Genomic DNA, 144179 nt, shown 5'->3' with positions numbered 1-144179 from the left:
TCGATTTTAGTGTTGGCGATAGTGGCTCTCACGCGTTGGGTCGGTGCGACCTTCGATTTTAGTGCTGGTGACAGCGGCTCTTACACGTTTAGTCGGTACGACCTTTTAGTATAAGCCGACGTTTGAGCTCTTATGCTTTTGCTCTTAGGCATATTCAGTTAACTATTTTGGGTTCAGTCTCTGAGTCGGGTATCGACTCGAGCTCATTCGACCCTTAAGTTTTTGAATTTAGAGCTGGCCCTTAGGCTCTTACGCTTTAGGTCGGTACGACTTTTCATACGGGCTGGTGGCAGTGGCTCTTGCGCATTGGGTCGGTACGACCTTTCATATAGGCTGGCGGAAGTGGCTCTTACGCATTAGGTCGGTACGACCTTTCATATGGGCTGGCGACAAAGGCTTTTACGTATTAGGTTGGTACGACCTTTTATAGGCTTTATTTTTTCCTCGTTAAGGACTTTTTGAAATTGTGTTTGCCTGACTCTTCGACGGTTCGATAAAAACCTTGATTATAAGTCATTATGTGGCGATGATCGAGCTCCTCGGGAGGTTTTGCTCAGTGGCTGAGTGTATCAAAGCCTATAGTTTGGAGCTAACGTGATTGAAGCTCTTTTGCCTATGTCGAGGGTAGCCTGTTTAACCGGTTCTTTTCGAAGTACTTTCGAAGTAACTGAAGCCCTATGATTTTATAGCGACGGTTGGGCGTCCCCAAGTTGCGTTAGTATGGCTGGTACAGCCTTGTGACCGTAGTCATTTATGTTTGGACGGAGCCTTTCAGTCCTCGAGTGAAGTAGTTTTGGCGTCTATATCGAGGGTATGCCTTTTTAGGGGTCTTACAAGTTCGATATATAGCCTTATCTTTAAGATCGGGATTATGCCTTTAGTAAGGTCTTACAAGTTACATGCCTTTGAGGTCTTATAGTTTTGCCTACTTGGTACAAGTATGATTCATGCCTTGCTTGAGGTCTTACAGATATTGTCACTTGGTACAAATGTGGTTCATGCCTTGTTTGAGGTCTTATAGATATTGTTATTGCCTTATATAGGTCTTACGTGACCGAGGCTGCCCGCATGTGGTCTTGTGGCCTCGGGTTTTGATAAGCCGATGGGGGTGGCAATTGGCGGCAGTCCCCGAGTCATCGAGGGTTTCTTGGATCGGGAGCCATTACTTGTAAACTTGGTATTGCCTCATTGAGGGCTTACGATTTCGGGGGTTTCGACCCGGGGGTCATGTGGCCTTGAGTTTTCAACGCCAGTCCTGAGTGTTCGGGACATTTTTGGCTCTAGAGCTGTTTTGTGATCTTGATGTTGCCTCATTGAGGGCTTACGAGTTTGAAGCTCCGACTCGGGGGTCACATTGTTTCGAGCTGTTGATGCCAGTCCCCGAGTGTTCGGGACATTTTTGACAGAGGAGCCTTTTTTGCAAAAATACCGAGCATATTTGAAACGCAAAATACTTTTGGAAAGTATTCTTGGATTACTTGGTACAAGTATACATGTCTTTACTATTAAGGTCTCAGTTATTCTATACGGACACAGTTCATTCGACCATTTGGCCCGGTACATTATTCTCCTATCGAGACCCCATTTAGCTCATCTTGGCTTCTTCGAGTAGGTGATCTTCCGGGGGGATGCCCCCCAATATTCGAAGTTGATTGCAAAAGAAGCCTTGAATACTTGTTGAGTTTTCCTTGGGTAGCATATAGATGTTGCCTCATTAAAAACCTTGCCGGTAAAACCCTTTTAGGGACAAAATCCGGTCGAAGGAAAATAGTACAACGCATGCTTTTAAGAACCCAAGGTCCTCGAGCTCGAGGGTATTTCAGAATCTTCCATCAAACATCTTAGTAGTAGTGTCGTTTCGGCATTGATATGTTCCAATTGCTTGGAAGTTGTTCGCCTTCCATGGTACCGAGCTTGTAGGGGCCTTTACCGATTACTCTGAGGCTGTGGTACAGTCTTTCCCAATTTTGGCCTAGCTTTCCTTCATTAGGGTTTTGGGTGTTGAGGGTGACTTTCCTTAGGACCAAGTCCCCGACTCTGAGATGGCGGAGGTTTGTTCTCCTATTATAATACCTTTCGATCGTTTGTTTTTGGGCAGCCATTCAGCCTAGTGAGGCTTCTCGCTTTTCAACCAATAGTTCGAGGGCCGTAGTCATGGCCTCATTGTTCGAGCTCTCGGTGGTGTGTTGGAATCTGGCGCTTGGCTCTTTGATCTCCATTGGTATCAAAGCCTCGACACCATATACTAGAGAGAAAGGTGTTTCCCCTGTGCTTGATTTTGGAGTTGTTCGATATGCCCATAGTACTTCGGGAAATATTTCTCTCCACTTTCCCTTAGCACTTTCCAACTTCTTTTTTAAGTTTTGGATGATGGTTTTATTTGTACACTCGGCCTGACCGTTTGCACATGGGTGGTAAGGCGTCGATAGGATTCTCTTGATTTTGTGATCCTCGAGGAATTGTGTTACTTTTCTTTCGATGAACTGCCTCCCATTATCGCATGTTATCTCGGAAGGAATCCCGAATCGGCACATAATGTGGTCCCAGATGAAGTCAATGACTTCTTTTTCTCTTATCTTTTTGAAGGCCTGCGCTTCCACCTATTTTGAGAAATAGTCAGTCATAAATAAAATAAATTTGGCTTTACCTGGTGCCGTTGGTAGAGGTCCGACAATGTCCATTCCCCATTTCATGAACGGCCACGGCGATAAGACCAAATGTAGTTGTTCACCGGGTTGATGAATCATAGGGGCAAATCTCTAGCACTTGTCGCACTTTCGAAAGAATTCCTTGGTGTCTTTTTCCATGTTGTCCCAGTAGTAGCCTGCCCTGATCACCTTTCAGACTAAGGAATTGGCGCCGGAGTGGTTTCCGCAGGTACCCTCATGAATTTCTTAGAGTACATAATCTGTCTGCCAGCCCCAGACATACTGTTAGGGGGCCATCGAAGGTTCTTCTGTATAGAGTCTCGTTTTCATTGAGCGAGAACCAGGCTGCTTTGGTTCGTAGGGACCTCGATTCCTTTGGATTCGTGGGTAGCTTCCCATCTTTAAAATAGTCAATATATTTATTTCTCCAGTCCCATGTTAGGCTAGTGGAATTAACCTCGGCGTGACCTTCCTCGACCATTGATTTGGATAGCTGAACAACAACCCCGGGGAGTAGGTCATTTTATTCAACAGATGATTCCGGTTATCGAGGGCATCAGCCTTGCTGTTCTGCTCTCGAGGTATGTGGACAAGGGTCCATTCTTTGAAATGACGCAATGTGACTTGGATTTTGTCCTAGTATCTTTGCATCATGTCTTCTCGTACCTCGAAGCTCCCATTTACCTGATTTACTACCAGGAGTGAATAACATTTTGCTTCGACGATCTCAGCTCCTAGGCTTTTGGCCAATTCCAAACCTGCAATCATAGTCTCATACTTGGCTTCGTTGTTAGTCAATCTTGCAGTTTTTAAAGATTTCCTAATTATGCCACCCGTAGGTGGCTTCAGGACTATACCAAGCCTGTATCCTCTCACGTTTGAGGTGCCGTCAGTGAACAAGGCCCACGCCTCGGAAAATATGCCTGTTTTTAGTAAAAGTTCCTTTTTTACCTCGGGCACAAGGGCGAGCGAGAAGTCGGCCACGAAGTCCACCGGAATTTGAGACTTGATAGCCATTCGGGGTTGATACTCGATATCGTACCCCCCAAGTTTGATGGCCCATTTGGCCAATCGGCTCGATAGTTCGGGCTTATGCAATATGCATCAGAGAGGGTACGTTGTTAAAATGCAAATACTGTGACATTGAAAATAAGGTTTCAATTTTTGCGATGCACTTATTAACACAAGAGCTAATTTTTCTAGGTGTGGATACCTGGTTTCGGCATCCTCGGCCAGGTATAAATACAATGTTCTATCCTCTTTTGGTGTGTGGAGAAAAGGTGGAGTAGTCAGATATCGCTTCAATTCCTCAAAGGCGTGTTGGCATTTTGGAGCCCATTCGAAGTTTCTTTTCTTTTTGAGTAAAGAGAAGAAATGATGACTCCTGTCTGATGACCTTGATATGCATTTGCCCAGAGCCTCTATCCTCCTTGTCAGTCATTGCACGACCTTTACATTATTTATCACCGTGATTTCTTCGATGGCTTTGATTTTGTCGGGGTTGATCTCGATCCCCCTGTTCGACACATGAAGCCTAAGAATTTTCCCGAACCCACTCTGAAGGCACATTTCTCAGGATTAAGCTTTATGTTGTAACCTCTGAGGATGTCAAAAGTTTCCTGCAAATGAGTCAAATTGTCCTCTGTGCGCAGGGACTTAACTAGCATGTCATCAATATAAACTTCCATGGATTTGCCTATTTGATGCGCGAACATTTTATTAACTAGACGTTGGTACGTAGCCCCTGCATTTTTCAGCCCGAAGGGCATTACATTGTAACAGTAGGTACCATACTTCGTGATGAACGAAGTCTTTTCCCTATCCCCGGGGTTTATCTGAATTTGATTATAGCCCGAGTAGGCGTCGATAAAAGTGAGGGTCTCGTGGCCGGCCATGGCATCGATCAGACGATCGATGTTAGGCAATGGGAATGAATCCTTGGGGCACGCCTTATTTAAGTCTTTGTAATCTACGAACATTCTTAACTTATTTCCCTTTTTGGGCACCACCACTACATTGGTCAGCTATTCGAGGTACTTTACCTTTCTAATAGACCCTATTTTAAGGAGTTTTGTTACCTCGTCCTTGATGAATGCGTGCTTTACTTCGGACTGGGCCTTCTTTTTTGCTTCACTGGTTTGAATCTGGGGTCGACATTTAGTCGATGGGTGGTTATTTCTGGCGGGATTCCTGTCATATCTTAGTGGGACCAAGCGAAACAGTCGATGTTATTAATATGGAATTGAATGAATTTTTTCATGAGTTCAGGGGTTAATCTCGTTCCCAGGTATACCTTCCGATCTAGGAGATGTTCGACCAAAACAGCTTGCTCCAGTTCTTCAACTGTCGATTTCATTGCATCCGACTCTTTGGGGGCAACGAAAGCTCGAGGAGCGAGAACATCTTCTTCTTCACCCTCGAGGATCTGTACACTTCCCGACTTATCCGAGGTAGAGTGTATAGGATTCGACACCTACCAGTGAACCATGAATATTTCTTTTGTTGCATGTTGTTCTCCGTATATGGTTGTTATACCGTCTTTTGTTGGAAACTTCATCATCTGGTGTAGAGTTGACGGTATTGCCCTCATGCTATGTATCCACGGCCTGCCAAGCAATGTGTTGTACCTCATGTCACCGCCGATGACATGGAACTTAGTGTTCTGAACTATACCGACCATGTCAACCGGGAGGGCGATCTCCCCTTTCGTTACTTCGCCGGCCATGATGAAGTCGTGGAGGACCCGGGAGGTGGGTACGATTTGATCGAGCAACCCAAGTTGTTCTACTACCTTTGACCTGATTACGTTGGCCGAGCTACCTGGATCCACGAGCACACGTTTAATTCGAGTGTTACTTCAAAGAAATGAAATTACTAGTGCGTCATTATGTGGTTGCGTCGAGGTCTCGAAATCCTCTTTGATGAATGCAAGGGTGTCTTCGGTCATGCGACCTCGGATCAGCCCTTCTATTGCAGCGGATATTTTTATCCATTTGATCACAGGTTTTTGGGGAATGTTGGTCCCCCCGATGATCATATGAATGACATGCTGAGGAATCTCTCTTTTTGCCCAAGTCGGATTTTTTCGAGTTTCCCGCTGAATCCCTCAGCGTGCGCTCTTGTTAATGTGAGGACCAGTGCACTCTCAGGGTTTTGTGGTGGCACACCCATACCTGGAATAACCATACCGCCTTTTCCATAGACTTTGAGGCTATTATTTTCAGGTACATTTACTAGTTTAGGCATCTTGACCTGAAATCAAAGATCTTGGACAAGAAAAAGTGTGAAAGATAATCTACTTTGTGCAGCAAAACTAACAAGAAATAATCACTATTATTTTTAGCCCCACGGTGGGCGCCAAACAGTTTTCCGTGAAAATGGTAATAACAATTAAATTTGATTATCTGGTTATAAAAATATGTGATCTCTTTTTATGCTAGATGTTAGGCAATGGATGCTAAGTAAAAGAATAGAAAGCAAGATTATAGCTTAGAGGCGATATGATAATCAAACCAAATGGCTGGAGATCGGGGCCTTGAGCTGTCGTATATGAGGCCTCGAGGTCGAGTTGGGTGGCCGACTTAGAGCGACTGAGGGAAGACTAACAGTTATGAGAGTTGCGATGATGGCTCTTTATGATCAATGATAAGCAATAAATGATGAACAATAAATAAAACACAATGAATATAAGCAATAAATGGAAGTAATGAGATCAAGAGAATATGTTAGAGAGCAGAGAGAATGTTCTTGTATATTTAATATTGGGTATCAGATTTTCTTACAAAATGACAAGTATCCCCTTTATATATGAGGGAGAACCCCAACATAGTACAAATGCATTTATTACAAAGTAAGGTAGCTGGCACAACTACCTAATAATCTAGTGAAAACTGGTACTATTCTTGCAGGTAGCGCCAGTTCGGACCACATGCCTAGGGAATTTTCCGTTTACCCTCGATAACCACCGACTCATGTTGCATCGGGGTCGAGTGCGAAGAGCCTTCAAGGTCGAAGCCTCGAGCTGCGTCCCCGGATCTTCGGGGCCTTTTTGAGGCTAAGGGAGAGGCACAATGATTGTGAAATCGGGTCTCCCAATTTTGCCCGTATACAGATAGTCCCCGCATTTCTTAGAATGAAACGATAAGAAACGACCTCGAATCCCTACCCTTCTGGTACTTCCATAACGACAACAGTCACATCTTGCCAAATGATTGACACGATAAAGTAAGGTGCCAAAAGGTCGCATACACACAACCCTTAAAAGCCCTTGTACTGATTACAACGGCTGGTTGTCCTTTAGCCTCCTTCAACGTGCGTGTTGGGCCTCTATAAATACCTCTTCTCTCGTTCTTTATTGTTAACTGCACCACCAAGCTCTAAAAAAATTCCTTCTACCTTCACTTTTGTTCTTTCTTTGAAGCGCAATTTCCTTTTCTCCCCTGAATCCTTTTAAGAATGGCGAAAATTTCCGCCTCTGCTTCTCAGGAGAATGTAACCTCCTCCTTTTTGCTTTCATCTAAAGGCAAAGCAGCAGTTCCTTTCCGTCATTACAATGTCTCATAAGCATGTTTCAACAGTTCGAGACTATGGTCGAGATTCACCCCCGAGGGCTATGGACGCTCGACCTCGGGGCAATACAGACCAACGGTTATGGTGAAAAAGCAGGGAGTTCCCATGGCGCGTAACCAAAGCTGACGAAGTCTAGTGGGCTAGTTCAGACACGAATCAAGGCATTAAATGGCTATACCAATCCAATATATTTGTAATAAATGCATTTGTACTATGTTGGGATCCCCCCTCATATATAAAGGGAATCCTTGTCATTTTGTAGGGGATCTGATACTCAATCTTAAATACACAAGAATATTCTCTCTGCTCTCTAACATATTCTCTTGATCTCATTACTTCCATTTATTACTTATATTCATTGTGTTCTATTTATTGTTCTTCATTTATTGCTTATAATTGATCATAAAGAGCCATCATCGTAGCTCTCATAACTGTTATTCCTCCCTCGATCGCTCTACGCCGGCCATCTGACTCGACCTAGAGGTCTTATACTCGACGGCTCGAGGCCCAGATTTTCAACCATTCGGTTTGGTTATTACATCATTTTAAGCTATAATCTTGCCTCTTAATCTTACACTTAGCATCCACTGCCTAACAACTAGCATAAAAATAGATCACGTATTTTTAGAACCACAAAATCAAATTTAATTGTTATTACCATTTTCACAGTAAACAGTTTGGTGCCCACCATGGGGCTAAAAATAATAGTGATTATTTTCTTACTGGTTTAACTACATAACACAAGTTACCTTTCACACTTTTTCTTGTCCAAGATCTTTGATTTCAGGTCAAAATGTCTAACTTAGTAAATGCACGTGAAAACAACAATTTGAAGACCACGAAGAGAACGGTGTGGATGTTATAGGTGTTGGTGTACTACCACGAAACCCTGAGAATGCACCAAAACCAATTCCCGTGGACGCAGTCTCATGCGATGCCCAACACGTCGATATAAGCTCCCACACTAACAAGAACATACATCAAGGAGATCAACAAAAAGTCCAAAAAACACTAGCTCGGGAGGAATAGGAGGTCAGTCTTCACGTTATTTTTGAGATGTTGCAGGCACAACAGCTGGCAATCGCTCAACTGTAGAGCCACCAAAAAACCCCAAGTACAGCGGCCTCGGGAACATCCCCTCGGACCGAATAGGCACCAGAAAGATCAAGCAACAACGGGTCGGTAGCCGACCCCACCATCCTAAAGATGCTCAAGGACCTCACAAAGAGGATCGAGTCAAGTGAGAAAAAGATAGAAGCCAACGACAAGAAGGCCGAGACCTACAATTCCAAGGTCGACCAAATTCCGGGCGCACCCCCGATCCTGAAGGGTGTGGATTCAAAAAAGTTCATACAGAAGCCGTTCCCACAAAAAGCGGCTCCAAAGCCTATTCCAAAGAAGTTCAGGATGTCAGACCTTCCAAAGTACACCAGAACTTCGGACCCCAACGAACACGTCACTGCTTACACTTGTGCAGTAAAGGGCAATGACCTAAACGACAACGAGATCGAATCTGTCCTACTGAAAAAGTTCGGAGAAACGCTTTCAAAAGGGGCAATGATTTGGTATCACAACCTAGCCCCAAACTCGATAGATATATTTGCCATGCTGGCAGATTCTTTCATGAAGGCACAAGCTGGTGCCATCAAAGTAGCTATAAGGAAATCCGACGTCTTCAAAATCAAGCAAAGAGAGAACGAGATGCTGCGAGAGTTTGTGTCTCTCTTTCAAATGGATTGAATGGAACTACCACCAGTCTTCGATGACTGGGCAGTGCAGGCCTTCACTCAAGATTTGAACGAACGAAGCTCGGTGGCTTCGAAACAGCTGAAATAGAATTTGGTTGAATACCCCACCGTGACTTGGTTGGATGTTCACAACCGATATCAATCAAAGATCAGGGTCGAGGACGACCAATTAGGAGCCCCCTTGGGCTCGGTATACCCAAGTAGGCTTCTAGCGAAGGAGCCTAATCCAACCAAAGAAAGGTACCAGCCATATACTGAAGACAGAAGAAATGCCCCGAGGCGTAACATACCCTAAAATGATCGAAGGACGGACCAAGGACAAAATCCTTGGGGACTCATCAACAGAGCTGGGTTCGATAGGCACACAGGGTCGATGGAGGCACCCCTCCTGTCAGAATACAACTTCAACGTTGATATTTCAGATATCGTGTTCTCCATCAGTAAAATCAGAGACACCAGGTGGTCAAGGCCTATCCAATCAGATCTTTCACAAAGGAACCATAACTTAGTGTGTGAATTTCACAACACGCACGGTCACAGGACCGAATATTGCTGGCAGCTCCGGGAAAAGGTAGCATGACTACTCAGCAAAGGTCACCTCTGGGAATTCCTCAGCGACCGAGCTAAAAATCAGTTTCCGCAAAGAGAGGCGACCAAAAAGATCGAAGCAGATGAGACGCAACATGTTATCCAAATGATCATGGGAGGGTCGACACCCCACAAGAACCCACTATCAGAAGAACGAAAATATCCATCACCAGATAAAAGTGAACTCGAGGTTACATACCCGAGGACGCCCTCACATTCAGCGATGAGGACATCGAGGCCTTGTCTCAGCCTCACAATGACGCACTGGTAATTTCTTTGCTTGTGAATACATTACAAATTAAATGTGTACTTGTGGATCTAGGTAGCTCAACCAACATCATCAGGTCGAGGGTCGTGGAGTAGCTCAGACTGCTCGACAAGATCGTGCCCGCCTCTCGAGTCCTTAACGGATTCAATATGGTGAGCTAGACAACCAAATGGGAGATCACCCTCCCGGTCAACGTAGACGGCACTATCCAAAATGACAAATTCCACATCCTCGAAGGAGACATAAGGTACAACGCTTTGCTCGAAAGGCCATGGATATACTGCATGAGAGCAGTATCATCAACCCTTCATCAAATGATGAAGTTTCTGACAAAAGACGGAATAACCGTGTACGGGGAACAACATGCAGCAAGAGAGATATTTGCAGTGCACAACGCGGTACCGGCACAGACGCCTTAGACGCTCGAAGAAACCGCAGGACAAACAAATAGTGAAATAGCAACCAGAAGACACATTCTCAACTATACCCAAATGAACAAATAAAGGACTGTACCATGTCCTCAGAGCAAATACTGAAGGCCTACCGAGGCTCAAAGCACCATCGCCACTAAGGTATAACCATCTCCCTTTTAATTTACACTACGCACTAACCTTTATGCAGGTGTCCGACAGAGACAGTCGAAGCGCTAATCCAGCTCTAAGACCTTAAGGTTTCAAGGCATACGTTGCACTCTTTTCTTTCGATCGGGTTTTTATCCCGAAAAGGATTTTACCGGCAAGGTTTTTAACGAGGAAACATCTATATTCTACCTAAGGAAAGCTCAAAAAGTATTCAAGGCTTCTTTTTCAATCAACCTCGAATACTGGGGGGCATCCCCCCGAAAGGTCACCTACTCAGAGAAGCCAAGATGCGCTAAATGGGGTCTCGATAGGAAAATAATGTACCGGGCTCCTTTAATAGTAAAGACATGTATACTTGTACCAAGTAATCCAAGAATACTTCCCAAAAGTATTTTGTGTTTCAAAGATGCTCGGTATTTTTGCAAAAATGGCTCCTTTGTCAAAAACACCCGAATACTCGGGGACTGGCATCAACAACTCGAAACAATGCGACCCCGGGGTCGGAACTTCAAACTCATAAGCCCTCAATGAGGCAACATCAAAATCACAAAATAGCTCCAGAGCCAAAAACGTCCCGAACACTCGGGGACTGGCATCGAAAACCCAAGGCCACATGACCTCCGGGTCGGAAACCCTAAAATCGTAAGCCCTCAATGAGGTAATACCAAGTTTACAAGTAATGTCTCCCGAGCCAAGAAATCCTCGATGACTCGGGGACTGCCGCCAATTGCTACCCCCATTGACTTATCAAAACCCGAGGCCACAAGACCACATGCGGGTAGCCTCGGTCTCGTAAGACCTATATAAGTCAATAAAAATATCTGTAAGACCTCAAGCAAGGAATGGACCACACTTGTACCAAGTGACAATATCTGTAAGACCTCAAGCAAGGAATGAACCACACTTGTACCAAGTGACAATATCCATAAGACCTCAAGCAAGGTGTGAACCATACTTGTACCAAGTAGCCAAAACTGTAAGACCTCAAAGGAATGTAAAACTTGTAAGACCTTACTAAAGGCATAATCTCGATCTTAAAGTTAAGGCTATATATCAAACTTATAAGACCCCTAAAAAGACAAACTCTCGATATAGACGCCAAAACTACTTCACTCGATTACTGAAAGGCTCCGGCCAAACACAAGTGACTACGGTCACAAGGCTATACCAGTCAAACTAACGCGACTCGAGGACACCCGACCATCGCTATTAAATCATAGGCCTTCAATTACTTTGAATATACTTAAAAAAGAACCTGTTAAGTAGGCTACCCTCGACATAGGTAAAAGAGCTTCGACTATGCCAGTTCCAAACTATAAGGCTTCGAGATACTCAGCCACTGAGCCAAACCTCTTGAGGTGCTCGATCATCGCCATATAACGACTCATAATCGAGGTTTCTATCGAACCATCGAAGAGCGAGGCAAACATGTCGACGCCCCCCTTTTATGTTGCTGGGCACATAAGCTTCGCTCAATATCTTCATCAAGGCATTTTTGTGTGCGTCAGAGCTCTGTAGAAGAGCTAGGATGGAGATCTGTGCTGGTGTTTTATTCAACTGCTCAACGACCGAATACTCTTTAGCTTGTATTTTCCTCCAAAGATCATTGGGACCAGTTTCAGTCGTCCGTCCCGAGGCTTGCTTACTAGACTCAACTAGGTGCTTTGGAGTGTAAACCCTACCTGTTCTGGTCATACCCTGCGCAGCAATTGCTTCTCCCATCTTGGTCTTTCCTTTCCTCCTTGCTTCAGCTGTGTAATCCCATGGTATGGTATTTGAGTGAAACGGTGTTACATCTGACATTGCTACAGGAATGGGTACCCTCGGTGGTAACACATCAACTTCAAAGAGTACAGGTGCCTTTGAAGCCCCAAACTCAGCCTCAATTGGCCCGACCACCTTCGCAGAAGAAGGTGCTTCAAATTAGAGAGGTATAGACATGTTTACTTCATCGCCCTTGGGGGGCTGGTTCTGTACAACAATCGGGTTAAGTGTGACTGCCGATTTCTTTGGCTCATCATCCTCAGCAATCAATCCTATCGATCCTTTGGGGTCCCAGTCATCTTCGATCTTGGTCATATAAATGTCCCTACCTCTATGATCAGACAGAGGGTTGTTGTGGACATTAGGAGCAGGCTCCTTTGCTATGATAACCTTATTGTCAATCAGAGTTTGAATCTTGTCTTTCAACGAGCGACACTCATCAATGGTATGTCCCTTCATGCCGGAGTGGTACGCACAGGTCTTATTAGGGTTGACCCACTGGGAAGGATTTTCTGGAGTTATAGCAGGGATATGGGAGACGTAACCAGCAGCTTTAAGTTTCTCATACAGCTGGTCAATTGGCTCAGCGATGGATGTATATTGTCTGGGAGGTCTGCGGTCAAAATTTGGTCTAGGTCTAGGGAAATTTTGGCGAGTGGGAGGTGATTGGTAGTGAGAGGGTTGGGCATTATAGGCTTGGTAAAAAGGTGCAGGTTGAGAGTATCTGGTGAAGTGGGTTGATATGCGGGAGGTGGAGATGATTGGTAAATGGGTGGTGGATTTTGGTAAGAGGGTGTGGGTGCTTGGTAATTCGGGATAGGCTGATATGTAAGTGGAGGTGACGGGTAAGTATGGTATTTTAGTGGTGATTTGGATCCCTATGCGACCATCACGGCATTGACATCCTTCTTCTTGGACGTGCCACCTGACTGTAAAGATTTGTTGGTGGCCTGCAATGCTTCAAGATTAGTAACCATACCATTCTTAATACCTTCCTCAATTCTTTCTCCCAGCTTGATGATATTGGAGAATTTCTGGCCCTCGATCAGCATCAACCTCTCATAATATTATGGGTCCTGAGCTCGGACGAAGAATCTGTTCATCTGTTCCTCTTCTAAGGATGTCCTGACCTTAGTAGCCTCTGATCTCCAACGAGTAGCATACTCGCGGAATGTCTCGGTAGGCTTCTTCTTCAGATTCTGGATTTAGAATACATCTGGTGCATTCTCTATATTGAATCGGAACCTATCCATGAAATTTGATGCCATACCTACCCAGCTTGTCCATTTCTTGGGGTCCTGACTAATGTACCAGGATAAAGCATCCCCCTTCAGGCTTCTCATGAAAAGTTTCATACGAATTTTCTCATTCCTTCCGACTCCGGCTAACTTATCACAATATGTCCTCAAATGGACTCTGGGTCTCCCGTGCCATCGAACATTTTGAACTTGGGAGGTTTGTATCCCTTTGGAAGTTCAACATCTGGCTGAATGCAGAGGTCCTCATAATTCAGCCCCTCTATGCCTTTGTTTCCTTCCATGCCCTGGACTCGGCTGGTCAACTTCTTGAGTTCTGCTGCCAAGTTTTTGATAAGAGAGTCCTTGTCATCAGACTCAGGTGCACTTGAGATTGATTGAGTGTAGTGGGGTATGGTATATACATAGATGGGAGTGTTGTGGGGGTGTTTGTTTGTGGTGTTTAGTGGTTCAGGAATAAGTAGTGGAGTGTGGCTGCATCTATGGTTATGGGGTGTTCTGTGAAGGTGCGGGATTTTGAGCATTTGGAAAGTTGACATCAGGAGCGGTGAGAGTGAATGATAAATTTTCCAAGTTTCGAACTTGATCCAGTTCTTCTTGGAACTTCAACAGCTTTTGCTTAAGTTGGGCAGCAGTTTCCTTAGCAACCGGGGTACCCTGAGGAATCTCAATTCTTTCAATTTCCTTTCTGGCGCTTGAATCTCCCATTCTACCTTTGTTCTTGTTCCGGATAGGACTCGGATGAGGAGGAGATGGAGGGCCCTTGGATCTCGTACTGTATGATGATGGTGCCAGAATGCACGAACTAACCTTTGGGGAGGGGAATAAAAATAAAGAAAAACAAAAAAAGGGTAACAAGTTAGTGCGGGTTATGAGAAGAAAATGTTGCAATATATAAACACATCGTGCAAGAATATAAATCGCGTCCTAATTTGGGTGCCTCGTTGTGCCTGAGGTAGGCCTAGCGACAAATTAACTTGGAGAACTTGTAATGCTAAATGCCTCATTTTATTGATAAAAATAAGACGAATCCAAAACGACGCTAAATAATAGAAAATAAAATGTCACTAGTGGCCATCGGCCTTATTACATCATTAAAATAAAAATAAAATACTCCTAACTACTTGGTCTCAGAAGGACCTTCCCCAGATTCGGTATCTTTATCCCCCTCGAACAGCTTCACCAGCTCGCGTAGTCCTAGAAGCATATAAGCTTGGGCCAAATGTCTGTCTGCATTCCCTTTAGCGTTTCGACAATCTTCAATCCTCTTGAGTAACTTTCCTTCTAGCTCCACTAGACCCCACTCTAAATACCCTAGTCGCTTGTTGGCGCTGACAGCCATATCCTTCCATTCCTCGATCAACTTCTGATGGGCTTCTTGTATTTCTTGATGCTCGCTTTCACACTCTCGAATTCTCTTATGCAGTTGATTGTACTTAACCCGTGCTTCAACTTTCTTGTCAATGATTCTGTGTCCGTGAATGAACCCGGGCTGACCCATACCATTGTGATTATCTTCCAACCAAACCAAATAGTGCGACACGCAACCAGCATGATACCTGTCTGGCTCAATAGATTCTTTCCCTAAGACGAGCTTGTAATGCCACATGTGTTGAGCTTGGCATTTGTGAGGGCTATCATCGTCCTGGAAATAATCCCTAAAGTAATTCATTTTATCGACCCTTGGTATGATTTGCTTTCTTACCGCCTGCCTTATGGCTCGAAGGGGAACGTAGGGATAAGTTCCTCTTAGACCAATGAGTATGAGAAATGGTGTGTCTCGGGATAGAACAATGAATTCTTCCGTAGGGAACCATTCGACCATCCACTATACCTGGTCTTCTTTTAGATTCTCAAATAACTCCACCCATCTTCCAGCGTCCTCTGGCTGAGCGAACATATTAGGCATATAATTCATACGCCTTGGCTGGTGGAAGGTAATGTGATCATCCCAGTCTCTGCGTAAGATCTCTTGTCGGTATTCTCCTTTCTGGAGGTGCTCCATGAGCCAGAGTTGAAGTAATAAATTGCATCCCTCAAAATGACTGGCTTTTCGCTGATAATTGTCCAGAGCCCGGTATATCACAGCAACAATCTTGGGTACTATACTGAAAGGCTGTCCGCCAATTCCTTCCATCAGAGTCTTGGTTACCATGGCCAGTCTGGTGTGGATCCTAGCCTTCTTCATAGGGAACACTATCATCCCCAGGAAACAAAACATGAATACGAAGACCCTTATGTGAATATGTCCCAGTGAGGTGAGGGCAAATTTATCTGAGTAGGTGCGGTATGACTTGCTATGGCCGTACCTCTCGTACAGATAGTCGAATGGGATGTAGGAGTCTTTCAAACAGGTCAAGTCTGGGTTCTTCTTCAGTCCCATCATCTTAATGAAACCCCTACCCTTGCGATTCTCTAGCATAAGCAAACCCGTAGTCTCCCAAGGAATACCAGCTAAGCCTCCTATTTCTTCGAGCAAAGGAGTCATTTCAAGGTCCCCGAAGCGGAACACGGACTTGTCGCTATCCCAGAACAGAGTTGCAGCCTCTATGATTTTGTTGTCAGGCTGGATTTCTAGAAGAGAAGGCAGATTCTCTAAGTATTTGCGGACGAGTGTCTGATCACTGGAGTGCAGATCTTCCCACCAATTCAGTAGCCTTGGATGAATGTTGGTTACCATGCCAAATCTGGGGACTTCGTGCCTCATTTTATGCAAAACAGAGTGTTAGACCCCTACCCTGCCAGACTCGACTATTTAAACCAATAATTAGCATAAAAAGCATTTAGTTCTCCAAATAAATGCACAGAATATGTAGGTGTCTGTTTGTGTTTCAGGGAAACCCGATGGACTTTGGACAAGGCTATCTTAATGAGTCATTATGTGGACAACATAACTGACTCGTCTAGGTTTGACCATGATGCATGCACAATTAGACAGAGTAAGGTTTCTATCGGGGTATTAGACAGGTACCCTTGATCAGACAACTCAAGAGGGAAAGGCACGGAACCGTCGACTACACCGCTGATCGACTGGTTTTACCGCAAATACGCCTTTGCCGATTTAAAGGATGATAATATTGGAAGAGCGCAACCACTCATTATAAGCGTTGCTAAGGTATTTGTTTGGCACGAGTGGAATATGATGTTGAAGATGCAGTTTACAAGAATGAAACAAATTGACATGTATTTTCACGTTCATAAGATAAATGATTACAATAATTACAGTGATTACAACAGTATTGAAATAAAGCAATAAAAGAAAGCAGCTAAAGGAAAGAAAAGACATGAAGAGCCAAGTCAGTTTCGTAGTGAAAGAATAAAAGACAGTAAATAAAGTAATTAATGAGATAGTAAAGTCACAAGGAACATTCAATGGTAAAAGCCTAAAGAAAATGTCCCCCGCAGAGTCGCCATGCTGTCGACGCCCCCCTTTTTCTCTAACCGTGGGGTCAGAAATCGGGTATACGACATTGGGAAGGACAACTCTATTCCCTTTCGAGAATTGGGTTTCGGTATTTGAAGAGTCGCCACCTAATGATTATAGTGCATTAGGACACTCTTTTTAGAAGAATTTGAGTTGGAAAACCAGAGTTCGGGTAAGGGCTAGAAATTATCTCGAGAGGAAGGTGTTAGGCACCCCTCAAGATCCACTAGTGTGGTTCCCGGCCATGTTACAATTGTGACTTTACAAGTAAACAATCAAGACTCAAATAAGGATTCGCATATAACATTGCAATCAGGTTGAAAACTTTCGAAGGTAAGTAGAGAGGGCAGAAATTTAAAAAAAAACAGATTTGAATAATTTTACAAGAAAAGATGAAAGCAAATAAAGGGAGGGGGGGTCCTAGGTTTATAATTACTATGGATCACTTCAATGCAATATCCGGCAATCACTCCTCGGAAGAGGGGTCGCACGTGATATTAGCGCACTAGTCATCATATCCATATTCTATCCTTCCCACCCCGTTAAGGTATTAAAGCGCAGAGAGTTTCGTTACTTATTGCATGCTAGTACCTGTCCCAATTCTATCAGTCCCAAAGGCATTTAGGACTACTAACCCTAAAGGGAAAGGTATTTAAGGCCTTTTGAGAGTTTCAAAGGACAAAATACTAAGGCGTCAATCAAAACACATAATACAAGTAAAAGTGGGGGCAGATAAGCAAGTAAGGCTCAAGTAAACCTCCTTAAATCAGATAAGCCATAAAGTTTAGCATGTCTCGTATGTGTTGGTTTGGTCTTTAAAAATTAAAGCGATAAACAGACTGATTTAACTCGTATTTTTAGACAGGAAGTCCGCATGAGGCTTACTCGAATGCAGTCATCAAAGACTGAACCACTTTAATTAGTCAACTTTACCTTAAATGCGGGACAAAACTACTGATTGTAAAGGAGTTGCAGAATAAGATAAGTTTTAGAAAAAATTGCGGACTTAATACAAAGAAAATGGTTTAAAACAAGTTTCAGAAAACATACTTGTTTAAGAAAAAGAATTACCGAGTTTTAACAAAAGAACTGAATTGCAGACTGATTCAAAAGGTTTATCAGATAAGTATAAAGAAGTGAATTCAGGTTGATTTGAAAAATGTTTGTCAAATTATCAGGAAAGCAGTAAGTTTCCAGAAAATATACACTGATTTGAGAATATTTATCAAGAAGGAAAAGATGCACTGGTTTGGTTGCAAGAACAGTTTTAAGGGTTCAGAAAACGTGCAGAAAGTCGCTTGTTTTAGCAAAAAGGGGAAGTACTATTTTAAACGAGTGAAACAATCCCGATTTGAAGTTCCTATAGGCATGATCTCTACAAGTTACTGATTTTAATACCTTTCAAACGTTAACAGCCTTACAAACATGATATCTATATGCTGGCTTATCGTTAAACCTAACGGTTTGCCTAATGTCATTATAAATACAGAAATGCAAATCCCTATAGGCATGGTATCTATATGCATAGTTGCAGAAATCAGAAAGTTAGATCCTATAAGCATGGTTTCTACTTGTGAGATTGCATAGATCAAAAATTAGATCCTATAGGCATGATCTCTACCCTTTGTGCATAAAGTAAATCCCCTCCCTTTTCACTACATCCCCATGAGTTTATACAAATTATTACAGGCCAATAAAAATAAAACAAAAATTAAAAATACATCAGAAATCACAACTACATCCGAGCAACCTAATTCAGACTTAGTGTCTAACAATATGAAATTGAACCATTTCCGAAATCCAGATTTCCAAAGCCTTCTCTTAGCTGGGGTGTTTCAGAGATCCAAGGAGTTTCAGGAACTCCAGGCAGTGCTTACAACCCAAATATATTGCAGATCCAGATTATAGTGCAGTGTGGAAATGCCAGCTCTCAGATGTCCAAGTTCAGAGGGAACTCAAGGTCCCAAAGCAAGGCTCAAAAGAGAGGGGCAGAACTTAAGAATCTAGGAATAGGTGTAAGTGCACAATGGGGAAAGGGAATCAAAGAGAGACAGGGCAATCTAGTGGTCATGCCCAGCAATTGGGATGCTGGCACACCCCTGACCGGGCCTGTTCAGACAACACAGAAGAGCACAGACCTATGGAAGGTCAGACTATGGTCTGGACAGTGATTAGGACACTGCCAGACCAAAGTCTCCAGCTCAGAATACACATAAAGGTAAAGGGGAATGGGAATTGAAAGAGTTTAGGACTGAAGGAGCCCCGCCCATACACATGAACAACAATGTCAAGTGTTGTCATGCTTTCTGTACCATAACTCAACATACAAAGGGAATTGGGGGGTGGGAGTTCATGTAAGCATAGAGAAAAGAAAAGTAAGTAAACTTGCAGAAATTACAGCATCGAAACATTAAGACACATAGAGGAAGGCTGAGGAATAAACATGTAGTGGAGAGGCAGAATGTAAACAAAGAGAGGCATACCAGTAAAAGAGCAAGAGCTGGATGCAAAGACAAAGTAATAGTAGTATATTAGCCTTGACTTTCAGCCGGCTAATAATAAGCAGGAGCAGAGAACAGCAGTAGAGAAAAGAGCAAGAGGGAATGCAGGTTTTTGAAAGTAGTAGTAGTGTGTAAGAGCATGCAATTCGAAGTATGTTGTAAAATATTGAATCGTCAGTGAGTTGAAAAAATGTGGAAGGGTAGTCCCTTTTTATAGTGCAGAGAAGCAAGTAAGAAAGGTAAGAAAATAGTTTACAATCAATCAAATAGAATTTTCCTTCAGTTAAGGGATTTGAACTCAAACGGGTAGAAGATAATTAAGGAAAGAATTTTGATTAAAGCCTTTTCAAAGTAGCACAAAAGGGGTAAATACATAAAGTCTATTTAAGGACAGGGTCTTGACAGTACATGGCTGTAACATTTAAGGAAAGAAAAGCAATTAATAGCCAAGAAATTAGAATTACAAGCTCAATTCGAATGAACCAAGTCAAGAAAAGGTAAAGGAGGTTCAATCAAAGAAAATCAGTGACAATCAATCAAACCCCATTAGAGGATTTCAGAATCAATCAATGAGTTAGTAAAAACCTTTGAAAGCAAAGTTCTCATATATAAAGCACACAAATATGTGAATCAAGAAGAGGCTGTCAAATTATTTAGAAGAGGGTTTAATTGAAGAGAAGTCCATAATCATAAGCAATGGGATGCAGGTTCAATTTGCAGACTCATAGCGAGTCTGAGAGTTCAGGGTCCCAAAGTGGAGCCTCGACTTGAACAAAAAAAATAATCAAAATCGACAAAGGAAACCCCCAAATCCTAGGGTTTCAAAATTGAATCAGACATGAAAGTGAGAAAGCAAGTCATTGAAACAGGGATGATAGTAGGTTTGAAACGCAAAGCAAGAAAACCGATTTAAGAGCATAAAAGAACATTTTTTAGAAAAGACGGGACTTAAGCAAGTTTAGAAGAGAAGAGAGGATACGAACTTAAACAAAAGTAGACGAAACATGCTTAGCAAGAACAGAAACAGATTTCAATAAAGCAAAAATCAAAGAACTCAATGGTAATCATATATAGTAAAAGAGTAAGAAAAACATAACACGGATTAAAATGTGAGTACTGGAGTAACCGTATAGTAGAAAAAGAAAGTGGAAGAACAGTACATGCGTAGTAAAAGAGGTCATACGAGCCTAACACAGACAAAAGAGGTCATGCGTAGAATCAGAAAGATGCTTTTTTGAAAAACCTTTTAGAAACCCTAAATCGAAGGTAAACGATTTTAAAAAGAAAATCTGGGGAAAACCTTTTAAAATGTCAAATAAAGCATAAGTACAGCATAGATCTAAGCAAACAAACAGAGAAAGAACCTCGAATAACTTAGGGTTTCGGAGAAACCCTAAAAATGAGAAAGGCTTGGAAACAGGTCCGATCTAAGTCGGATGAGGTCAGAAATAGGCTTAGAAGACCAAGAGACACCGGAGCAAAGTCAGAGATGGCCGGAATCTTCGAATCGGTGAAGGTCTGAGCGAAGACCTTCGAGGTCTGGCCTCGAACCTTCGAACATCAGGCAGGCAAGAGCCGGAGGAGGTAAATATAGGTTGTCCATGGCCGGAGAAGCCATGGATTCCGGTGAAAACACGGTGGAACAAGGTAGGAGGAGGCTAGGGTTCCGAAAAGCCTTGAGAGAGTCTGAGAGCATTTGGGATTCAAAGGCAGCGGATCAGGTGGAAAATGAAGGAATTAGGGTAGGTCGTTTGGTTTAATTATGGAAGGGTGGGTTATGGCCGTTGATCTTGAATGATCAACGGTCCAAATTTGGAAGGGTAGGTGGGAATCGAGTAGGGTCATTTAGATTGGGTTATGGGTTGGGTCAGGTTAAAAAGTGGGCCGGTCCGGTTGGGGTTGGGATTGGGTCAAATGGTGGTTAAAATTGAAATATAAAAGGGGTTGTAATTGAAATAAATTAGGCTAAATATTAAACGGCCATTTCTTCCCCTTTATTTTATATAAAATTAAAGAGATTTTTAAAACAGATTAAAAGCATTGAACTAATTAATAAGGTATAAATATTAATTTAATAATAATGAAATGCTGTTAATTGTAAAATAGGCTATAATTGCAATTACATGCAATTTAGCTTTTAAATATCAAATAAATTTGTAAAAAATATGCAAAAAATCACCTTAATAATATTTTGGTGTAAATATGAGGATGAAAATAAATTATTCACCAAAATGATAATTTTGGAAATAATTATTGGATTTTGTACCGTTAAAATAGACAATAAATTGGTTTAAAAATCATTAAAAATACCAAACTCTTGGGTGTGCTGATATATGCACATATATGCTATTTTGAAAGTATTTTGAGTGTAAAAAATACTTAGGAAAAAATTTAGTATCAACAAAACACAATTTCAAAAAGTCCTTAACAAGGGAAAAATAAAGCCTATATAAGAGGTCGTACCGACCCCATGCATAAGAGCCATTGTCATCAACCATACAAGAGGTCGTACCGACCCAACGCATAAGAGCCTAAGGGCCAGATTTAATTCAAAAACTTAAGGGTCAAATGAGCTCGAGTCAAAACCCGACTCGGAGACTGAACCCGAAACAGTTAACTAAATATGCCTAGGAGCAAAAGCATAAGAGCTCAAATGCCGGCTTATACTAAAAGGTCGTACCAACCAAGCGCGTAAGAGCCTATAGGCCATACCATGAATCTAGGGATTCCTTTTAACTCGAAGACCACTTCATCTGGCTAAAATCAAGGCAAAGGGAAATGCATGAAAAATAAAACCGCGAGACTTCATTATATATATATATATATATATATATATGCGAGGGAATACAAGCTTCATTTACAAAGTTCTTTGAAAGCACTCTAATCTACGTCCCTCTCGGGGACTATGGTCCGTCGGCTTCTTCCTCGCCATCTTCGGCATCGGACATAAGGAACTTAGTATCATATTCTTCCGCCTTTGCCTGCTTTATCTCTTCCGAGAGATCGAAGCCCCTGATATGAATTTCCTCGAGGGTTTCCCTCTGGGATTTGCACCTCGTGTACTCTTTATTCCTACTCCTTTGGTCGAGAGCCCACTTAGCTCAGCACAAGCATCGGCAGCCTTCTTTAAATTGGTAGCCTCCTTCAAATAGGTAGACTCCTTCAAATAGGCAGCCACCTTCTTATCAACCTTAGCTCGAATTATTTCGGCTTCAGCCCGGGCATCCACAACTTTGGCCTTCATCTTCAGGAGCTCGGACTCGAGTCTTGGAATCATATGCGTTCGAACCAAGTTGTTCTCATGAGCGTTACGAAGTTGCACTTCGAGGGAGGAAGCCTTGGCCAAAGCATCTTTCTTGGCCGATATCTAGGTGTCCACCCGAGCCCTTATCTCATCACGCTCGCGCTTGGCTTGACCAACTTCGTTCCTAAGGCATTTCAGGTCTTCTGTCTTTTTCTATAGCTGAAGTAAACGAAACATTAGCCTCGGAAGATAGAAGATGAAACAAGCACTCCCTTGAAACAGAAGTTATCTGCTCCTCGACATAGCTTTCGTAGTTCAAACTACGACTCGCCTCATACCACAAGTGTGCCAACTCGTCTTCCCTTTCATCACAAGGAAGCCTGAGGGATTTCTCCCTATCTAAAGCTTTTCGCAGCCTGGCCTCGCAGCGAAGCAGCTCAGATTTGAGCTTGTTAAAAGCCTATGGAAGAGAAACGTGATAAGAGAGCGAAAATTGCAAAAACTATAAAACCAATGCGATCAGCTAAAACTCACCACGGAGTAGAGCCACTGAGCTCCCTTGAAAGTCGAATGTACATTTGCTAGCCCGGCTTTGCCAACCCCAACAAAACCACTCCAGTTGGTATACGGTCATCCGACATATGTGGCCCCTAGCTTCAAACGCCCCTCAAAGTACCTTCGATGGGAGAAGAAGTCGGCAACAGGGATCCTTCGGTCCTCGAAGTACCTTCGATAGAAAAGGAAGATGCCAGCGGACGAAGGACCATTTTTCTAAAGTCAGAGATCTAGGGTGCTACAGGTTCGGCTGACACACCCTCTCTGAGCCTCCGGGCTGGACTCATCTTGCTATAATCACTGTTATCCTTTAAAGACCGTTTCTGCTTATTATTATTATTATTATTATCCCTTGGTCCTAAAGCCGGTGATCCTCCTCCCTCTCCTAGATGACATGATCTCACTTCAAAGAACTCCCTAATGCCTACGATGACAGAGTTAGTACACAGAAAGAAAAAGTGCCCTTCCAAGAAAAAATGAGGGGGGGGGGGAGCAAATGACATAGCACGTACCGTGGTGTTTTGCCTCCCACCTATCCTTAGATAAATCTCGCCACTTACGCTCATTGTAGGTCGAGTTGGTCGCCAACTTTCGAGCCCAATCCGGCAGATCGGGGACTTCGCACGACATTTATGAAATTGCTGCAGAAAAGGAAAGGAAGGCGCATTTACGGAGCCCGCCCTCGCCATAAGCAAAACTACGAAGGCACGAGTGTACCACTTACGTGTAAAATTCCATTCCTCAGAAAATGGCAGAAACTCCACAGGGATGATATCGATAGTTCGTACTTGGACGAATCGGCTCATCCATCCCCGATATTCATCTTCTTCATCATCAACGATGAAAGACGTGGTGGATCGGCATCTCAGGGTTAGCAGACCTCGATGGTGAAAAGGCCGGTACAGCCTAATGAGATGACTAAGAGTGAATTCAAGACCTGCTTCTTCCAAAAAGAACCTCATCATCAATACTATCCGTCAAAAAAGAAGAAAGGCTCTAAAGATCCATCAATATCATTACAGGCCTCGAGATGGTACCCGATCTCGAGAACCTCCACCAAAAAAAGAAGAAGAAAGGCTCTAAGGAGCCATCAATATCATTACAGGCCTCGAGATGGTACCCGATCTCGAGGATCTCCATCAAAAAAGAAGAAAGGCTCTAAGGGGCTATAAATATCATTACAAACCTCGAGATGGTACCCGATCTCGAGGACCTCCATCAAAAAAGAATAAAGGCTTCTAAGGAGCCATTAATATCACTATGAGTCTCGAGATAGTGCCTAATCTCGAGGATCCCTGCCAAAATGAAAGTTAAGCTGTAAAAAGAGCTGCTTATATATAAGCCCAATCTCGAGGTAACATCCTACCTTGAGGGTTTCTGCTATTGCGAATGCGAGTCATTTATCTGATTCCTTGGCCCTCGAGACACCTGGGCTCGAGCCAATTCGCACTCAAGAATTACTGATGAAGCCCTAGGTCTACCTTCACGCTAAGTTCAAACCAAGTTTTTTGGGCCGCCCGAATATAGGCCAAATCTCACTCGGGCACTACCCATGAAAATCCTGGGGCAATCTTTATTCCTAGGCACTCGAGCAAATTCTCCCTCGAGAACTACCAACGGAATCTAAATAGAGCTAAGTTTGTTTTGAAAATCGCGGTCTCATTCCCACTCGATTCAAAGTTGCCGATTTTGGCAGCCTAAGTCTGTTCCGGGTTAATCTGGACTCGGTCCGATAGATGGCAAAATGTTTCAGGGAAAATCATATTGGCCGATCAAGAACCGAGGGAATACCTACGCCCTGATCCGATATTCGGGCCAACCGGTAGAGTCACATGCTCAGATTTTTCATAAACGCAAATAAAGAGGGAATTCAGCATAAATCAGAGACAAATCGAAGAAATATCCTTGTATTAATAAACCATGATTACAAAAGCCCACGAGGGGTCCTTACATATGATTACAAAAGTCCACAAGGGGTCTTTACACCGAAACAAAGAAGCAAAAAAGTATATGTATAATAAAAGCCAAGAGTCTAATCTATTCTCGGGGGTGCATCCTTGGTAGTAGTATCTTCGAGCACCATCTCCTAGGGGGACCTCATCTCGATCTTCCAAAACGGAATCTTCAAGGGAAAAGATGAAGAAGAGGAAAGTGATGAAGAAGAAGAAGAAGAAGAAGAAGGAAAAGATGAAGAAGAAGAAAAAGATGAAGGAGCTAAGAGGGATGAATAAGTGGCTGGGTGAAACATATGGCGAGTACGGATCTCGCCAGCACTACTATTGTGAAGCCACTTCTTGAGACATTATACCAGTGCGGGATGCAACAATTAGTAGATAGTACCATCTCACTCCACGGAAAGCAAAAGGAGTGAGGCGTCGCACCGGGTAGTCAGAAGAGATGAGTAGACGTTCATAGTCCTCATATCCTCCAATGCGAGGATAATTCGAAATTTCTCTCTCATCACCTCGGGACAACAACAAATCAGTACAATCTCGCTCGGTAAGGGAGAGCCCTGGAAAAAGCCATGGCGTAACTAATGAGAACGCCGCCATGCAACCTTAAGGCCACGGGCCTCAAGCATGGGAAATAACAATAGATAAGGGTGAAGAGAAGAGAGGGGTGTGTCACACCTCCTTTTTCCGCCCCCGCGAGGGTACAAGGAGTTTTTTCCAATTAAAGGACAATCGAAACGGGATTTGTTTGTTTATTTCAGAGTCGCCACTTGGGAGATTTAGGGTGTCCCAAGTCACCAATTTTAATCCCGAATCGAGGAAAAGAATGACTCCATATTACAGTCTGCGTACCAGAAATCCGGATAAGGAATTTTGTTAACCCGGGAGAAGGTGTTAGGCATTCCCGAGTTCCGTGGTTCTAGCACGGTCGCTCAACTGTCATATTCGGCTTGATTATCTGATTTTATACAATTATGCGCTCATGTGCAAGTTTTAACTCTTTACCGCTTTTATCATTATATTTTTAAAAGAATGTGAACATCGTTTAAAAACATGTCTTTGGATTGCGTCACATAAAATGCACCCGCGATCCGGAACGTATTTTTATTCAATGTTTTGGGATTTGGATTTGGGTCGCATAAATGCGCACCCGTGTTTAAGAATTTATTATTATTAAAATCGTGCCTAAAGCGATTAGGGTATTATTATTTTTGGGCAAGACCGTGGAATTCACTAAACAGTCCATCCCGAATTCTAAATACTCAATTAAACATTTATTGAGGACCCCGCAATTGGTGCATTTTATTGGGTGAGGCTCATCTCATTTTATTTTTAAAAGGACAGTCCTAAAATGCCTACATTTTTCTTATTAAATTTGTCTCTACAAAATAAAAGAGAAAATATCTTAATTTATTTACATGCTTGAGTTATTATAGATGGATTTCGAATATGATTCATAAAATCTGAAAATGATGCAAACAGGACAGTCCGTTGCCACTGCGGGCCCAGGACCAACGTGTATGACATAAAACTAGACATGGGCCGTCTTATTCACATGTTACTACCTAGTTACATTGTACTAGGCATGTTCTCAGTTTGTCAAATTAAAAAAAACTTAGCAATCTAATTTTAATCCTAGACCATTTACATGTTGAAATTAACCAATATTATTTAACTAAACAATATTCCTACCAAGTTCCTATTAGATGGCCTATTCGTTTGATTTTTGACTTGACGGAGTTACTACACCATTTATTTATTTTTAGGCAATATATAGATAGTTCATCCGTTAAGCTATCGTCGGATGTTCCACTATATGTATTAAATAGCTACATGATTCTGATTTTTGCAAGCTAAATAATTTATACATACAAATAAAATTAAGAATATAATTAAAGTAAATTTAGAATTTCAACTCTTCATTTTCGTATTCATGCTTCCTGTTTCAATTTACAATAATTAGCGTGTCAGTTGTGTACCTGATATTGGAAACAAAAGAAGATGAAGATGAGAATCAGCAGCAGTAATAACAATACAGCCAGCAACAACAGTCCAGCAACAGTAACAACCCAGGAACAGAGTTTGCAAACCGGTGGAGTAGTAATCCCAAAACAAAAGCTTCAAGCTTTGATGAAACAACAACAATTAATGCTGATTTCAAACAATGAAAGAAAGCAGAAGATTTTTTTAGTTTTTTTTTTAATTTGAAAGTTTTAATATTTTTCGGAATTTTTCTTTCTCTCTTAAATATTCAGCTCTTTTTTTCTCTCTCTTATTCTCTATGTCCGTTCTTTTCTTATTCTCTTCTTTTCTACCCCCTTAAATCTGATTCAAGACCTCTTATTTATCTCCCGTCCCAAAACCCTTTAATCAATTAAAATCAACCACTTTCTCCTACCAAACCCATTATCTTCCTACTCATCCTCACTACATTAAACAAATATATCAAACCAACCCATTACATCTTGTTCCCCATGCCTACCATAAACAATTATCATATTCCCCTCCACTACATTTGTCTTGTCCCCCATTTATATTAAACAATTATATCACCCACATCCCATTACATTTTGTCCCCCATGTTTAACATAAAGAATTATTCAAAAATGTTCAATTACCAAACTACCCCTTCGATCTCATTGCAATTACCATTTTACACCGAATGTACTACAATTTACCAAACTACCCCTGAACCTACTGCAAATTACCAAACTACCCACATCAGCTATAAACACTTCACTTAATCAATTTCAACCAAAATATAGCAAATATGACCAATTTCTAACAATGTTCATCAACAAATTCAAACTAAATGATGAACAACAAAGAAACAACTAAAATTATCTTGATTGAACAACATCTTTAACAACAAACAAACCTACTTTCAGATTCAACACCAACAAACATGTATATTCAGATTTCTAAATTCAATAATCATTTGAACTTAAAATTAAATCTAACAACATTACAACCAACAATTTCTATATTAAAACTAAACAAGATCATGAAGCAAGCTGAAGAAATAATCATAAATGATAAACAATAAACAAGAAATCAAACTATACAAATTTTCGGATTCAAGATCAACCAAACAAAGTATGAACATGAATGAAAATATTCAATAACAATAACAAACAAACTTTATTCAAACTTCGAATTAAACTTAAACAAAACAAATAAACATATTCAAATCACTAATCTTCAAATAATCAACTAATCTTTCTTAAATTAAATCCAACAAAACTTATAACAAAGATACATGATCCAAAAATTAAAACCAAAACATAACTTCGCATTAAATTACTAAATTAAAAACAAACTTCAAACAAGATGAACACGAACTATATCTATTTTTAAACAACAAACATGACGGATTAAATGATTCAAACAACATTAATAATTTCTGGAAAATACATAACAACATGAAACAAATTGAAGAAATAATCAATTAAATTTCAATTTGAATCTGACAAACATTAAACTAACAATTCCTTTTCTTACAAAAATAAATAAAATTAACATGAAATAAACATGAAAAACAACTAATTAAATTTCCATTTGAATCTGAAAATTAAATCAACAAAACTAAAAAAAATTAATTCAACGATAAACATGAACAAAACAAGAATCGATCATTTATAGATTTTAGATCCGAGAATATCAAAATAAAAATAACGGACAAAATAAAACTCAAAATCTACTAACCGGATCGAAATGAAATATGTACGAACTGTTTTTACGACCCCAACCAAAACTCGAACAAACGACGACGAACACGAACCTAAGAAGCAACTGAAGCAACGCCGAAGCAGTAGCAGCAGTTGACGCAGCAGAAGCGATGAAACAAAAGCAGTTGGGGTGCGTTTGGTTTGTTTGTGCGAAGAAGACGAAAGCAGCGATGAAACAGTAGGGGAGGTCGACGGACAGTGGCGAACAAAATCAGCAGCTGGACGCAGCTGAAGCAAGCTGCGAATGGAAATGCATCAACACTGTTTGGAGCAGCCATGGCTGCTCGTCGTAGCTGGACGCGGGCAGCAGTAGTGACGCGTCGGATCAGGCTGCAGCGCGACGCAGTAGCAGCGATGAAACAAATGGGGAACTGAAGGAGGCGTCCATGGATGCTGGACGAAGAAGAAAAAACAACGAAGGTGTTCGACGGAGGGGTCGTCACTGGTTCGAAGAAGATGAAGACGTGAGGGGTCTGTTTGGAGGGTGGTTGACGATGAGAAGGCAGCCATGGCTGCTAGGGAGTGGAGCTTGGGGAACCCATGGTTGTGTGTTTGGAGTTTGGAGTTTGGAGAAGGAGAAGCAAAGGTGGGGGGGGATCATTTTTTTGTGTTTTTAGGGTTTTTGAAAAAATGAAAAATGAAGATTAGGAAGGGTTTGGTCATTTTGGGGTTAATGGGGCGGACCGGGTCGACCCGGTTTGAAATGGACCGGGTCGTGGGAAGGTTGGACAATTTTTTGGGCCTGGGGTTGAAATTTGAAGAAGAGGCCCAATTCCGATTTTCTTTATATTTTCGCTCTCTTTTCTTCTTTTATTTCTCTAAAACTAAATTATAAAAATACTTAAATTATTATTAAGAACTAAATTAAGTTTATAAAAGAGCAAATTAACTCCCAATAACAATTAACACACAATTAAGTAATAATTAAGCATAAAATTGTATATTTGGACATTAAATGCTAAAAATGCAAACGATGCCTATTTTTGTTATTTTTATTTTTTGTAAAACAAACTTAATTACTAACAATTGTAGAATTAAATCCTTCATGCAAAATGCGACATAATTTTTGTATTTTTATTAATTTAACAAATAAACATGCACAGACAAATACAAATAATTATTCAAAAATATCACAAAATATCACAAAATTGCACACCAAGGAAAATTATTTTTTTTTTGATTTTTTTTTTGGGAGTAATTCTCATATAGGGCAAAAATCACGTGCTTACAGCTGCCCCTCTTTTGCCCGAAGACACGAAGGGTTTTCGTGCAAAGATAAAGCGAGCGATTTTTGCCCATCCGAGTACTCCGTGTGAAGCATTTTTTTAAAAAGATTTAACCAAACCTTTGCTTCAAAGGTTTCCTACATATCCTGGGCTAAACAGGAATCAGGTCAATGTAGTTCGGGAAGTTTTGGTAGTTGGGACTACCGTGGGACTGCAATGTTACTGTTGTTGCATGCTATTACCACTGCTTACCGATCTCCTTGTTACACTGTGATTAAAAGAAAACAAGAAGTTAGGCTAGACTGCAATTTGTTCTTGTTGCCTTGCTTTCTTGTCTGCTTGCGTTTCTTCTGGTGCTTTTCTTCCGATGCTTTTCTTACGAGACTTCTGGCCCTTTGCTTTTTTGAATACCAGTTTTCATCATTTTGTTCGGTCCGATGGGGACATGGCTTTCTTCATTAGATTTGTTATACTGGGCATGATTTAATATTCACAAGCCGCTTCTTTCAAGACGCGTCTTTTCTTCCTTTTGACTCAAGCGCTTGAATTTGTGCTCGGACCTCTTGTTGCAACCTTCTGTTTCCCGGTGCTGGGATTTTTATTGATTAATGCTGAATGTGTTCCTCTGTTATATGGGCGGGCTCCCAACTTCAACACTTGAAATGAAAAGACTGAAATGTATTCCTCTGTTCTATGGGCGGGCTCCCAACTTCAACACTTGAAATGAAAAGACTGAAATGTATTCCTCTGTTCTATGGGCGGGCTCCCAACTTCAATACTTGAAATGAAAAGACTGAAATGTATTCCTCTGTTCTATGGGCGGGCTCCCAACTTCAACACTTGAAATGTAATACTGAAATGTATTCCTCTGTTCTATGGACGGGCTCCCAACTTCAACACTTGAAATGAAAAGACTGAAATGTATTCCTCTGTTCTATGGGCGGGCTCCCAACTTCAACACTTGAAATGTAATACTGAAATGTATTCCTCTTTTCTATGGGCGGGCTCCCAACTTCAACACTTGAAATGAAAAGACTGAAATGTATTCCTCTGTTCTATGGGCGGGCTCCCAACTTCAACACTTGAAATGAAAAGACTAAAATGTATTCCTCTGTACTATGGGTGGGCTCCCAACTTCAATACTTGAAAAGTAATACTGAAATGTATTCCTCTGTTCTATGGGCGGGCTCCCAACTTCAACACTTGAAATGAAAAGACTGAAATGTATTCCTCTGTTCTATGGGCGGGCTCCCAACTTCAACACTTGAAATGTAATACTGAAATGTATTTCCTCTGTTCTATGGGCGGGCTCCCAACTTCAACACTTGAAATGAAAAGACTGAAATGTATTCCTCTGTTCTATGGGCGGGCTCCCAACTTCAACACTTGAAATGAAAAGACTGAAATGTATTCCTCTGTTCTATGGGCGGGCTCCCAACTTCAACACTTGAAATGTAATACTGAAATGTATTCCTCTGTTCTATGGGCGGGCTCCCAACTTCAACACTTGAAATGAAAAGACTGAAATGTATTCCTCTGTTCTATGGGCGGGCTCCCAACTTCAACGCTTGAAATGAAAAGACTGAAATGTATTCCTCTGTTCTATGGGCGGGCTCCCAACTTCAACACTTGAAATGAAAAGACTGAAATGTATTCCTCTGTTCTATGGGCGGGCTCCCAACTTCAACACTTGAAATGTAATACTGAAATGTATTCCTCTGTTCTATGGGCGGGCTCCCAACTTCAACACTTGAAATGAAAAGACTGAAATGTATTCCTCTGTTCTATGGGCGGGCTCCCAACTTCAACACTTGAAATGAAAAGACTGAAATGTATTCCTCTGTTCTATGGGCGGGCTCCCAACTTCAACGCTTGAAATGTAATACTGAAATGTATTCCTCTGTTCTTATGGGCGGGCTCCCAACTTCAATACTTGAAAAGTAATACTGAAATGTATTCCTCTGTTTTATGGGCGGTCTCCCAACTTCAACGCTTGAAATGTAAAGACTGAAGCGTATTCCTCTGTTATATGGGCGGGCTCCCAACTTCAACACTCGAAATGAAAAGACTGAATGTATTCCTCTATTCTTATGGGCGGGCTCCCAACTTCAATACTTGAAAAGTAATACTGAAATGTATTCCTCTGTTCTATGGGCGGGCTCCCAACTTCAACACTTGAAATGAAAAGACTGAAATGTATTCCTCTGTTCTATGGGCGGGCTCCCAACTCCAACGCTCCTTAAAGTATAACATTCTGTTGGCGTTATTCTTTCTTGCCTCCTTAGTCATTTTTCCTCTTACTTGAATCATCTCCTTTCAGAACTGCTTTCCTCAAAATTAGTGTTTCATTCCTCCGAAAATTGCTGGGGATATCACTTTATCCAGACCTGCGTTTCCTTCCTTCTTCCCCCAAGTGGGTACCTGATTTTTGAGAATATTTTCGCAATGAGAAAATTTTCTGCCCCGGTTTGATGATCTTCTTTATGACATGTCTTTCCTCCATCCGTAACATTTCTTTTCCTTGCTTCAAATCAAAGAAAGATTTTGTTAGTTTAAAAAACATGGTGAGTGGTCGTTCCACTCCTGCTGGGGATGGTTTTTTCCTTTCTCCCTTCCCTGCTCGGTGTTCCATTACACTATCAGAACTTGCTGGGGATGATACTATTTATTGGGGATGATATTACTGCTGGGGATCACACTCCTGCTGGTGATCACATTCCCACTGGGGGTGGTTTTCCCCTCTTCTTTTCTCGCTCCGCGTTGTCCGACCCTTTGGAACTTGGTCGATGATCGGCCAAGGATGCTCTTGCATCTCGATGATCTGCTGTGGATTTTCATGGAACTTCATCCTCAGTTCTCTCAATTGTTGCTTTTCAGTTTTTTTTTTTATCATTATACCCCCTTGACATTTAGACCAACTCATCATTTGGTCTTGCAACAAACGTCTTTTCCGTTTCATTGCCTTATCTTTGACATGTCTTGCTCACCTTTTGCTTCGCACCATTTTGGCAATTAGTAGTAAGCTCTAAAAAAATCCTTCTAAAAACAAACTACTAGAGAAAAACACTTTAAACCAAGAAATGAAAAGTGATGACTTCAAAAAGATAAAAGAAAAAATCTTTCTGAACAAATGTTGGGGAAAGAAAAAGAAAAGAACTTATCTGAATAGTATAATCAATCCCAATGATCATGTCATGCATTTCCGGATTAACCAACCCAGTCTATTTATATCAATCAATTTTTCTGACGGCCTTACTTTGCTGGGGATGCGCAGAAGCCTAATTCTCGCCGGATGCGGATCATTTTTGCCAATCTTATCTTGCTAGCCCCTTTTATATCCTTGTCACCTCATAGTGCCCTTCGAGGGGTTTTCATTGATGAGGCTCTCTCATTTCTCTCAACTCCCGTCGCCTTATGGTGCCTGTGAAGGTTTTCACCGATAAGACTCTTCTCACTTTATTTTTCTAAGCTGGAGATTGGAGTGTTACTGATATGACTCTTTGCTAGGGATTCTTTAGGTTATCAATTCATTGCCGACTTTTCTCTGCTTTCATTTGCCCGACTTGGCACTCCTCGGATTCTGATCGGGAGGTCTTTTTTGGACATCAACATGAGTTTTTGTTTATGGCTAAAAGAAAAGGGGGGCATCAAAAAGGTTCAAAATAATTCTGATGGGTAAAAACCATTACAACTCTTGGAATCGAACTTCTTTCCCAACATTACAAACATAACTTCTGCCCCAGTTTCTTGCTTGGGGATTCTTATTTTTTGGTTACACTATGACCGAGCCGTGAGGCGCCTACGTATCCTTCTTTGAGGAATCAGGTCAAACGTAGTTCACATGCTCTTTTATTTTTGTTATTATTTTCCTTCTTTTTTTCTCATTTTTTTTTCCGTTTTCATTAACGATTCCAAGAGAGGGGTATGAAGGAATAAGTAAGGCTCAAAGGGGTAAAGCAAAGGTTAAAAGTGTTCGGCTAGAAGAAAGAATTGCCTCCGTCATTTCATTCTCCGATAAATCCCAAGTATAAACAAACAACAATTACAATTAATATCCATGTCGATGCATCTTCCCTCGACATTTGTCTGACATAAAGCGCAACTGGATAACATCTTGGTCACAATAGACGGCCCTTGCCAATTCGGGACAAATTTGCCATTTTGCTTTGCCCTGATGTGGGAGGATCCGTTTCAACACTTGTTGTCCCTCTTCAAATTTCCTGATATCGTCTGCATCCCCTAAATTGATGGCTTCTGTGTCTTTTAAGTTGGGCTTGGATTTCTCTTCCAACTAGCTTAGCTCTCTGTTTGTCTCTTCATCATCATTGTATTCCGATTCGTCATTATGATTGACCTTTTGTACAATTAATTTGGAATCAGATTGATTTTTTAGACTAAGTTGAAGACCCGTTGTGTATGTCATGTCATTGGAATCAGCATAAAGAGCATTGTTTAGAAAGAGAAAAAGAAGAAAACAAACTTAAAACAAAATAAGAAGAGAAAAACTTTCACTTTTAAAAAAATACGGGATAAGAGAGTTTCACACTTTTCAAAACAAAACTGGATTACAACTCTGCAATAATCCAAAACAAGAAAGAAAAATCAGAGCCCACTACCAAGACTCCTTTCAGATAGGAAGAGGAGTAGTCGTCCAATTGTTGATTTTTGCTTTCAGCCCTACAAACTGTACATCTGCCTTGCTGGACCCTTTCCCCATCACCATGACCGACTTGTCATCTACACACTGCACCCTTGCTTTTCCCTGGTCGATTTTCTTTCGAACTATTTTCACCGGCACGGATCATCATTACCGTTTGTGAGGGATTCTTAAGCTCCTTGTGCCCTAGTTCGATCATGTGGGTCTCAATGGTGCTCTAGTAGCGGACTCTAATTAATGTTTGGCGCCTCTGGAACCTGAACCTCGATCCTATTTGTGTCAATAAGCTCTTTCACGGCATTCTTCAACTTCCAACATCTCTCAGTATCGTGTCCGGGAGCCCCCGAACAATATTCACAACTTGCTGAAGGGTCAAGATTTCCAGGAAGGGGATTTGGCAATTTGGGCTCAATAGGATTCAATAGGTCTAACTGCCTCAATTTGTGGAACAGGGTAGTATAGGATTCTCCCAGCGGAGTATATTTCTGCTTCTTCTCATTCTTAAAAGCTTGATTCCTACGGAAACCTGACCCTGGAGGATTTCTATAGGCCCTCGAAAGTGGATATATATTTGGTGGAGGTGGGTATGTATTTTGGGGAGCCGGCGCATGCCATTGTGCGTGTGTTGGGGCGTGGGTATAGGTTTGTGCATGATGAACGGAAAAATGGGGATCTGGCAGTGGGTAGTAATGTCGTGGAGGGCTATATGGAGTGCGGGGGTAATTTTGGTGGTAGGGTCGTGGTTGGCTATAGTAGGGTGACGGGCATCTAGATCCGAACCAGGCTCCAGACTCAATAGTCGTGACATCTTCTTTCTTCTTCTTCCCAAGTACACCCTCAGTACCGCTCTGGATGGCCTGAGTGGTTGCTTTAATTGCCGAATAGCTCAGGATTTTGTTGGACTTAAGTCCCTCTTCAATCATGGAGCCCATCTTTACAACCTCGTTGAAAGATTTGCCAACCGACGTTACCAAGTGACCAAAGTAGGTTGGCTCTAAAGTCTGCAAGAAGTAATCCACCATTTCACCTTCCCTCATCCGAGGATCGACTCTTGCTGCTTGTTCCCTCCAACGAAAACCAAATTCTCTGAAGCTTTCTCCAGGTTTCTTCTCGAGTTTTAACAATGTGAGACAGTCAGGGACGATCTCAAGATTATATTGGAAATGACCAGCAAATGCTTGCGCCAGGTCGTCCCAGGTGTACCACCTGCTGGGATCCTGCCTTGTATACCACTCCAGCGCGGATCCGCTCAAACTCTGACCAAAATAAGCCATAAGCAGCTCATCTTTACCACCTGCTCCTCTCATCTTACTACAAAAGCCCCGTAGATGTGCCATAGGATCGCCATGCCCTTCGTACAAATCGAACTTGGGCATCTTGAACCCTGCTAGTAATTGGACGTCAGGGAAAGGGCATAGATCCTTGTAGGTCATGCTGACCTGGTTGCCTAACCCGTGTATGTTCCTGAAGGACTGCTCCAGGCTTTTAAATTTCCGCATCACTTCATCCTGCTCTGGGCTCTTAGCCGGCTTTTCAATCTCCGTCGGGACCTCAAATTGGGGGTTATAGGTATGTGGCTCGGGTGCTTTGAATGTGAGTTCAGGGGGTAATATTGTGTGGCGTGAGCCTGAAACAGCGGCTCACTGGATGATTTGTGCAATGGGGTTGTGGGAGGCGCCACAAAGACGGGAACATTTGGTGGTGGAGGGTTCTGATTGGGTGGCGGAGCTTGGGGAACATAGGCATCCCTCCCCTGATAGTAGTGGTGGCTTGGGAAGCTTGTTGAAGGGTCGGGGGAAGGGTATTCTGGCGTGTGTCCCGGTGGGGGAGTAAGAGTGACAACTGGTTCGGGCCCCTTTTGCACCTTAGCCATGGCTAGCTGCATTTCATTCATTTCTAATCTCATTTTTTCCATATTGGCCATCGCCTCTTTCAGCATCTGATGTGTCGTCTTTTCCGACTCAACACTATTTTCTGAGCCAGTCATGCTTTCTGGTATAGGCCCTTTTGATCTTGTTTGATAATGGTATATTGCCAGTACGCTCTAACAAACTAACTGTCTGAAACTTCTGATATACAATAAACTTGTCAGCGTTAGAGTTTTAACACATATCGCAATTGCACGTTGTAATGTAATGTACCTAGGCAGTTTAACCATTTCAATCATGTTTTTTTTTCGGACTTCTTGAAAGAAAGACTTCTAAAAATAGTTTTTTTTTTCGCATTTTGACCCTTTTTTTTTGTGGAAAGATTTTTTTGAAAGAATTTTTTTTTTGACTTTTTATTTATTTTGAAAGAAACTATTATTTATTTTCTTTTTGGATTTTTTTTTTTTTGGAAAATCGGGGCCGGAACCGATGAGGTTTGCTTACGTATCTCACATCGGTGAGAATCAGACCCGCGTAGTTCGGGAAATCATGAATAAAGTAAATAAACTAACCCTTTATTATTATTATTATTTTTATTTATTTTTGAAGGAAAGACTTATAAAAAAGAGATTTTTTTTTTGAATTTTGAAAGAGAAACTTCTAAAGAAGAAAGAAAACATTTTTGGAATTTTATTTTCAATGAAAGAAATGCTTCTAAAAAAATATTTTTGAATTTTGACTTTTCTTTTCAATTTTAAAAGAAGAATGAAAATATTTTTGGATTTTTGGAAGAAATTCAAAGAAAATATTTTTTTTTAATTCAAAACAATTAAAAAGACTTTCTAAAGACATCAATAATGGGAAATATTTTTGGATTTTTTTTTTCTTGAAAATTGGGGTCTAAAAAAAACTTTTTTAGAAGGGAAATAAAGAAAAATACCTTTTGGATTTATATATATATTGCAACAAATAATAAAACCACGTTCAATGCAAAAATCGTTTTATTTTCATTTTTGGCGTTTTCATAAGCAACTAAATAAATAAATAAAATAAAAAACCATTTTAAAAACAAGACTCTTTTTTCATTTTCATTTTTCATGGCAAGACAAACTATTTTCTTTTTTTCATTTTGAAGACAAGACAAAGTGAAGATTTTTTAGTTTCAACAAAATGACCAACCTATTTTTCAACCTAAAATAAGGGACTCTTTTCTATTTTTTTTCTTTTGCTTTTTGAGCGAAACAAAAAAATATTTTTTTCTTTTCTTTTCATTTTCCCCAAAATTTCGGCAGAATTTCGCCAGTATTTGGACATTGTTATTTTTCAAAACAGAAGAGTAACCCTATACACTGCTATTTTCCTTTCTTTCTCTTTTTTCTTTTTAATTTTTTCCCATACTCAAAACCGGTCATCATGCAAGTCCAAAGCAAATAAAATGCACAAGCAGTAAGTAGGATGCATCAGGATGGTCTTTTCTGTTTCAGGTTGCTATTCCTAGACGGACCCAACCCCTGTGTTGAGTCCCCTAAGTCAAAAATGCACATGATGCAGATAAGCGTTCCTACTAGGGATCCGGCATGAAGTTGAGTTATTCTAGGTTCAGAACCTGGGTGTTTGTTCTAGACCTGGCTTACCCGAGCGGACAGCTCGAGCCGAGGGGGGGCAGCGTACCGGGAATACAGAAGCTTCACCGGCTTAGCAACTTGTCCGAACCTCGTTCTAAATTGGGATTTGACACTATACAGAAAAGAAGTCGTACGAAGTACACCCTTCTTCATGATTCAGAAGACTCAGAGAGGAGATGGGTTTCGGCACAGTTTATATACAGTTCACATAATATCAAAACGGTAAGAGCAGCATTTAGCACATTAGGCTCAACATGTAAAAAGATCAGATAATAGACAAAGCCAAATACAACAATTATTCTAAGCTCGAATTATTGAACCCTGAACCAGAGATTCTGGGTTCGTTCCCCAGCGGAGTCGCCAGAGCAGTCACACCTCCTTTTTCCGCCCCTGCGAGGGTACAAGGAGTTTTTTTCAATTAAAGGACAATCGAAACGGGATTTGTTTGTTTATTTCAGAGTCGCCACTTGGGATAAACTGTGTACCAGATTACAGTCTGCGTACCAGAAATTCGGATAAGGAATTCTGTTAACCCGGGAGAAGGTGTTAGGCATTCCAGAGTTCCGTGGTTCTAGCACGGTCGCTCAACTGTCATATTCGGCTTGATTATCTGATTTTATACAATTATGCGCTCATGTGCAAGTTTTAACTCTTTACCGCTTTTATCATTATATTTTTAAAAGAATGTGAACATCGTTTAAAAACATGTCTTTGGATTGCGTCACATAAAATGCACCCGCGATCCGGAACGTATTTTTATTCAATGTTTTGGGATTTGGATTTGGGTCGCATAAATGCGCACCCGTGTTTAAGAATGTATTATTATTAAAATCGTGCCTAAAGCGATTAGCGTATTATTATTTCTGGGTAAGACCGTGGAATTCACTAAACAGTCCATCCCGAATTCTAAATACTCAATTAAACATTTATTGAGGGCCCCGCAATTGGTGCATTTTATTGGGTGAGGCTCATCTCATTTTATTTTTAAAAGGACAGTCCTAAAATGCCTACATTTTTCTCTTATTAAATTTGTCTCTACAAAATAAAAGAGAAAATGTCTTAATTTATTTACATGCTTGAGTTGTTATAGATGGGTTTCGAATATGATTCATAAAATCTGAAAATGATGCAAACAGGACAGTCCGTTGCCACTGCGGGCCCAGGCCCAACGTGTATGACATAAAACTAGACCTGGGCCGTCTTATTCACATGTTACTACCTAGTTACATTATACTAGGCATGTTCTCAGTTTGTCAAATTAAAAAAAAAACTTAGCAATCTAATTTTAATCCTAGACCATTTACATGCTGAAATTAACCAATATTATTTAACTAAACAATATTCCTACCAAGTTCCTACTAGATGGCATATTCGTTTGATTTTTGACTTGACGGAGTTACTACACCATTTATTTATTTTTAGGCAATATATAGATAGTTCATCCGTTACGCTATCGTCGGATGTTCCACTATATGTATTAAATAGCTACATGATTTTGATTTTTGCAAGCTAAATAATTTATACATACAAATAAAATTCAGAATATAATTAAAGTAAATTTAGAATTTCAACTCTTCATTTTCGTATTCATGCTTCCTGTTTCAATTTACAATAATCAGCGTGTCAGTTGTGTACCTGATATTGGAAACAAAAGAAGGTGAAGATGAGAATCAGCAGCAGTAATAACAATACAGCCAGCAACAACAGTCCAGCAACAGTAACAACCCAGGAACAGAGTTTGCAAACCGGTGGAGTAGTAATCCCAAAACAAAAGCTTCAAGCTTTGATGAAACAACAACAATTAATGCTGATTTCAAACAATGAAAGAAAGCAGAAGATTTTTTTTTAGTTTTTTTTTATTTGAAAGTTTTAATATTTTTCGGAATTTTTCTTTCTCTCTTAAATATTCAGCTCTTTTTTCTCTCTCTTATTCTCTCTGTCCGTTCTTTTCTTATTCTCTTCTTTTCTACCCCCTTAAATCTGATTCAAGACCTCTTATTTATCTCCCATCCCAAAACCATTTAATCAATTAAAATCAACCATTTTCTCCTACAAAACCCATTATCTTCCCACTCATCTCCACTACATTAAACAAATATATCAAACCAACCCATTACATCTTGTTCCCCATGCCTACCATAAACAATTACCATATTCTCCTCCACTACATTTTGTCTTGTCCCCCATTTATATTAAACAATTATATCTCCCACATCCCATTACATTTTGTCCCCCATGCTTAACATAAAGAATTATTCAAAAATGTTCAATTACCAAACTACCCCTTTGATCTCATTGCAATTACCATTTTACCCCGAATGTACTGCAATTTACCAAACTACCCCTGAACCTACTGCAAATTACCAAACTACCCCCATCAGCTATAAACACTTCACTTAATCAATTTCAACCAAAATATAGCAAATATGACCAATTTCTAACAATGTTCATCAACAAATTCAAACTAAATGATGAACAACAAAGAAACAACTAAAATTATCTTGATTGAACAACATCTTTAACAACAAACAAACCTAATTTCAGATTCAACACCAACAAACATGTATATTCAGATTTCTAAATTCAATAATCATTTGAACTTAAAATTAAATCTAACAACATTACAACCAACAATTTCTATATTAAAACTAAACAAGATCATGAAGCAAGCTGAAGAAATAATCATAAATGATAAACAATAAACAAGAAATCAAACTATACAAATTTCGGATTCAAGATCAACCAAACAAAGTATGAACATGAATGAAAATATTCAATAACAATAACAAACAAACTTTATTCAAACTTCGAATTAAACTTAAACAAAACAAATAAACATATTCAAATCACTAATCTTCAAATAATCAACTAATCTTTCTTAAATTAAATCCAACAAAACTTATAACAAAGATACATGATCCAAAAATTAAAACCAAAACATAACTTCGCATTAAATTACTAAATTAAAAACAAACTTCAAACAAGATGAACACGAACTATATCTATTTTTAAACAACAAACATGACGGATTAAATGATTCAAACAACATTAATAATTTCTGGAAAATACATAACAACATGAAACAAATTGAAGAAATAATCAATTAAATTTCAATTTGAATCTGACAAACATTAAACTAACAATTCCTTTTCTTACAAAAATAAATAAAATTAACATGAAATAAACATGAAAAACAACTAATTAAATTTCCATTTGAATCTGAATATTAAATCAACAAAACTAAAAAAAATTAATTCAACGATAAACATGAACAAAACAAGAATCGATCATTTATAGATTTTAGATCCGAGAATATCAAAATAAAAATAACGGACAAAATAAAACTCAAAATCTACTAACCGGATCGAAACGAAATATGTACGGACTGTTTTGACGACCCCAACCAAAACTCGAACAAACGACGACGATCACGAATCTAAGAAGCAACTGAAGCAACGCCGAAGCAGTAGCAGCAGTTGACACAGCAGAAGCGATAAAACAGAAGAAGCTGGGGTGCGTTTGGTTTGTTTGTGCGAAGAAGACGAAAGCAGCGATGAAACAGTAGGGGAAGTCGACGGACAGTGGCGAACAAAATCAGCAGCTGGACACAGCTGAAGCAAGCTGCGAATGGAAATGTATCGACACTGTTTGGAGCAGCCATGGCTGCTCGTCGTAGCTGGACGCGGGCAGCAGTAGTGACGCGTCGGAGCAGGCTGCATCGCGGCGCAGTAGCAGCGATGAAACAGATGGGGAAGTGAAGGAGCCGTCCATGGATGCTGGACGAAGAAGAAGAAACAACGAAGGTGTTCGACGGAGGGGTCGTCGCTGGTTCGAAGAAGATGAAGACGTGAGGGGTCTGTTTGGAGGGTGGTTGACGATGAGAAGGCAGCCATGGTTGCTAGGGAGTGGAGCTTGGGGAACCCATGGTTGTGTGTTTGGAGTTTGGAGAAGGAGAAGCAAAGGTGGGGGGGGGATCATTTTTTTGTGTGTTTTAGGGTTTTTGAAAAAAATGAAAAATGAAGATTAGGAAGGGTTAGGTCATTTTGGGGTTAATGGGGCGGACCGGGTCGACCCGGTTTGAAATGGACCGGGTCGTGGGAAGGTTGGACAATTTTTTGGGCCTGGGGTTGAAATTTGAAGAAGAGGCCCAATTCTGATTTTCTTTATATTTTCGCTCTCTTTTCTTCTTTTATTTCTCTAAAACTAAATTATAAAAATACTTAAATTATTATTAAGAACTAAATTAAGTTATAAAAGTGCAAATTAACTCCCAATAACAATTAACGCACAATTAAGTAATAATTAAGCATAAAATTGTATATTTGGACATTAAATGCTAAAAATGCAAACGATGCCTATTTTTGTAATTTTTATTTTTTGTAAAACAAACTTAATTACTAACAATTGTAGAATTAAATCCTACATGCAAAATGCGACATATTTTTTGTATTTTTATTAATTTAACAAATAAACATGCACAGACAAATACAAATAATTATTCAAAAATATCACAAAATTGCACACCAAGGAAAATCATTTTTTTTTGATTTTTTTTTGGGAGTAATTCTCATATAGGGCAAAAATCACGTGCTTACAGGGTGAAAAGTTGTTAGAGAACATTTAACGAAGAGTCGGTTCAAGAAGGCTTCCATTTATAGAAGGGGTGGCAGCGTAACCGACGGCGCCATCAATGTCTTTGGAAGACGTATCGGCGGGCGCAATCAATGCATTTTTAGGAACTGGACCGACGACAATATTATCGCTTTGGAGAATAAGAGTAGGCAGTGTATTTAATGACTCTGGAAAGATGAACCAAAGGGACGCCTCAGTTATCACAAAGGCTTACGTCATAAGTATGACATCATCGCGGGAAGCTCGAAGAGATCGGTGTTAGAGTCATCTCTTAACGCTTTCACTCTAAGAAACGCGGGGACTATCTGTATGCGGTAAAATCGGAGGGTCCAATTTTTCGTCGTTACAATGCCTCGTAAGCACGTTTCAACGGTTCGAGACTATGGTCGAGATTCACCCACCGAGGGCTATCGACGCTCGACCTTGGGGCAGTACAAACCAATGGTTATGGGGAAAAAGCGGGGAGGTCCCAAGGCGCGTAACCAGAGTTGACGAAGTCTAGTGGGCTAGTTCAGACCCGAATCAAGGCATTAAATGGTTGTACCAGCCTCAGATCTTTGTAATAAATGCATTTGTACTATGTTGGGATTCCCCCTCATATATAAAGGGAATCCTTGTCATTTTGTAGGGGATCTGATACTCAATCTTAAATACAGAAGAACATTCTCTCTACTCTTTAACATATTCTCTTGATCGCATTACGTCCATTTATTGCTTATATTCATTGTGTTATATTTATTGTTCTTCATTTATTGCTTGTCATTGATCATAAAGAGTCATCATTGTAGCTAACATAACTGTTATTCCTCCCTCGATCGCTTTAAGCCGGTCATCTGACTCGACCTCGAGGTCCTATACACGCCGGCTTGAGGTCCAGATTTTCAACCATTCGGTTTGATTATTACATCATTTTTAAGCTATAATCCTGCCTCCTAATTTTACACTTTGCATCCACTGCCTAACAACTAGCATAAAAATATATCATGTATTTTTAGAACCACAAAATCAAATTTAATTGTTATTACCATTTTCACGGTAAATGGCGCCCACCGTGGGGCTAAAAATAATAGTTATTATTTTCTTGTTGGTTTAACTATATAACGCAAGTTACCTTTCACACTTTTTCTTGTCCAAGATCTTTGATTTCAGGTCAAAATGTCTAATTCAGTAAATGCACGTGAAAACAACAATTTGAAGACCATGGAGAGAACAGTGTGGATGTTCCAGGTGTTGGTGTACCACCATGAAACCCTGAGAATGCACCAGAACCAATTCCCGTGGATGCGGTCTCACGCGATGCCCAACACGTCGATATAAGCTCCCACACTAACAAGAGCATACATCAAGGAGATCAATAAGAAGTCTAAAAAACCCCAGCTCGGGAGGAACAAGAGGTCAGTCTTCACGTTATTTTTGAGATGTTCCAGGCACAACAGCTGGCAATCGCTCAGCTGCAGAGCAACCAAAAACCCCAAGTACAACGGCCTCGGGAACAGCCCCTCAGACCGAACTCTGCACAGAAAGTGCAGAGTGCAGTATCAGTACAACCGACCCCATGTATTGGTAAGTGTCGAGCCTAACCTCGGTGAGCTAGTGACGAGGCTAGGACACGATAGCAATATAAACTTGTGCAATTAAATCATATACGAGAAAAATAATAATAACAGGAATTTAACAAACATAACGGGAAGGGGAAACAAGCTGAGGGGAATATCAAATTCTGACAGTAAACAGTAAAGAAGCAAAATAACATCATACTATGAGCCAATAGAAACAATAACATAGTAACATGTGCACGACATCACCCTTCATGCTTAGACTCTCTCATAATCATGGCACGACATCACCCTTCATGCATTAACACTCGCAGAATATGGCACGACATCACCCTTCGTGCATTAACACTCACAGAATATGGCATGGCACCACCCTTCGTGCATTAACACTCACAGAATATGGCACTGTATCACCCTTCGTGCATTAACACTCACAGAATATGGCACGGCATCACCCTTCGTGCATTAACACTCACAAAATATGGCACAACATCACCCTTCATGCTTTACACTCTTCCTCACCCAAACAATAAAAACAATAACATCCTGGCAAGGGAATCAGCTATAATCAATCTCGTTTTAATAGTTAAATTCACAATGTAAGTCTTAACTTGAGTCAATACTCCACAATTACCTAAAAACAAGAAAATATAACCAAACTTGTTCATCATGAAGAGCAACCAGCTTAAGCATGAACAATACGTGATAAGAGACACAATGGTCACAAATATAAGACTCGTTTGCATGCTTTGACCCAACAATAATGTATAGATACTCGTCACCACACCTATACGTCGTACTCCACAACTAAACATGTAACAAATAAGATAACAACACATATTCCCTCAAGCTAAGGTTAGACCAAACACTACCTCGATTCCACGGCCATAATCAAACTTCAATTACCGCTTTACCTCTCGATTCCACTTCCAATCCGCTTGTATCTAGTAATAATTAACTTAATACCATCAATAAATGCTAAAGAACACAATTCCAATGCTTAATTTTAGGTTTCCCAACATTTTTTCCAAAATGTCAAAAATTGACCCTGGACCCGCTTAGTCAAAACTCGAAGTTCGGATCAAACCCGATTACCTATTTACCTACGAGCCCGGATATGCAATTGATTTTGGAATCCGACCTCAATTTGAGGTCTAAATCCCCAAATTTCGAAATTCCCAAATTTCACTCAAAAACACTCAATTTCCCATGAAAATCCCCAGATTTTGTGATGAAATCTTGTAAAATATGGAATAGATTAAAAGAAATGAGTTATAGATTGTTTACCTATGATTTGGGGAAGAAATCTTCTTTGAAAAATCGCCTATGGAAGCTTAGGGTTTGAAAATTTGAGAAATGAGTACAAAATCCCGTCTAAGTTATGTTTTACACAGCTGCAGATGTCGCATTTGCGACCAGAGCTTCGCAAATGCGAAGCTCACAATTGTGAAGCCTTCACAGTTCCTGCTGCCTTCGCAAATGCAAGGAAAGTGTCGCATCTGCGATCACAGACCTCGCAATTGCAAACAAATGATCGCATTTGCGATCCTTTCCCTTCCTAGACTCCTTTCGCATTTACAAAGGTTTGTTCGCATTTGCGAACTATGCTGGCCCAGCCTTTAGATCGCATTTGCGATGAAAGGCTTGCAATTTCCAAGCCTGCGAAGCTCACAATTGCGAAGCCTGATCTTGCAATTACGAGATCAGAGGCCTGCAACAGCTGAAGCATACCAATAATATTTTTCCTAAGTCCAAAATATTCCGTGGCCTATCCAAAACTCACTCGAGCCATCGGGGCTCCAAACCAAACTTGCACACAAGTCTAAAAAAATCATACGGACTTCGTCGTATGAACAAATCGCCAAAATAACATCTTAAACAACGATTTTAATACCAAACTCATGAAATTCTCAAGATAGTGCAAAATTTCTATTTTCTCACCCAAGGGTCCGAATTACATCAAATTTTTTCCGTTTTTTACCAAATTTCACAGATAAGGTCTAAATACCATAACGGACCTGTATCGGGCTCCGAAACCAAAATACGGGCCCGATACCAATGAGATCACACACTATTCCATTTCTAAAAATTCTTATATTTTCTAGCAAATAATTTTCTTCAAAAATTCATTTCTCGGGCTAGGGACCTCGGAATTCGATTCCGGGCATACGCCCAAGTCCCATATTTTACTACGGACCCTCCGGAACCGTCGAATACGGGTCTAGCCCCATTTACCAAAAACGTTGACCAAAGTCAACTTTAATTAATTTTAAAGGCAAAAATTCACATGAGTACACTAAATAGTTATCCTAATTATATTTCATAGCAAGTAGGATAGGAAAGACCAATGAGTGTTATGAGATCTTATTAAGCAGCTTTCGTTGTATAATTTTTTTTTTGTTTATTGGTTTTAGTCATGAGACCTGTTACTAGAGTCCAAAAGTGCAGGTGATGTAAATTGAAAAACTGGTTGAAATAAAAAAATTCTTTCGACAAAAAAAAAATCAATATTCTTCTTAGATTTCACATGAAGGCTTTCCGGAAACGCGTCCGGACTGTGCACGCAAATCGAAGAGAAAGAAAATGAGGTTTTCAAGACCTCAGAACCCCGGTTCGGATTCTAAAATAAAAGATGACACTTTGGGTCATCACATAAGTTTTAAAATTTTTTAAAAAAAAAAACCTAAAAATTCAAATTGAATGGATAGTAATTTCTTCCTAATATATATCTATCTATAGTTAGATAGATAAATAAAGAGAGAGATGTAAAATAATTATATTTATCTATAATTAAAAGTAGAAAAAAAAAAGAAGCAATCTCATTAAGCCAAGTGTTATAACTATATATAGATTTTGTTATGGTTCTGCATAATATATTAAATAATAAAATATAACTAATATTTATTAAAATAATATAATATATTAAATCATAAATTAATAAGATTAATATTCGGTCAAATTATCTGTCCATCGCACGAGTTCTAACGCTAGTTATTAGTCCAACAAGTGTAAATGCAAGCATATGAAACGGATCTACTTTTGTGACACAAATAGAATAATTAGGACTTAGAAAATTAAACTAGTGCATTCATACAATGCACGAAACTTACCCCCATATGTACTGTGGAAAACCTTCCAAAAAACTTTGAAAGACAAAATTATTAGGACGCACTTTGACTTGGTCATCTTCTTATATAATGAATCAAAGATAGGCAGTTGACCTTTGTTTTTTCAAGGAAGAAGCTTCCAGTGGGATCAATCAATTATGTCATTTTAACTTGAATCTCTTAGAAGTAATCATATCGTAGGTTGAGATGATGTGAAAAATTATTATTTTCTAAGTCTGAAAAGCATCTATTTATATAGTTAGAATCCTAAGTTATCACACACAAAGTCAATTCTAAAAGTCACTTCCTCTCAAAAAGTGCCTGATTTGGTCCAATGGAACTAAATTGTTTTTTTTTTTTAAACTTTTCTTTCATGCCTTTTTATGTCCGTTAATGTTTTATTTCTCAATTTTCTAAATAAGGTAATCTTTCTTCTTCTTTGTTTTTTCTGGCACTCCTTTAGTTATTGACAACTCCTAAAACAATTGATTGTTTAGTATTGGCATTGTGTAGCCAAATTGTAGCTTGGAACAGTAGCATTAAGTTGGCTAAATCAAGAAAGTAACTAAGGGGTACTGCTGCCTATTTGGAATGATACTTTAGATGAAGAAATTAAAGTCTTGTAAAGTTGAGTTGTTTTAAAAAGATTGGATAGAGGAAGATGTTGATAATATGTGTTCGAAACCAGAAAACAAGAGAAGTAATGAAATATTAGTTACTGTCTTATGTGTTCTTAAGGAATTTAATCTACTTATTGTTGCCCAAGATTATAGATTACTTTCTATCAGGATAGAACAGAAAAACTATTCTATAATATTGACAATCGAAATTACAAAATTTCAGCGAACTCAATATATAAATAGAGCAAATCACACTTGATACTTTATTTATTTGAAAAAATAATGCAACAATGTAATAAAGATGAGAGAAGTTTTTAGATTTTTCATATTTGAAAATTGCGGCTAAGCCTCTAAATTTATAGACAATAAAAAAATGAGATGAAGATGTGCAATTCAAAAGGTACCTCTTCCATCTCTCGTTCACGCCCATTCATAAAACCTAACGGAAGAAGTCATATTAAGAAGAAGGAAAAAAGAATGTGAATTTTCTTGTCGACTTTCTTTCTTTTAATTCCCACTGAAAAACTAATATCGACTTTTTTTTAGGTCTTTCCATGGTAAGATGAGTGAAACGATTTTGACAAAGTCGTGTCATAATTAAAATTTTCAAAATAGTCTTTCTTCTCTATAGTTCCAACCAAACAACACAAAATAATTGAAACTTTCAAAAACAACTTTGACAAAGTCATGCCAAAATGGAGTTCTTCCAAATACGTCTTGTCTTCTCCATCTGTAATTCCAAAATTATAACAAAATAAATTATATGGGTGTGAAGAAACTACTCCAATGCCAATAAAAACTAAAAAAATCTTTTTAAAAATTGGAGACTAATTAGTAATTTATAATGTGCAAGACATTAATACTACGGAACTAATCAAGGAGTATCATTTGTTTGAATTGACATGTGTTACTATCAGATTATATCATTCTTTGGAAATGATTAGATTTAATCATTATATAGTGGAAAATGAAAATGACATTAGAAGTTTGGTAAATCCACTCTGGAATCTGGATAAATTCAAAAAGGTGGTCTTGCCACGCGGAGAGGGTGTTAGGGGGTGGGGGTGGGTGGGGGCAAGGTGTAAAAATAAGAAAATAAGTGGAGCCAGCAAAAACTTTTCCAAAAAACTATAATAAGTGGAGCTAATATTCTTTCAAAATAATGTTAACAATGGTAGAGTAACTGAGATGCCGATGAAATTTGGTATTTTATAATAAATTTAAAACTACTATTGCTACTTAAATGGAGCGATATGTTCAATTATAGTTCATATATATAATCAACACTAATCTGCTTGAGATTTGCGTAATTATTCTTATATATTTATCATCCAATGTGGGAGTGAGACTTTTGGGTATGAATCCAAATTTAATCGGATCACAATACGCATAATAAACACGGGTGAATTGAATCTGGAACTTCCTAAAATAATTATATATTCATAATTGAATTTTTCTTTACAACCAGTAAATTCTATTGATTACTCTCATCAATTTTAAAAAGTGAATTAAAATTAGATCAGTCAGATTAATACAAACGGTATCTAGTTATATATATATTGATGTATACGCTTCTTCTGAAATCCATACGCTACTTCTTTACCTGCCCTTTTTATTCACATAAATCTAAATTATTTCTTCATCTCAGATACAACCATATACAATCTTCAATCATTAGAAAAATTGGTTACACGTGTACATTGAAAACGATTGCTTAATTTAAATGGGATAGTTACAACCCCCAACGCCCTCTTTTTTCATATCTGTTTTTTAAATTAGACTAATGCATACTTCAAGAAAGTGATATAAGTATCTGGTAAAAACTTACCCATACTGAGTATTTTTCACACTAAAAATAAAAAATAAAAAACTACATACATATAAAGTCCAAACAACAGCTTACATATACATAATTAAGAACATATACTAATCTGCTGAGGAGGATATACAATCATGTTTTCCAAAGAAATGTCGTTACTCTAATCTAATTATCAAGTGTTCCGTACTATTTATTTTCGTGTTATACGTAGTACAAATAAAAGGGACATAAATTTGCTTATATTTGTTATTCAATTTCAAGAGTAGAAAACGATCGGCCTTATTTGTTTGCATTTAATGAAGGTCTGAATCTTAATCATTCAAATTTCAAACATTAGGTTTGTTTACGTTTTAAGTCTGAATCTTAATCATTAAGTGTCTTTTTTTTTTTGCTTCACAACCATTTAATGGGTCAGTATGATTAAAATCTATAACAAAGACTTAATTTTATTAAAATGCTATCATCCACCTTCATTATTAATTACCGCCGCCACCACCGACCATTATCAACTACCAACACCACCACTACTACCGCCACCACCATCCTCAACCATAGCCGCCACTACCACCCCCACCCCCACCACTATCATCCTCAACCATAACCACACACTCACCCACCTCAACTACCACCACCAACCAACCCATCACCATCAATATCCATAGCCAGTACCGCCCACCATTATAAACTACCACCATCACCTTCCTCAATCACAATCACAATCACCATCATTACCCACTATTATTAACTATCACCACCCACCACGACCATCCTCAACCATAGCTAGCCACGACCTAGAATTACCACTACCAACCAAAATTACCACCAACCACCGCCTCTCGTTGGCACACACAAGCACCTTCGTTAACCATCGCCATCACCACCACCATCTCTCTCTCTATCTCTCTTGAGGCTGTTAGTTAGAAGCAGTTACACAGCTGGAAGCCAACTGTTAATGAGTTGGCATTAGGGTAGGATTAAGTTAACAAGTTAGTTAGTTAGCTTTGTGTATAAATAAGGAACTTTATTTTCATGTCAGTTTTGTAGCTCAATATTGAATCAGTGAGAATGTATTTCACTTTCTTTGCTCTCTTATCTCATTTCCTCTTCTGGTGACCTCCATAGCTGACCTTCATAACATGGTAGGTGACGTTACCTGGTTCAGCAATTAGGATAAGCTTGGTGCAAAGAGAAGTAAGTAGAAAATTCTCAAAAATTGAGCTCGTATTCAAATTTGTGATCTACAGCGATTGTTCCTCTGAGATTGAATCTCGATTCACTAAAAACTTCAATCTCAAATGTTAATTTTGAAGACCTGCTATTTGATTACTACGTACTATGACTATCTAAGAAAGTACATCATCTGCCCCAGCTACTCCAACACTACATGATCCGAATGTATACCTAGTTCATCATAATCACCCTCTTTATATCTACCCGCCTGGTACACAAGGTGCAGTTCTCATTTTAATTCAACTTCGAGGTTCTAAAAATTATTCATTGTGGAGTAGATCTATGAAAATGTATTGCATGGAAAAAACAAACTAGGTTTTGTGTTAGGAACCTATAGAAAACACATATTTAATCCTAGCCACATGAGTTATGGGATAGGTGTAATGCTATTGTGCTGGCTTGGATAATGAACACTGTGGCCACAAATTTACTTAGTTCTGTGATATATTCTTCTGATGCTCACAAGGTTTGGGAAAACCTTCGTGAGAGGTTTGATAAGGTAAATGCATATAGATCTTTCTACCTATATAAAGAAATTGCGAAGCTAACACAAGATCTGTTATCTGTCTGAATATTTTCAAAACTTAGAGAATTATGGGATGAATATGAGGCTATAGTTCCTCCTCATTCGTGTGGCTGTCCAGAATCTAAACAAAATGCAGAACATTATCAGCTTCAAAAGTTGTATCAATTTCTTATTGGGCTAAATGACACTTTTGACAATGCTAAGGATCAGATTCTCATGACTAGACCGGTACCTAATATAAACCAGACATATGCAATGATCATTAATGTGAAAAGTCAAAGAAGAAATAATGCTACTGTTGGTGTTGGTGATCCTACAACTCTACTGAGTAATAGAGCCCCTACTGGTAGTTACAATCATGATTATAAGCCCAGAAACAACTTTGGAAAGTCATCTCTTCAATGTGACTTTGTCATCTTAAAGGCCATACTAGAGACAACTATTATAAGCTTCATGGTTACCCCACTGATTTTAGAGGTAAGAAAGAAAGGGGGTACTGTGATGAACCAAAAGATCATCTTTTATTTTAGAATCCGTTTTTGTATTTTGAGGCCTTGAAAACTTTCTTTTATCTCTCATCGATTTGCCTGCACAATCTGAGCGCGATGTCGGAAAGCTTTTGTGTGAAAATTTTAAGAAATAATGATTTTTGGCTTACAAAGATATTTTAGTTGACATCGGTTAATATTTTGGGTAAACGGACCCAGACCCGTATTCTGACGGTCCCAGAGGGTCCGTAGTAAAATATGGGACTTGGGAATATGCCCGGAATCAAATTCCGAGGTCCCTAGTGTCGCGCCTCCTTTTTTACCTTTTGACGGGGAAGTCCGGGTTTCGACATGGGGGGAACAACTCGTTTCCTTTTGGAAATTGGGTATTTGAAGAGTCCCCACCTAACGGATTACGGTACGTTAGGGCACCTAGAGCAATTAACTCATGGACTAGTTTGCATTACCAGAGATTACGATAAGGGCTCGAAATAACCTTGAGGGGAAGGTGTTAGGCACCCCTCACGGTCCACAACGGTGGGTCCCGGCCTAACTTAAACTATGTGAATTAGTCATTTTACAAGTAAACAATTTCAACACATACTCGCAAATAAAGGCATGTCTTCACATTCTAAACACATGTATGATTCAGGTAATGAAAGCAAGGGAGAGGTTTGAACAACTTGCATATATATATATATATATATATATATATATATATATATATATATACACACACAGTAAAGAAAAGGAAATCATTTAAAACACATTGGGAAAGAGGGGTCCTAGGTTGGTTAGCCTACAGGATCATACTCACACAATGCCCGGTAATCACTCTTCGATGAGGGACTACACGCGACATTAGTGCACATTCATCATATCCTTTACTACCCAATTCCCTCCCCTTAGTCATAGCCTAAAACGTTCTAGCAACCTTAAGATATCATATGCGTGCACTACCCGTTCCTTTCTTATGGCCCTGGAGGTATTTCAGACCTCTAATTTGGGTAGTTCTAGACTATCCTAAGGTACTTAAAGGAGAAAAATCTAGGCGACAACCAAAAATAATAGGACTGGATCAAAGATGGAACAACTAAAGTCTCAAGTTTTACCTCCACAAATAGAGCAAGCAAGTGCACGTCTTAACACAGTTTCAAGTATTTAAAAGAAGCCCTAGAACAGGATATCTAAGTGAGCAAAGAATATGCAGTATTGAGTTAAAACCAAATTGTAAAAGAATTTAATCCGTTTACTTACTGATTTTAACCTGTTAAATATGAGCAGTCACAAATAACAAGGCGTAGTTTTACAGTTTGCAGAATTTTAGTCGCCCTATCGGCTTGCCTAGGCGTATAATAGTGATTTCCTATGAGCATGGTATCTAATCACTAATCATGAATACAGTAAAACAGTAAACAATTTTAAACGGACAATTAAGATCCTATAGGCATGCTTTCTAGTGATATTAATTAACACAACGTTGAAGAGATAAGTGGATTAGTTAATTAGACTAATTCAGAACCTACAGGCATGATTTCTAATTAAACTGATTTTAGATCTAACTAAAACTGATTTTAGATCCTATAGGCATGATTTCTATAATTAAGCTGATTTTGATCCTATAGGCATGACTTCTAATTATGTAAAGTAAAACAAGAAGAATTTACTTGAGCCAAAGCAAATCCTATAAGCATATTATCTAACAAACACATTTGAACCAAATGAACCTCTATAGGCATGTTATCTACCCAACTTTACCTACAGTATACAACTACCCTCCCTTTCACTAGTCACCCCAATATTTGTTTACAATAATTATTACAGACCAATGATTGAATATATTACATAAATATAAATATATATTAAGCTATAGGGAGCTTGAAATAGGTCCAAAGCAAATCCTGGTGTACCAAGCCTTCACTAGTCTCAAATGCCCAAGATTCCATAGCCTAATTTCGTGTCCAAGTGTGTCAGAGTTCCCTAAGGACCTCAAGGATTCCGGGCAGTGCTCACACCCAGACTTTCCTCAAATAAATATTGATCGTGTGCAGTGTGGAAGTGTCAGCCTTGATATGCCAGAGTTCAGAGAGATCTTAGGGACCTCTAAGTAGTACACATACCAGAGGGGCAGAATCTAATAACCTAAGAATAAGTGAGACTGTTTGACATGATTTGAAAGAGTTTTGGTAAACAGTAGCAATAGGGCCTTTGGAGTGAAAAGATTTTCTGAAACTAGTACTAGTTAGGGTGGTAAACAGTTTGAGAAAAAGTATGAAAAAAAACAATTTTTTTGAAATCAGAATGCAAGTCACAGAACACACAGTTTCAGAAACACTTTGGGGCAAGCAGGTTCCAAATATGGAGAGAGAGGGGTTGGGGGACACATAGAATACAGCCTAGTGTATAAGCAAACAGATACACAAATTTCTCAAGAGGTTTGGAATTGACAAATTAGTTACAAAGATTACAACAAAGACATGTTGAGAACACATAGGTCTTAGACATGACCAATACACACAACTAGAGTACTTTGAAGGGCTAGATGCCTTAACAGGATCTTATTAGTAAAATAGAGTAGGCAAGACTCAAATGAACAAACTAGGCAAGCACTTCATGAAGCATTCAAAGTTTAGAAATACTAATCACATATAGAACAAGCAGGATGTAGACATGTTGGGTGAGATAGTAAACAAACAATGTAGCTTGGACATACTAGTGAGCAAATGGGATTCATGCAATCATCTCAAAACAGGATTAGACATGCTAAATAGTAAACAGATCCTCATGGTTAGATAAACTAGTCATAAATTCTAACAGAACAAACTCTAAACTAAGTGATACAGCAGTTAGGCAGTGTAATCTAGGCATGTTGGTTACACATTGAGCATATGACAGTAGAATAGTAAACAGAACTAGAAATCACAACTAATGAACGGCAGCAACAAAGAAAACACATAGTTTTAGAATTTTAATCGAATCAGGACATATCAGTTAAGGAGAGAATACAGAGTATAGAGCAGAGATGGTGCAAATAGCCAGCCTTGGCTTACAGCCGGTTGGATTAGTGAGAATTGCAAGTAATAGAAGAGAATAGGGAGCTTTTAAGCGTGTGAGATTATGGATAAACTAGTGTTCGTGTTTTTCAAAAGTCATAATGGGGAGAATATACAGCACTTAGCAGAGTAAAACAAATAAGGCAAAGAATAATTAAGAGTTCCAAATAAGGTATGCAAGTAAAATTAAATAGTTAATTGGGGATAAACCCAATCAAATAATTCAACAGAATCCGGAAAGCACCCCTTAAATTAGGGAGAATCAATTAACAACCAAGTTATAGGTTCAATAAGGTAAATAAATCAATCAAAGACACTTTAGGAGTCGGTTAGAGCAATTAAATCCCATAAATTAAGCTAATAAACCAATTAAGGCAAGTAGTACCAGTCATGACTCACAAATAGGGAAAGGAATCACAAGAAGTACCAATCTCAGCAAACAATATAATTTGAACCCTAATTAGGCAAATAAATTCAGTCAATCCTTTTTAATTGATAGAACTAACGAATAACGGGCAAAATATTAAAATAATCAGTGAAATAAGCAAAAACCATAGGGATTAAAACATAGATATGAAGAATCAGTCGAACAAGTAAAGAGAACCACAATCAAACACTTTAGAATTTTTGCAGAAAACATAAAGGGATGAAACCCTAGTTTGAAAACTCTTAAAGAAGAAACTTGAAGGCATGTTAACATACAGAAATTCGAACAAACAGAAGTTATAGAAGTCAAAACTTGAAGTATTGTAGTGTTTAAAAATCGGTCAGTAGTAAAGGAGTAAAAGAATCCAAAAGAGTAGCCATGGAAGTTTAAAAACATTATAGATACCTAGAGGTTCGACCAACAAACAACAAGAAAACAAACCCTAATATAACAAAAAATATTCAGACGTCGATTAACTAGTAAAGAAGTAAAGGAACTTTTAGGAAAATCAACGATAAACTCAGTATTGTTCCAGATCTACGGAGATCTGAACCGATTCAAGTCCAAACATTGGATTTCTTGAAGAAAAGAGAAAGGGTAAGAGAATCTGGCCTTTGAATCAAGGATTTGAATCGTGGAACTTCAATAGAAATCACTCACTGACCATGGACAGACTCTTGAAGAGCCTTAAATGAGATCTAGACCATATCTCTTCGAGGTCCTTTCCACAAAAATCGCACAATCGAACAACTAGGGAGATAGGAGACAAGTAGAGGCTTCGTACAACTATAGGACGCCATAGATCGAGTAGGAATCACAAGGATTAGGGCTGGTTTTGGGTGGCGGCGGCTAGGTTTAGGTTTAGGTCTCCGAGAAAATTAAAGAAGAAAGGGGGTTTCAGGGCGGTTGTTGGTGAGAAATGGCCAGGTTTGGGGGGTCGTTTGGAACTAAAAAAAGAAAGGGTTAATTGTGGCCGTTGATCTCTGTGATCAACGACCGAGATTGAAATAGTTTATGGCCGGGTTGGACATTAAGGTTTGGGCTGGGTATATTTGGGTTGGTTTAGTTAAATTAGGGGGGAGGGTTTAAAATTAGGCTAGGTAATTAGGCTAAATTCGAAATAAGAGGGCCATTTTTTAAATACCCTATTTAATTGATAGAAATTTTTTTAAAAATAACTAATATTCTGTAAAAAAATAATTTTCATGCCTGAAAATATTCTAAAATAATGACTTAATATTTAAAAATGTAAAGGGCTATTTTCTGGTGAAATAATGTAATGCATAGGCTATAATTGTAAAGTAATTGCAATTGCATCCCAAAAATATAAAAGTGACTATTTTTTCAATAATTGAAACTTAGTACAAATGCAAGTGATGAAATTAAACCACAAATTTTATTATAAACTATTTGTGATACAATTAGTGATTGTTTTATAAATAAAAAATGCTGGGAGAAATTAGCTAAAATATTTTGAAAATGCAGAAATTGTATAAAAATACTAATTGATGCCAAAGTATAGTTTTAAAAATATTATGGGAAAAATTGGGTATCAACAGCTAGCCCGAGAAATGAATTTTTGAAGAAAATTGTTTAACTGAAAATATAATAGTTTTTGGAAAATTAATAATATTTGATCTTGTTGGTATCAGGACCGTATTTTTGTTCTGGAGCCTGGTATAGGTCCGTTATGGTATTTAGACCTTATCTGTAAAATTTGGTGAAAAACGGAGGTGATTTGATGTAATTCGGACCTTTTGTTGAAAAGTTAGAAATTTTGAACTATCTAAAAAATTTCATGAGTTTTGGTGTTGAATTCATAGTTCTAGATGTTATTTTGGCGATTTGATCGCGCGAACAAATTTATATGATTATTTAAGACTTGTGTGCATGTTTGGTTCGGAGCCCTGAGGGCTTGGGTGAGTTTTAGATAGGCTTCAGAGAGTTTTGGACTTGGAAAAAATGTTGCAGGTATTCAGTTCTGTTGCAGCGCTTCGCAAATGCGAGCATATCAGGCATGGCAATTGCGAGGGCCTCATCGCAATTGTGAAGAAGGCCTGGGCCAGCAGAGTTCGCAAATGCGAACAAATTTTCGCAATTGCGAAGGAAGTCTAGGAAGGAGCGTGATCGCAAAGGCGATCCTTTTATCGCATTTGCGGAGGTCCCTGATCGCATTTGCGATGGAAGTAGAAGTGTGAGGAACTTCGCATTTGCGATGGTTCTTCGCATTTGCGAGCTTCGCTTCCAGTCGCAATTGCGATAACTGCAGTTGTTAAATTGGGACTTAGACGGGATTTTCACCCATTTTTCACATTTCTCAAATCCTAAAACCCTAGAGATGATTCTCCTAAGACCAAATCTTCTCTAAAACTTTGGTAAGTGATCCTAATCCACTTTCTTTCACTTTCCCATTACATTTCATGAATTTACAACCAAAAATCTAAGATTTCTAAGATAAAAATTGGGGGTTTGGGTAGAATTATGAATTTTTATAAATTGGGAATTTAGACCTCGATTTGGGGTTGGATACCAAAATTAATTGTATATCTGGGCTTGAGGGTGAATGGATAATCGGGTTTTGATCTGAATTTCGAGTTTGGACCAAGTGGGTCCGAGGTCGGATTTTTGACCTTTTGGGGGAAATGTTGGAAAACCTATAATTATGCATCATAGTTGAGTTATTTAGTATTTATTGATGTTATTAAGTTAATTATGACTACATACGAGTGAATTGATAGTGGAATCGAGAGGTAAAGTGGTGATTGAGCTTTTAAATACTCGTTGGCTTCAGGTAAGTATTTGGTCTAACCTTGACTTGAGGGATTAGAGATCCCCGACTTATTTGCTATGTAAAATTCCATGTATGTGGCGTATAGGTGTGGTGACGAGTACCTATGCGCCACCAAATTATCACTTTTTCCTGTTCGCTTCCCCATTTCCATATATATTGCTCTCATGTCTTAATTGTTACTTGCTCATAAATGTTTCCATGTCTAATTGCTTCATATTAACTGTTATTTTCTTTATTGAAGTATTTATTTGTTTCATGGTTTCGTTTTATTACCCTTTTGGCTTATATTTGTTTATTGGTGATTCATGGCATACTTTGGTTGGTATCGCTGTGTAGTTTTTACTGGTGAAGTTTCATAATCGTAGTGATATTCCATTGTGTGGATTGAGGTATAAGTGTTGTGGAGGATTTAAGTTAACTTGCGAAACATTTGTCTTTATCTTTGTGATTGGTGTAGATATATATATATATATTGGGATCGGGTTGCACGCCGCAACAGGAGGAATAAGGGTGAATGTGATTGTCTGGTGGGATCGGGTTGGACGCCGCAACAAGGAGTAATAAGGGTGGACAGGTGGGATTGAGTTGCGCGTCGCAACAGGAGGAATAAAGGTGATATGTGTTGAGGAGTAATAAGGGTGGACTGGTAGGATCAGGTTGCACACCGCAACAAGCGGTAATAAGGGTGAATATTGATACTATTATTTTTCATATGGTGGAATCGGGATACACGCCGCATCAGTTATTGTTTTAGTATTCATTTCTGTTATTGTTCATTACTGAGATGTTGAAACTCCCTAAGGATTGGTTATAGTTGAGTACTGGAAGAACGGCTGGATTCTGTATTCATTTAATGCAAGTTTATGTTATATTTCATTCTGTATTTCCTTTTCGTTTTAGTATAAACTGTTGTAGGTTATATATGTTGTGATGCCCCGCCGAATCCTTGTCACTACTTCATCAAGGTTAGGCTCGGCACTTACCAATACATGGGGTCGGTTGTATTGATACTACATTCTGCACTTCTTGTGCAGATTTCGGAGCTAGTGGCTGATCGAGAGGTTGGTCGTTGTTGCTACATTTCGGAGACCCAAGGTAGTCCTGCAGGCATCCGTAGGCCCTGGTGTCCCCTTCTATCCTACTTCATTTCTCTTTTATCTACTTTCGAGACAGATGTAAACTTTTCGTTCAGACCATTATTTGTAGTATTCGTAGACTATTCGTGAGTTGTAACACCAGTTCTGGGTGGAATTTATCTCAGTTTTCATTATTAGAATAAAGATAATCTTTTAAACTGTGTTCTTCCGCATTTATTTCCGCTGATTTGCTTTTGTTAAGTTTTAATTATTAAAAGATAAAGGAAAAAGGTGAAATATTATGTAACGTTAGCTTGCCTAGCGAGTACAATGTTAGGCGCCATCACGGTCCTAAGGGTGGAAAATTTGGGTCGTGACAAGTTGGTATCAGAGCTCTAGGTTACTTAGGTCTCACAATTCACAGACAAGCTTGGTAGTGTCTAAGAAATCGGTACAGAGACGTCTGTGCCTATCCCCCCAAGAGGCTACAAAGTTAGGAATAGTTTCACTTCTATTCATCCCTACCGTGCGGTTTGATCTCTCAATGCTAATTGAACTCTCTACTCTTTTCTTTCACAGATGGCGAGAACATGTACCGCTTCATCAGCTGATTAGCAGCCCGAGCCCCCAGTGGCAGCTCCTACAAGGGGCAGAGGATGAGGCCGAGGTCATGCTAGAGGCCGAGGCAAGGGCAGGGCTCAGCCCAAAGCTCGAGCATCAGCACCAGCGGCGGAGCCTTAGGTAGAGTTTGATGATGAGGTTCCGGCCCAGACCGTTCCAGCAGGGCCATATCAGGTTCCAAAGGGGTTCATAGCTACCCCGGTACTTTAGGATGCTTTGGTCCGTCTAGTGGGCCTCATGGAGAGTGTTACTCAGGTAGGCATACTTCTTGTAGCACCAGCCGTCTCTCCGGTTGGGGGAGGAGTACAAACTCTTTCTACTCACACTCCAGAGCAGATGGCTCCCCAGTTTCAGACTCCAGTAGCTCAGCTAGTTGGGATAGTTCCACCGGGTGTTATGGCACAGACCGGTGATGGATCAGCTATGTCTTCGGAGGCTTTGTGGAGGTTGGACAAGATTACCAAGCTTTTCACTACTACCTATGGCAGTACATCTTCAGAGGATCCCCAGGACCATTTGGACAGTTGCCTTAAGGTTCTACGGAGCATGGGGATTGTGGAGACAAATGGCGTTCGACTTTGCTGTTTTTCGCTTATCAGGTTCCACCAAGAAATGGTGGAGAGATTATTGTTTGGACAGACCAGCTGGGTCACCAGCTCTCACTTGGGACCAGTTCTCGCAGCTATTCTTGTAGAAGTATCTTCTTATCACTCAAAAAGAGGACTATCGGATGTAGTTTGAGCTCCTTCAGTAGGGTTCTATAATCGTCACTCAGTACGAGACCCGATTTATTGATTTGACCCATTATGCTCTTTTTATACTTCCCACTAAGAGAGAGACAGGGTGAGGAGGTTTATTGAGGGACTTGCTCAGCCTATCATATTGCAGATGGCTAAGGATATAGGGAGCGGGATTTCTTTCAAGGATGCGGCCAATGTGGCCCGGCGAGTTGAGACAGTTCTATCTCAGGGAAGTAGTCAGGGGTTTGATAAGAGGCCTCATCATTCTGCTAGGTTCAGTGGTTTTTTGTCTGGAGGCAGAGATTCTTTTGGTAGGGGCCATCATCCTAGGCCATTTCATTTAGCACTTCAGACATCTCATGGGCTTTAGAGGGTCGTGGCTTTATGTACCTCCCTCAGGACAACTAGCTTATAGTGCACCGCCAGCTCATATCAGAGCACCTCCTATTCAGAGTTATTATCGCGGTCAGCCGGCCCGTTATGGCCAGTCTTAGTTTCCTCAGCCACATTATTTAGATGGATGCTTTGAGTGTGGTGAGTATGGGCATGTCCGGAGGACTTGTCCGAGATTAGTAGGTGTTCAGCCCCAACAACACAGCTCTCGTGCCATGATCCCGGAACCGCCCGCTCAGCCAGCTAAAGGTAGGGGTCAGGGAGCCCGAGGTAGGGGTCAGCCCACTAGAGGTGGAAGTCAGGCCGTTAGAGGTGGAGGCCAGCCAGCAGGAGGCTGTCCCAGAAATATAGTTTAGAGTGGTGGGGCCCGACCCCGATGTTATGCTTTCCCAGCCAGGCCTAAGGCTGAGTCCTCCAATGCTATTATCACAGGTACTGTTTCGGTTTTTAGTAGAGATGCTTCAGTTCTGTTTGATCCAGGTTCTATATACTTCTATGTGTCTTCTTATTTTGCTTCATATTTGGTTGTGCCTCGTGATTCTTTGAGTGCTCCCGTATGTGTCTATGCCGATGGGTGATTCTATTATTGTAGATCGTGTCTATCGTTCGTGTGTGGTTGTTATTGGGGGTCTTGAGACTAGTGTAGATCTCCTACCTCTTGATATGGTGGATTTCGATATCATCTTGGGGATGGATTGGTTGTCACCTTATCACGCTATATTGGACTGTTATGCCAAGACTGTGACCTTAGCATCGCCGGGGTTACCTCGATTGGAGTGGAGAGGGATACTGGTCATTCTACTAGCAGGGTTATCTCTTATATGAAGGCTCGACGTATGGTCGAGAAGTGGTGTTTGGCTTATTTGACTTATGTTCGTGATTCTAGTGCTGAGATTCCTTATATGGATTCTGTGCCAGTTGTTCGGGAGTTTCCATAGGTGCTTCCCGCAGACCTGCCAGGGATGCCACCCGACAGGGATATTGACTTTTGCATTGATTTGGCTCTGGGTACTCAGTACATATCTATTCTGCCATACCGTATGGCCCCGCCAGAGTTGAAGGAATTGAAAGAGCAGTTGCAAGACTTGCTTGATAAGGGCTTTATTAGACCTAGTGTCTCGCCCTGGGGGTGCACCAGTGCTGTTTGTTAAGAAGAAGGATGGATCGATGAGGATGTGCATAGATTATCGGCAGTTGAACAAAGTCACCATCACGAACAAGTATCCAGTGCCGAGGATTGATGATTTATTTGATCAGCTTCAGGGTGCCAAAGTATTTTTGAAGATTGATTTGAGATCTAGCTACCATCAGCTGAGGATTAGGGCATCCGATGTCCATAAGACAACTTTTCGGACTCGATCTGTGCATTATGAGTTCTTAGTGATATCATTTGGGTTGACAAATGCCCCAGCAGCATTTATACTTTTGATGAACCGGGTGTTCAAGCCCTATCTGGATTTCTTTGTGATTGTCTTCATTGACGATATTTTGATCTACTCCCGTAACCGAGAGGAGCATGAGTAGGACTTTCGAGTCGTTCTTCAAACTCTGAGAGACAACCAGTTATATGTAAGTTTTCGAAATGTGAGTTTTGGTTGAGTTCAGTTGTATTCCTGGGTCACGTCGTATCATCAAAGGGTATTCAGGTGGATCCTAAGAAGATTGAGGCAGTCAAGGACTGGCCTAGACCCACATCATCTACAGAGATTCGGAGTTTCTTGGTTTTTGTCACGACCCCGGTTCGCCCTCCGTGAACCATCGTGACAGCACCTAGTCCTCTACGACTAGGTAAGCCTAAATTGCGGAAGATAACCATTAAAATAGAATGAAGAGTGATAAAAATAGTGTTTAAAAGTGCCGCTCGGCATACACAATGTTTAACTCTCAGAAACCAATACATATCTCCAAGACCCGGAAACCCACAGAACCACAAGCCATTGGATATCTACAATGTCTAACTCCAGGATATCTAATAAGGGAAAGAAATGCAGAAGGGCAAATGTTTAAAAGCTAGAATAGAAAGGGAATCCTCGGTCTGCAGAAGCGGAAGATATACCTCGAAGTCTCTAGAGCAGTCGTCTCGCCTCACGGGTGATAGGACTGAGTCGCAGTACCTGGATCTGCACATGAAAAACATACGCAGAAGGGGCATAAGTACACCACATCGGTACTCAGTAAGTGCCAAGCCTAACCTTAGTCAGGTAGTGACGAGGAAGGTCAAGGCCCTACTGAGGTTAAAATAAAATATAAAGTTTGACAGTGTAGAACAGAACAGTATAAATAAATACAGCGGTAAAAGTAACACAGGATATAAAAAGGGCAACAACAACTATTACAGAGACAAGGCAAAATACGGAAAGAAATGCGACTTAGCACCAAAATAGCAACCGGGGATCTCCCAGGATACCATCCTGTAGTCCCATATGTACGTATCCAATGTATCTCCCGGGATCCCGTCTTGTAGTCCAACTCATAGTGCGCGGGGATCTACCGGAATCCCGTTCCGTAGTCCCAAATATAAATACCCAGTACTGGGGGAATCTACCAGGTGCATTCCCGTAGTTCCATATAATTGTGCAGGGGAATCTACCGGAATCCCACATCCGTAGTCCCAAAATAAATAGACAAGGGGGAGCTACCGGAATCCCACATCCGTAGTCCCAAAATAAATACACAACAACAACAAAAAAATATACAAAAATGGCAAAATTTCATAATAAGGCAACAAGTGATTCTAGCCTAGCATGTTGCACAGAATTGAGGTAAGGCAGGTTGAGCAAATACAGCAATTAAATCACTTAGACATGCTTTCGTAAGCTAACAACAGGCTTATAGTGCAAGTAATAAAAACAGGAAAGGAAACATACTAGTGATTACTTAATGAAAACCGGATTTCCAACAATTAGCACAAGTACGCACTCGTCACCTTACGTACAAGGCATCTCAATTACCAAATATACCAATCCTAAGGGGGAGGTCCCCCACACAAGGTTAGACAAGCCACTTACCTCGAACCGGCTCAAAATTAATCTGAAACCATGCTCTTGCAACGAGTACTCGACTCCAAATGGCCCAAATCTATTCAATTCAATTGCATAATGTAAATAACACTTCAAGTAACTGCTTCTACAAGAAAGTTCTAAGCTAATACGCGAAATTAGGTAAAATGACCAAAACGCCCATCGAGCCCACGTCTCGGAATCGGGTAAAATTTATGTTTTCAGAATCCTCACGCTCTCACGAATCTAACCATATCAAAATTATCTCAATCCAATGTCAAATCACCAACCAAAACTCAATTTCTTGGTCTAAGAACTTTTCCCCCAATTTCCACCATAATTTCAAAAGTAAAGGATCAATTTAAGTGTAGATTCATGGAAATTAGTCTAAACCGAGTAGGAATTACTTACCCAAATGGCCCAGGTAAAAATCTCTTCAAAAATTGCAATCTCCTGAGCTCCCAAGTGCAAAATATGAATATGGCTTAAACCCTCGATTTTGGTTTTTAAAAATCTGTCCAGGCAATTCCTTAATCGCGATCGCGGAAGACCAGTTGCGATCGCGAAGAACAAAGACCACGCGCCTCAGATTTACTCTACGCGAATGCGGAACCCTGTCCGCAAATGCGATGCTTAGCTCCCTCAGACTTACGTGAACGCAGTTGGCTTTATGCGACCGCGTAGAGAAACATTTAAGATTCCATTGCCGCCGTATTTCTTCTACGTGAATGCGGCCTAGTCCACACGTTTGCGATTCAGCACTGCCCCAAAGTTATGCGTTCGCATTCCTCTTCACGCAAACACGAAGAGCAAAATTCCCTCTGCTTCGCCTAAGCCTTCGCGATCGCGATCCTCCCCACGCGATTGCGATGAAGAAAAGTCTGCAACGCATACCAGCAAAAATCTGATGCTTTTCCAAGTCCAAAAGTAGTGAGTAACCGAAACTCACCCGGGTCCTCCGGGGCCCCCGGGACCTCAACCAAACCTACCAACATATCCCATAATTTCATTCCAACTAGCTCCAACCTTCGAAACGCTCAAAACAATATCAAAACACCTATTTTTCATCAGATTCAAGCCTAAGAACTCCAAAAACTCTATAAATACGCTTTCGATCAAAAGGTCTATCAAACCTCGTCCGAATGACCTGAAATTTTGCACACACGTCGCATTAAACACTACGGAGCTACTCCAACTTCTGGAACTCCATTCCGACCCTCGGATCAAAATCTCACTATCGAACCAGAAACTTCAAAAATTCAACTTTTGGCATTTCAAGCCTAAATTAGCTACGGACCTCCAAAATACAATCCGAACACGCTCCTAAACCCGAAATCATCCAACGAAGCTAACGAAACCATCAAAATTCCATTCCGATGCCGTCTTTACACTGTTCCGACTACAGTCAACTTTCCAACACTTAAGTTCTCATTTAGGGACTAAATGTCCCAAAACTCTCCGAAACTCACAATCGAACATCCCGGCAAATCAAAATAGCAGAAATAAACTTGGGGAAAGTAGTTAATAGGGGATCGGAGCGTTAATTCTTAAGACGACCGGCCGGGTTGTCACATCCTCCTACACTTAAACATTCGTTCATCCTCGATCGAGCATAAAGACATAACTGAAATTGTGAAAAGATGAGGGAAACGGATGCACATATCCTGCTTGGTCTCCCAGGTCGCCTCCTCGACCGGCTGGCCCCGCTACTGAACCTTTACTAATGTAATGTTCTTTGACCTCAGCTTTCTAACCTGCCTATCCAATATTGCCACTGGCTCCTCAACATAGGATAGATCCTTGTCCAACTGGACTGAATTGAAATCCAACATGTGCGACAGGTCACTGTGATACCTCCGAAGCATCGAAACATGAAACATCGGATGAACTCCTACCAAGCTGGGAGGTAAAGCAAGCTCATAAGCAACCTCCCCAACACGCCTCAATATCTAAAAAAAGGCCAATAAACCTCGGACTCAACTTTCCTTTCTTCCCAAATCTCATAATGCCCTTCATAGGCGATACCCGAAGCAGAACCCGCTATCCAACCATATAGGAAACATCACGAACCTTCCGGTCTGCATAGCTCTTCTATCTGGACTAGGCTGTACGGAGTCTATCCTGAATCACCTGGGCATTCTCCAAAGCATCCTGAACCAAGTCTGTGCCCAATAGTCTAGCCTCACCCGGCTCAAACCAACCCACCGGGGATCTACACCGCCTACCATATAAAGCCTCATATGGTGCCATCTAAATGCTGGACTGATAGCTGTTGTTGTAAGCAAACTCCGCCAATGACAAGAACTGATCCCAAGACCCTCCAAACTCAATCACACACGCACAGAGCATAGCCTCAAGAATTTGAATAGTGCGCTCGGACTATCTGTCCATCTGCAGGTGAAATGTTGTACTCAACTCCACCCGAGTACCCAACTCGTGCTGAACGGCTCTCCAGAAATGTGATGTGAACTGAGTACCTCTATCTGAAATGATGGAAACCAAAATACAATGCAGACGAACAATCATCTGAATATAGATCTCTGCCAACCGCTCCGAGGAATAAGTAGTACACACAGGAATAAGTGAGCGGACTTGCTCAGCCGATCCACAATCACCCAAATAGCATTGAATTATCTCAAAGTCCATGGGAGCCTAACTACAAAGTCCATGGTGATCCGCTCCCACTTCCACTCCGGAATCTCTATCTACTGAAGCAACCCACCCGGTCTCTGGCGCTCATACTTTATCTGCTGACAGTAAAGGCACCGAGCTACAAATCCAACTATATCTTTCTTCATCCGCGTCCACCAATAGTGCTACCTCAAATCCTGATACATCTTCGCGGCACCCGGATGAATGGAAAACTGTGAGCTATGGCCTCCTCCAGAATCAACTCCTGAAGCCCATCAACATTGGGTACACAAATCTGACCATGCATTCTCAATACCCCACATCAGCAATAGTCACATCTCTTGCATCACCGTGCTGAACCTTGTCCTTGAAGACAAGCAAATAAGGGTCATCATACTGCCACTCCTTGATACGATCAAATAAGGAAGACCGAGAAATCACGCAAGCTAAAACCCGACTAGGCTCCGAAAGATCCAATCTCACAAACTGGCTGACAAAGGCCTGAACATCCATCGCCATAGGCCTCTCCGATGCTGGTAAATAAGCCAAACTTCCCAAACTCTCTGCCCGGTGACTCAAAGCATCAGCCACCACATTGGCCTTGCCCGAGTGATACAAAATAGTGATATCATAGTCCTTCAGCAACTCTAACCACCTCCTCTGGCACAAATTTAGATCCCTTTGCTTGAACAGTTCTGAAAGCTCCGATGGTCCGTATAAATCTCACAAGGAACCCCGTATAAATAATGGCGCCAAATCTTCAGGGCGTGAACAATGGCAGCTAACTCAAGGTCGTGAATAGGGTATTTTTTCTCATGTATTTTCAACTCTCTAGACGTGTAGGCAATCACCCTACCATACTGCATCAACATCGCTCTGAGGCCAATCCTCGAGGCATCATAATAGACCGTATAAGACCCCGAACTTGAACGCAATATCAAAATTGGGGCTGTAGTCAAAGCTGTCTTGAGCTTTTGAAAGCTCACCTCACACTCCTCCGTCCACTCAAATGGAGCACCCTTCTGGGTCAACCTGTCATAGGGGATGCAATCGATGAAAACCCCTCCACAAAACGACAATAGTAGCCCGCCAAGCCAAGGAAACTACGGATCTCGGTAGCTGAGAATGGTCGGGGCCAATTCTGCATGGCCTCTACTTTCTTCGGATCCACCTGAATACCCTCACTTGACACCACGTGGCCTAAGAATGCCACAGAATCCAACCAAAACTCACATTTCGAGAACTTAGCATATAACTTCTTCTCTCTCAGAGTCTGAAGCACAGTCCTCAGGTGCTGCTCATGATCTTCCCGACTCCAGGAATACACTAGAATATCATCAATAAAGACAATGACGAACGAGTCAAGATACGGCCGGAACACACTATGCATCAAATGAATAAAGGCTGCTTGGGCATTGGTCAGCCCAAATGGCATAACAAGGAACTCGTAATGACCATACCGAGTCCTGAAAATAGTTTTCGGGATATCTGGCTCCCGAATTATCAACTGATGGTAACCTGAGCGCAAATCAATCTTAGAAAACACTCATGCGCCCTGAAGCTGGTCAAATAGATCATCAATACGAGCTAAGGGATAATGGTTCTTCACTGTAACCTTGTTCAACTGGCGATAATCAATACACATACGCATAGAACCATCCTTTTTCTTCACAAATAACGGGAGCACCCCAAGGTGATACACTAGGCCGAATAAAACCCTTGTAAAGCAATTCCTGTAACTGATCCTTCAACTCAGGAAGAGTCATACGATACAGAGTAATAGAAATGGGCTGAGTGCCCGGCAACAGATCAATGCCAAAATCAATATCTCTATCAAGAGGCATGCCCGGAAGATTAGCTGGAAACACATTGGAAAAATCCCGTACTACTGGAACTGAATCAACTAAAGGGGTATCAACACTGAGATCTCTCACATATGCTAAATACGTGTCACACCCCTTCTTAACCATATGTTGAGCTTTAAGAAAAGAAATAACTCTATTGGGAGTGTGATCTAAAGTACCCCTCCACTCAACACGCGGTACACCTGGCATAGCTAGCGTCACGGTTTTGGCGTGACAATCAAGAATAGCAAAATGGGGTGACAACCGGTCCATGCCTAAGATAATGTCAAAATCTACCATACTGAGCAATAATATATCAGCTCTGGTCTCAAAACCACTAAGAGTAACCAAACACGACCAATAAACGCGGTCTACAATAAGAGAATCTCCCACAGGAGTAGAAACACAAACAAGGGAACTCAAAGAATCCCGAGATACACCCAAATACAAATTAAAATAAGAAGACACATAAGATTAAGTGGAGCCTAGATCGAATAGAACTGATGCATCACTGTGACAAACCAATATAATACTTGTGATGACAGAATCGGAGGTAACAGCCTCGGTACGTGAATGAAGGGCATAGTATCGGGCCTGACCTCCCCCTCTAGGGCGACCTCTACCTCCCCGACCTCCACCTCTGGCTGGCTGAGCAGGCGGGGTAGCAACTGGAGCTGTAACCATAGCCTGAGAACTCTGCGGGACATGTTATGGCTGAGAAGTATATAGAGGTGCACTCCTCCCAAGTCTGGGGCAATCCCTCACCATATGATGTGTGTCACCACACTCAAAACAAGCTCTAAGAGGACGTGGTAGCTGTGACTGGCTCGGGCCAGGTCTACTGGACTGACCTCTGAAAGCACCCTACGCGGAAGGCGCGCTTGATATCGGAGGTGCATAATAAGGCTCCTAAGGTCTAGGAGGAGCTGGAATGCCACTGGCTACTGGAAGAGCTGAATGAACAGGGCGACTCATATAACCCCTACCATGACGACCGGCTGTTGGGGCACGGGCACCAGAGAAATAGCCCGACTCTCGAAACCTCTTGGCCTCCCTCTCTTCTCTCTCTCTCCCTTGCATGCATACCCTCAATCCTCCTAGCAATGCTCACCACCTGCTGATAAGAAATATCCATCTCCAACTCACGAGCCATGCTAGACCTGATGCTAGGAATAAGGCCCTCAATAAACCAACGAACCCTCTCGCGAACAGTAGAAACCAAGGCTGGTGCATGCCTAGCCAAACTGGTGTAATGGACAGCAAACTTTGAGACAGTTATAGTACCCTGGCGCAAATGCTCAAACTCTATGCGCCATACATCCCTAAGGCTATGAGGAATATACCCCCTTAAGAACAGATCTGAAAACTGAGTCCATGTCAGTGAAGCAGCCTCATCCAGACTGTCTAACTCATAGGTGCGCCACCACTCATAGGCGGCTCCTCAAAGCTGGAAAGTAGTGAAGGAAACTCCGCTCGATCTTGATATACCCATGGTACGGAGAATGCGGTAACTCTCATCCAGAAATCCCATAGCATCCTCCGATACTAGACCGCTGAATACAAAAGGCTTGTACCTCTTAAACCTCTCAAGCCTCAGCTACTCCTCCTAGGAAGCCGCTACCCTGTCCTCGGGCTGAACTGGTACTGCAGGCGGTACAGGAAAAATCTTAGGGACCTGCTTAACATGCCCTCACGGCTCAGGAGTGCGGGCAGCGAAAGTCTGTGCTCCTCCCCCGGCCTGAGATGTAGCTGCAACAAGGGGGAGTAACCCTGCCTGAGCCAGAGTGGTGTACATGCTCATGAACTGTGCCAAAGTCTCCTGAAGAGCTGGAGTAGTGGTAGAAATAGGCGTGCCAGGTGCCTGGACTCCGGCTGGAACTGCTAGTGGTACCTCGGCGGCAGCTCGCGCAGGTGCTCTGGCTGCCCCACATGCTCGTCCTCGGCCTCTACCCCGGCCCCGGCCTCTAATGGCTGCAGTAGGGGGTGTGGGTGCCTGACCATCTCGGTTAGTTCTTGTCCTTACCATCTATGAGAGAATAGAAGACAGAAGTTTAGAATTTTAATGTCAAAAATCTCGCACGACAGGGAAATCAAATGAAGTGGAATTTTCCTAACGGTACATAGCCTCTCGTAGATAAGTATAGACGTTTCCATACCAATCAGCGAGACTCTAATAAATAGGCTTGTGATCCAAGACTCCTATGAACCTAAAGCTCTGATACCAATTTGTCAAGACCCGGGTTCGCCCTCCGTGAACCATCGTGACGGCACCTAGTCCTCTACGACTAGGTAAGCCTAAATTACGGAAGATAAGCATTAAAACAGAATGAAGAGTGATAAAAATAGTGTTTAAAAGTACCGTTCGGCATACACAATGTTTAACTCTCAGAAACCAATACAAATTTCCAAGACCCGAAAACCCACAGAACCACAAGCCTTTGGATATCTACAATGTTTAACTCCAGAATATCTAACAAGGGAAAGAAATACAGAAGGGCAAATGTTTAAAAACTAAAATAGAAAGGGACTCCTCGGTCTGCGGAAGCGGCAGATGTACCTCGAAGTCTCTAGAGCAGTCGCCTCGCCTCACGGGTGATAGGACTGAGTCGCAGTACCTGGATCTGCACATGAAAAACATGCGCAGAAGGGGCATGAGTACATCACAGCGGTACTTAGTAAGAGCCAAGCCTAACCTCGGTCAGGTAGTGACGAGGAAGGTCAGGGCCTTACTGAGGTTAAAATAAAATATAAAGTTTGAAACTGTAGAGCAGAACAGTATAAATAAATACAACGGTAAAAGTAACACAGGATATAAAAAGGGCAACAACAACTATTACAGTGATAAGGCAAAACATGGAAAGAAATGCGACTTAGCACCAAAATAGCAACCAGGGATCTCCCAGGATACCGTCATGTAGTCCCATATGTACATATCCAATGGATATCCCGGGATCCCGTCCCGTAGTCCAACTCATAGTGCGCGGGGATCTACCGAAATCCTGTTCCATAGTCCCAAATATAAATACCCAGTACTGGGGGAATCTACCGGGTGTATTCCCGTAGTTCCATATAACTGTACAGGGGGATCTACCGGAATCCCACATCCGTAGTCCCAAAATAAACAGACGAGGGGAGTTATCGGAATCCCACATCCGTAGTCCCAAAATAAATACCCAACAGCAACAGGAAAATATACAGAAATGGCAAAATTTCATATTAACGCAACAAGGGATTCTAGCCTAGCATGTTGCACAGAATTCAGGTAAGGCAGGTTGAGCAAATACAAAAATTAAGTCAGTTAGACATGCTTTCCTAAGTTAACAGCAGGCTTAATAATGCAAGTAATAAAAACAGGAAAGGAAACATACTAGTGATTACTTAATGATAACCGAATTTCCAAAAATTAGCACAAGTACGCACTCGTCACCTCACGTACAAGGCATCTCAATTACAAAATATATCAATCCTAAGGGGAAGGTCCCCCACACAAGGTTAGACAAGCCACTTACCTCGAACCGGCTCAAAATCAACCCGAAACCACGCTCTTGCCTCGAGTACTCGACTCCAAATGGCCCAAATCTATTCAATTCAATTGCATAATGTAAATAACACTTCAAGTAACTGATTCTACAAGAAAGTTCTAAGCTAATACGCGAAATTAGATAAAATGACCAAAATGCCCCTCGAGCCCACGTCTCGAAATCGGGTAAAATTTATATTTTCAGAATCCTCATGCTCTCACGAGTCTAACCATATCAAAATTATCCCAATCCAATGTCAAATTTCCAATCAAAACTCAATTTCTTGTTCTAAGAACTTTTCCCCTAATTTCCACCATAATTTTGAAATTAAAGGATGGATTTAAGTGTAGATTCATGGAAATTAGTCTAAACCGAGTAGGAATTACTTACCCAAATTTCCCAGGTGAAAATCTCTTTAAAAATCGCAATCTCCCGAGCTCCCAAGTCCAAAATATGAATTATGGCTTAAACCCTCGATTTTGGGTTTTAAGAATCTGCCCATGCAATTCCTTAATCGCGAACGCAGAAGACCAGTTGCGATCGCGAAGAACAAAAACCACACGCCTAAATTTACTCTACGCGAACACGGAACCCTATCCACGAACGCGATGCTTATCTCCCTCAGACTTACGCGAATGTGGTTGGCTTTACTTGACCACGTAGAGAAACATTTAAGAATCCACTGCCGCCTTATTTCTTCTACGCGAACGTGGCCTAGTCCACGTGTTCGTGATTCAGCACTGCCCTAAAGTTACGTGTTCGCATTCCTCTTCCCGCGAATGCGAAGAGCGAAATTCCCTATGCCTCGCCTATGCCTTCGCGATCGCGAACCTCCCCAAGCGATCGCGATGAAGAAAAGTTTGCAACACATACCAGCAAAAATCTGATGCTTTTCCAAGTCCAAAAGTGGTCCGTTGAGCATCCGAAACTCACCCGAGGCCCCCGGGACCTCAACCAAACCTACCAACATATCCCATAACTTCATTCAAACTTGCTCCAACCTTCGAAATGCTCAAAACAACATCAAAACACCTATTTTTCATCGGATTCAAGCCTAAGAATTCTAAAAACTCTAAAAATACGCTTTCGATCAAAAAGTCTATCAAACCTCGTACGAATGACCTGAAATTTTGCACACACATCACATTAAACACTTCGGAGCTACTCCAACTTCCAGAACTCCATTCTGACCCTCGGATCAAAATATCACTATCGAACCGGAAACTTCAAAAATTCAACTTTCAGCATTTCAAGCCTAAATTAGATACGAACCTCCAAAATACAATCCGAACACGCTCTAAACCCGAAATCACCCAACGGAGCTAACGAAACCATCAGAATTCCATTCCGAGGCCGTCTTCATACTGTTCCGACTACGGTCAACTTTCCAACACTTAAGCTCTCATTTAGGGACTAGGTGTCCCATAACTCTCTGAAACTCAAAATCGAACATCCCGAAAAATTAAAATAGCAGAAATAAACTTGGGGAAAGTAGTTAATAAGGGATCGGGACATTAATTCTTAAGACGACCGACGGGGTCATCACAGTTTTGGTGGGTTATTACTGTCGGTTTGTAGAGGGGTTTCATCTATAGCAGCCTCGATGACCAGGTTGACCCAGAAAGGTGTCCAGTTTAGGTGGTCGGACGAGTGTGAGACGAGTTTTCAGAGGCTCAAGACAACTTTGACTACGGCGTTGGTGTTGGTGTTGCCCATAGGTTCAGGGCCATATTCAGTTTATTGTGATGCATATCATATTGGACATGGTGTGGTATTGATGCAGAATGGTAAGGTTATTGCAAATGCTTCACGACAGTTGAAGATTCACGAGAAGAATTATCCAGTTCATGATTTGGAGCTAGCAGCCATTGTTCATGCGCTGAAGATTTGGAGGCATTATTTATATGGTGTGTCGTATGAGGTGTTCACGTATAATAAGAGTTTACAGTACCTGTTCAAGCAGAAGGAGCTATGTTTGAGGTAAAGAAGGTGGTTGGAGCTATTGAAAGACCATGATATCACAATCTTGTATCATCCCGAGAAGGCCAATGTAGTGGCCGATGCTTTGAGTAGGAAGTCAGCCAGTAAGGGCAGCCTTGCATGTATTCCAGTCGGTGAGAGGCTGCTTGCTTTGGAGGTTCAGGCTTTGGTCAATCAGTTCGTAAGGTTGGATGTTTCTGAGCCTAGTCGTGTTTTAGCTTGCACAATCGCTCAGTCTTTATTGTTTGAGTGCATCAGATATCGGTAGTATGATGATCCTCATTTACTTGTCCTTAGGTACACAGTGTGGCACGATGGTGCCAAGCAGGTTACGGTTGGAGATGATGGAGTTTTGAGGATGATGGGTCGTGTTTGTGTGCCTAATGTGGATGGACTTCGTGAGTTGATTCTAGAAGAGGCCCATAGTTCCCGGTATTCTATCCATTCGGGCACCGCTAAGATATATCAGGATTTGTGGCAGCATTATTGGTAGAGGAGGATGAAGAAGGATATTGTTGCATATGTAGCTCTGTTTGAATTGTCAGCAGGTAAAGCACGAGCAAAAGAGACCTGGTGGTTTGTTTTATAAGATTGAGATTCCTGAGTGGAAATGGAAGCGTATCACTATGGACTTCGTTGTTGGACTCCCACAAACTCAGAGAAAGTTCGACGCAGTATGGGTTGTTATGGATAGGTTGACTAAGTCAGCGCATTTTATTCCTGTGGCAGTTTCCTATTCTTCGGAGCGGTTGGCAGAGATCTATATCCGTGAAATTGTTCGTCTCCACGGTGTGCCTATGTCTATGATTTCTAATTGAGGTACGCAATTTACCTTGCATTTCTGGAGGGCAGTATAGCGTGAGTTGGGTACGCGGGTCGAGTTGAGCATAATATTTCATCCTGACACGGACGGACAGTCCAAGCGTACTATCCAGATTTTGGAGGATATGCTCCGAGCATGTGTTATTGACTTTGGTGGTTGTTGGGATCAGTTCTTGCCATTAGAGGAGTTTGCCTACAATAACAGTTATAAGTTGAGCATCTAGATGGCTCCTTATAAGGCATTATATGGTAGACAGTGTCGATCACCAGTTGGGTGGTTTGAGCAGGGGGAGGCTCGGTTGCTGGGTACATATTTAGTGTAGGACGCCTTAGATAAGGTTAAGATCATTCAGGATAGGCTTCGTACAGCGCAGTCGAGGCAAAGTAGTTATGTCGACCGTAAGGTTCGTACTATGGCATTCATGATTGGGGAGTGAGTATTGCTTCGGGTGTCGCCCATGAAGGGCGTGATGAGATTTGGGAAGAAGGGTAAGCTAAGCCCTAGGTTCATCGGACATTTTGAGATCCTTGATCGAGTGAGAGAAGTGGTTTACAGACTTGCATTGCCGCCAAGTTTATCAGTTGTGCACCTAGTGTTTCATGTGTCCCTGCTTCGGAAGTATCATAGCTATCCATCCCACGTGTTAGACTTCAGCACTATCCAATTGGACTTGGATTTGACCTATGAAGAGGAGCCAGTAGCTATTCTAGACCGGCAGGTTCATTAGTTGAGATCGAAAAGTTATCCGTCGGTTTGTGTGCAGTGGAAAGGTCAGCCTGTTAAGGCAGCTACCTGGGAGTCCGAGTTTTATATGCGAAGCCGATATCCCTATCTTTTCACCGACTCGGGTACTTTTCAAAGTCCGTTCGAGGACGAACGGTCGTACTAGAGGTGGAGAATGTGATGACCTAAAAGGTCATCTTTTATTTTAGAATCTATTTCCGTATTTTGAGGCATTGAAAACCTTCTTTTATCTCTCCTCAATTTGCGTGCGCAATCCGGGCGCGATGCCGGAAAGCTTTTGTGTGAAAATTTTAAGAAATAATAATTTTTGGATTAAAAAGATGATTTTAGTTGACGTCAGTCAATATTTGGGTTAAACGGACTTGAACCCATATTCCCATGGTCTTAGAGGGTCCGTAGTAAAATATGGGACTTGGGCGTATACCCGAAATCGAATTCTGATGTCCCTAGGCTGAGAAATGAATTTTTGAAGAACATTATTTAACTGGAAATATAATGGTTTTTGGAAAATTAATAAAATTTGATATTGTTGGTATCGGGCCCATATTTTGGTTCTGGAGCCCGGTATAGGTCCGTTATGGTATATAGACCTTATCGGTGAAATTTGGTGAAAAACGGAGGTGATTTGATGTAATTCAGACCTTTGGTGGAAAAGTTAGACATTTTGAACTATCTTGAAAATTTCATGAGTTTTGGTGTTGAATTCATAGTTCTAGATGTTATTTTAGCGATTTGATCGCGCGAGTAAGTTCATATGATGACTTAAGACTTGTGTGCATGTTTGGTTTGGAGCCCCGAGGGCTCGGGTGAGTTTTAGATAGGATTCGGAGTATTTTGAACTTGGAAAAAATGTTGCGGGTATTTAGTTCTGTTGCAGGCTTCTGATCTCGCAATTGCGAGATCAGACTTCACAAATGCGAGCACATCAGGCATGGCAATTGCAAGGGCCTCATCGCAATTGCGAAAAAGGCCTCGGCCAGCAGAGTTCGCAAATGCAAACAAATCTTCGCAATTGCGAAGGAAGTCTGGGAAGGGGTGTGATCGCAAATGCGATACTTTTGTCGCATTTGCGGAGGTCCCTGATCGCAATTGCGATCATTACCTTCGCAATTGCGATGGCAACAGAAGTGTAAGGAATATCGCATTTGCGAGCTTTGCAATTACGAAGTCCCAGTCGCAATTGCGACATCAGCAGTTGTTAAGTTGGGACTTAGACGGTATTTTCACCCATTTTTCACATCTCTCAAATCCTAAAACCATATAGATGATTCTCCCAAGACGAAATCTTCCCCAAAACTTTAGCAAGTGATCCTAACCAAATTTCTTTCACTTTCCCATCACATTTCATGAATTTCCAACCAAAAATCTAAGATTTCTAAGGTAAAAATTGGGGGTTTGGGTAGAATAAGGGATTTTTACAAAATTGGGGATTTAGACCTCGACTTGGGGTTGGATTCTAAAACCAATTGTATATCCGGGCTCTAGGGTGAATGGGTAATCGGTTTTGGTCTGAATTTCGAGTTTGGACCAAGCAGGCTCGGGGTCGGGTTTTTTACTTTTCGGAAAAAATGTTGGAAAACCTATAACTATGCATGGGATTTGAGTTATTTAGCAATTATTGATGTTATTAAGTTAATTACTACTAGATACGAGTAAATTGGTGGTGGAATCGAGAGGTAAATCGATGATTGAGCTTTAAAATACCTATTGGCTTGAGGTAAGTGTTTGGTCTAACCTTGACTTGAGGGATTAGGGATCCCCGACTTATTCGCTATGTGAAATTCCATGTGTGTGGCATATAGGTGTGGTGACGAGTACCTATGCGCAACCAAATTATCATGTTTGCTTGTTCCTGTCCCCGTTTCCCTATATATTGCTCTCCTGTCTTGGTTTCTACTTGCATAAATATTTTCATGTCTAATTGCTTCATATTAACTGTTGTTTTCTTTATTGAAGTACTTATTTGTTTCATGGTTTCATTTTATTACCCTTTTGGCTTATATTGTTTATTGGTGCTTCATGGTATACTTTGGTTGGTCTCGTTGTGTAGTTTTAACTGGTGAAGTTTCATAATCATAGTGATATTCCATTGTGTAAATTGAGGTATAAGTGTTGTGGAGGATTTTAGTTAACTTGTGAAACACTTGTCTTTATCTTTGTGATATATATATAGGGATTGGATTGCACGCTGCAACATAAGGAATAAGGGTGAATGTGATTGTCTGGTGGGATCGGGTTGCACGCCGCAACAAGGAGTAATAAGGGTGGACAGGTGGGATCGGGTTGCACGCTGCAATAAGGAGTAATAAGGGTGAATATTGATACTATTATTATTCATATGTTGGGATCGGGATGTACGTCGTATCATCTATTGTTTTAGCATTTATTTATGTTGAAGATCATTACTGAGATGATGAAACTCCCTAAGGATTGGTTATAGCTGAGACGGCTGGATTCTGTGTTCATTTAATGCAAGTTTCTATTATATTTAATTCCGTATTTCCTTTCTGTTTTAGTATAAACTGTTGCAGGTTGTATATGTTGTGATGCCCCGTCGTAGCCTCGTCACTACTTCATCGAGGTTAGGCTCGGCACTTACCAGTATGTGGGTTCGGTTGTACTAATACTACACTCTGCACTTCTTGTGCAGATTTCTGAGCTAGTGGCTAATCGAGAGGTTGGTTGATGTTGCTGCATTCGGGAGACCCAAGGTAGTCCTGCAGGCGTCCGCAGGCCCTAGCGTCCCCTTCTATCCTGCTTCATTTCTATTTTATCTAATTTCGAGACAGTTGTAAACTTTTCGTTCAGACCATTATTTGTAGTATTCGTAGATTGTTCGTGAGTTGTGACACCATTTCTGGGTGGAAGTTATCTCGATTTTAGTTAATTTAAATTGTATTCTTCCGCATTTATTTCCATTGATTTACTTTTGTTAAATTTTAATTATTAAAAGATAAAGGAAAAGATAAATATTATGTAACATTAGCTTGCCTAGCGAGTACAAGGTTAAGTGTCATCACGGTCCCGATGGTGGAAAATTCGGGTTGTGACAGGTACTCCTTATTCTAAATGTGAATATGCACACAATGCCAGCATAACATCTGATTCACCTAACCAACAATGAGGCACTACTAATGTGGTTCCAACACATGCTTCAGCAGCTGATAGTTCTTCAGCAAGAACAAGTGCCCCTTCAGTACCTTTCTTCACTCAGGATCAATATAATCAGATCCTACAGATGTTGAACAAAGGAAAACACGTTGAAATTATGGATAATTCTGCAACAATGAATACTACAGGTACAAGAATAGCTCTCATGTCTCATCTAGTGAGCAATAATTGGATTATAGATATAGATGCTACTAATCATATGGCTCACAACTTGAATCTACTGAGCAATATTAGGAAACTATCATACAATGACAAAACTTCAGTTCAACTTCCTAATGGTGAAAAGATTACTGTCAGTCACACAGGTGATCTATCATTGTTTAAGGATAAATCAGTACATCACGTGCTCTATATTCAAGATTTCAAGTTTAATCTGATGTCAGTGTCAAAAATCACAAAAGAGCTAAGATGTCTAGTAGTTTTCTTTCCTGATTCTTGCATATCTCAGGAGCTCTTCACTGGGAAGGTGATGAGGATTGGTAAGGATGAGCATGGTCTCTACATTCTGAAGCACAAAGAACAAGATGATCCCAAGCAGTTGTTAGATCGTAGGCCAATTCATTCCATTCCTCTTGTAAACACCACTGTTAGTGAGTCCAAAACAAATAATGCTAGTGCAGCAAATAAGAATTCTACGAAAAATCTAGATGATATTGTCTTATGGCATAAGAGGTTAGATCATACACCATTAAGAGTCTAAAAAAGATAGGAAGTTTGCCTAATGTTCAGTTGAAGAACCATTTCTGTACAATGTGTTATGTTGCTAAGCAAACAAGAATTTCTTTATCTTCTAGGAATGCATGTCACACCTCCTTTTTTCGCCCCGCGAGGGTACAAGGAGTTTTTTTCCAATTAAAGGACAGTCGAAACGGATTTATTTATTTATTTCAGAGTCGCCACTTGGGAGATTTAAGGTGTCCCAAGTCACCAATTTTAATCCCGAATCGAGGAAAAGAATGACTCTGTATTACAGTCCGCGAACCAGAAATCCAGATAAGGAATTCTGTTAACCCGGGAGAAGGTGTTAGGCATTCCCGAGTTCCGTGGTTCTAGCACGGTCGCTCAACTGTTATATTTGGCTTGACTATCTGATATAATACGTATTATAAACTTATGTGCAAATTTAACTTTTAAAAACCGCTTTTATCATTATTTATTTTATACAAAATTGCAACGTCGTGAAAACGCATCTCGAGCCACGCCACAACCAGTGCACGCGTGATTTGTTGACGCATTTTGACTTCGTCAAGATCGTGATTTGGGTTACATAAATGTACACCCGTATTCAAGAAAATAACCTTATTAAATATGCGCCAAAATACTACGCGTTATGATATTATTAGGTAAGACCGTGAATTTTACTAAATCGCCCATCTTGAAATCTACGTATTTTCTTATATAAAAAAATAAATAAATAAGATTGGAGGACTGCAATTTTTTGTATTATTTATATTTATTTATTTGTTAGCGAGATCCTCCCTTATTTTATGAATACCCTTTAATGACTATATCTTTATTATTACTAAGTTTGTCCATAATTATGAAGTCAATCTCTACATACTTAAAAATAACATATTAATTACTAATTCAAAACAAATATTAATGGAAAGTAATATTACTAAAATGATAATTACGAACAACATGGAATTGCCCAAAAAGTAAAAAAAAAACTAATTATCCCATAGTTGGATTAAAACATATTGTTAGTATGACTTAAGCTTATTGAAATTAATTATTTACAAATACTGAAAATTAAAAAAAAAAACTTGATTACTAAACCATATTTCTAAAAGTTAAACAATTTAAACTTAACTAACTTTGTTTTAATTCACATCATGTCCTAATACTTGATTCGCAAACTAATTCATGTTTTAACTGAAATTAACTACATGATTCCGATTAACTTAATGTTGACAAAAAACCTTATGAATAAGGAATTAATCAATTTTTGCCAAACTGATTCAATAACGCCATTTTTTACGTTATTTCTTCTATTTTGATTATTAAACAGTTTTAATTAGTAATCCGTCTTGAATATATTTCCTAATAATCCGGTTAAGGCGTTATTTAATATATCGCTATAACATGTCTAATTATGCCAAATGACAGTGATTGACAGAATAATAATACATGAATAATCTAAATACAATACAAAAAAAAATTAAAACTAAATTAAAAATTTAACATTCCGTTCTTCATTTCAGCTTACAAAATGCCAAAATTACAGTTGTGTACCTGGTATTGCCAATATAAGAAGAAGAAAGTCAGCCACGCAGTAATAACAATACAGCACAGCAACAAAAGTCCAATAGCAGTAACAACCCAGGAACAGAGTTTGCAAACCGGTGGAGTATTAATCTCAAAACAAAAGCTTCAAGCTTTGATGAAAAACAATTAATTCTGATTTCAAACAATGAAAGAAAGCAAAAGATTTTTTTTTTAGTTTTTTTTTTGAAAGTTTAAATATTTTTTCGGAATTTTCTCTCTCTTAAATGTTCAGCCTTTTTTTTTCTCTCTCTTATTTTCTTTCTGTTCAGATTCGTTCTTTCTCTTCTGTATTCTCTCTATCCCTGTCTTGTGTTCAAGACTTCCTATATATAATCTCAACCCTTTAATTAATTAAAATCAATCCATTTTCTCTACCAAACCCATTATCTTCCCACTTATCCCCATTACATTAAATAAATATATCACACCACCCCATTATTTTTTTGTCCCCCATGCCTAACATAAATAAATACAAGATTCCTCCCCACTAAATTTTGTCTTGTCCCCCCTTTATATTAAACAACTATATCACAACCCACCCCATTACATTTTGTCCCCCATGCTTCATATAAACAATTACAAAATATACAATTCCTAAACTACCCCTCCGACCTTACTGAAATTACCAAACTACCCCTGAACGTACTGCAAATTACCAAACTACCCCATCAGCTATAACAAATCAATTAATCACACTCAACCAAAATATAGCCAATATGACCAATTTCTACACAAATTTAAACAACAAATCACATGAACATGATTTCTTCAACACTTCAACAACAAATCACATGAACACAAATTGAACAACAAAGAACAACTAAAATTTGATTGAACAATATTTTTTAGCAACAAACAATCCTATTTTCAGATTCAACAACAACAATCAAACAAGTATATTTAGATTTCCAAATTCAATAATATTGAACTTAAAATCAACTCTAACAACATCACAACAAACAATTCCTATATTAAACTTAAACAAGATTATGAGACAAATTCAAGAAATAATCATAAGTGATAAACAAGAAATCAAACTATACAAATTTCGGATTCAAGATCAACCAAACAAAGTATGAACATGAATGAAAATATTTTAAACAACAAACATGACGGATTAAACGGCTCAAACAACATTAATAATTTCTGGAAAATATATAACAACATGAAACAAATTGAAGAAATAATCAATTAAATTTCAATTTGAATCTAACAAACATCAAACTAACAAATTCTTACCTAAACAATAAAACAAACATGAAATAAACATGAAAAAACACTAATTAACTTTCCATTTGAAATCTGAAAATTAATTCAATCAAACACATAAACACACTAGAAAATGATTTCAACGATGAACAACGAACAAAACAAGAATTGAATCCTTTAACGATTTTGGATCCGGAAAATATCAAACAAAAATATGGACAAAAAATAAAACTCAAAAACTACTAACCGGATCGAAATGAAATATGTACGGACTGTTTCGACGAAACTCGAATGGGAATAAATCTGTCCGGACTCAACAACGAACAACGACCAACCAAAGACGAACTCAAACAGGGATCGACGACATCGACCAAAACTCATCCATGTACGCGAACTCGACTGGACTGCTATGTGGGTTTTCGGACTGCTATGAACCTCACGCCTGTAGTAGGTTTGTTTGGGATGCTGCAAAGAGGAAAGCAGTAGCATCCGCTACTGCTGGACATCGAAAGTGAAATGGTCGCAGCAGCAGCTCGGACGCGAGGAGGAGATGGAGCAGCGGCGACGGTGTGATTTGGACGATGAAGCAGCGGCTATGGTTGTTCGAGCTGAAGAAGACGAAGTGAGATAGCATCAGCTCGGTTGTTCGAGCTTGGTCGTTGACAAGGAAACACTAGCAGCCCGAAGCAGAAACGAGCAGCCAGCAGCAACAATGGTCGACTCACCAATGGCGGAGCATCAGCGAAACGGAGGAGCCGGAGAAGATGAAGCAGTAGCAGCTAGTTGACACAGCATCAACGGAGGTCGTTAATGGCGGACGTCTGGCGTGGTCATTCATGGTGAAGCAGCAACGAGAAACAGACGAAGTGAGGCAGCAGCTCGGTTGTTCGAGCTTGAAGCGGACGATGAAGGGGGAGCAACGCAACGACCAACGGCTGCTCGCGAGAGATGAAACAACGACGACGACAGTAAGGTCGGCGAGAGGGGGGCTGCTGCCGGGCCTGTTTGGTGGTGGCGTTACTGTGGTGGTGTGTTGTATTTTGGAGAAGAAGAAGCCAAGGGAGGGGGGGCGGATGGTTTTGGTCCTTTTTTAGGGTTTCTTTGTCTTTTTTTTTTGTTTTGTTTTGTGTTGGACAAAATGAAGAATGGGTGTTGGGTTAATGGGTTAATGGGGCGGTCCGGGTCGACCCGGTCTGAAGTGGACTGGGTCATGGTGAAGATTGGGCAATTATTTGGGCCTATGGTTTGAAAATTGAAGAAGTGGCCCAATCCGATTTTTCTTTGTATTTTTGTTCTCTTTTCTTCTTTTATTTTATAAAACTAAATTATAAAAATACTTAAATTATTATTAAGAACTAAATCAAGTTATCAAAGCGCAAAATAACTCTCAATAACAATTAACGCACAATTAAGTAATAATTAAGCATAAAATTGTATATTTGGACATTAAATGCTCAAAATGCAAAAGATGCATATTTTTGTAATTTTTAATTTTTGTAAAACTAATTTAATTACTAACAATTGTAGACTTAAATCCTACATGCAAAATGCGACATATTTTTGTATTTTTATTAATTTAACAAATAAACATGCACAGACAAATACAAATAATTATTCAAAATATTACAAAATTGCACACCAATAAAAATTACTTGATTTTTGAATTTTTGGGGAGTAATTCTCATATAGGGCAAAAATCACGTGCTTACAGCTGCCCCTCTTTGCCCGAAGACACGAAGGGTTTTCGTGCAAAGATAAAGCGAGCGATTTTTGCCCATCCGAGTACTCCGTGTGAAGCATTTTTTTTAAAAAGATTTGACCGAACCTTTGCTTCAAAGGTTTCCTACATATCCTGGGCTAAACAGGAATCAGGTCAATGTAGTTCGGGAAGTTTTGGTAGCTGGGACTACCGTGGGACTGCAATGTTACTGTTGTTGCATGCTATTACCACTGCTTACCGATCTCTTTGTTACACCGTGCTTAAAAGAAAACAAGAAGCTAGGCTAGACTGCAATTTGTTTTTGTTGCCTTGCTTCCTTGTCTGCTTGCATTTCTTCCGGTGCTTTTCTTCTTTTGACACATGTACTTGAGTTTGTGCTGTGACCTCTTGTTGCAACCTTCTGCTTCCCGGTGCCGGGGAATTTTATTGTTTCCTGCTGGGGATTCCTATTGTAACCCTCTGTTTTATTGTCCTCTGACTTGATCTTGAAATGTATGCCTCTGTTCTATGGGCGGGCTCCAAACTTCAATACTTGAAATGTAAAGACTGAAATGTATGCCTCTGTTATCTGGGCGGGCTCCCAACTTCAATGCTTGAAATATAAAGACTGAAATGTATGCCTCTGTTATCTGGGCGGGCTCCCAACTTCAACGCTTGAAATATAAAGACTGAAATGTATGCCTCTGTTCTATGGGCGGGCTCCCAACTTCAACTTGAAATATAAAGACTGAAATGTATGCCTCTGTTCTATGGGCGGGCTCCCAACTTCAACACTTGAAAAATGTATGCCTCTGTTCTATGGGCGGGCTCCCAACTTCGATACATGAAATGTAAAGACTGAAATGTATGCCTCTGTTATCTGGGCGGGCTCCCAACTTCAATGCTTGGAAAATGTATGCCTCTGTTCTATGGGCGGGCTCCCAACTTTGATACTTGAAATGTAAAGACTGAAATGTATGCCTCTGTTATCTGGGCGGGCTCTCCAGGCAGACTTCTGACTTTTAAAATTTAAACTATGTGTCTCTGTTCTTCAGGCGGACTCCTTACACCAAACTTGAAAAGTATGTCTCTGTTCTCCAGGCGGACTCCTGACTTTTAAAATTTAAGCTGTATGTCTCCGTTCTTCAGGCGGACTCCTGACGTCAAACTTGAAAAGTACGTCTCTGTTCTCCAGGCGGACTCCTGATTGCTAAATTTGAAATTGAATGTCTCTATTCTCCAGGCGGACTCCTGACTTTTAAAATTTAAGCTGTATGTCTCCGTTCTTCAGGCGGACTCCTGACTTTTAAAATTTAAGCTGTATGTCTCCGTTCTTCAGGCGGACTCCTGACGTCAAACTTGAAAAGTACGTCTCTGTTCTCCAGGCGGACTCCTGATTGCTAAATTTGAAATTGAATGTCTCTATTCTCCAGGCGGACTCCTGACTTTTAAAATTTAAGCTGTATGTCTCCGTTCTTCAGGCGGACTCCTGATTTTTAAAATTTAAGCTGTATGTCTCCGTTCTTCAGGCGGACTCCTGACCCCGAGCTTGAAAAGTACGTCTCTGTTCTCCAGGCGGACTCCTGATTGCTTGCATTTATCCTGATTAGTGCTTGTTTTTCCTCCTGGAGAATTCCTCTTCAACAACTAACTTTTCTTCCCCTGCTCAATCAAAGAAATTTCGTCAGTTTAAAACGGTGATTAGTTGATGGCATTCTTGCTGAAAAATCCTTCCACTGCCTTGCTTTGTGTTGACTAATTTTCACGCACTGACCCTAAACCGCTTGACTTTCTGACCAACTTTTAAATTTCCCAACCTCTGGCGACCTAAATGTTTTACACCCCTGCTGTTATTTCACTTTTCTGACCTTTTTGTTTGAGCTTTCGCCTTTCCCACGACATTTCCCAATCATTTCACCGATGAAACTTCCGTTAATTCCCTGTATTCCACTTGACATCAAGTTGTTTTTGACATGCTCTGACCACGTTGTGCTTTACAATTCTAGAAGCTGGTAGTGAACTTTGAAGTCCTTTCTGCTTACATTGAACAAAACTGGCACTGAAACATCTCAGCTAGATGACTGTTTGAAAAGAGAAGGAAAAGAAACTTATCTGAGCGAGACAACTAGTATCAATGGTCAAGACATGCATTTTGGATTAATCAGCCCAATCTGTCCAACCAAACAACTCTCAATTGTCGTACCTCATTGCCCAGAACTTCCATCACTTGTTTGATTTATCCAGACCTTAACCTTGTTTCCCTGCGGTACTGCGAAACGGTTACTATCAACAGACCTTTTCAGTTTTCCATTTCTTATCTCACCCTCGCCTTGAGGTTCCCGTAAAGGTTTTCACCAACAAGACTCTCTCATTTATTTTTCTCTCAACTCTCGTCACCTTACAGTGCCCGTGAGGGTTTTCACCCATAAGACTCTCTCATTTATTTTTGTTCTTCTTGCTCAAACCAGAGTGTTGCCCCTGTCGTGGGTTATTCCTACCTGTTCATCTTGGCATTTCTCAAAACTGATCAAAGGTCTTTCTTTGGACCGTAATGTAGGCTTTTGGATTTAGCTAGAAATAAAGGTACAAAAGGCTCAAAACAATTCAAATGGGTTCAAATTACAACTTTCGGAATCCCACTTTCATAACAATCACCACTTCTGCCCCAGTTTCTTGCTTGGGGATTTTTGGATTTCTATTTGGTATGACTGAACCTCGGAGTAAGGCTGCCTACGTACCCTTTCGAGATCAAGTCAAACGTAGTTCACTTTATAGAGACTACGTTGTTATGTTTCTCTTCTTTCCCTTTTTTCACTTTTCTTTATTTTCCTTTTCTTCTTTTCTTTTTCTTTTTCTTTTCTTCTTTTTTTTCTTTTCTTTTCTTTCCTTCTTTTCTTTATGTTCGTCACATGTGTTCTCTTATAGTGCCGCTGATTCCAAAAGAGGTGTATGAAAAATAAGTAAGGCTCGAAGGGGATAACAAGGGATAAAAGTGTTTGGATAGCAGAACAAAATGCCTTCATCATTTCAATCTTTAAGATATGCCAAATACGAACAGATACATTCAGAAAATAAAGAAATCATACATAATATCTCTTGACCGCATCAGAATTGATGGCCATTTCTACACATTCTCCTTCCATATCTGTCAAATACAACGCTCCGTTAGACAACACTCTGGTTACTACAAATGGTCCCTGCCAGTTTGGGGCAAATTTTCCTTTTGCCTCAGCCCAATGAGGCAAGATCCGCCTCAGTACTGATTGCCCGACTTCAAATTTCCTAGGACGTACTTTTTTGTTGTATGCTCTTGCCATTCTTCGTTGGTACAGTTGGCCATGACACACTGATGCCAATCTTTTCTCATCGATCAAACTCAACTGCTCAAGACGGCTTTTCACCCATTCATCATCATCGATCTCAGCCTCTGCAATGATTCGCAGAGATGGGATTTCCACTTCTGCGGGTATTACTGCCTCGGTACCGTATACCAATGAGTAAGGAGTCGCCCCTACCGAGGTACGCACGGTGGTGCGATATCCTAACAATGCAAAAGGCAATTTCTCGTGCCATTGTCTAGATCCTTCAACCATCTTCCGGAGTATTTTCTTTATGTTCTTATTGGCCGCTTCAACCGCACCATTTGCCTTGGGACGGTACGGAGTAGAGTGCCTGTGAGCAATCTTAAACTGCTCACATGTCTCCTTCATCAAATGACTATTAAGATTAGCCCCATTATCTGTGATGATTACCTTTGGGATCCCAAACCGACAGATGATATTTGCATGCACGAAGTCAACTACAGCCTTCTTGGTCACAGACTTGAATGTCTTCGCTTCCACCCATTTGGTAAAATAATCTATAGCTACCAAGATAAACCTGTGCCCATTTGATGCTGCTGGATCAATTGGCCCAATAACATCCATGCCCCATGCAACAAAAGGCCATGGCGCGGACATCGTATGTAATTCTGATGGTGGAGCATGAATCAAATCTCCATGTATTTGGCATTGATGACACTTACGCACAAAACTGATACAATCTCGCTCCATCGTGAGCCAATAATAACCTGCTCGGAGAATCTTCTTTGCTAGAACATACCCACTCATATGCGGTCCGCAAACTCCGGAATGCACCTCAGTCATGATAGTTGTGGCTTGCCGTGCATCTATACATCTCAACAAACCGAGCTCTGGCGTTCTTTTGTACATTACTCCTCCACTAAGGAAAAACCCATTTGCCAACCGTTGAATTGTTCTTTTCTGATCACCGGTGGCCTACGTTGGATACACTCCCGCTTTGATGTACTCTTTGATATCATGGAACCACGGCTCTCCATCGATTTCCTCTTCTATCACATTGCAGTAAGCATGCTGATCACGGACTTGAATCTGCAATGGATCAACATAGGCCTTATCTGGATGGTGCAACATTGACGCCAAAGTAGCCAAAGCGTCAGCAACCTCATTATGAATCCTTGGAATGTGTCTGAATTCTATGGCCTGAAAACGCTGGCAAAGCTCATGCAGACACTGTCGATACGGTATAAGCTTCAAGTCCCGTGTTTCCCATTCCCCTTGAATCTGGTGTACCAGTAAGTCCGAGTCACCCATGACCAAGACTTCCCGTACACCCATATCCACAGCTAATCTCAATCCCAATATACACGCCTCATATTCTGCCATGTTGTTTGTACAGTAGAAACGAAGTCGAGCTGTAACGGGGTAATGTTGACCTGTTTCCAAAATAAGTACTGCTCCTATTCCCACACCCTTCATATTTGCAGCCCCATCAAAGAAAAGTTTCCATCCCGACTTCTCAGCTTGTTCTAATTCATCAATGTGCATTACCTCTTCATCAGGGAAATAAGTTTTCAAAGGCTCATAATCTTCATCAACGGGGTTCTCAGCCAAGTGATCGGCTAATGCCTGTGCTTTCATGGCAGTCCGTGTCACATAGACAATGTCGAACTCTGTAAGTAAGATCTGCCACTTTGCAAGCCTTCCTGTGGGCATGGGTTTCTGGAAAATATACTTCAACGGGTCCAAGCGAGATATAAGGTAAGTGGTGTAAGATGACAAGTAATGTTTCAATTTCTGTGCCACCCAAGTTAGGGCACAACATGTCCTTTCCAGATGAGTATACTTGACCTCGTAAGATGTGAACTTCTTACTGAGATAGTAGATAGCCTGCTCCTTTCTGCCCGTAACATCATGCTGCCCCAGTACACAGCCGAATGAACTGTCCACAACTGTCAGATATAGAATCAAAGGTCTCCCTGGTTCTGGTGGGACCAGCACGGGTGGGTTTGACAAATACCTCTTTATCTTATCAAAAGCCTCCTGGCATTCATCAGTCCATTTGACCGCGGCATCTTTCTTTAACAATTTGAAAATTGGTTCACACGTTGCCGTGAGCTGAGCAATGAACCTGCTGATATAGTTCAGTCTTCCCAACAAACTCATCACCTCGGTTTTGTTTCTTGGAGGTGGCAACTCCTGAATAGCTTTGATCTTTGACGGGTCTAATTCAATACCCCTCCGGCTAACTATAAATCCCAACAACTTCCCAGATGGCACCCCGAAAGCACATTTCGCAGGATTGAGCTTAAGATTGTATCTGCGAAGCCTTTGAAAGAATTTTCTCAAATCTCTGGCATGGTCAGATTGCTGTCTAGACTTAACGATCACATCATCCACGTATACCTCAATTTCTTGCCCCAGCATTTTTCAAACCAAACGGCATGACCCGATAACAATACGTTCCCCACGGCGTGATGAATGCCGTCTTTTTTGCATCTTCCTTGTCCATTAGAATCTGATGATAACCCGCATAACAATCCACAAAAGAGCCAATATCATGTTTGGCACAATTGTCGATCAGTATATGGATGTTGGGCAGTGGGAAATTATCTTTTGGGCTTGCCTTGTTAAGGTCTCGATAATCGACGCACACCCTGGTCTTGCCATCTTTCTTTGGCACAGGCACGACATTGGCTAACCAAGTGGGGTACCGTGTAACCTGAATGACCCTTGCCTCAAACTGCTTGGTGATCTCTTCTTTGATCTTCACACTTATGTCTGTTTTGAACTTTCTCAACTTCTGCTTGACAGGGAGGAGTGCTGGATCAGTGGGCAATTTATGAACCACCAAATCGGTGCTTAGACCCGGCATATCATCATATGACCATGCAAAAACGTCTTTGTACTCATGCAATACTTTAATTATCTCCTCCTTGAGTTGTGGCTCCAAATGAACACTTATTTTAGTTTCCCGTACATTGTCTTGGTCCCCTAGATTAACTGCTTCTGTGTCATTTAGGTTAGGTTTGGGTTTTTCTTCAAAGTGACTTAATTCTTTACTAATTTCCTCATAAGCTTCATCATTATTACAATCCACCCCATCATCACACTCGATCTCTTGTATTATTACTTCTGAACTAGATTGGCTTTTAAAATTGGGCCGAAGATTCCTCATGCATGTCATGTCATTGATATCAGCATAAAAAGAACTGTACAAAGAAAAGAAAAGAAAATGGAAAGAGAATTAGGGACGAAGAAAATTGCATTTCATTAAACGTAAAGACAACAAGGTTTTAACTCATCCAAACGGACGGAACATAACAACTGGATTACAAACCCTGGAATAATCCAGGTGACAAAAAGGAAAACAAAACCCACTACCACGACTCCCTCCGAACTGGAAGAGGAGTAGCTTCCCAATTGTTGATGTTAGCACGTGGTCCGATGTACTGTATGTCTGCTCTGCTTGACCCTTCCCCGGCCTCAACCATGTTTACTTCAGCAAATACTTTCTCAAACACCTTATCCAAATTCCCATCCGCCTCAATTAACGAACCTGACATCTTTGCCAATGATTGTTTCTTAATACTCGGTCTGACGAAGGACCTGGACAATCGAGGAATTGGTTTAGGGAGCACCCAAGCTTTCTTCTTCAATTTACGGGCCTTTCTGACATCTGCCGCTGTTGGTTTGAACCCTAACCCGAAGGTGTCCAGATTTTTGGGCAAAGACACAGGTTGAGTAATGCCCTGCAGTTCAACCCCCAAACCCTTCCCGGGCACGAACCCGTTATTCAACATTTCTGACACTACCATGACGGTCGCAGCTGACACCCTGGGACATGGCATGCTTTTACCCTCAGGCACCCTGCTCACCGGAACCGTGTCGAGGATCTGATACACCCATGGCCCCTTATCATCTTCGGTCTCTATAAAGGGTACAATGGCATCATTCATGGCGCATGTGGGATCTTCCCCATGTAACACAATTTCTTGTCTGTCCCACTCGAATTTGATCATTTGGTGCAGTGTGGAGGGCACGGCTTTTGCCGCATGAATCCACGGTCGACCCAACAAAAGATTATAGGATACTGCAGCATCCAACACCTGAAATTCCATCGTGAACTCGACTGGGCCAATAGTCAATTCGAGTACAATATCCCCTACCGTGTTTGTTCCCCCTCCATCGAACCCTCGAACACAAATGCTATTTTTGCGGATTCTATCCTCATCAATCTTTAACTTGTTCAATGTGGATAACGTGCAAATATTAGCGCTCGACCCGTTATCGATTAGTGCCCGAGTAACCATTGAACCTTCACATTTGACCGTCAAATAGAGAGCCTTGTTGTGTTCTGTGCCTTCCATAGGCAATTCATCATCAGAAAATGCTACCCTGTTCACTTCAAAGATCTTGTTGGCAATTGTCTCTAAATGGTTTACTGAAATTTTGTCAGGCACATGAGCCTCATTCAATATCTTCATTAAAGCTCGGCAATGCTCATCAGAGTGAATTAATAATGACAACAACGAGATTTGGGCCGGTGTTTTTCTCAGTTGCTCAACAATGGAATAATCTTGTCCTTTCATCTTTTTCAGAAACTCTTCTGCCTCTTCTTCCGTTACAGCTTTTTTAACTGGCACTGGATTGTCTTTTGCGCCCTTAGCTTTTCTCAACTCTTCAGGGGCGAAACAACGTCCTGACCGGGTCAGTCCCTGTGCTTCACAACTTTCTTCCTCAATTTCCTTTCCTTTGTATGTCACCACTACTTTGTCATATTTCCAGGGTACGGCTTTGCTATCAACCATGGGTAACTGGACTACCGGTTTTATGACAACCGGTTCTACATAGACTCCCTTCACAACCACCACGGGCGCGGATACTGACCTTGGTACCACTATCTTGACTGGCTCCTGCTTTTTCTCGGCCGCAAACGGTCCCTTTCCCATTACTAGCACTGGCTTGTCTTTTATTGCTTTCAACTGAACCACTGGCCTTGCACTCACTGTTTTTTCTTTGGTTTCCGTAGAACGAATCACCATAACCACCTGCGAAGATTTCTTAGGCTCTGCCCCCTTATGTATCAGCTCGATCATGTTGGCCTCATAATGCGCTGGTAACGGATTTTGATTGATGTTCGGGGCCTCTGAAGCCTGTACCTCAATACGGCGATTATCAATGAGCTCTTGGATTGCGTTTTTCAACTTCCAACATTTTTCAGTATCGTGCCCCGGCATCCCTGAGCAATACTCGCAGCTAACAGAGTGGTCCAGGTTTCTGGGAAGAGGATTTGGTGCTTTGGATTCAACTGGGGTCAGCATCCCCAACTGTTTCAATCTGTGGAAAAGAGAAGTGTAAGATTCTCCCAGCGGAGTAAATGTTTTTTTGTTTGGGGCCTTCTCATTTCTAAAAGCTTGGTTTGGGCGGAAGCTGGTTCCTGGTCTGTTAGCCCTGGGAGGTGGATAGGTGTTTTGTGGGTGTGGCTGTGTATTTTGGGGACTTGGTGTACGCCATTGCGAGTGCACTGGGGGTTGAGTGTAGGTCTGGGCGTGGTGAATAGAAAATTGTGGTTCTGGTGGTGGATAATAGTGTTGCGGTGGACCATATGGGGTATATTGATAGTTTGGGTGATGGGGTCTGGGTTGGTTGTAGTAGAGTGGACGATTATTGTGTCTGGACCAAATATTAGCTTCAACTGTAGCAACTTCTTCTTTCTTCTTTTTCCCCAGCACACCACCAGTACCGCTTTGGATGGCCTGGGTGGTTGCTTTCAACGCCGAGTAGCTCAAGATCTTGTTAGATTTCAATCCTTCTTCAATCATGGCTCCCATCTTTACCACTTCATTAAACGACTTCCCGACAGATGTCACTAGATGACCAAAATAGGTAGGTTCCAATGTTTGCAAGAAGTAATCTACCATCTCACTCTCCCGCATGGGAGGATCAACCCTTGCAGCTTGTTCCCTCCAGCGGAAACCAAACTCTCTAAAACTTTCCCCAGGCTTCTTTTCTAGTTTCAACAATGACAGACGATCAGGGACTATCTCGAGGTTATATTGGAAATGGCCAATGAATGCCTGGGCCAAATCATCCCATGTATACCATCGGCCGGGGTCTTGCCTCGTGTACCATTCTAGCGCTGAACCACTCAGGCTTTGCCCGAAATATGCTATCAACAACTCATCTTTTCCCCCGGCCCCTCTCATTTTGCTACAGAAACCACGCAGATGGGCTACTGGGTCACTGTGCCCCTCATATAAGTCAAACTTCGGCATTTTAAACCCCGCAGGCAACTGTACATCAGGAAAACGGCACAAATCTTTGTATGCGACACTAACTTGGTTTCCTAAACCATGTATGTTCCTGAAGGATTGCTCCAGGCTTTTGACTTTACGAATCACCTCCTCTTGTTCTGCATTCTTAACCAGTTTCTCAACTTCTCCCGGGATTTCAAAATGGGGAGAGGAGGTATATGGCTCAGGCGCTTTGAAAGTGGGTTCGGGAGGGTAATATTGGGTGTCGTGAGCTTGGAATAGCGGTTCACTGGATGATCTATGTAGTAGAGCTGGGGGAGGTGCCACAAAGACGGGAACTATGGGTGGTGGAGGGTTTTGTTTGGAGGGTGGAGCTGGGGGAGCGTATGACGTGGTACCATAACCCTGGGCCTGATAAGGGAAAGCTGAAGATGTGTGGGGAGTGATAGGCTCCTGAGCTTGAGCCAAGGGTGGGATGTAAGATGGGTTGGCAGGATATAGTGGTGCTGGGTGTCCCTGCGACCATGCCTGATGCATTTCAGCCATTTGTGCTTTTAATTTCCTCATCTCTTCTTTCATAGCACCCACATCTATTACCTCAACCTCATTCGAAGGGTCTACGATGCTGATTTTCGAATCCTGCCCTGCCATTTTTACTTGATCTTTCGACCGGGTGTTGTATGGATGAGTTGCCAGAATTGCCAATCAATTAACCACCTGCCTGGTATCACACATTTAGACAACCACTTTGTTAGCGATTAGGTCTTAACAGATTTAACAACCACACGTTGGCATGAATGCACTTATACAGTTATTCCTTTCTATTATGCGTTTGCCCGATTGCATGCGTCATCCCGGCATTTCATTCCTTGTTTCATTTTTCTTCTCCTCGCCTTATCCCTCTCTTGTGCTTTTTCTTTTCTCTCTCTTGTTTTTCCGCTCTTTTCTTTCTTTCTATTTTTCTTGGTTTTCCTTATATTTTCCTTTTCATTCTTTTTGTTTTCTTTTCGGTTATGGTCGAATCTTATGGAGATTGCCTACGTATCGTGACCCCGCACGAATCAAACCAAGCGTAGTTCATGAAGATAAATGTAAAAATAAGGGTGGAAATAAAATGCTCAACTTTCATTAATAAACAGACTCTTACAAACTCGACATCTTTTGTTTTGGAAAGAAACTAACAAACGCAATCTGAAAGCAAACAAAAACTCTAAGCTTGCAAACATACTCAATCCAGAAAGATAACGGACGTACAAAAGACTGACTCAAAATGGTAGACACTCACAGACACGGACTATGCATATTCTAGTGCTTCAAACTTAGGTATCCGCGGGGCGTCGTTCGGCCTCGCCGCGGGTCTGGGATCCAAATCCCTTTCAAGCTGCTCTAACTCATTCATGGTTCGCTTCACATAGATCATCACTGCTGAGATAAAAGTAGTACGGGTCATGTCTTCACAAACCCGGCATCTCCTGACAATAGCATGAGCAATGGCTCTAATCCTGTCTTTTGTTTGCTTCTTTTCTATGAGCAAGCGTCTTATCTGATCGCTGCACGTCTTTAAAGCTCGGGAGTCTTGCAAGTGCTGGTCTTGCAGCTGTTGCACTTCTGCCTCCATTTGGGCTAACAAGTTGTAACAATGTCCGCTTTCAGTTTCGAAGTCTCTAGCCTGCCTAACCGCTCTACCCTCAAGGGCAACTACTTTTCTCTTTAAATTGGCAACAATTTTCTCATGGTCTCTTTTCAACTGATTCAAGTATTGGCGACGCTCTTCGGTTCTTGTCGCCCACTGTGCTTTAAGTTCTGCCATGACATTTTCAGCTTTTCCTAGCTCATCCCGCCATTCTCTGACTTCGCTTTCCAATCTTTTTACCAATTGTTCATCGGATCGGCTCCTCGGTTGCTTATCGATGGTTATCTTCAACTGTCGGACTTGGGCCTTAAGAGCGTCATTTTCTCTGGCTAGTCTATTCTTTTCACCTTGATCCTCGGCAACCTGTACACTGTTCTCGAATTTCAGACTCTCGACTTGTTGCTTTAATTTACCAATCTCAACTCGATAACTTTCTTCCTTTGCTAACCAATCCCACTGCTCTTGGGACGACTTGGCGAAATCTTCGAGATGAGGTCTTTTAGCCGGTCTCCCATACGCCATGTCACCTCTGAACCATTCGTGATACCCTGGAGCAATTTCCCCTTTGACCCTATCGGACACACAAGTGTTTGCCATCAGATATTGACACTCACTCCAAATTTGACGAACCTCTTCCTCGGGGAATCGACCGTCAGGACTAATTTCGACCACTTGGGTACTCAAATCTTCATCTCTTGGTATTACTTGATATCTACCGAGTTGCCTCAGAACCCGATACGGTGCATAAGGTTGTATGCTTTTGAGTCCCATTAACAAAAAATGCGGTCGGGCTGCTGGCATATATATGACCTCCTCGACAGACAACCATCCAAGCACCCACTGTATCTGGCTAGCCTCGAGGTTCCGAAATAACAAAGCCCAAGCCGTGACTCCTTCAGGTAGACCAGCCCCTTTGATTCTCGTACAAAATTCCCCTATACAAGTTTTCTCAGCCGAGCCATAACTCAATAACTGAGAGCGCGGGCACAAATGCTCAATCATCCACATTTGTAACAATAAGTTACATCCCTCAAAAAATTTGCCCCCAGCTTTGCACGCAGTGAGAGCTCTGAAGATATCAGCCACAATCATAGGTGCTAAAGTGCTTTTCCCCATGGTTTGCAAAGTACTGACGACGCCTGCTACTTTCAAATCAATATTACCATCTTTCCTTGGGAATATTACGAGACCCAAAAAAGCTACCATAAATGCCACTCGCCTGTGTTCCTCCCATTTTTGTCGGCTATTTCTGCTGCAAAGCTTAAAGTCTGGATTATTGAACCCGCCCACATGTCCATATCTATCATACACGAAGCGGAAACTGCAGAAACCCTTTGCAAAATCTGGGTGATGAACTGTCCGGGGTACTTTCAAGGAATCCAGGAATCGATGTATGGTAATGGCTCTAGGAGCAATCAAGTATTTGAATCTCAATGGAGCTTGGTCACTTCCAATGTACCCCGCTATTTCTTCTATTGTTGGGGTGAGTTCAAAGTCTGAAAAATGAAACACATTATGTGCCGAATCCCAATGGGCGACCAATGCCCTGATGATATCCCCCCGAGGCTGAATGTCTAATAAATCCGGAAGGTCTTTCAAATATTTTCTCACTTCGTCTTGCCCTTCTTTGCCCAAATCATTCCACCACAATTGCAGCTCAAAAGGGATTTTGGTCATTATTGAAAAAGGCTCATTTATTGTCGTGCTCATCCTGCACATTTATTAAAGCGTTTAAGCAAAAGAAAAACTTTTATTTAACTCCAAAAACTACTATCTATATTATCGACTCAAAATTAACCCTATATTTCAAATGAAGAACTCAATTCTTAATTCTAATATTTTTAGATAAAAGACCCGATATTGCGACACGGCCTTCCTGCGCCTCAGGGGCGAAAATTTTAAGGCTGTGAGGGTCAAAAATCAAAATACGACCAAAGGTGGCTGTTTTATGCAAAGTCAGCCCTCCGGTGCCCCGTTTGGGAATATTTGGCTATTTATGACATAACAACATCACCTGACTTATTTATGACTCTTTTTTTATTGTTTTTCAAATTAGGAAACTCAATATTGCAAACACGGCCTTTCAACGTCTCGGGGACGAAGATTTTTAAGGTTGTGTGGGTCAACTGGACCAAATCGTAAATATGACCCAAAAGTGGCTGTTTATGCAAAGTCAGTCTTCCGGCGTCCCTTTCGGTAACATTCGGCTATGTCTTGATAAAACAACGTCACCTAACTTCTTAGAAATTTGACATATATATTTTGCTATTATTTTTTTTTTTTTTTTGTAAAAGGGGAAGTTGGAAATCACCCGACTTATTTATGACAAAATTAAAAATCTTGACATGTTTTTTTTTTGTTTTTTTTTATTTGTTTTTGGCTTTTTTAGCAAAAGGGGGGGGTTGGACCCGATGAGGGTTGCCTACGTATCTCACATTCGGTGAGAATCAAACCCGCGTAGTTCGGGCAAATTAACCGAACTATTTTAAAACATGACTCTTTTCCATTTTTATTTTTTCCTGGCAAGACAATCTATTTTCCTTTTCTATTTTTGAAAAAGACAAAATAACGATTTTTTTTTCATTTTCAACAAACAATAAAACAATCTATTTTTCCAAAAAAAAAAGACTCTTTTTTTTCTATATTTTTTAGTAAAACAAAATAAAATATTTTCCTCTTTTGTTTTTCAAAAGTTCGGCAGAGTTTCGCCAGTAATTGGTCATTGATTTTTTTTTCTAAAATAATCAATTAACTCCCTAACTGATATATTCTTTTTCCCTTTTTTTCTTTTTTCTTTTTTTTTCTTCAATTTTCCAACATTCTCGAGATTCAGAAACCGGTCAACATGCAAGTTCGAAACAAATATATGTACAGAGCAAGTAGGATGCATCAGAATGGTCTTTTCATTTCAGGTTGCTAGTCCTAGACGGACCCAACCCCTGTGTTGAGTCCCCTAAGTCAAATGCAACGTGATGCAAATAAGCGTTCCTACTAGGGATCCGGCATGAAGTCACGTTATTCTATATTCAAAACCTGGGTCAGTGTACTAGACTGTGTACCCGAGCGGACAACTCGAGTCGAGGAGGGGGCAACTTACCGGGAACCAAAAGGCCATCCGGCTTCGTAACTTGTCCGACCTCTTTCTTATTTCAGGGTATAACACTAACAGAATAGGGAGTCTCAACCAGTAAGCACATCCCCGGAGGTGAAGAGAGAAGGGTTCGGCACAGTTTATATATACAGTCAAATAATATCAAAGCGGTAAAAGCAGCATTTAGCACATTAGGCTCGAACATGTAAAAATCAGATAAAGCCAAATATAACAATTTATCTAAGCTCGAATCTCTAACCCCGAACCAGTGGTTCTGGGTTACCATAAAAAATCCCCAACAGAGTCGCCAGAGCTGTCACACCTCCTTTTTCCGCCCCGCGAGGGTACAAGGAGTTTTTTTCCAATTAAAAGACAGTCGAAACGGGATTTGTTTATTTATTTCAGAGTCGCCACTTGGGAGATTTAGGGTGTCCCAAGTCACCAATTTTAATCCCGAATCGAGGAAAAGAATGACTCTGTATTACAGTCCGCGAACCAGAAATCCGGATAAGGAATTCTGTTAACCCGGGAGAAGGTGTTAGGCATTCCCGAGTTCCGTGGTTCTAGCACGGTCGCTCAACTGTTATATTTGGCTTGACTATCTGATATAATACGTATTATAAACTTATGTGCAAATTTAACTTTTAAAAACCGCTTTTATCATTATTTATTTTATACAAAATTGCAACGTCGTGAAAACGCATCTCGAGCCACGCCACAACCAGTGCACGCGTGATTTGTTGACGCATTTTGACTTCGTCAAGATCGTGATTTGGGTTACATAAATGTACACCCGTATTCAAGAAAATAACCTTATTAAATATGCGCCAAAATACTACGCGTTATGATATTATTAGGTAAGACCGTGAATTTTACTAAATCGCCCATCTTGAAATCTAGGTATTTTCTTATATAAAAAAATAAATAAATAAGATTGGAGGACTGCAATTTTTTGTATTATTTATATTTATTTATTTGTTAGCGAGATCCTCCCTTATTTTATGAATACCCTTTAATGACTATATCTTTATTATTACTAAGTTTGTCCATAATTATGAAGTCAATCTCTACATACTTAAAAATAACATATTAATTACTAATTCAAAACAAATATTAATGGAAAGTAATATTACTAAAATGATAATTACGAACAACATGGAATTGCCCAAAAAGTAAAAAAAAAACTAATTATCCCATAGTTGGATTAAAACATATTGTTAGTATGACTTAAGCTTATTGAAATTAATTATTTACAAATACTGAAAATTAAAAAAAAAAACTTGATTACTAAACCATATTTCTAAAAGTTAAACAATTTAAACTTAACTAACTTTGTTTTAATTCACATCATGTCCTAATACTTGATTCGCAAACTAATTCATGTTTTAACTGAAATTAACTACATGATTCCGATTAACTTAATGTTGACAAAAAACCTTATGAATAAGGAATTAATCAATTTTTGCCAAACTGATTCAATAACGCCATTTTTTACGTTATTTCTTCTATTTTGATTATTAAACAGTTTTAATTAGTAATCCGTCTTGAATATATTTCCTAATAATCCGGTTAAGGCGTTATTTAATATATCGCTATAACATGTCTAATTATGCCAAATGACAGTGATTGACAGAATAATAATACATGAATAATCTAAATACAATACAAAAAAAATTAAAACTAAATTAAAAATTTAACATTCCGTTCTTCATTTCAGCTTACAAAATGCCAAAATTACAGTTGTGTACCTGGTATTGCCAATATAAGAAGAAGAAAGTCAGCCACGCAGTAATAACAATACAGCACAGCAACAAAAGTCCAATAGCAGTAACAACCCAGGAACAGAGTTTGCAAACCGGTGGAGTATTAATCTCAAAACAAAAGCTTCAAGCTTTGATGAAAAACAATTAATTCTGATTTCAAACAATGAAAGAAAGCAAAAGATTTTTTTTTTTTAGTTTTGTTTTTTTTGAAAGTTTAAATATTTTTTCGGAATTTTCTCTCTCTTAAATGTTCAGCCTTTTTTTCTCTCTCTTATTTTCTTTCTGTTCAGATTCGTTCTTTCTCTTCTGTATTCTCTCATATCCCTGTCTTGTGCTCAAGACTTCCTATATATAATCTCAACCCTTTAATCAATTAAAATCAATCCATTTTCTCTACCAAACCCATTATCTTCCCACTTATCCCCATTACATTAAATAAATATATCACACCACCTCATTATTTTTTTGTCCCCCATGTCTAACATAAATAAATACAAGATTCCTCCCACTAAATTTTGTCTTGTCCCCCCTTTATATTAAACAACTATATCACAACCCACCCCATTACATTTTGTCCCCCATGCTTCATATAAACAATTACAAAATATACAATTCCTAAACTACCCCTCCGACCTTACTGAAATTACTAAACTACCCCTGAACGTACTGCAAATTACCAAACTGCCCCATCAGCTATAACAAATCAATTAATCACACTCAACCAAAATATAGCCAATATGACCAATTTCTACACAAATTTAAACAACAAATCACATGAACATGATTTCTTCAACACTTCAACAACAAATCACATGAACACAAATTGAACAACAAAGAACAACTAAAATTTGATTGAACAATATTTTTTAGCAACAAACAATCCTATTTTCAGATTCAACAACAACAATCAAACAAGTATATTTAGATTTCCAAATTCAATAATATTGAACTTAAAATCAACTCTAACAACATCACAACAAACAATTCCTATATTAAACTTAAACAAGATTATGAGACAAATTCAAGAAATAATCATAAGTGATAAACAAGAAATCAAACTATACAAATTTCGGATTCAAGATCAACCAAACAAAGTATGAACATGAATGAAAATATTTTAAACAACAAACATGACGGATTAAACGGCTCAAACAACATTAATAATTTCTGGAAAATATATAACAACATGAAACAAATTGAAGAAATAATCAATTAAATTTCAATTTGAATCTAACAAACATCAAACTAACAAATTCTTACCTAAACAATAAAACAAACATGAAATAAACATGAAAAACCACTAATTAACTTTCCATTTGAAATCTGAAAATTAATTCAATCAAACACATGAACACACTAGAAAATGATTTCAACGATGAACAACGAACAAAACAAGAATTGAATCCTTTAACGATTTTGGATCCGGAAAATATCAAACAAAAATATGGACAAAAAATAAAACTCAAAAACTACTAACCGGATCGAAATGAAATATGTACGGACTGTTTTGACGAAACTCGAATGGGAATAAATCTGTCCGGACTCAACAACGAACAACGACCAACCAACGACGAACTCAAACAGGGATCGACGACATCGACCAAAACTCATCCATGTACGCGAACTCGACTGGACTGCTATGTGGGTTTTCGGACTGCTATGGACCTCACGCCTGTAGTAGGTTTGTTTGGGATGCTGCAAAGAGGAAAGCAGTAGCATGCGCTACTGCTAGACATCGGAAGTGAAATGGACGCAGCAGCAGCTCGGACGCGAGGAGGAGATGGAGCAGCGGCGACGGTGTGGTTTGGACGATGAAGCAGCCGCTATGGTTGTTCGAGCTGAAGAAGACGAATTGAGGCAGCAGCAGCTCGGTTGTTCGAGCTTGGTCGTTGACGAGGAAACACCAGCAGCCCGAAGCAGAAATGAGCAGCCAACAGCAACAATGGTCGACGCACCAATGGCGGAGCATCAGCGAAACGGAGGAGCCGGAGAAGATGAAGCAGTAGCAGCTGGTTGACGCAGCATCAACGGAGGTCGTTAATGGCAGACGTCTGGCGTGGTCATTCATGGTGAAGCAGTAATGAGAAACAGACGAAGTGAGGCAGCAGCTCGGTTGTTCGAGCTTGAAGCGGACGATGAAGGGGGAGCAACGCAGCGACCAACGACTGCTCGCGAGAGATGAAACAATGACGACGACAGAAAGGTCGGCGAGAGGGGGTTGCTTCCGGGCTTGTTTGGTGGTGGCGTTACTGTGGTGGTGTTTTGTATTTTGGAGAAGAAGAAACCAAGGGGGGGCGGATGGTTTTGGTCCTTTTTTAGGGTTTCTTTGTCTTCTTTTTTTTTGTTTTGTTTTGTGTTGGACAAAATGAAGAATGGGTGTTGGGTTAATGGGTTAATGGGGCGGAATGGGTCGACCCGGTCTGAAGTGGACTGGGTCGTGGGGAAGATTGGGCAATTATTTGGGCCTATGGTTTGAAAATTGAAGAAGTGGCTCAATCCGATTTTTCTTTGTATTTTTGTTCTCTTTTCTTCTTTTATTTTCTAAAACTAAATTATAAAAATACTTAAATTATTATTAAGAACTAAATCAAGTTATCAAAGCGCAAAGTAACTCCCAATAACAATTAACGCACAATTAAGTAATAATTAAGCATAAAATTGTATATTTGGACATTAAATGCTAAAAATGCAAAAGATGCATATTTTTGTAATTTTTAATTTTTGTAAAACTAATTTAATTACTAACAATTGTAGAATTAAATCCTACATGCAAAATGCGACATATTTTTGTATTTTTATTAATTTAACAAATAAACATGCACAGACAAATACAAATAATTATTCAAAATATCACAAAATATTACAAAATTGCACACCAATAAAAATTACTTGATTTTTGAATTTTTTGGGAGTAATTCTCATATAGGGCAAAAATCACGTGCTTACAATGCATGTTCTATTAATATATTTGATCTCAAACATGCTGATGTTTCGGGGCCATACAGAGTACCTACTCATAATGGTAGGAGGTATTTTATGTCTTGGGTGGATGACTACTCAAGGTTTATCTGGCTTTTCTTAATGAATGATAAGGCAGAATCTATTATGATCTTGAGAAATTTTTTGTTATTAGTCAAAAATAAAATGACAGAGTTGAAAGAAAACATAGGTCCATTCTTGATATGGCTAGGGCCTTAAGGTTTCAAGCCTGTGTCCCACTAAAATTTTGGGGAGAATGTGTTACTACTGCTGTTTACATTCTGAATAGGCTGCCTACTATTATATTGAAGGGTGCATCTCCCTTTGAAAAGTTATTCCACAAATCTCCATATTTACAACATCTCAAAGTCTTTGGTAGCCTGTGTTATGCAACTAACCTGAAGAAAACAGATAAGTTATGTCCTAAAGTTATTCTTGTTGTTCATCTAGGCTATTGATCAATTCATAAGGGTTATGTTCTGTATGACCTTAGCTCTCAACTCTTCTTTGTTAGTAGAGACACTATTTTCAGGGAAGATATTTTCCCATTCAAACATCTACACACTATTCCATCTCCTTTGTTTCCAGTTCTAGAATTCAGAGATTTTGAGTGCCCTGCTCTGCATGATTTTGACTCCCTCAGTCCATCAGCTACTCCCTATCCTTCTATACCTTTCTTGAGTGATCAACCTATTCCATTCCTTTCATCTTCACCTTCTCTTCCAACTACTGATCATTCTTCTTCACCTCCTCTTCCTTCACCTGCTAATACTGGTTTAAGGAGATCTTCTAGGGTGACTAAGCCTCCTATATGGATGGAAGACTATGTAGTGTTGACCAAGCCGTGCTCATCCTATACCACAGTGTGTAACCTATGATCATCTCTCACCTGCCTACAGGACATCACTTACACCTTATTCAACCATTATTGAGCCAAGGTCTTATGATGAGTCCAAGGCAAATCCCAAGTGGATTGAGGCCATGAAAGTTGAGATTTCAGCCTTAGAAGCTAATTAGACTTGGACGTTGATCTTCCTCAAGGTACGACTCCTACATGGTGTAAATGGGTGTTTAATGTGAAGTACAAGTCTAATGGTGAGGTGTAGAGGTATAAGGCTCGACTAGTTGCCAAAGGATATAGTCAACTAGAAGGTTTGGATTATAAGAATACCGGATAATGCATAAAATCCTCCCCGACCTATGACCATATTACCAACTATACACCTTTTCTTTTCGGGGGCCCTATTACCCCCTAAACTATTCTAAAGTGTAATAAAGACCACCCTAAATGTTGACGTGGCATAGAGAGTGTGCACACTCTCTTAAGGGAAACTGGAAGTTACAAAAATAATTTTAAAAATGATTAACAGGTACAAGTGTTATCTTTTGATTGGACATTACATAATTAATTACAACTAATTAATTAATCTTCTTCGTCTTCTAAACCCTTCTCGACGAACAAAGGGGACATCGTTTCAATGACGAAATGCTGGAGCAAAAATTCGATACAATGTAAACTCAACCCAAAAATCAAAAATAGATATGTTTAATAACAAAAACAGAGCCACACACAAACAAAAGGATGTGGTGCAGTGTATAGGGCTGCTCCTCCCTTAACTAGATGTCTCAAGTTCGAGCCTTGGGTATGGAAAAATCCTTGATAGGGAGCGCTCCCCCCCCCCCGAATGGGGCCTTACCCAGCGCGAATCCGGATATAGTCGGGCTCCAATGCAGGTACCAACACCGGGTAAGAAACCAAACAAACAGAGCTACACCTAGAGGGAGCAACGAGCATTATTCATTAAAAACCTACGAACAGTCAAAACGGTCAACAACATTGGAGTTTCACCGGAGCAAGGGTCTTCGTTGGAGTTTTGTTCTCCAGCCAGATCTGACAATAGCAAACAAGTATTATATAAAACCCATCAAATGAGGCTTTTGCCTTTTGGCCGAATATGGTAATGAAGGTCTGCAAATAGGAAAATAAGGAAGAAGGAGAAAATGGTGAAAAATGTTTTTAAGTAAGAAATATATATTTTAGGCGGGTGTATTTTACCACTTTGCACGCATCTGGTTGTAGCTTTTTAAGTGGTAAATAATTTTACTTTAAAATAGTTCAGGGGGGTAATAGGACCCCCGAAAGAAAAAAGGTGTGTATTTAGTAATATGGTCATAGGTCGGGGAGAATTTTATGTATTATCCCATAAGGAGACTTTCTCTCATGTAGCTAAGATGGTGACTGTTAGATCTGTGGTAGCTTTGGCTGTAGCATCTAGATGGTATATTTTTCAGATCGATGTACACAATGCTTTTGTTCAAGATGATCTACTTGAAGAAGTGTACATGTACATCCTAGATGGCTTTGCCAGCCAGGGGGAGTTACAGCAGCAGCAGAAGGTTTGCAGGCTTCATAAGTCATTGTATGGGCTTAAACAAGCTTCCAAATAGTGAAACTTGAAGCTTACTAGTGCACTGACTGTCATGGGCTTTGTTCAATCTCACTATGACTATTCTTTGTTCACACATAAGGTAGGTTGTGACCTTGTATTAGCATTGGTATATGTGGATAACCTATTGGTGATTGGAACTAGCTTAGCACTCATTCAACAAGTGAGGAAAGATTTACAAGCTAGGTTTAAGATGAAGGATCTGGGAGAACTGAAATATTTCCTTAATATTGAGTTATCTAGATCAACAACAACAACAACAACAACCCAGTATAATCCCACTTAGTGGGGTCTGGGGAGGGTAGTGTGTACGCAGACCTTACCCCTACCCTAGGGTAGAGAGACTGTTTCCAAATAGACCTCCGACATCCTTCCCTCCAAGAACTTCTCACCTTGCTCTTGGGGAGACTCGAACTCACAACCTCTCGATTGGAAGTGGGGGCTGAGTTATCTAGATCCAAGGAAGGAATTTTGATGAATCAAAAGAAGTATGCACTTGAGCTAGTGTTTGAAATGGGATTAGCAGGCAGTAGAACTGCTGCTACTCCTCTTGAGTTCAATCACAATCTCTCCTCTGTAGAACTAGACAAGTTTTTGCACACTAATGATAACTCAGTTGACAAAGAGCTAGAAGATAGAAGCAGCTACCAAAGGCTGATTGGCAGATTATTATACCTGACTATGACTAGACCTGATATTACCTTTGTAGTTCAGGTACTTAGTTAATACATGCATGCTCTTATGCAGGCTCATATGGATGCAACCATAAGAGTAGTCAGATACATTAATGGCACAGTAGGTCTTGGATTGTTAATGCCAGTAGGTGGAAGCACATAATTGACAGCATTCTGTGACTCAGTTTGGGGAGCATGTGTAGAAACTAGGAAGTCAGTAACAGGCTATATGGTGAAGTTTGTACAAGCTTTGGTGTCCTGGAAACCAAAGAAACAAAATATTATTTCCAGGAGTTCTGCTGAAGCAGAATTCAAGAGCATGGAATCAACTGTGGTTGAGATCATTTGGTTAATTGGGTTGTTTAAAGATCTTAGAGTGAAGGTTAACTTGCATGTGCATCTGTTTTGTGACAGTGAAGCTGCAATTCAGATTGCAGCTCACCCCATTTTTCATGAGAGGACAAAACACTTTGACATTGAGTGTCATTTGGTAAGAGAAAAGATTCAAGAAGGGCAAATACAAACTCAACATATTGGAACCAAGGATTAGTTAGCTGACTTGCTTATAAAAGGCTTGTGCAGACCACAACATGATCATTTGGTAGGCAAGCTGGGAATGATGAACATATTTCATTCCTCAGTTTGAAGGAGAGTGTTGGGGCTATTAGTTACAAGCAGTTACACAGCTGGAAGCTAGTTGTTAATGAGTTGGCATTAGTGTAGGATTAAGTTATCAAGTTAGTTAGTTAGTTAGTTAGTTAGTTAGTCTTGTGTATAAATAAGAAACTTTATTTTAATTTCAGCCTTGTAGCTCAATATTGAATCAGTGAGAATGTATTTCACTTCCTTTGCTCTCTCATCTCATTTCTTCTTCTACTCACCGCCATAGCTGACCTCCATTAACTCTCTCTCTCTCTCTCTCTCTCTCTCTCTCTCTCTCTCATATATATATATATATATATATATATATATATATATATATATATATATATATATATATATATATATATATATATATATATTAGATTAATTAGTATTTTATTTGAATTTATGTTTATAATTTTTTAAATAAAGATAAATTCTTAATATTCATATGTTTAAAAAACAAACAGCCTTAATCATTTAGTATTCAGATCTTAAAACATATCTTAATATTTAGATGTGTATTCAGATTCAGATGTCTTAATGTTAATACACATCTTGATATTCAAATATGTATTCAGATTCAGACGTCTTAATCTTAGAAAAAACAAATGAGGAATTCTTACATTTCCATTCTCGAAGCGTTTTTTTGGGTACGCTCAAGGAAATGCTTCATATATACTTTCGTTAGTCAAAAAAATGTAGTTATGCACGAATGTTTTTCCTAGCATTATCAACATCATGACATTATCATTTACGCCCTTGCATGATTACAATTTGTGATCTGATTAGCAACTTTGAGTTAACCCTTGTCCCCTAGTCCAGATGGAGTCATTATCGAATAGGTCATCTTCACACACACACACACGCCACACCCACCCACCCACACAACACATATATAAGATGACAATTATTGGAGAAAACATATAGTAATAAACAAATGAAGAATAGTTTGTTCATTGAATTTTGTTACTTCTTCCTTTTATCTTTCTTAAGCCGAGAGTCTAACGAAAATACTCTCTATAATTTCTATAGGTAAGAGTAAGGCATGTGTACACACTATCAATCTTGTATTTTTCTACATGGTATCAGAGCACACTGAAGTTACGCTGACCACACGATCAAACATGGCCATAACAACACCCTCAACCTCTTTGTGTCTATCGTCTGCTTCTCTGAACCATATGATTGCCTCTTGTTCAGTTAAGTTGAAACCATCAAACTATTTGATCTGGAGGACACAAATACTCCAGTTGATTCAGGTAATGAAGGTGACAAACTTGATCAAGTAAGGCAAGCTAGACACAAGTAGTTCATCTACTTTTGCTGGTGCTGACAAGACTGTCGACAGAGGTGATGACAACAATAACTGAGAGGAAAACGATATGCTCCTAAGGAGTTGGATCTCTGCTACAATGGCTGAAGAAAGCATGTACCTCATTGTGGGATGTTCAACTGCTAAGGAAATGCGGGAATGTTTGGAGGAAGCATACTATATGCAACCAAGGATAAGGAATTTCAGCTTAAGCAACAATTGTAGAACATCAAGATAGGAACCAAAAAGCTTGATAAATATTTGGAGGAGTTCAAAGGCATATGTGATGGTCTCTCAGCCATACACAAGCCAGTTGCTAGAGGACTTGGTCAAAAGTACAAAAACTTTAGGACTATCATGCTGGGAAAGGCTCCATATCCTACCCTAAACTAGTTTGTCAATGCTCTTAGAGGATTTGACATGAGAGAAAATGAAGAAAAAGTGGCTCAACAAGGCTACAATATGGCTTTTGCTGCTAAAAAAGAAAGAGGTCATGGAGGTTACTCTAATAGAAGAGGAAACTCAAACTTCTCCTTAAGAGGAAGAGGTTTCAGACCCGCAGGACAAGGCAGTAATCAGACTAATCAAGCTACTCAGAACACTGCAAGTTCAAGACAACAACAGGGCAAGGAAAATTGCCAAATATGTGGAAGAAACAATAACACAGCTTTAAAATGCTTTTACAGGTGGGACTATTCCTACCAGGCTACAGAGGATCTGCCACAGGCTATTTCTGCTGTTAATCTGCAGAATACACAGGCTGAAGATGAAGCTATGTATGTTGACTCTGGTGCAAGCAGTCACATAACCAATTCAACAAGTAATCTATCAAACCTTCAACCTTATAATAGTTCTGATAAGATAATAGTTGGGGATGGCTCTAAACTTGACATCACACATATTGGCAATACAACAAAATCTAGACTTAAAGTAAAGAAAATCCTTGTTGTTCCTAAGATTAAGAAGAAACTGTTATTATTTAGTAAGCTTGCTAAGGACAATTCTTGTATACTTGAGTTTGATGAATCTGATTTTGTTGTAAAGGACAAGAGATCGGGGAGACTTCTGGCCAAGGGATCTAAGAAGAATGATCTATATGCACTAGAGGACAATAACTTTTATGCCTTATCTGTATCAAAGGACTGAAAGAATACAGACAGTATTTGGCATGCTAGATTAGGTCACCCTAGCTTAAAGTTTTTAAAGATTCTTAGTAGTAACAAGTGTATTGATGTCAAGTACTAGAATAAAGTTCCTACTATTTGTGTTAGTTGTCAGTTAGGAAAAGGATGTAAACTTCCATTTGAATTGAGAAATAAGATTGAAAAAAGGGCCTTTGTTTAAAATTCATTGTGATCTTTGGGGTCTAGCACCTGTTGAATCATCTCAGCACATGAAATACTATGTAGTATTTGTTGATGATTGTACAAGATATACCTAGTTCTATCTACTAAGAAGGAAATCTGAATTCTATGATATTTTTGTTAAGTTTCAAAAGATGGTTGAGAAACAATTCACAAAGACTATTAAGATTTTTCAGTGTGATGGAGGTGGTGAATTTAATAGCACTGTATTTGTTGAACATCTAGATAACTTTGGTATTGTTAGACATATATCATGCCCTCACACACCTAAGTAGAATGAAGTCTCTGAGAGGAAACATAGACATATAATAGAAATTGGTTTGACTTTGTTGTTTCATGCAAACTTGCCACAGTTTCTTTGGGTAAAAGCCTTCTTGATAGTTGTATTCTTCATTAACAAAATACCTTCATCAGTATTACAAATGGTAACTCCATTCTTTAAGCTCTTTGGAGAGAATCTAGATTATAATAGTTTAAAGGCCTTTGGATGCAAATATTTTCCTTACTTAAAAGGAAAAACAAAATTCTCTCCAAAGACCTATCCTTGTGTGTTTATTGGATACAATAGCCTTCACAAAATCTATAGGTGCAATCATCCACCTACCAAAAGAGTGTTTATCTCAAGACATGTGGCTTTTGATGAGAACACATTGCCTTATGTGCAACCAGATGCACCACTAGACAGGTCAAGAGATTCTACTCACATTGCTACCTTTTATGAGTTTTTCTCCAGGTTGCAGGATACCTAAAGCCCAGATGTGCACTCTTCTAATTCAGGGAAAGTGTTGAATGGATCACCATTAATTGGTGTAGGTGATCAGCCTTCTACTGATGTGAATGCACCATCACCTAGTGATCAGCTCACTCCTGAGTCTCCAGTTGATGCTCCTACTGATGCACCTGATGAGACTGCTGAGCCTACACCTACAACTTATCACAATAATGAGCCTGTTGAATCTCCTTTAGCAGCAGTTCCAACAGGAACAAATGATCTCATGACTGATGAGAGTGAAGAATCAAACAACTCAGCTCAAGATAGTGCACCTTCTGACTCTAATGTATTTTCAGTTTATGATCCACAGGGAATTCAACTTGAAGTTGACTTGTCTCATTGGTTCAATACTGAACCTAATCATGATACACAAGATATACCAATACAAGCTACACCAACTGATGATGCAGAACCAGCAGAGCACATATAAAATGCACAAAGCCATCACATGGTTACACGACAGAAATCAAAATACATGCTAGTGAGACACATGTGTCTGGTAGCAACTAAGGAGCCACAGACTATAAATGAGGTACTTAGCTCACCAGAATGGCTTGCATAGTTGCAAGAGGATAAAATGCACTTCACCAAAACAAGACTTGGATACTGGTGCCTAAACCACCTGGTATGAATATAGTTGGCTCTAGGTGGGTGTTTAAAACTAAGTTAAAGGCTGATGGATCCATTGACAGGTACAAGGAAAGACTAGTTGCCAAGGGGTATTCACAGCTTGAAGGAGTAGACTTTGAAGAAACTTTGAGTCGAGTTGTTAAAGCAACCACTATTAGAGTAGTTCCATCAGTAGCTGTGAGTCTCCACTCGTGTATCAGCCAACTAGATATAAAGAATACATTTTTGCATGGATATCTACAAGAGGAGGTGTATATGAGTCAGCCACCAGGTTTTAAAGATCCTAGACATCTTGACAGTGTGTGCCTTCTAAAGAAAGCATTGTATGGTCTTAAGTAGGCACCTAGAGTCTGGTTTGACAGGTTCAGTTTACACTTGCTCCACCTTAGGTTTAAGTGTAGTAAGGCAGACTCCTCACTTTTTATTATGCATTGTAAAAGAGGCACAATCCTGCTTCTTCTGTATGTTGATGATATAATTGTCACTGGGAGTCACACTGCACTAATTTCATAAATCATTAATGAACTAGGTAAGGAGTTTGCTATGAAGGACCTTGGCCCTTTACACTTCTTCTTAGGGATTGTGGTCACCTACTTTACTGGAGGCATTCATCTGAATCAGAGTAAGTATGTTGCTGAATTACTTGCCAAGACTAGCATGGCATTTGCTAAGCTAATAAGCACACCTTTAGCATAGAAGCATGGTCTATAAGAAGCTATAGATGATCCAGTTGATGCCTCACTATACAGAAGTATTATTGGTAGTCTGCAGTATTTGACTCTCACAAGGCTAGACATAGATCATGCAGTGAATTTAGCAAGTCAATTCATGCAAAGTCCAAACAACACTCATTACCAAGTTGTAAAAAGGATCCTTAAGTATGTGAAGGGCATAATTGAGTATGGTCTAAGAATCTTGTCTCAGTCACCATTCAGGTTATATGGTTTCTCCGATGCAGACTGGGGAGGTATCCTATGACTAGGAGATCAACTATAGACTACAATGTCTACCTAGGAGATAATTGCATATGTTGGACATCCAAGAAGCAACACACAGTGGCAAGGTCTAGTGCAAAAGCTGAGTATAGAGCACTAGCCTCGACAGCAACTGAAATGACATGGATAACCTATATTCACAATGACATTGGGGTTCGTTTAAAAACTACACTAACTTTGTTCTATGATAACTTGAGTGCACTATACTTGACAGTCAATCCAGTAATGCATGCCAGAACAAAACATGTTGAGATGGACTATCATTTTGTTAGAGAAAAGGTTGCTAGTGGTCAGCTTGTCACAAGGTTTGTTAGATTAAAAAACCAACTAGCTGACATTCATACTAAGGCATTGACTAAGCAGATGTTTGCAGTTTTTCGAAGCAAGCTAGGAGTGGTAACTACACCCTTCACTAGCTTGAGGGGAAGTGTTGAAAAAGTTGATCATGATAAGGATAAGCTTGAATGAGATACGGATAGTTAGATTATATTGTAGAGTTTGTACTTAACTCAATATAATAGTCATGCATGTAGTAGAACTCTAAGTCATTAGTAGTAGTTATCACTTAGCATACTTAGCCTAGTTTTTAGTTATTTTGTTACTTGTATAAATTCAGTCACGTATGGCTTTGTAATACATGTGAATACACACGATTCTTCAATACTATTTCCTCTCAATCTTGTGTTTTTCTATACTATGCACGACAACATGCATGGAACCTACTCGAGCTATGCACAACCAACCACTTGGATTCTACCAATGCTCAAAAGGTTAACGGACTCCGATTGACCTGAAATTTGGTGAATTCATTGGACATAACCTAGTGACTAATACTCATGTTTTCCATGACTAACATCTTTTTTTGGCATTTCGGGATCATAAACAGAATGAATGATGATCAGTCGTTTACTTCAACAAAATTAAAATTGATGAAGTACTAAAACAACTTCTGCTTCAACTTTGAGATGCTCTAATGAATTAAACACTACCGAATAAAATCTTAGATTAAGTTAATGTCAGCAAGCTAAGATTAAAAAATTTCTGGTTCAAAAACAAACTAGAGAACATCCTTAGCTAGAGGAACATTAAAATTATTGTCATACTGATTACACAGTATATTATTAATGCACTCTAAGAATATGGACATTTAGGTGTGTGAACACCTAATTTTTGCACTATTTTAACATCTTCTAAAGTTATTAGTGTTTTATTATTTTAATTATTTTTCTCAATTTTTGTGACTTTAATTGCATATTTCCTATAATAAAATACTAAAAAAAAAGGGGGTGTGACAAGGTGCAGCTTTTTGTTAGTGTTTTTATTCCTTAAAATTTATTTTTCTTAAAGACTTTATTACTAGAAAACCAAGTAGGTAAGCCCACAATTTCTAAGCTATATATGTTAACACGTGGCATAAACATATATAAGCTTACAAAATGCAAGTTAAGAGTTTGCTACTATTAACAACACTAATTTTAGTGTACGCGCGTTGCGTGTGTACCCTATCTCAATAAATATAAAAAAAATTAAAATATTACATACATATTATATTATAAATTATGTTTCACAAAAATTTCAAACTTGAAAAGGTAGATGAAAATCAAAAGCTTATATTATGAAAGAAATATTTTTCCCTATTTGCACATTAATTTTTCAAAATTTTCTTTCATTTGAGTGTTACTCGGCCACTAAATACCAAACCACATAAAAAAAACAAAGGAAAAATATAAGCAATTAAAAATAGAAGAGACAAAAGTATTCAAGAAAAATTAAGTCACTTTAGAAGGAGATGCCTGCAAAAGAAGCATGAAGAAGCTTTATAAGTTCTTGTAAAAGTTAATAGAGTAGAAAAATACACGAGCAAAAATTTAGAATCCTCCTTTTAGAAATTTATTCATTATGAGATTCTCTTTGGGAAAATAATACTTTATATAGTTGCTTTACACAATTCAAATAAGGAAGCAAAATATAATTAAAGTCTTACTCCATTTAAATTCCTAAATATGAGGAGTTCTTGAAAGATTCAAATAAGTAAAAAGTTAATAACCAAACTTTTAGCTGATTTAAAAGTTCTAAATATTTAAAAATTCACAAAAGAAAAAGAAAATTGCTTTGAAAAATAAAATTTACATTTGTCAAACAAATAGAATTATAACTAAATTGCTTTAAACTGCCGTAAACCAAGTCCCTAAGCTAAATATTCTATAGTATTGTTCTATAATATATAAATGGTTATTAACTTTGCTCGATGGTCTTGGAGGTAATTATAAATGCATAATGCCCTTCAAAGCATCTAAGATTTGCATTTTTAAGTTTCTTTATCATATTTATGTTTTACGCTAACTACTCTTCAAATATACACAACATTAAGAGTCTTAGGGGAAAAAAATATTTTTATGTGGTAAACCCTTAATTTAAATAAAAATTGGTTCACAAATTTATAATGACAATCATATCTCAATTTAATACGTCCATACACACAAGGAAAATAGTTCAAATATAATTAAAGAAAAATAATTCTAGTTCAAATAAGGAAAGATTTAATAAGTATTGAATTTTTAGTTGATTTCAAAGTACTAAATTTTAGGGGAAAAATTAAATGATAACATTAAAAACTCAAAGCGCTAACTATTAGGAAAATATTAAATGCATATTCCTACATATTAGAAAATTAATTAAATAACTATTTTATCTAGTGTGAACTCTACTTTTAAAGGGTAAAAAAGGCGACGGACATTTCGCTAAGGGCCTTCGTGCTTTTAATATAGTATAGATAGATAAAAGAAAATACAGAAAAGTTAAATTTGCTCCATAATCAAGAAGCGGAGGATTTCCATACTTTTTTTCTTAAAGTTATGTTACTTAATTAAGGAAAGGATTTATAGATTTTAAATTCCTAATCGATTTTAAAGTCCTAAATATAAGACTTTAGTTAAAATAAAGAAATACCAAATTTTGATTTATTTTAAAGTCTTAACTATTAGGAAAATAACAAATGACTATTTTGTCCAGAATAAACTCTACTTTTAAAGGGTGAAAAAAGCGAACGATATTTCGCTTAGGGTCTTCGTGCTTTTAATATAGTATAGATGAATGTGACAAGTGTCTGATCATTGGCCAAGATTCTACGTACCCTAAAACTATCACGAAGGATAGCAACAATATTCAACAACCACCACAATAACAATCCAGTGAAATTCTATAATTGGGTTCTCCACAATAACAATCCAGTGAAACCTCATAATTGGGTTCTACATAGTAGCGAAGTTGGGAATTTCCTCATGAAGAATGTTCAAACTTAAAAGAGGTAAAAAGAAATTCTGACAAAGGGTGTTCAATTTATGTAACTCTAAAACCTAACAGTTTACCTATATACATTAATTTAAGACAAAGGATAGTCAATTGGCCACCATTACCAAAGTGTAGCTTTGCCTGTGATTCTGGAGGAAATAGTATTAAAGAATCGTGTGTATTCACATGTGTTACAAAGCCATAAGTGACTGAATTTATACAAGTCACAAAACAACTAATATGCTAGGTGAAAATTACAACAAATGACCGTTGATATCCAATTTTTCCCTCATATTTTTTAAAATATACATATATACTTCCAAAATAGTGCATATGTATCATCACTTGATTTTTATACATATACAAGTATTTTTCATAATTTTTCTATAACTTTTAAAGGCTTTAAATCAATTTATTCTTGCATTGTTATTGTATAAACATCTAATATTTATCCTTCATATTATTTTTGTGATGATTTAATCATATAAATTCACCATTTTATGCTAAATAGTGTTTAAATATTTTTAGTGCATTTTTAATCATTACATTTGTATTTTTTTGCCTAACTGCACATCTTTGCAATAATAGCCAATATTAGTGTATAATTACATTACTATGCATAAAATGATCTTTTATATTTTTAAAATATTAAATAACTATTTTAAATTATTTTAGTGCACAAAGAGTATTTTTTGATATTCATTTATTATTCTTACAAATTATTTACTAATTAAAATTGGGTATTTAAATAATATCCCTTTTTTAGGCTTATTTCGGACCAATCCCCAGCCCAATTACCTAAAATATACCAGCCCAACACCCCAGCCCAAATCAAATAACCCAATACCAAATACCCAACCGGTAACCCATTTTTTAACCCGACTCAAACCCTTCTTTTAATCTTGGCCGTTTATCTCTCAAGATCAACAGCCCCCATTCACCTCCCCCCTTTAATTAAAACCTATCCTAACCCTAACCCCTCATTCCTCTAAACCCGTACCCTCAAACACTCCTATTCTCTCCTCTAAAAACCTAGCGGTGTCACCCTTAATCCCTTTTGATTCCAACCAGATATGGAATCAATCGGCGATTTTCTTACCTTATTGATTCTTTCTTGCTATTGGCTACTCGTTTATGGCATAACATAATTGCTTGATGATGATAGGCTATAATTATGTATTTTAGTCGCTTATTACATTCAACTGCACTTTAATTGAGTTTGAGCTTTAATTGCTAGTGGCTTGCACTAATTGTATGTTTTATGCCTTGTAGGGGTGATTCCGAGCTATGTAGATGTTATGGAATAAATTCAAGTGATTTGGAACTTTGAAATCTGAGTAAAAGCTCAAAGAATTAAGCCGGGATCATGTTCGGGGGTCAACGGAAGATAGTTAGAACAAACGAAGAATCGAATAGGTATATTGCGCACTGTCTAGTAAAATGCACATAACCTTTTGCTCAGAACACCATTTGGGCTATACAATATATGATTGGAAATCTAACTCAAAGGGATACAACTTTCATGTTTTGCGTTTTTCCAAAGTCCAAACGAAACAGGGTGAAACGTGCGCTTCAATAGCGCGGCCGCGCTCAGGCCGCGCTCGTCAGGCAGAATACTGGGCAATATGCATGGCCACTAGCGCAGTCATGAGTGCGGCCGCGCTAGTCAAACCCGAGAAAAGTGTTTTTTTTCATCTTGGAGAAGGTATAATTATTTGGGTCCGACCCTACTTGGTATATATACATGGAAAAATGGTATTTTGAGTAGGTTGGACATAATTTAGACCTAAGGAGACTAAGGAGACACAACTTTAGGGTTAGACAATACTCTTGGAGGCAAGAACATGCTAGGAGTAAGAAGGAAGATTCAACTATGAGTTTTTTCCCTTCTTCTTCCTATTTTTATTGTTGGTTATAAATTGGAGTATTGCGTTTTCACATACTTTTATGAATAGCTAATTTATTATCTAGGGTTTTGATAGAACCTTTTGTAGGATAAATTCTTGTTATGTTTTTATTAAATTGAGTCGTTGGATTTATCTACTTGTTCAACTACGTGTTTGTTATTGTTGATTGAATGACCATCAATTGACTGTGCCTATTTAGTGTGTAGTGCTCGAGAGAGAGTACATATTTAGGTAGTTGTTGAACAATGTCACTCCTAACTATGTGAGAAATCAATACAGTGGGTTTAAAGGCAGGTTTAGAAATAACAAAGTCTTGATGTGGTCATAATGAGCGGTTAGATAAAGCCAACTAGCGTAGTTCGAGAGAATATGTCTAGTAAATTGTTGTAGCTGCTCGAGAGAGAATTACGACATCTAAAGTGCTCACGATCAGTAGAGAATACATTGGCAAAATTGTAGGGAACATAGCTAGAAGGATTCCGACAATTGGAAAAATCATAACTCTAGACCTCCTTAATTAGTCTCCAACCCTTTGCCTCGTTAGTTGATAATTTTATTGTTATCTAGTATTTTCTAGTTAATTAATTAGAAATATAAATCTCAATATTTATAATTTAGAAAATTGTTCAAATTTGTTTTTTTAGTGATATTAAACAGATATAGCTAAGTCTTAGTTCTCTGTGGGATTCGACTCCAGACTTTTAGACCGGATTATATTTGCAGCGACCGCTTATCCTTTTTAGGACTAGAGTTGGGCGTGATCACTTGCCTAACATGGAAAGCCGATTTTTCTCATTCCGGACCAAATCTGGTTCGAACCTTCACTCCTTTTAATCTATGTTAATTCTTTGTCTCTTTATGGTATGAATCTCTAAGAATTTGTTCGATTTTTCATTTACCCTAAAGCCAGGGTTCAGATCGTTTCAAGATCTGTTATAGTTTTTCTATTTTGTTAAATATTTTCTTTAATATTCTTGTATATCTATCTATGTGCATTTTTATTGTGATTTTCGTTGATATTTCTAACTAATTTTATTTTCTCTAAAATTAGGGCTCAAATCTTTTAAGATCTGTTATGGTTCTTATTTCTGTTAAATATTTTTTCTTCAATGTTTCGTATATCTGTCTATGCGCATTTTATTTTAGTTTTTTTTTATTGTTTCTGACTAATTTTACTTACCCTAACAGTTAGGCTTCCGGTTCTTTGTTTTATTTTTCTTCATTTATTCTGTCTATCTGTTTGTGACTCTTGCCATTAATTACTTCACTTATCCTAAATCTAAGAGTCCTTGATTCCCTAGAGCTGTTTGATTCCCTAAATTACTGTGTTAAAATCCATTTGTTTTACGCGTCCATGTACTATTACTTCTGGCTTACTTTAAATAATGTTCTAAGTTTTCTTTCCTTAATTAGTTGTTATTTCCATGTTTATGTGCTTTAGTCTAATGCTATTTAAACCCCTCCCTTTTTCCCTTTGGACAAGACTCAGAATTCGAGTATTTCTCACTACTAAAACTATATATTGTTATCATTATGCTTTGAATCCTGGCTGGCTGGAAGCCAAGGCCAGAAATCTTCTATTGTTTGTTGTTGTTGATAATCATTACTGCGTTGCTAAACTTCTTTCTATTTCATCTGAACTAGTAAGTTGTTGAAGCTCTTTTTCTACTTTGTTACTCATTCAATATATTACTGCTAATTGATTAGTTACTTTCTATATTCTAGACATGTTTAACTTAGTAGAATTAACTGATGAAACATGTTTAATTGTGTGTAACTTAAGACTGCTATTTGGTTTTGATTATGTTTTGACACTGATTCACCATGTAGACTCATTAGTTTGTTGCTAAGTTTGTTGTCATGTCATTTACTTGATCCTGTGCTCACCATGTTGTATCCTCTTTGTTAATGTTTATTGATAACTAATGTGCCTATTGACTCATGATTGATCTCATATGACTTATTCTAATCTGAATTCTTTATTGCCTTTGTGAAGCATGTTTAGAAATTGGTCTTTATCAACTTGTTAGTTTCAAGTCTGTTTAGTTTCAAAGTGTTTGTCTCTATTTCTGTGTGTGATTTTATCCCTAAGTGTACTTCCAAATCATGTCTTGCACTCTTCTGAATCCTAATTCTTTGCTGGCTCAAAGCCAAAGTAATCTAAGTACTATCCTTTGGCCTTCCTGATGCGAGCACTGCTCCGGGTCCTTATGAGACCCTCGTGAACTCTAACACACCAGGATTTGGTCCATATTTTTCTTGAATTGGTTTTGATCTTTCTACTCTAGTGTGAGCATTGCCCGGGGTTCGTGAAGCCCTTGGGAACTCTGACACACTAGAGAATTGGGCTTGGTATGCTTATCCTTGAAACAAAGGTGAATCAGTCACTGGGGTCACTATGTATACTGGCTTTTTGGAGTTATTGTGGATTAAACGGTCTGGCCTACCCAGATGTTTTTGGGCCTGCTATAGGCTTCTATAGTCTATACACTTTATAATTTATTCATTTGATACTGGTCTATAATAATTAATTGTAATGACAATTGGGGGTTATAATAAAATTTAGAAATGGGCTTATTTGATATTCTGTATAAAATAGGTAGATAACATGCCTATAGGCTTTTCTGCTATTATATGTTAGATAACATGCCCATAGGTTTTATTTTACGCCCAAAAATTGTATGCTGAAAACTTGTCTAAATATTTATGTAGCCATCACATGTTAAATGACCTGCCTATGGGGATTTCATTCTGGCTCAAATAAGTTTTGTGAGTATACTGTCTATTCTGCTTTGCATGATTAGATACCATGTCTATAGGAAGTACAATAATCAAGTTCAACTTGTAGCATATTTAAATCTGCTTCTGTAGAGATCATGGCTATAGGTTTTAGTTATTTGTCACACTCGCTTAGTTAATATGCATATCTTTAGAAATTAATAAGCAGTTTCAATCACCTAAAGTAGAATTCATTCCTATAGGAATAATTATCATTTGTGCCAAATACTAAAATTGGAACTCTGCATAGCGTCTTGCTAAATGCCACTAGAAAGCATGCCCATAGGAGTAACTAAATAATGCTGAGTATTCTTCATTGTTATTATTGTCAACTGCTGAATAAGTCGCCTAAATAACATTTCTATAGGTTCAAACGCTTTAAATTGTAATCAGTAAGCAATTACATAGTCACCTAGAAATTGCTTCTCATAGACTACCAGTATAATTAAAATCCATAATCACATAAAAATCATGTCTATAGGACCTAACAAACTTAACTGTTAAAATTGTCGATATGCCAATCTGTTTGAGTGCATTTGCTGCCTAATGTGTGGAGGCTAAATTGAGCATTTATCTGCTCTTGTATGAAAAGTCCAACTTGTATTGTATGTCGCCTAGTTTTACAATTTTGAGCAACCTAAGTTGAGTCTAGAACCATCCAAAATAGAGGTCCCAATGCCTCCAGGACCATAGGTAAGGGATGGGTAGCACACACATAGGATACGAGTTAGAATTGATTAGATTGCTTTAGGTAAATAACTTAAAGATAGTAATCGGGTAGCAGGAGATGATAGTCTGTGCCCGCTGAATAATATGAGTAACACCCAGCTTGTGGGAGTTACAAAGTATTATTTATGTTGCACGAGGTGATCCTTTAGGCTAAAAAACTTAGGACTCCCCCGCCCCCCACCCCACCCCCATCCCTATTAAATAATTCCCTCGCTTCTTTATTAGACTAATTCACATAATTGAGTTCGGTCGGGACCTACAGTGTGGATCTCGAAAGTGCCTAACACCTTCTTTTCGAGGTAATTTTGAGCCCTTACCCGATCTTTGATGGCGCAAACTGGTTAAACAGAGTTATCTGCAAATAGGTGCCCTAATACACCTTAATCCGTTAGGTGGCAACTCTCTCTTTTAAAACTCTTCCTTAAAAGAGTTATCAATGTCGAAACCCGATTTCGCGAGAAAAAGGGGCACGACAATGACTTAGAGTTCTACTACATGTATGACTATTACATTGAGTTAAGTACAAACTCTACAATGCAATCTAACTATCCTTATCTCGTTCAAGCTTATCTTTATCATGATTAACTTCTTCAACACATAGTATTCTTATAACCTAGAAACGCCAAAAAACAATGTTAGTCATGGTGAGTATTGCTCATAAAGTCCGTCTCTGATGGTTCCACTAATTTTTAGGTCAGCCGAAGTCCGTCAACCAAATTCGAGAAAATCCATATGATATCTATCTTATTAAGTATGAATCGATTTTCTAAATCAATTCTAAGCTATTTGCAGTCGATTTGTGCAGTATCATACAAGCTATAAGCTAGCATTCTACAGAAGATTCTAAAATGTTCTAGCGTCGCATGGTTTTCTCCTCGATTTAACGAAATTTCAATTTGACATCTTGAACATAAGCTTATTTTTAGTAATTAATGATCTTGCAAATGACTTTGCATGGAACCGATCGAGGACGACCCTACGAGCATGCAACAACAACACCGGCCCTAGAAGTTAGATCCAAATCTTTTTGTTGAATATTTATGTGAATCTCTACAAATTATAGGTGCTACACCTTTACTAATTCTTTATATATTTATATTTAATGACAAAATTATTAAATACAATTGAATCCAATAAACAAGGTTGCATCCGATTCTGCCTATGAAGCCATTATTTGCATGCTTGCGCATTCAAAAAAGCTATTTACATTTTTTTATATGAACAAAGAAAAAATCCAAAATGTTACAACTTCACATCAGTATAAGCCTAGAATAACGTAATCATTCTACTATCTCGTCTCGGCTAAAAAGAGAGACGGGCAAAGAGATTATTCAATTGACACTTCCAGTAGATGTTTATTAATAAGAGCTAATTAATTAATCACAGTCTAAATCAATCACATTAATCCCAATAGTAGATTCAGCTAACTAAACTAATCTTCATCTAGAAGTAGCCAAATCTATTAATATATGTACAATGACTAAACCTTTTAGCTATTAATTACAGAAATGTCAAAATCGTGGATTGATACCATGGGCAATACATTAATTGAAGTTAGATTACTAGATAGTCACCTTCATGAAAGCTAAGTTTAGATGATTATTATATATATCCAGTAACAGTTAAAGAAAAACCATAAATTAAGGCGCAATATCTTATCCCATTTCAAGATTGCTTGAATATGTAATGCTTCCATTTGTGTCTTTACATTTACGTAAAGCTTTAACTTGGGTACGTACAAAACTTAATGGGGTAGGTTCATTCACAAGTTGGATGTCCATTTTCCTGCTTAAGTGTTAAAAGTATGAAAGCTTTAAAACTTTATTGTAATAGTCCTGTGCTAATTAATTAAGGTGTATATGGGTGAAATTGGAAAGCCTGATTTCACGATCATTATGTCCTTTCCTTAGGGCCTCGGAGCACAACTCGAGTTTTCGACCTCGAGGGTTATTTATCCCCGGCCTCGGTGCTGCACGAGTCAACAGTTATCATGGATAAATGGGAAGTTCCCTAGGCACGTGGTCCTAACTGACAACACCTACAAGAATAGTATCTAAGTAGCTGTACCAACTACTTTATTTTGTAATAAATACACATGTACTATGTTGGGATTCTCTCCCCCTATATAAAGGGGATCTTTGCTGTTTTTTGGAGACGATATATACTACTCATAATTTCAATACAAGAACATTCTCTACTCTATAGCTTAAACATACTATCTTGATTCCACTACTTACATTTATTGTTTATATTCATTGTGTTCTATTTATTGTTCTTCATTTATTTTTCATTATTGACCATAAAAAGCCTCCATCAAGGCTCTCAAAGTTGTTAGCCCTTCATCGGCCATTCATAGCTCAGCATCGAGCTCGACCTCGAGGCCCCGTATAGTCAGGCTCGAGGCTCCGATTCCCAGTCACTCGGTTTACCTAAACATATTATTCTCAAGTTCTTATCTTATTTTCCTAGTCTCACACTTAGCATTTATTGACTAACAACTAGCAGAAAAATAGATCACGTATTTTTAGAACCACAAATTCAAATCTAATTGTAATTACCATTTTCAAGGTAAACAGTTTGGCGCCCACTGTGGGTTAAAAATAATAGTGATTGTTTTCTTGCTGGTTTACTACATAACGCAAGTTATCTTTCACACTTTTTCTTGTTCAAGGATCTTTGATTTTAGGTTAAAATGTCTAACTCAGTGAACGCACATGAACACAACGGTCTTGAGAACCATGGGAAGAACGGCGTAGCGGTTCTAGGTATTGGTGTATCACCACAAAACCCTAAGAGTACGCCAAAACCGATCCTCGCGGGTACGGTCACACCCGACGACCAACATGTTGACATCGGCACCCACATTAATGGGGATACATGTCGAGAAAGTCAACGGGAAACTAGGGAAAATCCCGCTCAGGAAGAAAGAGGCAGACAACAGAAACGGAGTGGGAAAATCTCAGCACATTGGGGAGACCGATATCCCCCGGGGACCCGTGATCAAACGGGTAAAAGTGTCCGCCGCAACGAAAGGGTCGATTCGAGGCCGCATGCCCGGAGGCATCCTTGCATTTAGCGAGGAAGATTTAGAGACCTTGACTCAACCACATAACGATACGCTGGTAATTGTTTTTCTCTTGAATAACATTCAAATTAAATATGTACTCGTGGATCTTGGTAGCTCAGACAACGTAATCAGGTTGAAGGTGGTAGAGCAGCTCGGACTGCTCAATCAGATCATACCTACCTCCCGATTTCTCAACGGCTTCAACATGGCCGGCGAAGCTACGAAGGGGGAGATCACCCTCCCAATCAACGTGTCCGAGGCAGTTTAGGACGCCAAATTCCATGTCATCGACGGTGACAGGAGGTACAACGCATTACTTGGGAGGTCGTGGATACACAACATGAGGACAGTACCGTCAACTCTGCATTAGATGATGAAGTTTCCTACGAAGGACGGTATAAAAATAGTATATTGCGAGTAGCATGCAACGAAAGAAATGTTCGCGGTCCATTGGGAAAAAGTCAGATTCTATACACTCTACCTCGAGAGAGCCGGGAGACAAACATACCCCCGAGGATGAAGAAGAAGATTTCCTTGATCCCCGAACCTTCGTAGCCCCCGAAGAGTCAGACGCAACAAAGTCGACTATTGAAGAACTAGAGCAAGTTATTCTCGTCGAACATCTCCCAGATCGGAAGGTATACCTGGGAACGGGGTTAACCCTTGAACTCAGGAGAAAACTCATTCAATTTCTTATTAATAACATCGATTACTTCGCTTGGTCCCACTTAGATATGACAGGGATCCCGCCGGAAATAACCACCCATCGACTAAGTGTTGACCCCAGATTCAAATCGGTGAAGCAAAAAAGAAGACCCCAGTCCGAAGTTAAACACGCATTCATCAAGGACGAGGTAACAAAACTCCTTAAAATAAGGTTTATTAGGGAGGTAAAGTATCCTGAATGGCTGGCTAATGTGGTGGTAGTGCCCAAAAAGGGAAATAAGTCAAGAATGTGCGTAGATTATAAAGACTTAAATAAGGCATGCCCCAAGGATTCATTCTCATTGCCTAACATCGACCGTTTGATCAATGCCACGGCCAGTCTTGAGACCCTCACTTTTCTCGCTGCCTACTCGGGGTATAATCAAATTCAGATGAACCCCGGGGATAGGGAAAAGCCTTCATTCATCACGAAGTACGGTACATATTGTTGCAATGTAATGCCCTTCGGGATGAAAAACGCGGGAGCCACGTACCAGCGCCTAGTTAATAAAATGTTCGAACATCAAATAGGCAAATTCATGGAGGTTTATATTGATGACATGCTAGTTAAGTCCCTGCGCATAGAGGACCATTTGACTTATTTGCAGGAGACATTCGACATCCTCAGAAGCTACAACATAAAACTCAATCCCGAAAAATGTGCCTTCGAAGTGTGTTCGGGCAAATTCCTAGGCTTCATGGTATCAAAAAGGGGAATCGAGATCAACCCTGACAAAATCAAGGCCATCAAAGAAATCGCAGTGGTAAACAATGTGAAAGTCGTGCAACGGCTAACAGGGCGGATAGCAGCCTTGGGCTGATTCATATCGAGGTCATCAGATAGGAATCATCATTTCTTCTCCTTACTCAAAAAGAAAAACAACTTCGAATGGACTCCAGAATGCCAACGTGCCTTGGAGGAGTTGAAGCGATACCTGACTAGCCCGCTTTTACTCCACACATCGAAGGAGGATGAAACGTTGTATTTATACCTGGCCATGTCCGAGATAGCGGTAAGTGGTGTTCTAGTTCGAGAAGAGCAAGGTATGCAATTCCCTGTTTATTATGTAAGTCGGACCCTGGGAGATGCCGAAACCAGGTATCCTCACCTGGAAAAATTAGCTATTGCATTAATAAGTGCATCACAAAAATTGAAACATTACTTTCAATGCCATCATATTTGTGTTTTAACGACATATCTTCTTTGAAGAATATTGCATAAGCCAGAATTATCGGGCTGATCGGCCAATTGGGCCATCAAACTCGAAGGATATGATATCAAGTATCAACCCCGAACGATTATCAAGTCCTAAATCCTAGCGGATTTCGTGGACGACTTCTCGACATCTCTCGTGCCCAAGGTAGAGAAAGAACTTTTACTACAAAATAGGCACATCTTCCGGGGTGTGGACCCTATCTACTGACGGCGCCTCGAATGTAAGAGGATCCGGGCTCGATATAGTCCTGAAGCCGCCTACGGGCAGCATAATCAGGCAATCTATAAAAACTGCAAGGTTGACTAACAACGAAGCCGAATATGAGGCTATGATTACAGGTCTGGAATTGGCCAAAGGCTTAGGAGCTGAAGTCATCGAAGCAAGATGTGATTCCCTCCTGGTAGTAAATCAGGTAAACAGGAGCTTCGAGGTTCGAGAAGACAGGATGGAAAGATACTTAGACAAGATTCAAGTCATATTGCATCGCTTCAAAGAATGGACTTTGGTCCACATACCTCGAGAGCAAAATAGCGAGGTCGATGCCCTTCCAAACCTGGGATCATCGGTCGAAGAAGATGACCTACTCCCCGGGGCCGTTGTTCAGCTATCCAAATTGGTGATCGATGAAGGTCATGCCGAAATCAACTCCACTAACCTGACATGAAATTGGATAAATAAATACATCGATTATTTGGAAAGTGGGAAACTAACCACGGACCCGAAAGAGTCAAGGGCCCTGCAAACCAAAGCAGCCCGATTCTCGCTCGATGAAAATAGAACTCTGTACAGAAGAACCTTTGATGGGCCCCTAGCAGTATGTCTGGGACCGGGGGACACTGATTATGTGCTCCGAGAAATCCACGAGGGCACCTGCAAAAATCACTCAGGTGTTGATTCCTTAGTCCGGAAGGTGATCAGAGCAGGCTACTATTGGGACAGCATGGAAAAAGATACCAAAGAATTCATCCATAAGTGCGACAAGTGCCAGAGATTTGCCCCAATAATTCACCAACCCGGTGAGCAGCTGCATTCGGTCTTGTCGCCATGGCCATTCATGAAATGGGAGATGGACATTGTCGGGCCTCTACCAACGACACTGGGTAAAGCTAGATTTATTTTATTTATGATTGACTACTTCTCAAAGTTGGTGGAAGCGTAGGCCTTCAAAAATATAAGAGAAAAAGAAGTCATTAACTTCATCTGGGATCACATCATGTGACAATTCGGAATTCCTTCTGAGATAACATGAGATAACGGGAAGCAGTTCATCGGAAGCAAAGTAACATAGTTTCTCGAGGATCATAAAATCAAAAGAATCTTGTCGACACCCTACCAACCGTGTGCTAACGGTCAGGCCGAATCTACAACAAGACCATCATTCAAAACTTAAAGAAGAAGTTGGAAAGTGCTCAGGGAAAATGGAGAGAAATATTACCCGAAGCGCTATAGGCATATCGAACAACTCCAAAACCAAGCACAGGATAAACACCCTTCTCTTTGGTATATGGTATCGAGGCTTTGATACCGGTAGAAGTCGGGGAGCCAAGCACCAGATTCCGATACACCACTGAGAGCTCAAATAACGAGGCCATAACTGCGGCCCTCGAACTATTGGATGAAAAGCGAGAAGCTTCACTAGTCCGAATGGCCGCCCAAAAATAAGGATCGAAAGGTATTATAACAAGAGAACAAATCTCTGGCATTTCGGGGTTGAGGACATCGTCCTAAGGAAAGTCACACTCAACACCCGAAACCCTAATAAAGGAAAGCGAGTCTAAAACTGGGAAGGACCGTACCGCATCCTCAGAGTGATCGGAAAAGGGTCCTACGAGCTCGGTACCGTGGAAGGCGAACAACTTCTAAACAATGGAACATATCAATGCTCAAACATTACTACTACTAAGGTGTCCAAAGAAAGATGCCGAAACGCCCCCGAGCCTTCGAAGACCTCGGGTTTTTAGAGCATGTGTTGCACTCTTTTCCTTCGATCGGATTTTGTACCAAGAAGGGTTTTACCGGCAAGATTTTTAACCAGGCAACACCTATATGCTACCCAAGGAAAATTTCACAAGTATTCAAGGCTTCTCTTCAATCAACCTCGAACACTGGGGGGCATCCCCCGGGGAAGATCACCTTCTTGGAGAAGCCAAGATGAGTCAAAAAGGGTCTCAGTAGGAAAATGATGTATCGGGACAAACGGTCGAACGAACCGTGTCCGCATAGAATAATTGAGCCCCTGACAGCAAAAACATGTATACTTGTGCCAAGTAATCAAAGAATATCTTCTCATCTATCAAAACGCTTTACGATTCAAAGAACTACGCCATTTAAACAAAACTGCTTCAGAGCCAGAAATTTCCCGAACACACGGGGACTGACGCCAAAAACTCGAGGCCACATGACCTCCGGGTCGGAAACTTCGAGCTCGTAAGCCCTCAATGAGGCAGCACCAAGTTCACAAAAAGAATGGCTCTAGAGCCAAAAAATTATCGACGTCTTGGGGACTGTCGTCGACTGTCTTCCCTTCGAACAATCAGTACTCAAGACCGTAAGACCCCGAGCGGGCAATCTCAAACCCGAAAGCCCCCCATGCGGCAATACTAGGAAATGTAAAACCTCCACGAGGCATTGTCGAAACTGTAAGACCTCAAGCAAGGCATAAACCATACTTGTGCCATGTAACTCATCTGTAAGACCTCAAGCAAGGCATGAACCATACTTGTACCAAGTAACTTCTCTATAAGACCTCAAGTAAGGCATGTTAAAATTTGTAAGACCTCACAAAAGGCATAATCCCGATCTTAAAGTTAAGGCTATATCTGAACTTATAAGACCCCTAAAAAGGCATACCCTCGATATAGACGCTGAAACTACTTCACTCGGGGACTGAAAGGCTCTGGCCAAACACAATGACTATGGTCACAAGGCTGTACCAGCCAAAATAACGCGACTCGGGGACGCCTGACCGTCGCTATAAAATCTCAGGCCTTCAATTACTTCGAAAAAACTTTGAAAAGAACCGGTTAATCAGGATACCTTCGGTATAAGCAAAAAAGCTTTGATCATATCAGCTCCAAACAACAGGCTTCGAAACAATTCAGTCGTCGAGCGAAACCTCCCGAGGCGCTCAATTACCGCTACCTAACAGCTCACAATCGAGGTTCTTATCAAACCGTCGAAGAGTCGGGCAAACACAAAAACTTCAAAAGTCTTTAATAAGGTAAAATAAAGCCTATATAAGAGGTCGTGCCAACCCAATGCATAAGAACCACTGTCGCCAGTTTAAAATTAAAGGTTGTGCCGACCCAATGCGTAAGAGCCACTATCGCCAGCTTAAAATAAAAGGTCGTACCGACCAAAGGCATAAGAGCCACTGTCCCAAGCTTAAAATTAAAGGTCGTACCGACCCAATGCGTAAGAGTCATTGTCGCCAGCCTATATTAAGAGGTCGTACCGACCCAACGCGTAAGAGACTAAGGGCCAGCTTAAAAACTTAAGGGTCAATAAGCTCAAGTCGAAACTCGACTCGGAGACCGAGCCCAAAATAGTTAACTAAAAATGCCCAAGGGCAAATGCGTAAGAGCCCAATCGCCTGCCCACACCAAAAGGTCGTACCGACCCAACGCGTAAGAGCCATTGTCGTCAGCCAAAAAACCTCAGGACCGGCTCCTAGACCTAAGGGTCGGTAAACCCGACACAAGGATTGGGCCCCGAACGATCGACCTTCGACCATTATGAATTGCTCAGCAATAGCAAAAACCTAAAGGCCTAATCTGAGGTCCAAGATCTCGGACCGATTGTCAAAAAATAATGCAGATTATTCCTAAAAGGTAAAGAAAAAAAGGAGTGATGAAAAACGAAAGGCATTCTATATGTATCACTCACAAGGGTATGTTTACAAGGCCTTTAAAAGCCCTTACAAAGAAGAGATCAAACAAAACCCTAACCTACCAATCGGATCTACACCTTCGACGGCTCCATCGGAAGTTGTGCCCCAACGGTTTCATCCACGGCCCTAAGGCCTTCAACGGCCTCTTTCCCTGCGGGAATTCCGCCTTCATCCTCGTCATCTCCTGTGCCAGTGCTCAACACATCTTCAAAAGCAAGAAGGGCAGCAACTTTCTTCTCTAGGGTCTTCACCCTCTCAAGCTCGACAGACAGATTAATGCCCCCCGCGTATATATCCTCGAGAGTCCGCCTCCGAGATTCTAACCGGACATATTCCATGGCCTGAGTCAATTTTAGTTCGGCCCCTTCGGTCACTCTCTTAGCTTGAGCATTTATTACAATGGCATCTTCTTTGTGCGAGGATATGAGCGCCTCGGCTTAAGCTTTGATCCCGGATAATGCAGCAACTAACTCAGTATGAAGACCTTTATACTTATCACTCTCCGCCCTCGCATCATGAATTTGATGACCGACTAAGGCCATCTTTCCCTGAAGGGAATCCCTCTCGGAAGCTATCTCACTCACGTGCCGTTTGAGTTCGAGAATTTTGGAGTTTCTGGCTCGGAGCTCCTCCCTTATTAGGGCATCTTTCTTCTCAAACTGCGCAAATCAGATCAAAAGTGTCAAAACGCTGAGATCTAGTAAAAATTCAGACAAAAACAAATGAAAGCAACGTAACCTGCTCAGCGAGATGAGCTTCTCACGCTCGTAGCAAGTCACCTCAGCTTGAAACCGGGCGAAGGTCTGATTATAAATCACCCTGGCCTGGAAGCATGAAAGAGACAAGTTAGAAAAATGAAGGCCAGGATGACAAGCAGAATTTACAAGAACTACTTGCTCACAGAGCCTGTCCATCTCACTGAAAATGAGTGAGGCATCGAGCTCAGGGATTTTCTCGGGCACAGCTATAGGCCTTTCAAACGCATCTTTGTCTTCGATGAGCACCCCTACATCGGAAGGTTCTTTATTTTGGACATCTCGCATTTCCTTAGCAGGCAAGGCCGGTCCCGGAGGAGAATCACTCACGTCAATAACACCGACAAGATCAATTGGGGCCATCTCTTTTCCTCGAAGAGCTTCAGAACTGGACTCCTCTAGACCACCCACCAAATGCGCCTCAGCTCGAGGAATATTTTGGCCGCCAACCGGCTTAGGAACATTACCCAATGCCTCATCGATGGCCTCTTCAGCCCAATGGTGGACAACGACAGCACCAAGTTCTAACTTGGAGGCCTTTGTCTCTACAGTATAAGGGGAGATCAGGTTTTCCCCTCCCTCAGATGCTATCGAGGAATCATTTTTCTCCTCACCTTCAGCTCATGGACTCCCCGATACTCCTGGAGTTAAGACTGCTGAATCAGCCTTAGGTTTTTCCGCTTTGATCTTCTTGGATTTCGAAGGCTCAGTCGACGGTTACCTTCGCCTTTTCTTCTCTTCGTCGGATCCTAGGGTATCTGTTTCACCAAGTTGTGATTCCCTCATCAGAGGGACCTCCCCCAGACCTACACAAATGCAAAATATAAACGTAGGGAGTGAGGGCGCTGTCGGCAGCAGTTCTGCTAAGAAGTATAATTACAGCAGAAGTAAAGGCTCACCGTGGTCCTTGGCTTCCCATCGAGCTTGGGACAGATCGCTCCACACGCGCTCAACGAATGGACAAATCGAATCTAGCTAGTTGACCCAGCCCGAGAGGTCCTTAACAACAATAGGGTACACAGCGACGACTGCGTCAGCAGAAGAAGTCAGTTCATAGGAAAATGTACCCAAAAAGAATATTTAGTTAACACATCTACTTACGTTTCATGTTCCACTTTTTGGGAAACGGCATCCTGTCCGCTGGAATCAGGTCCGAAGTCTTAACTCGGACAAAGCGGCTTATCCACCCTCCATTCCTGGCCTCGTCGGTGCAAGCAAAAAGGGCTCTCGAGGCCCTATACTGGAGTTTTATCAGGCCCCCACGAAAGAGTCGGGGGCTATACATTCTGATCAGGTGGTCGAGAGTGAAGGACACCTCCTTAATCATGTTTGCATAATATCTGGTCATGTAAACAATGCACCAGAACGAAGGATGAATTTGACCAAGGGTTACTCGATATCGTTTGCAGAAGTCGAGGATCACGGGGTCTATTGGAGGCGAGGATGGCTTCACCGGGCCAAGAGTAAACGAATAAGTATACACACTAAGGAAGCCAGCCTTGTAAAACTTTACTGTAATAGTCTTGTGCTAATTAATTAAGGTTAATTTCATGTATAGTTATTACAATTTTATCCACTATTTACAAGCTAATTTTGTTACATTAGAGTAAATAAATTTTACATTAAAGTCACATAATTATTTTTCCGTCACATTAAAGTAATTAAACTTTGTTATTACAAAATAAAGTCGCAAAATTTTACACATTATAACAGTAGTAGTCTTGATTGGTAAGTTTTGTCGTTATAGTTCGTAAAATTAAACTTTAGTGATTTTACTATTATAGTATGTAAAGTTAAATTAATTTAATATCCCAAAAATGCAATAATGAATAATATTAATTTTATTACTTCCAGCTCGAAAATACAATGCGGTAAAGATTGGCAATGTTTGATGACATCTAAAAAAAAAAAGGAGGAATTATTTAATAAGCATTTGTAAAAGGAACTTATTTTACTGATTCCATAAAATAAAAAGAAAAAATCTTACTGATTCCATGACAATATTACGTTAGTGGGTCAACCTCATATATCTAACAAATTAACAACCACTAACTAATTTCTTATTCAAAAATCGTGTTGGGTGGTGGGGTGGGTGTTATTAATTACTTTCTCAAGAAACTATCTTACTTTTAAGTTGATCTTACTCTGCTATTAAAATTTAAAATTGAAATTCCAGAAAAGAAATAAAGTCGGCAAAAACAGACAAAAGGTAATTAAAAAGGCAAAGCCAATTTATTATTTATTAGACTAGCTAGTTAATCGAAACCTACCTAAAAAGGGGGCTTCTTTATCCCTATGAATTTTCTAAAAAAGAAGATTAAGTAAGCTAAGATCTATCAGGTCATTACATCACTAATTTAGGGAAGATTTTAGCACCAAACTAAAGGTGACAATAACGTATTAACGTGTATGATTAGTTTCTAAATAGAACTAGAAATCTATGACCTAATATTTTTATTTCCCTAATAATCACTTTCATCTTTGTAATTATCAAGATAGCTCGGTTTCATTGGTTTGTGACTTGCTTGAGGCATTTCTAGTGGCGGACCCAGGATTTTGTGCAAACGGTTCAGTCGAAGAAGTCCATAACTAACATAAGCGGTATAAGCCGTATAAGTGGGTTCAAAAATAATTTTTATACAAAATTTATCTTGCTTTAGCCGTAATTTATATATATATACAGTATTATTTTTTAACGAAGTGGGTTCAATTAAACCCACTTCTCGCCACTTGGGTCCGCCCCTGGGCATTTGGACACAGTTTGGAACATAATTGCTGATATATATGAGTCCAAAAATTATTCTAAGTTCGAAAAACGCTACTATTCATATACTGACTTTACAAAATGTGCATTTCCGATAATTGTTCTTTATGTATTATTGAGTCATAAGATGATCTTTATTGATTTTTTGAAAGTGTTGCAATAATTGGTTTCAAATATGCAATAAGTTTATCAGACTGTAGTTTTGGAGAAATTATAACCTGAATCCGTAGTTTTTCTTTTTATTCCCAAGAAATTTGATTTTTTTTTTTTTTTTTCGCAATTGAAATGGGGCTATTTCCTTATTTACATTTATGTTTTAAAATTAATATAGGCAATTAACTTTTTATTAAAATACGTAAATAAGTACCCCTTAATAACGTCACTTGCTATATGATAGCACCTTCCTTCGTCTTTTACCTGCCTGTAAATGAAGAAAATTCCGAGAAATTTTTTTTTCTTGTCATACTAAACATACCCATACTGTAATTAATCTTCTGAATGACTAATAATATCCTCAATATCTCCATGTTGGTATGTCTTTTACATTTTATCTTAATATCAAATTTTACGTTATTTGTTTAAAATGATACTTAATCTCTTTGACCACAAAAATCAATCAAATCATTCTCGAAACTCAATCTGAGACAAGTGGAATAACAGTTTCATTGAATGTACGTATGCACCAACAACAGACCAACTATCGATTAATTCGAATCAAGATTCTATGCCTTTCTTTTTTAACGAAATAAACTTAATTAAGATGCGTACAACCATGCATAGATCTGGGCAAGGACAACTGCGCCAGTTAATTTACTAAAAATAAAATCTCTACTAAGTTTGACTAAAGCTTAGCAGCCGACTAAACCCATTGGTATTTTAGCTGTCAGAACTATATAATAGTATGTTTGGCCAAACTTGTAAATTAGCTTATTTTGAGAAATATTTTTCTTAAAATTACTTTTTAAAAAATTATTTTTGGCGATAAGCAGTTTGTGTTTGACTATTTAATTTGAAAAACACTATTGAGTAGTAATTAGTGTTTGGCCAAGCTTCTAAAAACTGCTTCTAAGTTTATTTTTCTCAAAAGTGTTTCTTAGAAAAGTACTTTTGGAAAGAATTTGCTTCTCAAAAACTGCTTTTGTTTCTCCTCAAAAGCACTTTTTTCCTTCTAGCTTGACCAAACACTTCAATTTTTTATAAAAAGCACTTTTGGTCCCAAAAAAAACTTGACCAAACAGGTTATAAATTACATTTAAGGGGAAAGAAAGAAAAACCTCACGCCATCTCAATAGCTTCCAGCAGTGGCGAATCCAAAAAAATTTCTAAAGGTGTTTAGAATTGAAAGAATTAGAAAAAATCCAGCAAAAGATATTCAATATATGTTATATACATCTAAAATTTAAGTGTAATTTTTCGTAATATCTCGACGAAGGGTGGTCAATTAACCACCCTTAGCAAAATGCGACTTCGCCCCTGGCTTGTAGTTGTGGCTAGCAGTGGTGGATGCACCCTTATAGCATCGAGTTTAAATTTGAACGAACTTTTTACGTGAAGTATAAATTTATATTTAAAATTTACTAAAATTATAATAAATAATAGGTTTAGACACATGTTTAAAAAATGTGATAGATACAAATAATAAGAATAAAAAAATTAAACTCACATAATTTAAATGTTGAATGCGTGGATGTGGCTATCATTTGTCGGAAAAATCATAGAAACACGCATTGCATTATCAAATAAATGGTCACGTGTGCCCACACGTTCGCTTACTGTGCACACGTGTTTGGTACAACAGAACAGCGCCGCTTCTTTTTTATTTAATAGTCTTAGTACCCATATTTTTTAAGAATCACGTAAATATTAGACTATGTATTGAGTTATATAAGCTTATAAAATGAAATTCAAAGGAAAATTCCTAAAAATAATGAATATTGTTCTCATTAATTAGCTCAATAAATAAGAAAATTATGTCTCGCCAAAATTTTTAGATGCCTAATTGTAATTTAATGGGACATCTGTCGGAATATTTTACGAAAATTATATTGTTCATATGACTTGAAAACAAAAAATAAAAATGCTTTTAGCATGATTTTTAGATATTTATCAAACAATACAAATAAAAATCAAATATTTTGATCTTTTAAAGATTGAGAATGAAAAGATTGGTCATACACAGCACCTCCTAAAAATATTAGTAGCACGTAGTGTTTTTCCTATTACATATATTTATATATTTTATTTGTATTATGTAGAGTTGTTTGTATTTTGCCGATGATGATTTAGTTATATTGCATTGTTAAAAAACCTTAGATATTAGATCTTTTAGTGTTCGTAGAATAATATAAAATAGTACTATAAAAGGGATCATTTTCTTATTTGAAGTAAAATCTCAATTGAATGTAAACTCCTAAATATCATGACCTAATTCAATAAGGAAAGATATAATAACCAAAATTTATTGATTTTAAAGTCTTAAATATTAGAAAAGTAACTTAAATTACTATTTCGTTCATTGTAAAATTAAATTTTAAAGGGTAAAAAAGGCAAACAATATTTCGCTAAGGGCGTTCGTGCTTTTAATATAGTACTAGTCTTTGAGTACGCGCTTTGCGCGTGTAACCTGTCTCAATGAATTATATGCTTGTTATTGAGTTACAAAAATAAAATTTTACAAAGATATAATTCTTGAGAATAATAATAGTTGATCTAATTTAGCCAATTACTCAAGAAAAAAAAAATCTACCTCATAGAGATTCTCAATCATGCATCTCAATTACTATATTCAACTTAATATTTCTCCCAGTTTTATAATTTTATTAAAATAATATACCATAGTTACCTAATACTGAAAATATAATCTTATACCTCTTTATCGTTTGATTTTGAGCTGTTTTCCTTTCGACTTTGGATTTTTATCACCCAAAAAATGTGTCTGTACAAACAATCTAGGCATGTATTCGGAGTTTTCATGGGGTTGGTAAGGCGAAATGAGGCTATCGTTTCGTCCATAGCTGTGCATTGGTCCTTTATGCCAGCTAGCATAATATTAAAAAAATCTATGTATTTTAATAATCGTTTATAGCTTCTTACACATTAAACAAAATAAGTATAAAAATATACAAAATCGGCTTATGGAAGTAGAAGATAATAAAACTTATTGTATATATTCATATTTGTATAAGGAATAACATAAATAAAAGAATACAATAGAATAATACTATATTCTTTATTTTATTTTTAACTAAATAGTAAATAGAATAGAAACTATAGACCTTTTTTCTAGAATTTAAATATATTATGAAAATAATTTCATATTTAACGTTATACTTTTAAAAGGAGTTGATGAAAAATATATTATATGCAAGAATAATTTCCCCCAAAGTAAATATAAGACGTAAGATATAAAAAATTTAAATTAAAAAAAGTTATATAAGAAAAATATAGATTTAATGGTAGAATTTAAAAGGGAATCAACCTTTATATAAACCAAACCTAAATTTTATATAGAACAAATATAGACGTAAGAAATCTAACGAAGGCAAATTAATTATGAAGTAAATAAGGAAAGAATTTACTTAAGTAAAATCTTATTTGGTTTTAAATTCTTAAATGTTAGGTCCTAAATATTCGGACTTTTTACCTAGTTCAATAAGAAAATATTTAATAGTCAAAATTTTAGTTGATTTTAAAGTGCTAGATATTAGGAAAGTTAATTAAATTACAATTTTATCTAACGTGAAACCTATTTTTAAAGGATAAAAAAGGTGAACGATATTTCGCTAAGGGCCTTCGTGCTTTTAATATAGTATAGATTCGTGCGATGCGCGTGTATCTTGTACGATGCATATAAAATTATAAAAATATAAGCCCTTAAAAATATATTTTTTTAATATAAGCTCTTGAAAATGACAAATATTGAGCCTATTTAGTAAAAAAATAAAATAAAAGTAGAGGCTAAGCATGAAACAACGTAACCAAGATGATTTTGAAAGTTTAGTGTTCTTTTATATTAGTTTCATATCAAAATAATCGTCTAGATACCATGTATTCTAGACAAGTCAACTACATAAAGAAATAAATTAGCGATGAAAAAATTATGTAGTTAAATAATAAAAAACTATCGCTAGTGACAGATCAATAAAAAAAAGTGATCAGCTACAAGAAGAATTTCGTAACTAAGTCCTATTTTTAAAGTTAAATTATGCAATAAGATTTCTTAATAATAATATTAGTTTCTTTTTTAACACGAATTTTTATTGAGGTACTTTAGGTATTTTTGTAAATTAGATTATGCTAATTAATATTTTATCACAAATTAGTTATTACTTTTTTCCAAAAATAATTACTCTTCCCTAAAACCTAATGTCGTAGAAAATTTGAGAAATAAACGAATTTAACAACCAAGCTTCTAAAAAAAATACTTTTCATTTAAATTTTAAAAATAATAAATAAATTATATGAAAGGGAAATAAAGAGGCAAAATTGGTCTTTATGATTAAACAAGGACAAAGAACAGAAATTTTACACAAAATCGTGAAGTTTCCTTGTCGGGAACTAACGAAAAAAATTTCCTCCTACCTTTTTGGATTCTTTTATTGTCTTAATATTTTGTATCCTTATTAAGAGAAGATATCAAATAGTAAATTACTTAGAAAAAACTTAGTCTATTTAGAACTCCTAAGTAAAAACTCGTGACATATTGCTTCATATACTTGACCTTGGCTTGATCGACCCTTGGTCGTTCTTCTTTAAATAGAATTCTTTTGTTCAGATTTTGACTCATACAGTTAGTCCCTCCGCCCGTCGGAGTTGCCTTTGGGCGAACTCAGTGGGCGGACTTCGCCAACTGCACTTTTTGAGAGATCTGAGCACATTGCCGAAGAGTGATTCCCCTTTTTTGGGGATATGGCGACGTGACGCTTCAAGAGCTGCACCTAACTGTTATTGTAAGCACGTGATTTTTGCTTTACGGACATTCGCTCCAAAAGAAAATAAAAATAGTGACAAATGGCTTCGTTGTACAATTGTTCGAGTTTTCATGTGTTGTTAGTCACTTGTGGATCTGTCCATTCTTTTTTTTGCATTTAATCATTAACAAACAAAATACAAAATATATGTATTAGGATGGTTAAACCATAATTCGGTCAGTAAAAGAAAATTCAAAAAATATATATGTGCACCGTTCGCCCTAGGCTCTTAGCTAACCTACGTAAATATTTTTGTGATAATTGTGTTAAAATGTTGCATTGTTGTTTAATTCCGTTACCTTATTATTTGTTATTTTTATTTTGTTTAAAAGAAAAGAAAAAATAATAAGAAAGAAAACAAAAGCAAAAGAGTAGGGAAAATCGGTTTGGGCCAAGAAATGAAACAAAATAGGCCCAAGACCAGGACACAGATCCAGTCCAAACACAGGCTGCCCGGACACGTCCCAAACGACGTCGTATCAGCGCCTCAATCTGAGCCGTTGATTCATGGCAATCAAACGGTCCAATACAGCCCCTGCTAAGTCGAAACGACGTCGTTTCAGGCAAGTTAATCTGGGCCGTTCATTCCCATTGATCCAACGGATCCAGGCCTTCCTCTAAACCCGTCAACATGACCCGATCCAATCCCCTACCCGGTCATAACCCACTATCATCTCCCGAACGACGTCGTCCCTCCTCAATGGTTAGATCCTGGCCCTTGATCTCAATTGATCCAATGGCCAGGATCTAAACCCTCAATACATATATAAACCTAACCCCCTTACCCCACGCCCCAAGCCACACCCCCCCCTCGGCCACTATTCACCATCTTCCCCAGGCTCCCTTTCCTCTCAAACCCTAGCAGCCTAGGTTTCCCACCATAAGCCTGGCAACCACAGTTCCGATGACCACCAAAATAACACCCCCGATGCACCCGACCATCCTGAACACGAATCCACTAACCACAAGCCTCGAATCACTTCCGTTCGTCTCGAATCTTCGTTTGAAGATTTGAGTCGAACCTGGACCTATGCCAAACCACCCCATCTTCATGCTAGACACTCTCCTGACCTTCCTCGTGACCAAACCAAGCTTGGTTTGGTCCGAATCCACCCACAACTCCCAAAAATCCAGATCTGGAAATCCAGACTTCTGAAGCACATGCACCTGGGGAATCCGGCCAGTTTTGACATAGGTTTGAGGTCTAATAGACCTTAACCAAGGTGTTCTCATGTGAGAACACCCTGATTAAGGTTTGTTCGGCCTCAAAGGTTCGAAGTCGAGTTTGATTTGGGTCTGTTTGGTTTAAACATTTTGGTAAGTTTTCCGTTCTTTTGTTTTATTTCCAAATAAGTTGTCAGCATATCTCTTTGTGTTTGTTTGTTATTTTGTTACTTCTTCCAGATTTCTTTCATCTCTGTTAAAGACCCTTTATTTGGTCGATTGTCTTCTGTTTGTTCTGAATACACTCTGTGATAAACATGATCGTCAGTTAGATTAATCGTCAAAGGAACTAATTCATATAGGCCCAGTAATTTAATAAAAGTTGTCTGATACCCTTTAGGTCCCCGAACGTGTTGTTTATATGAGCGACTGATTATTACCTGCTATAATTAGTATAGTCGACTCGATAAATGTCGTCGATTAGTTTTCTATAACTAATGGATCGAAGGAGCTAGGAGTTTCACATAACTAATTAAACTCGGACACTGGCTGGATGACCTAGTAATGTTTGAAATGGTCTGTTGGCATTATAAAAATGACTAAAAGGGTTCAGTCTAGGCAGTCCTGAGTTCGAGTTTTCATCAGTGCAAAAATGCCCTAATGCTGCAATAGGCAGGGGCAGTAATAATCAAGGTTAACGGGGGTATTCTGGGGTGTTTAAAAAGAACAGAAGTAATTAGTTTAAGTGAGCTGACAAAAAGGGTACTAACTTAGGATTAAACTAATACCAATGGGGGAACAAGACACAAGGGTATGGGGGCTCAAAATGAATAAACAAATGAGCCCATAATTCTGGATTAAACAAAACCAGGCGTGGGGAATAAAGGGAGCTGACACCAAGCATGCTGAGCATGGGCTTAAAAGAGTATGGGCATTCTGCCAATTGGCAGGCAGGGCAGCTCAGCTGTAATGGTGCATTTGGCCTATAAATAGGCCATTTGATAACTAAAACAGGGGTTGAAGTTTAAGGGTCTTAGGCTGAAGTTTAAGGGTCTTAGGCTGAAGTTTAAGGGTCTTAGGCTGGACATTTTTGAGTCTGGAGAGAAAGAAAAAAAAAACAAAAAGAAAATTTCAGAATATTGTAACAAAACACTGTCTGAAAACTGCTTAGGAGTTCAAGTTAGCCAAGCTGTCTTTGCTAATTGTTGTTGGTTATTTGCCGAGCTGTTTGTGATTGTTGAACTGCTGGTGCTGTTATATTGAATACTCTGGTTTTCTGTTGGTTCATCATTCTGTTCCTGGGACTGCTTGTTTGTTGCTCGACCACTTGTGAGCTTCATCATTGTGGCTGGTTGTTGTTGCTGTGTTGTTGGTGTTATCTGCTGTTGCTGTATTCACTGCATATTGCTTAGCTGATCATTCCTTTCTTCTTTGTCCTCCTTACCAGGTACACAATCGATACCACTAATGTAACTGAGAGTTTGAACATAAATGCAAAAGAGAGGACCTGCAGATTGTTTATATACACGTGGACTGTTGTGTTAAATGTCATGTAGTATATAGTAGTTACATTTTTGTTTGGATAATAGAAGTAGCCTACATGCTTAGTGTATCAATGCAGGTTAATGCATGCTAGTCATGTATGTGTGCTGTTAGGTGAAAAAAAAACATTCCCAGTGTAATAAGTTGTACCTTTAGACTTAGTCTGAGGGTGTAATATATTCTCTAATGTAAGCCAAATAGGAAAACTATCCACTTTAGTTAAAATTCTTTCTCCTTTTGCCAGATTGTCCCATATAAATTGATAAACTCATTTCACAGAACAAAGAATCAGTCCTAGGCCTCAATCTCATGAAGGCCGAGCCCAAATCGAAACAAATCAGTTAGGCCCATATCGAAAAAGGGGGCCTAAGTCTGGCCATCTCGCATGAGCTAGGTTTGGGCCCATAATTTTCGGCTAGTTATCCATAATCGCAGTCACATTTTATTATTCTGTAAAAGCATTTTAAATCCTGTTATAAGTAAACTCGCAATCATGTAATTAATTAGGACTGTCTACCGTTTTCAATTGATAGAGACGAACACGACAAGAAACGTAGTTGCTATAGGATATCCTTTTAAAATAAGAACGAGATGAGCCTCGATGAAAATAAACAAAACACGCAGATGCGGGGCCCTTGTTAAATGTAAATCATTGAAGCATTTAGTTTCCCGGACGGGTTGTTTAGCAAATCTCACAACCTTCCTAAAATGACAACACGTTAGTCTCTTTAGGATACGCTTTAATAAACTTTACCTTCTTAAACTCGGGTGCACATTTATGTGACCCAAATCCGAATCTCGACGGATTCGAAATGCCTCTCTAATCACGGGTACATTGACTGTGACGTGGTTCGAGATGCATGTCCATGACGTTGCAAATTCATTAGAAATAAAGAACGAGGTGAGCCTCGCCAAATAAAAATACAAATTGCGGGGCCCTCAATAAATATTGCTTTAAAAATTGTTTAGGCTTCGGGATGGACCGTTTAGTAAAATTCCACGGTCCTACCCAAAATAAATACGCTAGTCGCTTTAGGCGCGCCTTTAATAATTTAATTTCCTTAAACTCGGGTGCACATTGATGTGACCCAAATCCAAATCTCAACGGAGTCAAAGTGTGTCGACGACCACGGGTACATTGATTGTAACGCGGTTCGAGATACATTTTCACAACGTTGCAATTCTTGATAAAAACAGTAAATGATAAAAGCGGTTAAAAGTTAAATTTTGCACATAAGTTCACACTTGTATAAAATCAGATAATCAAGCCGAATATAACAGTTGAGCGACCGTGCTAGAACCACGGAACTCGGGAATGCCTAACACCTTCTCCCGGGTTAACAGAATTCCTTATCCGGATTTCTGGTACGCAGACCATAATATAGAGTCATTCTTTTCCTCGATTCGGGATTAAAATTGGTGACTTGGGACACCCTAAATCTCCCAAGTGGCGACTCTGAATAATTAAACCAATCCCGTTTCGATTGTCCTTTAATTGGAAAAAACTCCCCTGCGCCCCCGCGGGCGCGTAAAAGTGAGGTGTGACAGCTCTGGCGACTCTGCTGGGGATATGTAACCCAGAACCACTGGTTCAGGGTTAAGAATTCGAGCTTAAAATAATTGTTATTATTTGGCTTTATTTATTATCTGGTTTTTTACGTGTTTGAGCCTAATGTGCTAAATGCTGCTTTTACTGCTTTGATATTATTTGGACTGTATATATAAACTGTGCCGAAACCCTTCTCTTCTTACCTCCGGGGAGAAGCTCGCTGGTCGAGACTCCCTATTCTGTTAGTGTCAATACCCGAAATAAGAAAGAGGACGGATAAGTTACGAAGCCGGACGGCCTTTTGGTTCCCGGTAAGTTGCCCCTCCTCGGCCCGAGTTGTCTGCTCGGGTACACTGTCTAGAACACTGACCCAGGTTTTGAACATAGAATAACGTGACTTCATGCCGGATCCCTAGTAGGAGCGCTTATTTGCATCATGTTGCATATGACTTAGGGGACTCAACACAGGGGTTGGGTCCGTCTAGGACTAGCAACCTGGTATGAAAGGACCATCCTAATGCATCCCATTTGTTTTCCGTGCATCTATTTGTCTCAAGCCCGCATGCTGACCAGTGTTTGAATAATGGAAATCGAAAAAAAGGGGAAGGAATAGCGGTTAAGGAGTTAATTGTTTATTTTTGAAAAAAAAGCCAATGCCAAAATACAGTCAAAACTCTGCTGAAATTTTGAGAAAATGAAAGGAAAATGTCTTATTAGTTTTATTTTAATTAATTGCAAAGGAAAAATAGAAAAGAAGAAAAAAAGGGGTCGTCGTTCTACTTTTATATACTTTTAAATATATATATATATGGTTTGTCCTGTCGCAAAAATGAAGATGGAAAAGAGTCTTATTTTTGATATATATATATATCTCTACATATATATATACAAATATAAAAATACGCCTTTATTTGTGGCAAAATTACTGGTTTTGCCAAAAGTCATGAAAGTAATAAATGTGCAGGGTTTTTCATAAAGTTTTATAAAAGTAGACGTCTAAATAAAGTTTTATTATTTTTTTTATTATTTTTTATTATTCACTTAGGCATAATCACCCCAATAAATGTGCAGGATGAGCACGGTACAAAACGAACCCTTTTCAATAATGACCAGGATCCCGTTTGAGTTGCGGTTATGGTGGAACGACTTAGGCAAAGAAGGGCAAGACAAAGTAAGGAAATATCTGAAAGGTCTCCCGGACCTACTAAACATTCAGCCTCGGGGTGATATCATCAGATCATTGGTCACTTGTTGGGATTCCGCACACAACGTGTTCCATTTTTCGGACTTCGAGCTCACCCCGACGTTGGAAGAAATAGCAGGGTACATCGGGATTGATGAAGCCCCTTTTAGATTCAAATACTTAATTGCACCTAGAGCTGTCACGGTACACAGGTTTCTGGATTTCCTAAAAATACCTCGGACATTCCACCATCCAGATCTTGCCAAAGGATTCTGCAGTCTCCACCTCATATATGCTAGATACGGTCACATGGGCGGGTTCAATAAGCCGGATTTCAAGCTATGCAGTAGAGGCAACCGACAAAAGTGGGACGAACACAGGCTAGTGGCTTTTATGACAGCCTTTCTGGGACTTATAGTGTTCCCTAGGAAAGATGGAAACATTGATCTAAGGATAGCCGGGGTTGTCAATACTTTGCTTACCCAAGATAAAAGTACTCTGGCGCCTATGATTATGGCTGACATTTTCCGGGCTCTCACTGCTTGTCGAGCCAGGGGCGACTTTTTCGAAGGATGTAACCTACTGTTGCAAATGTGGATGACCGATCATTTATGCCATCGCTCCTCACTTTTGGGTTA

General features: G+C 39.5%; 1 protein-coding gene across 1 annotated transcript; it reads left to right on the top strand.

The window, feature by feature from the left end:
• The first annotated feature begins 106113 nt into the window (after positions 1 to 106113).
• Positions 106114 to 106476, top strand: LOC138878084 (uncharacterized mitochondrial protein AtMg00810-like). The gene is made up of 2 exons (XM_070157741.1): positions 106114 to 106353; positions 106387 to 106476. The coding sequence occupies exons 1-2, from the start codon at positions 106114 to 106116 to the stop codon at positions 106474 to 106476; spliced, it is 330 nt and encodes a 109-aa protein (XP_070013842.1).
• Positions 106477 to 144179: the final 37703 nt, after the last annotated feature.

The sequence above is a fragment of the Nicotiana sylvestris genome, chromosome 9 (assembly GCF_000393655.2).
Source record: "Nicotiana sylvestris chromosome 9, ASM39365v2, whole genome shotgun sequence".
Taxonomy (NCBI): domain Eukaryota; kingdom Viridiplantae; phylum Streptophyta; class Magnoliopsida; order Solanales; family Solanaceae; genus Nicotiana; species Nicotiana sylvestris.
Note: the sequence above shows the minus strand (reverse complement) of the source record. Positions and strands in the feature narration are given on the sequence as shown.

Bases quoted from the DNA above. Each gene is read 5' to 3' on its own strand.
- LOC138878084 (XM_070157741.1), top strand. From the start codon at position 106,114: ATGAATCAAAAGAAGTATGCACTTGAGCTAGTGTTTGAAATGGGATTA. The intron at 106,354-106,386 runs GTACTTAGTTAA...GCTCTTATGCAG, and splicing joins ATATTACCTTTGTAGTTCAG to GCTCATATGGATGCAACCAT.